The 144,179-nt window shown below is 41.5% G+C and overlaps 2 protein-coding genes and 1 long non-coding RNA gene across 7 annotated transcripts; 1 reads left to right on the forward strand and 2 right to left on the reverse strand.

Moving 5' to 3' along the window:
• Positions 1–11,148: 11,148 nt before the first annotated feature.
• LOC133225805 (uncharacterized) lies at positions 11,149–15,598 on the reverse strand. Its single transcript, XR_009729286.1, has 3 exons — positions 15,418–15,598; positions 14,316–14,478; positions 11,149–11,320 (listed from the first exon to the last, which is right to left on the reverse strand). It is a non-coding gene; the product is annotated as an uncharacterized LOC133225805 (long non-coding RNA).
• A 32,795-nt stretch (positions 15,599–48,393) lies between these two features.
• DLL1 (delta like canonical Notch ligand 1) lies at positions 48,394–56,546 on the reverse strand. Its single transcript, XM_061378515.1, has 11 exons — positions 56,228–56,546; positions 55,699–56,010; positions 55,406–55,466; positions 54,876–55,133; positions 52,404–52,464; positions 51,801–51,931; positions 51,507–51,676; positions 51,152–51,368; positions 49,651–50,443; positions 49,419–49,533; positions 48,394–49,038 (listed from the first exon to the last, which is right to left on the reverse strand). The coding sequence occupies exons 1-11, from the start codon at positions 56,285–56,287 to the stop codon at positions 49,033–49,035; spliced, it is 2,184 nt and encodes a 727-aa protein (XP_061234499.1). The 5' UTR covers positions 56,288–56,546; the 3' UTR covers positions 48,394–49,032.
• A 6,914-nt stretch (positions 56,547–63,460) lies between these two features.
• On the forward strand, positions 63,461–115,434 carry FAM120B (family with sequence similarity 120 member B). Of its 5 annotated transcripts, none has more exons than XM_061378764.1 (11): positions 63,461–63,519; positions 66,461–67,506; positions 70,501–70,681; positions 77,218–77,310; positions 83,329–83,501; positions 87,612–87,704; positions 104,742–104,948; positions 107,866–107,974; positions 109,223–109,336; positions 112,812–112,890; positions 115,052–115,434. In XM_061378764.1, the coding sequence occupies exons 2-10, from the start codon at positions 66,487–66,489 to the stop codon at positions 112,871–112,873; spliced, it is 2,052 nt and encodes a 683-aa protein (XP_061234748.1). In that variant the 5' UTR covers positions 63,461–63,519; positions 66,461–66,486; the 3' UTR covers positions 112,874–112,890; positions 115,052–115,434. The 5 variants fall into 5 exon arrangements, with proteins under 5 accessions (XP_061234748.1, XP_061234751.1, XP_061234747.1 ...); XM_061378763.1 differs by lacking the exon at positions 63,461–63,519 and adding an exon at positions 63,793–63,864 and having other exon boundaries at positions 112,812–112,869; XM_061378762.1 differs by lacking the exon at positions 63,461–63,519 and adding an exon at positions 63,794–63,864.
• The last annotated feature ends 28,745 nt before the right edge of the window (positions 115,435–144,179 follow it).

Consider the following 144,179-nt stretch of genomic DNA (forward strand, 5'->3'; position numbering starts at 1 on the left):
ATGAAATAATAATGTATTTTCCTATTTGTCTGATAGAAAGCAGAAAAAGGCCAGAGGCTATCTATGGGAACCATGGGTCAACTTAGCTAACAACAGACATTTGGTCATCTTATGTAAAAATAAGTCACTCATATTCAGAAATGCAAGCAAAAACTTCATCTCAGAAAATAGCTCTCTTATCCAACTGTGGTGCAGGCACAGTGTGTCCACACAGAAGTCAGCAGCACAGATCGCATTTGCTTGGGTATGGTCAGATGAGTCAGGAGTATGAGCAATACATCTTCAGGACCAAAGGGGTACTGGAGGTGGCTTGGTCAGGTGTTAAGCCACAGCCCATTCAAACACTAAGAGAGCAGTTAAACATTTCTTCAATTAAACCCAACCAACACTTCCTCTGTTTTCTCCTCTGCTTTCCACCCAAACCCGGCCTGATCCCTCTTGCACCCATTTTGCCTAGCCCTGTCCCCAGCTCCCAGTAAGTGATATAATTACATCCAATCCCTCTGCTTCTTGTCTGTAACCTACCATCCCCTCTCATCTCTGTGAACTCCTGCCAGTTAGCCCTCATCCCAGCCCAAAGCTTCTGTAAACATTAGGTCATCCTTTCCAACACACCAGCAAACCAACTGTGGTGAAAACATCCCCCCAGGTTTCAGCCCTGTGCTGCAGACACCACGCTCAGTGTCTCCTGGCTCATCCACAGGATCACTTGAAGTCCCTTGAGACCCCCAGAGGAAAGAGGTGGAGATGACCAGAGAATTACCTTAATTGTTGCTTTGGGTGTTACCATGAGCTGCTTGTAGTGCCCTTGCCCTGGCCTCTGCTGTTCTCAGCATGCTGACCATACTTTAATTTGGATTGTCATTTATACTTGGTGTCTCAGTATGACCCTGTAAAACTCAAGTTCCTGTTGTGAGCAGCACGCCGCATGTTTATGGAGACAAGTTGCAAGACGCTCATCGACAGATGCTTGTTGCTCAGGCTGGCAAATGATGTCTGAGATCGTACACTATGTTTTGGCTATGGGTTTTTTTTTCAGTCTCAATTCAAGATGACTTTTTGCCAGTTTCAAAGCACAGCTGAACTACCAGAGGGACTCGTACTTCGCTTGGATATATTTACTGTCAAGTATACCATTATAGCTCCTGTTTTTATAAATTCTCTTGTGCATTTCTCTTGATTAAGGAGCCTGTCCAAATATTCTTCTGTTTTGAAATAGATGCTCAAGGGGAATAGGAGCTCTTAAATGCTCTAGTGAGACTTATCCATCTCTGAGTCCTGTTTAAAGAAGTTACCCTACAGACTCTTCTGGTATAAGCAGAGAGTCTGGCTCCAGCATCATGCCCTCCCAGTGGCAGGCCCAAAGCTGCATGGCCAAGGACTTTCAGCTAGCCACATCAGGATTTCTCCAGCCACACGCATTTCTAGTCAGCACAGGAGAAGTAACAAAATCCTGTCTCAGCACAGGGAATGTTTAAGTCTTCCAAAGAGTTTGTTTAGTTTTACAATTCTGCAAATAAAACATGGGGGGTTGACCTATTTCACGTTGCTTCTTCTGTATTTTTCTATCAGCTGCTCTTCCGTTAAATGCTGTTGCTCAATCAGCAAAGTTTCTCCATTGAAAAAATGTCATTATCATTTCTGCAGCCTGACCAGGCTCCTCTCTCTTTGTTGCCATGTGCCGCACTAGGAACTGGGAGGATGAGCTCCATGGCAGGACCCCCGCCCCGAAAGCACGGGGGTGCACGTGTGTGTGAGCGTGTGTGCAGAAAGGGAATGCGAGAGGGAGAGAATGTGTGTGTCCTCAGTTTAATTAGAAAATTTAATTGGATGGAGTTTGGGTCATTTCCCCCCCACCCCCCTTTAGAGCTGGCTGCAATAAACAGACTTTTCTCTTTCCCTTTCATCCTTCAGTGGTTTGTAGTTCTGCATCTGCTCTGCTGGCATTGTCTCCGCTAACGGCCATACCGATCAGGAAGCCAGAGCCAGGAGGCAAATGAAGGGACTGCATTGATACCGCTGATCACTGAGCCCCACATAACTGGCAACTGTTTCTGTCTTTTACCTCTGGAGATGAGTTGAACAGATTGTGTAAAATTTGGTGGCTTCCAAAAAAAGAAAAGGGGGTTGGTTAAGAGAAGGGAACATCTTACTGCCTCGGCCCTCTCGTTACCTGGTACCCAGGGGTCTGCTGGAAAAACATCCTCAGCACAGGAAACAAAAGTGAAAAATTCATGGAAGTGAGCAAATCCGCTGATTTCAGGGAATGTTTGTACAAAAGAGTGAGAGACTAAACACACTGCGCCCTTTTCTCTAGGGGCGGATGCTACAAGCTTAAATCCCACTGAGCAACCATCTACCTCCCAGCTCTGGCTCTTCTGCGGGAAGCGAGCAGGCAAAGCCTTGCACCATATGCTCAGGAGAGAGCTCAGCTCGGACACAGGGGAAACGGTGCCAGGAACAGTGACTAATATTTGAGAAAGGCTGAAGATGTGGGACACTTCTCACAGGTGCCGTTCTCCCTTGCTCAGCAGCATCTCATCACACAGGATATGGGACACACTCATAAGGTGAGATGGGTATTTGTCATCTCTACCCAGAAAAACTGGCCTGGGGAAGCTGACTGATGGGTTTCTCCCTCACCACGTCCTGTCACCTTTCTGCACATGTTCGCAGCTCTCCTAGTGTTTGGCATGGTTTTGGGGTATGCAGGTGAATGACATGTAGGTGGATGTTTGTTGACCGTTGCCTGGCTTTGAGAAGGATTATGATAAAACAAAACTCTAATACAGGACAAATTTTGAAGCAAACAGTTTCTTTCTCTGAATTTTAAGATGAAAGGAACAAGGTGGGCCCCCACCATATCATCCTGCTGGTTCCTCAAGTGGATCAGGTTCAGACACAGGCATTATATAGTCCGCACACCCTATAATCTCTTTTTCTTCTTGCTTTCCCTCCCCCCCACTACACCACATTACACAGTCAGGCCGGGATCAAATTCAGCTTACTTGAATATATATCACTTCCAAGTTGAAGTCTAATCTGCAGCCTTGTCCCCAGTGAGATGCTCAATTTACTCCTCCTGTAACTAAAGCTCATTGTTACGCCTATAATAATCAAATGTATCATTTTCCTAAAGGATACTTCTGGTCAATGTTTTGTATTTTCAATAAAGTTTTCTATAAAACTCTTCTCTTTGTTATGTCACACACAGGCTTCCCTCTCCATTCAACCTTGCTTTTTATTTCGGTGTCCCATTCATTAGCCAATGTGGAGGAAAAAAAATTATATTTCGCCTTGGAAGAATCAAAACCATTCATGTCTATGAAAGAATAATAGCATGACCAGGGGACTACAGATCAATGTTATCCATCCATTCCACTTAAATGGAAATCACTCTGCATGAAAAATTCACGATGCCCTCTATCCTTTACATAGATAATGGGGACATCTGGTTACAGCAGTCAGAATCATTTTACCTATGTATATACGTGAGATACAGACTTGTGTGCTTTCGGTGTAATTCAGATAATGACTCACATTGCCAGAATTAGTTATTTTGTAACCACTTTGAGAAGTCTAATGCACCTTCTTCTAATGAATACAAGTCCCTAATAGGAGCAGCATCAGAGATAAGATACTGGGCTAGATAACATCACTGGTAAGACCCCATGATGCCTGTGGATTACCTGCTGCTATATTTTAACTGATGTTTTTAATATTGATAAAAGGCTTGGCGGCCAATCCTCCTGCCCATTCATGTCTGTGTCTTTGATCTCAGCCCGGGTGAGGTTTCCACTGCCCCGGGAATCTTGGCATCACTGCACAAAGGAGGGATCGATCACAGAGCCTCTCCATGCTGCAACCGCTTTGCACGCTTTTTGCCCACTGGTGGCAAAAGCAGTTTATGCTGTGGCAGCTTTATAAAGCAGCTAGTGGAATACTGGGGAAACACAAGTATATCTTAAATCTTTAAAGGCATACTCAAGCCTCAGTTTCTCAGCCCTATCCCACTGTGGATTTATACTTAACATGATACGGTCTTTGGACAGAAGTTGCTAGTTCTGATTTGTGATGGGGATATCTCCGTCTTTAGCTAGGCTTTTGAAAAAAACATTAGGCTTATATTGTATTTCCTTTCACAAAACACAGCTACTTCAGTCTTGTCTGAAAACACATCAGAAGCTTAAGGAAATCAGTGAGCTTTCCTCCTCTTTCTTGGGAAAGTCAGGGGTCAGTATGCAGTTTTGTATAGCACCCCAGAGTCCAGGGAGCATCTGCTGCCCATACCCACCAGCAGCCAAGGCCAGAGAACATGACGAAAATGTCCATGTCTGTGAAGGGGAACAGCAGCACCCTTGCCAGCATGCAGTACCACAGAGAAAGGAAAGGTGGGCAGCTATGCCACTTTAGTTGCTGGGCATGAAATGTGAAGACAGAGGCCAGAGTGGAAAGAAGAGTGATCCAAGTGGTTTCAGGATATACATATGCAAAGGTGCACATATGTTAGCATTAGAGATTAAGGCAAAAAACTGTCTCATACATAGAGAAAAGACTTGAACAAAAGACATGCAAGCTCAGCAGTCGAGGGATGGACATGGTAACAGATGAATCAAGATTATCTCCCACTATAGAGGAAAATTAAGTTGTATATTAGCTGTTCAAGACAATGATATATCAGCATATGCTTTTATTATCTATATATTTAGCTGTCTTGTGTAATACAACCACATTAGATCAGCAGATGAGGATCCCATACTACGTACTTATGTCCTAATAAATATGCACAAGAACTACTTCACACACTGCTTAGGCCAGAAGCTGCTCTATCCGTTGCCATTAATATTGATTGGTGTTTAAGTGGATCTCACTGTCAGTCCATTGCACCAACTCTAACGTGCCAGCCACGGTTAGTGCAATTTCTGTTTTTAACACAGACTTCAACCTTTCTGCACTTCCTGATTCCCTCTGTCCCCTCAGGAGTGCTGTCTCAATCAAATGAAGGCCCATGAAGCAGTTTACATAAAAGAGATGAGAATTTTTTACATGAACATAAAATTTTTCCCCATCACTCACACCATTTTAAACATTCAAATGAGGAAATTAACTGTTGAGTGGTACGGACTAGATCTAGTCTCATTAATCCAACAATAATTGAAATACAGGACTTCCCCTGAGGCCATGGATTAATGACCAGCTAGGTGGAGCTGCTGACATGAAGCACAGCCAAGTGCCATTAACCCCAGCCAGGCATTATTTAATCCCAGAGGAAATGTCCTGTGCAAACTTCGTTACCACTCGAGTGAGAGGAAGAGGGAGGAGAGGGTTCACGTGGGCTGGATGCATGGAGAGCACCCTTCCGCTTGCCATGCACAGGGCATCCCCGCATGCGCTCCTCATCTCCTGGCATCCCATTCATCAAGCTGCGTCCCCGCAGTTCGCGCTGACCAGTGGACACATAATTAAAAGGACTTAATGATCTGAAGCAGAAACTGTGTTTAATGAAGCCCCACTCAGACTTGTGTGCCAATGCCAACCCTGTTTGCTGACAAATATTTGCTAACCCTCTGTGCACCTGTTTTCCCCTCTCATTATGTCTCCCTAAGTCTAAAGGTAGCACTGTCTGGTTAGACCTGCAAAGTCCAAGCTGCTTGAGAGGCTCATAAATGTCTCTGACAAAGCTGAGTCAGATCTGCCAAGCTCTATTTGTTTTAGTCTCCTTCTTTTTTAACACCAGCCATTGTCCACTTCCTACATGTAAACTCAACTAAATGCTGTTGCCTCTTTTAGCATAAGAGGTAATTTCCTGGCTAAAGGTTCCCACCAAAATAATTTCTGTCTTCCAGCCAGGAATTGGAAATCCTTGAAGTTGCTTATGCTCCTCTCAGCCTTTACAAAATGCTCTAAAGAAGAAAAGAAATAGGTAATAAATCATATTATTAGTAGTAATAGTGATACTAGCAATACTAGTAATAGCTGTAGTAGACATAGTAGTCATAGCCATAGTAATTAGCATCATTGTAATGAGATTAATAATAGTAATGGTTTAAGAGCTTACTCTTGTTTTCATTGAACTTGATGAGAGTTTTGGGATTTACTACAATGGGAACAGGGTCAGATCCTAAACAAGCAAGGGTTAGGCTATCGAAAAAAAAGGAAGTGGTATAGGATTAAGTCTCCCTCCCCTTTCCACTCCAAGTAAAGAAAACCAGGGAAGATTAGAAAGCTGTAAGGAAGACAGACAAGCAAGAGACAGGCAGAGGTTAAAAAGCAAAGCTGCGTGCACAGCTCTGGGTGGTGCCCCTATCCACACCAGTAAGGGAATGTCCACCTGAGCCATCACAGCAGAACTGGGCTGGCAAGCCATTCCTTATCAATGAGAGTGAGAGATTCCACACACAGTTCATCTGAAAGAATAAATATGTGCCTCACATTTTACCTCTCTGCTTTGACACTCTACTGAGATGTTAGATGCTCCTACACGTTCAAGCTGCCCTTCCATCCCAACATGTGAATACAGGAAGCTCTGGCATCCAGAGGAGGAGACAGTGATCCCACACAGGCAGGGAACTTCTCCTTTGTCACATGGGCTGGAGCTTCCTGCACACAGACAAGCAGGCACACCAAGGTGAGCAACTACAGCTTGAACGTTCAAGTGACACCAACCAACTGAACATGTCTGTCTCTACAGCAGACCAAGCCTGAGCTCACAACAGCCAAAGCTGAACCACATAGGCCCTGTCAGAGGCCTACAGGCATGCTCACACTGCATCATGCTCTGCGCAATTTTAGGGAAGCTAGACTCAGAGAGGAATCTCTGGCAATGGAGGTAGGCTGAATAATACACTCCTGGTGAGAGAAGGAAGAATGCTTTCGAGCGCAAAATGCACTCAGCAGCTTTTTTCCACCTCTGCCTCCTCTGATCCTGTCACTGGCCACAAAACATTCTGTTTCACATCCGTATTTTTCTGGGAATGGCATAACACAAAGAGACGTCCCATAGTATTACAAGGTCATGAAAAAAAAAAGAGTAAGAAAAAAATGCATTGCCTGCTTGTTCCTCCATCTAACCATAGCCAAACATTAACAACCGATTGTTCCTTTGTAGATAGTTGGCTGTTTCCAGTCCTGACGTGTAATTGCTTTCTGGTCCCCACCCGACAAAGCACAGTGTGAAAGGATGTACACATGAAAGCTAGGGTAAATTCAAAAACATCAGTCCCAGGCTGCAAGGGAGCTGAATTCAATATCAGCAAAACATACAGGAAAGGACAATGTATAATGGAAGTGGAGGGGGATGGAGGGGGGAGTGTGCAGGGGGAGGCGATAATGTAAACATTCACGCATGAAAATATTAGATTATTCTTGTTGCACAGTGACTTGAATTCCAAGTATTTATGTGGTCATTTCCATTTCTTTTCCCAAGAGGGTGCTGCGACTGGCATGGCTGTCAGAGGAGTGTGAGAAGATGCCAGCACAGGCAAGCAGTTTCCAAGGCAGAACTACAGCAATGCCTGATATTGTATTAATGTGAGTGCTGGCCATCTGGCCATTAGGGACAAGCTGCTGCCAGGGTGTCTCTCTTTTTCCATCTCATTTCAGAAGCTCTGGAGCCTGGGACTGAGACCCCTAGGGAGATTCTGGCTAAAGATCATTCCAGCATCCACTCAGATGTTGTAGAGAAAGGGCCAGAGAGCTGATAAGGCAGGATAATGTGCTCACACCCACACAGAAAAAAACAACGGAGAATAACACTGATGGGGGGGGGGGCTAGAGGCAGAAAGAAAATGAGAGCAGATGAACAAGGGAATGGTTTAAACAAATAAGAGGGAGGAAGCAGGCAAAGGAAAAAGAAAACAAGAGGCACAGCACTGCTTAAAGGAGGCCTTAAAAGGAGGTGAGAGGAACAGAGAAGAAAAGGAGTAGAAAGGGTTCAATAAGGAGAAATGGCTATCATTAAAGAGGCAGGGGTTATGAAAGGACTAGTAGCACAATGCACCTTTTCGGTTTTAACTACTCAGGGCTAAAGTAAGGGCTTTGAGTTCGCCCTCTTGAATAGTACCTTGTCCCAGGAGCCTGCTGAAGTCAGTGCTCAGCGAAAGGGATTAGGGAGCACGGGTAAAGGTGCCAAAACTTTGCCTTGTCAAAATAAATGCTCTCCCTTATGCTTGTTTATCTATTTTTTAATGCCCACTGGAGATGCTTAGACTAATCCCTTGGATTTTTTTTAACGTACAGAAAGCTTAATACAAAGTTAATAGTCACCACTTTATAGCAATATGGAAGATTACATTCGTGGAAATGTCAGCAGCTTTACCAGATTGCTGCTAAATCAGCAAACTGAAAGGAAGAAATGAGGGCACTCAGCTTTTCTGTAAAAGAAAGCAAAACATCTGCCTACAATATAAATCTCATCTAATGGGTGAGGAAGTGGCATGGAAGAGCGAGAGTACTAAAATGACAGCCTGTGAAGCCTAGCTTCCTTCAAAAGCTGCTCAAGAATCAGTGTTATAGTGTGATTTCCTGAGTATATTACTGAAAAGTCGGCATCATACGCAACTGTTATTTCTGTTGCTGTTATTATTATACCACTGTTATTTGGATCCATATCCTCCAAGAGGATCTGAGGGCGGATCTGGAAGTCTGAAAACAGGATCCCTTCTGAGATTTCCCATACTTCCTCATTTTACCTAAAGTTTGTCTGATGACATTTAAGGGATGCCTTTCATGAAGATGTTTCTGGCATGAAAGCCGGGGCATTAACTCCACACTGAGGAACCTAAATACATGTCTGGGTCAGGCCATACTGGGGGAGAGGAATATGAACTGCACCACTGCACAAAGGAAGTGCAGGTTTGGGTAGTGAGTCTGGTGTGGATCTCACAGCTAGGACTTACCGGTAGCTTCAGAGAAGGAGGATTGCAAGAACCTTTCCGTAATGGGATCTGCAGGGCCTCACCTTTCACATCAGCAACTTGTGCCACATGGAAGAGGACTAATCCTTACTAAAATGAGTGCAGAGAGGCAACCCACTACGAGATGATTTCAGAAAAAAAATAATTGACAGCATTTGGTATGGATATGGTATGGATATTTGGTATGGCTGTGTTTGTGTACATGACATTTACTTGAATTTAGAGCAATAGAAATACTTGATGTCCATTGTTAATTAAAACCAAACCCAATTAAGTACTAGTATAGTATTACCCTGGAGCTAAACTAGTGCAACTAGGACCAAACCTGAGGTTAGGTTACTGCAAACCCTCCTATGCAAGTCATTCTTGTTCACCAGAGCAACCCACTTACTTGTGATTACTTGCACAACTTCCCCTAATTGAAGCAGCAGAGCAGCACATCCTTAATGAATAATAAGATGTTTTTCTGGATCTTTTGGAGTATGGAGTGGGGTTTTTTACATTCAATTAGACATTCCTACCATAGCTTCCCTGTAGCAGATGTGATGGTTGTTGGCAGTGGGCATGGGGCTGTGAGGGACAATGCTGCAGAGCTGCAGAGCTGCAAAGCTGAGGCTGGTAGCTGATCAGGTTACCTCTCAAAGGCAGCCAAGAGCCCCTGTCCCAGGGGAGGCAGCTTTAGAGGAAGGCGGCTTGACAAAGAACCTCAAACAATGCTGAAGAGGGGAAGTAGGATGGCCAGAAACCTACTTGTGTCCATGGAGCACAGCTATGTGCTGTATCATACAGGGGAAACGGGGTTTCTCCAGTGAAACCATGTCACAACACACTTATTCTAACAATTTGTTCTGTGCTCATTTCTTTAAAACAGATTTTCCAGCCACCTACACAGATTTCAGTGGGGAAAAAAAAAAAAAAATCTGCAGGAAGCATACTGATCATTGCATTCATTCCCATTAAAATGCTCATCTAACTTTAGAGTGCATTCACAGGGATAGCCCCCTCACTAAAACACTGAGGGATGATCTTGGTCGTCAGTCTTCAGTAGGCACAGAAAATGAAATATTTCAGAGAGAGATAAACTGACTGAAATGAACTGAAATAAAACCAATCTGAATGTCTTCACTTTCTTGGAGTATTTTTAATGCTGCAGAGTGAGTGCCTTAGCTCCCTTTATCTTATACTTTATTAGCCAAAGTGAAATTGATAGCACTCATAAAGATTTTATATCTTTTTAATGTCCATAATTACTTCTGTGAAAAATTGTCCTGGCTGGGAGAAAGCCTCCTGTAGGAAGATACATGGTAGGAAGAAGAAAAATCCTCTGTCTCCCACAAAAAGAAGGACAACATGACATCAAAGGTTTTCTTCACGTCTAGTTTCTAAGATTCAATCTATCCACTTTACATTTGTCAAGCGGAAGTGACCAAAACTTGGGAAAATTATTTTACTAAATAGGAATGCAAATCGAAACTAGGTTGGGTTTACAGAATTTTCAGTAGACACCTTCTAGCTCATTTTGCTAGGATATTTTTCAGATATTCTTTTTTGTATCAAAATTTTTAAGAAAGTTTTTAGCTGAAGGTAGATTTTTATAATTCCAAATTAAAAAAAAAAGTTGGATGAAAAGTTATTTTTGACTGAGAAAACCCATTATGCTTGATCTAAAAAAAATCAATTACAGTTCTGGTAAGAAATACTGGAGAAGAATCTTGCAGCCAGACCATTCTGACAATGACATGGGGTTTTCATCATGTTTAAAAAGCTTTGAAAATAAAAATATCTAGCCTGAGAATCAGAAAAATTGCTTTCTAAGACTAGCTTCTTCAATTCTTACCTTCATGCAAGAACGTAACAGCTCCAATGTGGCCATGCTTTCTTTCTCTATTGTTTGAAACAACCATGGATTAGAAAACAGTGCCTTGTGAGGGAGGGATGTGAGTTATTAATCAAGTATCACTGTTTGTATTCTCTCACTGTATTAAATCACAGGCACCCAGGAAGCTATTTCATCTGTTGACATCTAAGTGGAATGATAGAAAAAATAAGTCAGTGCAGAAGGCTAGGACAAAGACCTATGCAGCTAATGGAGTGCAACCCTTGCACATGGTGGCTGAGGAGGAATCAAGTGGCAGGGGTACGCAGTTCTGTATCCTCTGCACAGGGCTGGACTTCACTTCTGGCAACAGAGGCAACAGGGAAAGGCCAGGTGGTACTCACCAGGGTTCCTTGCGCCCCCACCTGCACAGGTGAATGCATGGTGCTTCTGTTCCTTCTGAGGCCATCAGGCAGCCACTACTGCTCTGTGGCAGCAGTCACTCAGCTGGGGCACAGATACTGTTGTTTGTTTTGCCAGGAGTCCGTCTTTTTGCATCTGTGGGGGAAACAGCTCTCTCTTGCCTCACCTGCTTGAGACAGCAAAGAGAATTAGCAGAAGAAAGAATAGAAGTGAGATGGAGACAAATTGTGGGAAAATAGACCAGGATCCAGCCAGGACCTGCTAAAATACCAGTGGGCAATGGAAGTTTTGCAGAGCAGCCCTAAAAGTGGTTTTAAGACCTTATCAGTGTGGTCCTGCAATCTTGGCTGGACACAGAAGATATGACACAGAAAGCAGTGACAAAGCTCTCCACAAAGTCAGTTGCATTAGGTCAGGTCCACAGCACAGGTGAAAGCTGAGGATCATTCTGCAGGAAAACACAAGCCTCTATGTAACAGCTAGTGTTGAAGCCAGCTTTACAGTATCTACACCCCATGATTATGATATTCCCTAAATAATTGACTACACCTACTGCTTGGGATTTTATTTTACCCAGTGCTGTGAAGGCAGAAAAACTATGCACTTTGAAGGATTTGTTTGGAAATAATATAATTCACATTCAAAAAAAAAATCAAGCCCAGTGCAAACATTTGCAAATAAATATGACCTTCTTCATAAAATGCACTTTAACATTACAGCCCAACCTTGGCAAGTCCCGAAAGACTGAGTTCTTAAAAAACTAAAGGTTCTCATTACCTTTCAGGACCAGCCCTTAACCTCGGTCTCTACTCAATGTCCATATGGAACTTTCTTCCCTTTTAGGCTTATTTTTGTTTTTAACCAAGAGCCAATTAGACAGATTTTGAATGAGGCTGGAGCACTTTTTGTTCAAATGAGAAATTTTAGTCCCTTGAAGTATAATGGTTTTTCAATAGAAATCCTCTCCTGCTGTGCATTGATCAGCTATTGATTGGTGAGGGTTTAAACCAAATCATCACTGCCAAATAAAAGACATTCAGGATGAAGGAACTGAGCTGAGCACAGTGTTATATGAAAAGTAAGCCAATCCTTTGTGGTGGAATCGAAAGGCCCTGGTCACTCTTGAAGAAAAAAAATGTTAATTGAAAAATTCCTTAAATAGGTAACAGCTCTGAAAGTCTGCTTTACATAAAAGATATGAAATCACAATCAGCCAACAGGGAGAAAAGGATCCTGCAGCTCAAGTGGTTTTTCTCTCTAAATGGTGCTGATTACTTTCCCATTCATGGATGACATGGAGTGATGGAAATTAGTCATTTCAGAAGAAAAGACTAATGACAGCTGAATTTGTGGGCACTGGGGGAAGTTTGACGATTGGCTCCTTGAGACAGAAAGTTAAAACAAATGAACTTCCTATTGGGTGGAAAGATTTATCCCAAACCTAGCAGGAAAACAGATACACAAACTTGATTGGGCTTTGAAAGATCCAGTGTTTTTCATTTCTGCTCTCACTAGCAATAGCAAGGGTTTTGAACTTTGTTGGAAGAACAATGAAGGAGAAATGTGATGATTACACAAAATTGGCTAGTCATAAGAAATAAGTTCCCAAACAAGTCTTTTCCTTTACAATTTGGAAATTAACAGAATGCTGTTAAGACTGATCGTCTTAGGCAGGTGTGGGAGGTGGAAGCTCCACCGAGCTGTTGGAATTCCAACCAAAGATCCACAGAGGCATTAAAAAGCTTTTGGTAGCCTCCATATAAGTTAAAAGAGATGTCAGTATTCTTAAGGTCAGGCCAGATCTTTGAGGAGCTAACTCTATGTACCAGTATCTCACCATGTGCAGGACTGCATGAGGCAGGATCATACCCTGCCAGAGCCACAGAACACTGCAGTCCAAGTTGCTCCAAAGTCTCCAAAGCTGCAGTCCCCCAGCCCCGCTGAATCATGGACATATCTTGCCTTGGCCACATCTGTGCCTGCACTCAGCTCTGCCTCCACACTGGGACACTCACCTGATTCACCCTGGCATGGCTCTGTCTCTTCTGCTGGGGAATATCTGCACTGCCAATCCTCAGAACATGTCCTTCTTAAGGATCAGGTGCCAAGTACTTAATATGGACATGTGGGATTGAGTGCGCCCTCAGCAAGTTTGTCAATGACACTAAGCTGTGTGGTTCAATTGATATGCTGGAGGGAAGGAATGCCATCCAGAGGGACCTTGACAAGCTTGTGAGGTGGGCTGATGTCAACCTCATGAAGTTTAACCATGACAAGTGCAAGATCCTACACCTGGGTCTGAGCAATCCCAGGCACAGCTACAGGCTGGGCAGAGAAGAGATTCGGACTTGGGATTGCTGGTCGATGAGAAAATGCACATGAGCCGGCAGTGTGTGCTTGCAGCCTAGAAAGCCAACCGTATCTTGGGCTGCATCAAAAAGAGTGTGACCAGCAGGTCAAAGGAGGTGATCCTGCCCCTCTACTCTGCTCTTGTGAGACCTCACTTGGAGTACTGTGTGCAGTTCTGGTGTCCTCAACATAAAAAGGATATGGAACTGTTGGAACAAGTCCAGAGGAGAGCCACGAGGATGATCAAGGGACTGGAGCACCTCCCATATGAAGATAGGCTGAGAAAGTTGGGGCTGTTCAGCCTGGAGAAGAGAAGGCTGCATGGAGACCTCATAGCAGCCTTCCAGTATCTGAAGGGGGCTTATAGGGATCCTGGGGATGGACTCTTCATTAGAGACTGTAGTGACAGGACAAGGGGTAATGGGTTAAAACTTAAACAGGGGAAGTTTAGATTGAATATAAGGAGGAAATTCTTTCCTGTTAGGGTGGTGAGGCACTGGTATGGGTTGTCCAGGGAAGCTGTGAATGCTCCATCCCTGGCGGTGTCCAAGACCAGGTTGGACGAGGCCTTGGGTGATATGGTTTAGTGTGAGATGTTCCTGCCCATGGCAGGGGGGTTGGAACTAGATGATCTTAAGGTCCTTTCCAACCCTAACTATTCTATGATTCTATGATTCTATGATTTTTCTTAGCATGTCAGAAAGCAACACAAATAGGATCATTTAGTCATCACGTTTAAGTGTGACATTATATTACAAGCAAAGGTATTTCAGGAAAACTAATCTATAACCCCGTTTGCAAGATTTCAGTACCTTAAAGTTCAGGATTGTTCAGTTTCAGGGACAGGTTTTTCCCACTTCAGAATAGCTGGGTCCATAACTAAATTCATATTCCAAAACATCACCATTCAGATTCATAACTGCAGGGTTCTGTGGTGTCTGGTTCAGGGGTCAGTTTAATTTGTTATCCATATTTCTTGGAAAAGAAAGGTCTGGTTAGGACTCCATGAAAATTCACTTTGTATAACAAAATCATGTGTATTTCAAGACTTTAAAGGAGTCAGAGCCAATATGGTTGCTTGACTTCTTTCAGTGTAAAAGCACTCTCTTTGATTATGCTACTCTGTAGGCATTTAGCTGCTGGTAGTTGTAAATTGAGCTCTTGCCCAGATTTTGATGATACAAACATTTCATCCAGCAAGATCCAATAGAGGTCTGCCATACCTTCTTTGTCAAGCAGGATACCACAGCAGTAACACAGTAAAAATTGTTTTTCATAACTTTGCTAGTATAGTAAATACGGTGGCCAATGCCAGAAACTACAGAAGGTCAACAAAATGCCTCATAAAACCCCCAGTTTTGTAACTGTAGATACCTTGAATGTTAATGTCCCAGAAGAGCTTTATCATTCTTAACCAAAGACCAGATAGATAGAATTCATGTGGGTAATATTTTTATCTATACAGATGTCTGATGTTTTTTCTTTATTTTATTTATTAATATCCCAGAGCTGAGTTTCATCAGATAACCACATGTGCATCAGCCAAGCATAAGATATGCTTTAGGCAAGCATGCTTTCAACCAGGCTTGAAAGAGAGGTAACTGGGAAAAAAGTAGTCATTTCTGATAAACAGGAGGTTAAACTAAGTTGTCTAGTTGTCAAAACAGGCTCAGAGCTCAGTGAAATAACTTAGCATAAAGAAAAAATTGTGCCTTTCTATTCCTTTTACACCTGCAGCCTTTTGACTGAGAGAATTCCTCAGTGTGAAAAAGTAAGTAGGAAGTAGCATATAACTCCAGTGCAATCTCCTGTTGAACACACAAATTTCCCCATTTCTGTTAAATAATTACCACAGAAGAGTATACTGGATAATGAAAGCACAGTCTTCTTACCATTTCAGTGGTGATGAGTCACCTGGCTTTGGTAGGAGAAAGATCAGTCCATAGACTCAGAGGCAAAGAAATCTGATGATGCTGAAGATAGCAATCTGAGAGAAGAAAAACTTATGCAGAGGAGCCTAGAAATATTCTCTTCGCCTGTTGCCCACAGAATATCTTCTTCATCTTTGCTCGACCTAGTGTATTTATACAACAGATTGATACATTAAATAATGCCTCCCTAATCTCCAGTTTATCCCCAACATATGGAAATAACATGCTTCCAAGTCCTAATTCACTGTTAATTAGGTTGAATTTTACAGTAAGAATTCAAGGAAAAACCTCTAATAAGGGTGTAGAAGTTTATCATTCACAAAACAGGTATCTAATATCAAATACTGCATAAAGTAAAATCTAGTGGTTTGATTGGAGGACCTGATTTGACTCACAACTTCTTGCCAGATTTTCTGTTATGTCTCTAGAGAATCAGTGCTTTGGGTGGCCAGAAAGGTCCACTGGCTTGGAAAGGCAGGGTGCTGCAGCAATGCTGAGTTGCTTTCCAGAACTCACAGCACAAGCCTAGGACCAGAGCTTCCAAAAAGAAATTGAATAAAGAGAAGTCAGGTCTCACCTCTCCTGCACCCTGAATTTCAGAACTTACATTTTATGTGTCAAAGTTGCATATTACAACCACCAAACTGTCAGACTTTGGCATCTGATACAACATGCCTACTGGGCATGTTTTTCAGACTCCACAAACTCACTGGGCAAATGAAGAATAATTTGTTTAACCATCCACACTTCTCCTTTGATGCAGGTATAATGAAAATCTCTGTTTCATAACAGAGAAAACGGAGCAATGGAAAAAATATCACCTACCTAAGGTGAGGAAACCAGCATCACAGACAGTGCTAGAACGCAGATTGTCTAATTGCTGGGCTGTGTTTTCCTAATTGCCAAATAAACCCACAACCCTGGCAGAAGAATGATTACGCCTTCATCACCATCCTGTTTACTCAACAATCCGGTAATAGAGCAATGGCTGGGAGAAAATGCATTTTGGTTTTGCAAAATTGTCTCAGAGATTTGACAAGTCCTCACACAGAGACCTGTAATGAGTTCAAACCGCTCTTAAAGTAAAACTAAAATCTGAAACAAACTTCTGAAAAGGAATTTGTGTCACTTTCTGATACAAACTGTTCATTTACGTTCCTTTAATGATCTGACTGTATTGAACCCAACACACAGAGCAACACATGCAAGAAAGCTCATTTACACTTCCAACTTTGTTTTTCCAAGGGATCTGTATTATTTACCTCCCAATTTCCTTTGCAGCATTTACAACAGGAGCTGTAAGCTAAATGTCTCGAGCAATAGATGGAAGATGAAAAGTGACCAAATATATTCAAGCCGATAATAAACAGAGAGCGTTTGTAGGTGAAAACAACCAGCTTGGCACAAGAGAGAGAGAGATAATGCAGTGGGTTTAATAGGAGGCTTTTAACGTTTCCTGTTCAGGATTGGCTGGCTTATTAATGATTTAAGCACAAATTGAATTAACCAAATATTGAACATATGTTCTTTTAAACTCTCTTAAATCTACCAGAGCATTACGCAAAAGAGCTATGCGGCCATGCTGTTGAAGTGGGGGGAAGGATGACAAGGGATATTGAGGGTAACTGGGTAAGTAAAACATAACCTGAAGGTGGTCAATTTAATGCTGTGTTAGTGGCCTGAACTTTAAGTTCCCAAAGGGAAAGGATGATTAATGCCACTACCAAATGTATACCCATACCTGACCCTGATCTCATCAAATCCTGCTGCCACCATCTGCTGTTTTTAATTCCTCTGCAATATTTGTATTTGCTACCTCCCTCCTACAAAGAGAGGGAGAAAAAAAAATGTTCCCTGCTTATGAATGGTGTGATCTGGTTGTACTGGCTGAACGCTGGCCAGGAGGCATCTGTTGCTTATAGTCCTGACAGCATCTGCTACTATTTCTCACTTTTCCCAGCATGCTGTGAGATATGGTTTCTCCCAAAGGTGGCCTTTGTATGCACCATTGTCAATTCCATCATTGTCTGCCACAGCCTGTTCCCACGATGCAGTGATAGTTATTACCATGCTGCAAAACCTTTTCTTGCAGGCTATCTGTAACCTAAGATATTGTGTGATTGAGTTATGCAGTTAACCCTTTTCCTATGCATCAAACAATTAAAATAAAAAGAAACAGGCTGGACCATTTTTAGAAGGAAAACCTTCAGGACTTGCAATAGATGGGAAAGTGAAACTTTTTTTTTTAATTATTTTTAATTTTTTTGTTTTAGAATAGCAAATTTGGCATTAACTACACTCAAGGTTTAAAAACAAACAAACAAAAAGACAAAAAGCAAAAGATGTCCTAACTAGCTGTTTTAATTCCTTTTAAAATACTATAAAGGATGCATTGTTTTTTCTCCTGATTCCTGATACGGCTATTAAGCATTGTAACCAAATGTGTGTGAATGCTATTATTTATGTGTCTGATCTTTAAATACCCTTTGCTAGTGGGATACAGACTGAGACTTCTGATGGACATAGGCGTCCCAAGCTGTCATCTTGGCCTTGTCCTTCTGTCAAACAGTTAGTGTGTCAAACGCTTCTCCTGGGAACTTTTAGGGTAAGAGACTGTAAGCATAGAACAGCCTGGTCTCCAGAGAGCAACTTTTAACTCACGACAATATCCTTGGTGTCAGCTCAGAATAGCCCACTATGGGGCAAGGAGAAAGAAAGCGCAACAGATGTTACTAGTAAAACCATGTTTACAATTCTGTAAAGTTATTGCCCTTATGTACCTTCTGACCAAAACCCACTTAAAAGATGGCCATGTTCCTAGCGGTTGGATTTTTAAGTCAATTCTGTTCAAGTAAATCTTCACATAGAGAATCAGAGCAATTAAAATAGGCATCACATCTCTCACGTGTATGTGCTCCTCCCATTCCCCCTAGATCATCTGTAAGTGTGGACTTTCAAATAACACAGTTATCACTTCCAGCCGTATTTATGGCAATTTCTATTTCTGTATACCAATTGTTATATCCCTCCTTATATATATATCCCTGAATAGCCCTCCTGAAAATACACAAAACATGGGTGAAATTTTATCTCCCCAAACGCATTCATATATCCTTTATCCTCTTTTTCTAACTCTTCTTTATAACTTTTCATTAATTTGTAGCTATTTATTACATACAGAATCAGACCTAAATCCCCTTAGATGTACTTCCACAATTTTGTAATAGTTAAAGTAAGCAAGTTATCTGGAAGCAATAATGGTAATTAGGGGATTTTTTTTAAATCTATCCTATGCCAAAATATTGGCCAAAAAATGGAGGGAAAAGAACCATGGAACTTGTGAAGAAGGATTTTAAAATTATGCCCCCCTCAAAATCCGCATCTCTCCTTCTGCCCAGTCCTGAGGATCTGTCGGGTGGTGCAATACAGCACTTGGTGACAGAGCAAATATCAAGGAAGCATTTACAAGACTACATTTGGTTACTGTTCCCCTGTTAGCCTCATTTCTGTTATATTTATCACCCCTATATTACATTTTTGGGGAGGAGGGCTTCTGTGGAAGGGGAATATTGTGTTATTTTATACCTCTGTGATTCCTATTTTAAGTGGGGTCTCATGTTTTTTCAACTGTGGTTTGACCCTGTCTCCTCTAATAATGACAAATGTAGTACCAGCATGGAGGGAACATAAAGACCATGTACTCTACAGAGGTACTCCTGTCTTCGGCACCAGCTCATCTTGCCTTCACACTTTTACTAGCTATTTAAAGTCCATTTTCAGTGTTATCATAAATTTAAATGAGGAATTCTGATTCAAAACCGTTTCACTTTGTGCACGTAAAAGTTTAGGGAGAATAAGGTACTTTACAGGCTAAGCCAGGTATGATGTTAGATAACAGATCTGCTGAGCTGCCATTGGTAAGGACTGTTAAAAATACGTTGTTGAATCCAAGAATTCCTCTCTGCACTCTGAAATCCTTTCTCCAGAAGCAACAGATAACAAGGAAAACCATGTCTGGGTGACTCACTTGCAATCTTCTATCTGTAAGGCAGGACGAAGCTGGGGAAGCAAAGAAAGTACCTAGAGGTGGACCACTGTACTTGTAGCTCCTGCTCTCCATGATGGCTGCAAATTCTGCACAGTTAGATTTTTGTGGAGAAATTTAAGATTTCATTAAAAAAAAAACAAAAAAGAAAAGAAAGAAGGGAGCATGTGCCTCTGAAGAAATCCGTAGGTACAAATTGTGTGTGATTATCTATAGATGGAAAGCGATAAAATTATCCCAGCAGCCAGATAACATGATTTGTAACAGAATCATTGAGCAGAATCACAATATACAAATGCTCTGAACAACACATTTCTAACTACAGATTGCACCCAAGTTGGCTGTGGAAGTGGAAGCTCAACTGCTGCAAACCTACCACCATTTCTGAGTCTGTAGTTCCCAGAGGCACTACCTCATCCTTTGCTATTTCTATTAGGATATAATATCCTTTACTGACAGCTTTTTTGCAGGAGGAACTGTGTGTTTATAATTTCCTGTAACAAGGTGAACCAAGGTAAAAGCTACCATGAAGGGCACTATGATCTCCCTGAGATCTTCAGTAAGATACAGCAAACCCCAGGTGTGAGGTAAGGAGACACAAAAGCACCGCGCCTTCAACAGAGATTTGCACACTAACGGCACAACATGGCTTAGGCAAGCCTCACTGAATATTTGTTCCTATTTCAGGTGAATCACAAGGGCTCTGTTGCTCTCCTTTGACTCTGCTCTGGTCTGGACGAGGAACAGTGGATATCTCCTGTGAGAGGCAGTGGGTGCACCCTGCCCCTCTGACACCAACAAGGAGCTCAAGCCTCACCAGGGCTATAAACCAGAAGTAGCTTCAGGCCTGCCAGCAGCTTCCCTCAATGAAAAGCAGCACTGGCACGTTTACATACAAGCATGTGTGTTTTCCTGCATCAGGAAATACTGTGAGGGGGCAGCAATATTTCTTTCCCTGTTTGTTACAACAGCACGAACAAGTATGGACAAAAATCCTTTATTATGGGTGAGCAGGGTATTTAGGCTAGGATCTGTTGCTCCTCTTCTCCCTCCAGCATTATTGTTAGCAGACCAGTTTGCAAACTAAACTCCTGCCATGTGCAGGTAGGTTTTGATAGCGTGAGGTGGAAGCTGCTCTCAGTCACCCACTCTTTTGTTTGTAATTTAGCCAGGCAGCTATAGCTCCCACCACGCAAAACAGACACTAAAATAAATCAAAGCAGAGGCAGGAGTACTTAGATGGGGATGGGTTTACTGGAGGAGGAGATCACACACCAAGGGAAATCAGCCACTGGACCCCAGCAGCATGCCCCACGCCTCATGGCCACGAGTGACCTGCTCCCCACTACCTGCCAGCTGCACTGCACCATTGCCTCGTGCCTGGGTCTGCTGTCATCCAGTCTCCCTTCCCCGGCCTCCCTGGCCTGTTCTGGCCTTTCCTGGCCTTCCCTGGCCTCTTCCCGGCCTTCCTTCCCTGGCAACAGCGGTGCGGCAGCCAATGGGGCCAGGCCGGGTCAGGGCGGCACAGCGGCGGCAGCGGCGGCGGCGTGGGCCTTTGTGCGGGGTGGCAGGTGACCACGGCGGGGGAACAAAGAGGGGTCAGGGCGGGAGCCGGGTCCCTTTTCTCAGGCCCATGTTCTCCACTCCTCACAATCTGTCTGAATTTAACTTGCCATTGAGGGCCCTGGCTGTAGAAAACAGCTTTATGTCGACTAATCCAGGCAGAAGTAAGGGTAGACACAGAGACAGGTTTGAAGGCGGGGCCGTGGCTATTCTGCTGCCTCTTTCTTGGGGTTTTTTTTTTTTTTTTTTGGCTTTTTTTCCCTCCCCCTCCCTTCCCCTCTGCCTCCAGTGAAAAGTTTTCTGAACAAAAAAAAAAATGGTGACAAGATTAATCAGCCCGTGGAGCTGAAACACATGCTTGACTTAAACAACCTCTTTGCTGTTATTAACAACTGCTCCAGCATTTCTCTTGTTATGCTAATGGTACAGATTAGAGTAAAATCTATTCCTTCTTTGCTGAACAGGCCAATTGATAGAGGCTGATCTATTTTTCTGCCCCGTTTTAATTCTTTTTTTCTCCAGGCACAAGTGTTTGCAGCAGCAAGAACAACAGAACATGAAAAAGGAATAAAAATAAGAAGGAAGAAGAAATTGCACACAGAAGCGACTAGCCCCCACAAGCACTAAAATCATTAGCAAATACAAATCTATACTAGTCTGGAAAGAATGTCTGGGTGTTGTAAGATAGGATGACCACAAAAGGGAGGAAATTCAACACAGTGGCAGATGCCTTACCTTTAACTCATTCCTTTTTTTTTTTTTCTCTCTCTTTCCTGCACAGACACGGAGTGCCTGGTAAAGGAGACAATTTAGTTTTCATACATTCCTGTGATGAAAAATGAAGGAAGAAGGAGCGTTGCTGGCAAGTCCTGGAGAGAGCAACTTCACTCAACACCACACCACGTGCTGGAGCATCATACGCATGGAATGAGACGGTCCTGTTGCCAGTACAGGCCATAGGACTGTTTGCTTTGTGGCATCTAGGCAGCAGGATAGGTGCTTGGTGGTTTGTGCTTCCTGTTAGCTTGGGTCAGATCCTAAACATTCTTGAGTTTTTCTGTATTTACGCCCAGCTTTTTAGTAGTTAAAGACTACTAATGTAGTCAAAGTTGCCAAAAGTAGTCAAAGACAAGTACCCTTTTCATACACAATAGCAAAGATGACATTGCAACCTATGAGTTTATGATATGCTAAATATTTAAAAGCCTAATACGTCTGACATCTCAGAGAGGAGCTTTCAGCAGGTAGTAGCCACTGAGAGAGAATGAATGCACCATCAACTTCCATGTGGAGCACTCATACAGTGTTTATATTAAAGCCTGTATGACTTCCTCTGGATTTGAATTGTTCCTATATAAATAAGTGGAAACAGCATGATTCTGGTTCTGCCTCATCCTAAGCCAACTTAAGTTAGTGAGACTCTTCCCATTGATTTTGCTGATTTCAACATTTAGCTTCTACCGCTGTCTCTATACAGTCACTGCCAAGCAGCAAACATCTGCTGCTGTTACCGCCTTCTTCAGCCTCCCCAGACCCATTCACAGTTGGTTAATACTGTAAACTTGTCTGAGTTCAACGCTGCATGATTTCAGTGAGTTCAGTGGATTTCCAGGATCTGCTTGTGAAGCTTGCAGTAACAGCAGTAACATCTAGAGATACTAAAGACTTTCCTGGGTCAAACCTGGATTTGGATGTCCGCACTTTGCCAGCACTAAATTTTATCAAATGGATTTAGTAATTTCAGAACCAAAGACCTTGGGGATTGTTAGATCATCTGCTCTGACTTTCTGTATACCATATGCCATCATACTTTGCCCAGTTATTCCCATATTGAGCCTAATTGCCTGTACTTGATTAAAACAGATCACCCATCCTCTCCTAATGAAATGAAATGTAAAAATGGGAAACTACTACCTCCTGTAGTAGTTTGCACCAGTATTTGAATGACCTTCATTCTTTAAAAACGTGCCTAGCTTCTCATTTCATTAAGCTTGTCTTCAGTGTTTGGTTTTGACAGATTTGGCTCTACTGGAGTAAAAGAGCCTTCCTGAACTTGATATTTTCATCTTGTGAAAGAATGTCTTTGCAATCTGTGTGTTTTTATGTCTTTTTAATTTTTTTTTTAATATATAAACTGGTAGAACTCCTTAGGGTGTTCACTGCAAGCCACTTTCTTGATCTTTCTTTGCTATTAATTGGGAATTGCCTACTCTCACTTGCTAATCCTGTGCAAACACCCAAGGACTGCTTTGACCCATTTACCATAGCCATGCTCAGGCTGCTTGTTCACTGCCAGCCCTCTCCAAAATTGCCATATTGCAGGAGGTAACCCTACTTTCTCAAGAAGTGGTCTTACTTCCTTGCTCCTCAGTGTGCACCATTTTGCAGCTTTAAACACCTTGTGTTCCTAGACACATGATCATATTGCTGCATGTAACTGCTGTGTCCTCAACCATTCTGCCTATCTTTGTATGTAACTATATTTAAAAGGCTAATTATTTTCACTCCAAGATGAGCAGGATGAGGCTTGCATCTGGCTGCTGTCGAGCACACTCGGAACAATCTCATTGAAAGAAAATTACCCAGGGATAACTTCTCTACAACATAGGCCAGTTTCCAGCTATTAATTTATTTATCACATGACTGAGTGGTATTTTAAAGAAATTTAGTGTCTCTTACTGTGAATGCTGCATGAAATATATCTCCTTAGTTATCTTTAAAAGTTGAATCTTGAAACTCATTGAGGAAGGAGTTGGCAGTTAGTTGACAAGATCAGCCTTCTTTGGTGTCATTGATCCAAAGGTATATCCATCTCCTAATTCCTTATTGATTAAAATCTGTATCAGTCTAAGTATTATTTCCCCTCAGATAAATGGTACGCTGACTGGGTCAACTGTTACTTGAGTCACCCTACTTGCCCGCCTTGAATATCAGCAGGCCATTTGCACTCTGTACAGCTGGAGTATCCTTGGTACTCTGATGTGAATTGAAAATGAACACCAACAAGCTGAAGATTTCCTCAGTCAATAATTTCTGAACTTCCAGGTATAAGTTACTGAGCCCTGATGGTTTGTAAATGATTGTCACTAAAAGATGATGCCTTGTTTTCCTTCTAGGAACTCAGCGTCTGAAAGGAGTTTCTGTGATATTCATAAAATAGAAATACATCAGGAAAAGAAAAAAAAAAAACACCAAACAGTGAAATATTTATTTTTCCACATCCAGAGAATCTTTTCTTGTAACCTCCAGCTGTTAATACGTATATCACATCATTAGGATTTATTTTGTTCCTACTGTAGTTAAAAAAATATTGCTGTTCATGGTCTTCAGAAACTCCAGATAGGGATTTATCCAACTTTGGCTTTTACTTACCATTTTTTGCATTTCACCCCTTATTATAGCCTTTGCTATCAATTTTATCTTTTTCATCACACTTTCTTATTTCTGACTGCTGTTTTCAGTATTTTTCCAATGCTTTGTTGTTTCCTAAGTGCACAGTTACAGTAAAATTTCACTTCTAACCAGAACAAGTATGACAATGCACTGCATTTTTAGCATATCAACACTGTGATAGACTCCCTGAAGGAAATGTAAGAAATGACAGACTTTAAAGTCCAAAGCACTGCACTACTGCATTGGTGCAAAAAGGTGTGAGGTGCAAAAAGGTGTGACAGAGACAGGGCCTACAGCTGGTTTAGGGTACTGCCACTCCTTCTCACCCCAAAGTAGGTAGGCTTGGCTTCCCCAGATAATTCTGTGTGAAATGAGCATCAGAGAACATTTTCTATTAGATGAGTTTTAATCAGAGAGAGAAATCCAGGCATTTTGAGCCACTTACTAGGTAAAAGAAGTTTTTAGTCTGCACTGAAGAAACAGTGTTCCCAGTAGAAATATCCTCCCTTAAACTCAATTAAAAACTTAATAACAAAAAAAACCTAGAATAAACATTTGTGATATTCACCTTTTTTTTTTTTCACCCTGAATTCATGTTTTTTTTTAAACAGGATTTCATTATCTACTTGCAATTCAGTTATTTCCCTCAGTGAATACTCCTTTCTGTACAGCACTAGGCCTGTTAGTTCTACCATAGGCCATTTTTTCTCCCCTCTCTTGGAACATGTAGGTTGTCATTATTTTTTGTTTCAGTTTAGCTGGTGGGGAGCAGTGGAGGAAAAGTGAGAGGAGAAACATGTTAGGCTCTGATGCCAAATCCCTGGGTCTGATCTTCATGGAATTAATGCCAAAATACAGATTAGCCGATACAGGAGCCAAGATGCTGTGCAGGAACTCAGTGCCAGATTTTAAATAAAACTACTGCACTTTGAGAAGAAAGTATTAGACTTAAGAAGAATTACCACAGTCTAGCACTAATGCATCTTAAAGCCAGTAACTGCAACCCAACATAGCATTACAAAAGGATTGAAGCCAACTATTCTTTCAGATCAATGAGGAAAGAGCAAAAGTGGTATAATTGCTGATTTTACTGCTATTATTATTATTATTATTGCATAATTTTCTATTCCTAATACTGCAGTCAGAGACAGTGAACTTCCTTTCACAGCAGATAGATAGTCAAATGAGCTGACAAAATTCTGCAGTTTTCTTTTACCAGCATTCACACAATTTGCTTTGGTCCACATACCATGCAATCCCTGGTTTACCCAGAAATATCCCGAAGACAGAAGCTGTGCCTAAAAATAAACCAGCAAAGGAACTGAACACAGTAATAGAGACTTTGTTGATATGTGTAACATTTTCAGAGAATTGCACAATATCTAGAGAGAAATACTTATCCAACCCTTAACAACTCCATCATTAGTTGTGTTGTGCACTGCCTTTTCTGTTGTTGTTCATATTTCTGCAGCATCAGAGTCCTATTTGTGGACCCATCCTATTTAGGCATCAGTACTCTTTTGAATGGTAACAGATTTTGTGTTCTTGCAAAACAGCTACTGGTTGGAGAATAAGTAGTGCAGAGTGTAGGGATTTTCTTACTGTGGGAGTTATCTGGCTTTCAGAGACTTGTGACAGACATTCAGATTTGTGCCTGTCAAGAGGTACCTTAAGTATTCACCTTTTAGCTGAATTCACTCTAAAGGGAAGATAGTTCCATAAACCAGCTCCCTTGACAGCCGATATTGTACTGCACTCAGGCTGGAAAACAACTGGTTAGACAGTATTTCAGAAAAGCTCCAGGGGCCAGAGTTTTGAAATGAATCAGAACATATTAAAGAAATATCTAGACTCTGCATCACTGTCTTAGGGTTTGGCTGCAAATAGCTTTGTAGGCTGACACAAGCTCACTCTGCCCACACTCCAGGCAAGCACAAACTCTTTCCACCCTAGTCAAAACCAAGAAAATTTTGTTCTAGCGGCCATGCAGCTGTAATAGTGCTTCAGGGATCCAAAGTGGTTTCTCCTGCATCTCTCAGCAGGACTTCCTAGCAAAGGCTCAGCGTGCCCCTAGCCACAGCTTCCAATATGGTGCTGTCATGGGACCAGCTACCTCAATGAAGAAGCAAAGTATCACACAGCCATTGCACCATACAACAATGTATTCAGTATACTCTGTGTGCATGTAAGATGACAAAAAACACTCCAAAATCCATTGCCTGAGATGTCTCAGCAAAAAATACTGATATACAATTCACCAGAAACAATCCTATTTCTAGAATTCATTCTAGTTAGACAAAAACAGGAATCCAAACCTTCTAATGCTGGAAGTGAATTCTCCAGGGCATGTGGCAACATGACTAGCATCTTTTCAGGGACAGAATAGCCTTTTCAAGGACAGAATAGCCTTCTTCCTAAGAAAAACAACTGGTAAAGCCACAAGTACCAACCCCATGCTAGAACTGTACCAGACTGCAGTTACTGTATGCCTTTAATGAATGATGCAGCTGCTATATTAATTTGGCTTCCATAAACATTAGAAAATAGTATATCTATTTTCATAAATACACTTAAAGTTTTGATATACCTTATATGTTATAAGCACATATTTACCTTACAGCAGGTGTTGTCAGGGTATGACAGTCCTGTACTTAGCTCACCACTGGTTCTCTATGCAAATCTGAGTATCACTTTTGAAGCAAGATGCACAGAAATTGGAGAAAGCCCAGACAAGATGAGATAAGGTTGGAAAAGCCCAGACAAGATAAGGTTGAACAACTTAGAGTGGGCACATTCAGAAAAGTCTTAGGAGCACCAGGTCTTCAAATATGTGAAAGGCTGCCAGTGAAAAAGAAGAGAATAACCTGACCTCCTTGTCCACAAGTCAGGAGCTCGTTCAGACATTAGGAAAGCTTTCTAACAGTAGTGACAGTGAAGCACCCAACTGGATCACTGGGAGAGACTGCAGGATCTATGTCACTGAAGGTCTTAAAGAAGCAGTTAGAAAATATCTCTCAGGAAGGGAGAAATATCAGATAGGTAGAGCTGATCCTGCCTTGGTGCAGGGCCATGAACTTGATGACTTACAAGACCATTTCTCTGGAGCACGTATTTTCAGTGTTACCACCTGAATGAAAAGGGCTCACTATCAAAAACAAGCAAGAATTCTCCCTCTAAGGACCGAAAGACCAGTGCTAGTCAGTGGTAAAAGCTTTGGAATGAGGGCTGGTGCCTGCAGACTTCTGTGGGGTAAGTGCAAGTGTCTGGAGGAAGTAGCTACTGCCCATTCCTGGTCTTCAACCATCACCCATGTACTGGAAATGCAACAGCAGACATGACAAAGGAGCAATTATCCCAACAAAATCAGTTATTACCAGTGATTCATATGGTAATGAAGGTGCTGAGGATGATGATGATACTGCTCAACTGTAGCAAGGATGATAATAACCAGTGTTTTAGGGGACGGATTACAGGTTTAATCAAAACGAATAGTTTATCATAGATAATGAATTTTACAGGGGACTATGGTCCTAGGAAAATGTCTTGTTCTGAATGCCTGAAAATTACATTGATTTAAGTAGTGGGCTAACATATTTGCACTATTCATTTAGGAGAAGGGAGAACCTAGCATTTTAATGTAGATATTTTTTTGCCGTCCTTAAAAAATGGGTGTTAATGTCATTATCATGGTAAGCAGAGCCATTACAGAGTCACACATGTTTTTTGGTACAATTTTTATACGCTCTAACATTTACCCAGGTCACATTCATATCATCTTTGTTTTGTCCCTAGCATAGGAGGAGAAGACTATCCGTGTGCTGAAAACAAACTGAGACTTGTGAGCATCTTGTGAAATTCATAAACAACAAAGATTCTAATTCAGGAAAATGTTGAGACTCCTGTTACTACAGCATGACTTAAACACAAGCATAGATGAGAAGGAAGCTCTCTCAAAGACAGGATAAATGGAGAATGTCTGAATATATTAGCACTAAAAAAATAGTCAAGCATATTCATTTCCCAGTATGTGTCCTTTTTCCTAACAAAAACCAGAAGGTTAGAATGGTACATGTTGTAGAGAGAGGCTAGGGAACAAAAACGGAGAGAAAATTGTGATAAGATAGAATTAAAGAGTTGCCTATGTCTTAAAATGAATAGAGAAATTTCAGACCCAAGAGAACATTACTTTATTCCCCAAAAGAAGCACATCTTTGCTACCAGTGTATCTCCTTTCCCATTCATTTAACTTTCCCTTGTATAGTTTGCATATTGAATTCTCTGTAAGATTGTTCTTGATACTGTTGATTCTATTTTGCTATCACTTGATTTCAAACCAGGCTCTGTTTTACTTCTCAGAGTGCCCTCTAAACCCAAACAAGCTGCAGAAATGCTGAAATCAATACATGCTTCTTGGAGGATAGATCTTTTGTAACACAAAGGAGAGAATGACTAATAGATTACTGAAGCCTTAACAAAACCTCAACAGATCCCCATATGGTGCATTGCAATTAAAAGAGTAGAGGATGGATTTATAATTTTTGGGGTGGAGAAAAGAAAAAGAAAAGAGTTTTGGACAAGAAAATGAGTGAGGTGGAGACAGAAGTGATGTGTGACCATACACAAGATAGAAACCCTTCTTTCTGAGCCTTTCATCTCTGGGTCACTGGTTCCAATCGAGCCCAGGTCGATAGTGAACAAAAATCATTTTAATCTGGTGGCTGTTTGCTGACCTATGTGAAATGAACTGGTTGTGTCAGTCCACTTCCCATCTGACAGCTTTCCCCATCATCAAGGCCATTGCTACAAGTGGCAGTAATTGGTACTTTTTTGAGGCCAGCTCAGCTAAAAGGCTGAAGAATTGAAAAAGCGGTAGGGCTGAACCAACTCCTCCTCTTGCTCAGCTGCTGCCTCCAGGTGAGTGCTGGGGGACGCTGGGGGAAGCTGGCACTGCTGTTGCCTGCACATCTGCTCTTTAAACCAACAAAAGACTTCAGGGCAAAAGGGAGTCCTCTGAAGTGGTAAAGACCTCTTGTGAACACAGATTTCCTGGGGAGGATGCAAGGTATTAAGGCCCCACTAAAGCCTGCAGTGCATTGCAGGTGGATACCATTATTTGTTGGTGACCCCTGGGCAGGTGACTCTGAAAGGACCTTTCAGGCTACTGAGCCCAGTCCCCAGTGCCTGATGGTCCGTAGTTACAATTCTACCTGCAAAAACAGGAGCAAGAAGGCCTAAATCTAACTTCCACTGATGTCAGTGGAAGCACATTTGGGCTCACTCACATGCAGGTATATCCAAAGGACTTTAATAACATTTTCAGTTGTTCAGAATTTCAGTTTTTAATGAAACAAGCTCATGTGAGGGGAACCTGAAAAATTGAGCTGAGCCTAAGATGTTAAAATAGTGAAGGAAGAAATTAAAAGTGAACTTCAAGAGCTTAATAAAAACTAATGCCCTGGAGAGGACAGCTTTAATCATTAATTTTATTAGTGTTTCTCTGGGCTGCTGATACCTCCTCTATCATGAGGAGATAGTGTATTATGAAGAGGATATTATGAAAGGGACTTTCAATTACACTGTAAGCCACAGCCATCTTGTCTGCCCCAGATTCCTCCTGGGAGCGGCGATTTTGCCATGGACACCAGGGATGCTGGGATGGTCTGACTAACTAGGACACCAACATATGCTTCAAAGTCTGCCCAGATGGTGCTGGCCAGTAATGTTTTCTACAAGGTAAATTTGTGCCTGCCACTGCAGACAAGGGGGAAAGTAGTGAGGGGTGTCAGAACCACTGGCAAAGCAGTGAAGCCTCGCAAAGTGGGAAATCCACCTTTCAGGAGTACAAGCAGAAGTATAAGAAGGTGAGGTCCCATCAGGCACTTTCCGGGTGGAAGGATACAAGCTGCAAGTGGATTCTTAACATCTGAAAGAGCTACTGCCGACACTGCACTTTAAAAGCAGGTTGTGTGATATTATAGCTGTGAGACATAGGTGCATGGGATAGGGACAAGGAGGAAATTAAGTCTGAAAAGATTAGGGGGAACCTGTTTTTTGCAAGTCATGTCTTGTCCTATTGAATCTTTGCCATACATACATCTCCATACATCTCCTCTTTTACATATACACAACTGTCCTTTTCAACACCCACATCAAGCATCACTGTTACTTGGCAGACTTGGCACTAAGAAAACAACACCCCAGTTCTGAAAGCAGGGGCAAAAAAAAGACATGATGCTCTTTCCTGTGGTACCCTTCTAAGCTCCCACCATTCCCTTTCTGTCATCAGAGAGACCATGGGTAGGGGCAATCTGTGTGGAAGGACGGCAAGTGTACTCTCTACTTCATTTCTCCAGAGCTGGAGAGAAGTAAGTGATGTGTCTGCATGGAAGAAATTCCTCTTCAGTTTTCATTGGTGATCCCCCATCTTACTGCAGTCTGGACACTAATAAACATCAAGTGCTAACAAATCTGTCTGTGTACACTGAATTCCCTTGTAGCTCAGAGTCTGAAGATTGGGAATACTTAGAGTATGTCCAAAACCTAAAAGGGAGTTGTTGCATTCCCATTAACTGAAATTATTTGGAAGGCTGTAGGAAGAGGTAATGGTCTAACAGGCACTAGTCCCACCTCAGCCTGAGTCAGTCCTTAGGCAGGAAGATGAAAAGAGAGCACTCAGAGAACTGCAAGTGAGAGATGCATGTTATGACAACTGAGCTAGCGGAGCTTTGGCTGGAGCCTCTTACTCCCTAGGATTCTTTCTCTATTTCATCCAAGTTAAACTCAGTTTGCTCAAAGGTTTGCCAGTAGTGTAGGTGCTCAGTGAATTTTGCTGCCATGGATAAAGAGCTAGGGAGAATGTTCTGCCACAGGTAAGGAAGAGAAAGGCAGAAGCTGGGATGGTGAGTCTGTGGAATGAGTCTATCTCCACAGTATGCTGTGGGGTATAAGATTAGTGTTTCACAGAAGGGTGAGGAATTATGTTAAGAGGAATATCATTCATGTAGCATCAGTTGGTAAACTAAAATATACATGCATGCTGTATGATAGTCCTCATCTCTTAGAATAAAGAACAAAATATTCAGGGCAGAAACACCTTCCAGAGGTGAACTGCACCTGTGAGCAATTCTCTGACCTTCCTCTGAATAATTTGGTCTTTTTAGAAATTAGGTCAGTACTAAATAAATAGGCTGCAAAAAGAAGAATGCTAAAACAGAAATTTCCATGGTAGCTCAGACCTCTGGTCCATTTAATTTGGGATCCACCAGCACATAGCTTGTTCAGAAGCTGTTAGGCCCCTTTAATAGACAGTTATGTGAATATATGCCTATTTTGAGCTCTTTCTATCTAAATACCACAATATTGTCATCTCTTCAGAATTTGTGTGAGCCTCAGTGAATATTCATAACTTTTAAGCTATGGGGTTTAGGGGTTTGGAGTTTTGCAGTAATTGGGAATTACATGAGACCACCTAGTTCATTAAAACAAAATGAAAGACAGAGTCAAAGCGAGGCCTGCAAAGGTAAACAGTGCATGAATTCACTGCCTCCATATTTAAAGCCTTCAAAGCCTTTCAGTTAAAATCCTTTTCCGCTCTGGATCTCAGCATGAGTCTGGCTGTGGGGAGGTTTTGTGTGGTGGCCTGTCAGCTTCCATCTCCAACACAGTGAAATTCAACTAATTGTAAGTGCACATTGCTCCAGGCGCATACTGCACACTGCCACTCAGGCCATGCACACGCGCCGTGACCCCTACTACCTACTGTAAAGTATGGTATTCTCTCACCATACACACTCTTTTCTTGATTTTTACTTGTAATCAGCAAAAAGATGAGAGGCCAGAGCAAGGAGCAGGGATCCCATTATGTTTCAGCAAAAGTCGGTGTGGAGGGATTCAGTCCCACCACTGCGTATGTGCCAAGAATTGCAGCAATCATTGGATTGTGCCTCCATTAATGAAAAAGGGTTGGCCAGAGAGCACAGTGTGGAACTGCATCTGTCTTCGGGCTTTGACCTCACTGCCACGTCAGGCTCTCTGCATTGCATCTGGGGGTCAGAAAGCATCAGGAGGAAAAGAGGAATAGAAAAATAGGAAATACCTTACAGTTGAAGACCCTCTGTGACCCAAAATAGCCTCTGCTAGTGCTAATCCTCAGTTTCTTGTGAGGTTCTGCAAGGTCAGGCCTAATTTGCTCCTTATGCAAAACTCTTTCGTTCCTGAGCTTTCACAGCTCATGTGTATAGTCACAGATTACTGGCATGTGATGTTCCCAGAAGGCTTTATTTTCAGCACATTCTCATTCTTCAGAATTTGCCATCTGAACTTCAGTGAAGTCATCAGAGTTTGTTTCTGTTTCTGGTTTTGGTACACCAGGTTTTACTTCCATCAAACTAGGGCTTGTTTTCTTACACCTTAAACTATTATTTTTGGCTATCAGCTTGTCCATCAGAGATTTTTAGTGATGTACTAGTTGCATGAATGCCATCATCTTCAACTTGACTCTCTTCTGGAGGTGCAATGTAGGAGTATGTTTAGATTCGTCCCCCACAAATTTCCTAACTTCCCAACTGAGAGGATAATTTGCATCACTTTTACTTCTGCCAGTTGATTGGCAGGCTATTATGGCTGCAAACCATACATTTCACCCTTCCACGCTTACTTTTGTTGTCTGTCTTTGTGCACTCAGTAAGGTATGCAGTCACTTTCTCCACCACACCCAGCATCATTTTTAAGGGCCTTGATGCTCTTCAGTGCATGAAGCACAATCCAGATTCACCAAGAGATCAGCTCTGTGAGGGTACTCAGGCAGAGCATAGATGTCTCCAAAATTCAGTGAACTGGGCCTGGAGGCAGATGCCTGCCCCCAGGATCTTAAAGCTCCTGGGTGATGAGGGAATTTTAGGGAACTTTGTGATCCAAAGCTCAGAAGCTAAATGATTCTAGGTGCTGCCCTAGAAACTGGGTTTCTGAATTAATCTCTTTGTGCCTCAGTCTTATTTAGCTCTTGTATAATGTTCTGAAGGTGTTGTTTCAATCCCACCCTGTGTTTTTGTTTCAGTCCCACCCTGTGGCACTCAAGGTGCTACAGCTAAATGAGTCATGTAAATAAAGATTAATATTCGGTTAGTTGTTACCACAACTCACCTTTCAGGCTGATCCTCATGAAGTTCTGAGCAACCTTCCTGATGTGACTAGCTTAATTTTCATTACTGCAAAAGTGCTTCTTGTCCTTCAGATCACCTGCTAACTCTGCTCTCATGTTCAGTCGACCTGTGACACTCTATAATTTAATGCTGCTTCAGTGACAATAGCATTGAAATTCACCCACATAAGATCAACAATTTAAATAAATAGTTCTGACTGCTCTTGAAGAACTTGTAATCCAAAAGACTTTCACTGCCACTCACCACTGAACCTCACCACTTACGCTCACCTAATCATACAACACTTTTCTTCCCAAGCCATTGCACCTGAAGTGCTGGTTATACTGTATGTAGTTGAAGTGCTGTGTGCTCTGAAGGGCTGTTTGCGGTCTCTGTGAGGTTGCCACTTGGTTCTTGATAGAATCGATCCCATTGCTATTTCTACTTCATTTTGAAGGCAATGATTGAGGTGCTAATGTTCAGGGATTCATCCACACCACCACAAGAAGAACACCAATTCCCTTTTTGGGAGTGGGTATGTTAGAGGAAAACAGTAGCCAAAAATCATATCCTCATTTCTGGGCAGTGTGAAAATTATGATCCAGGAGTGCTAGACCCCTCTCCCGACTGTGAGAGTACCCTTCTCTGAGAGTAAACACTAGGAGGGGAGCCCAGAGGAAGATAATAGCTGCCACTAGCTGCCTGAGGAATTAATTTGTTAGAGAGAAGACAGTCTCAAAAATGCTTGAAAGAACAATTTAGTTTTATTAAATAATTTAAAAAATCTTAAAAGAGTTAATAGAAACAGAGTATGATGATGTATGTAGTATACGTGTGCATGTGTGTCAGATATAGATAAGGATACACATATGGATATAGATACAGATATAGATGTAAAGAGATACATATACAGTCTCTTCCTAACTGAAGTATTCTCATTAGTTTTATTACTTCATTTCTCTATTTCTAGGTGTTTTCATAATTATGATTATTTTTTTTAAAGAGCTCATTTAAAATAATAGAGTCAAGGGGGACCTTTCCTTGGACCTTTTAATGTTGATTCAGAATGCACTGGCTTTTTCTAACAGAGCAAAGGCAGCTGCTGCACATGAAGCCAGAAGAAACTAGTATGCCAATGAAGTCCTTTTTTGAGGACTTAAATGAACAGGAGCTATGGCTTTTTACTGTTCTTCTGCAAGACTGATTCCATCCACAGGGCTTCACAAGGTAAAAATTGGTGCCATAGCAAACTGGAGGCACAAGTATACCTCTCCTCACTTGGCCTTAAATGTCTTACACATTTGAACTCGCATTTCCAAGAAGAGATTACAACTAGGAAGAAGCTGATTAGATAGAATTGAGTGGCTCAGCTGATCCTGACGTGTATTCTGATAGGTTTTGTGTTTCTGGAAGTAGCTATTCAAGAGAGTTAGGGCTTCTTCCTTTAATGGAGACTCTAGGTCTGTTGTGTCAGATGCGTTGTCTCAGAGCACCTCACCCACCTTGTGGGCAGAGAGCCAGTCTCTAACACCAAAGCACAGAGGGAAATGTTGGCGACATAGCCCAAAGGAATGAAGAAAATGAATAGTGCATCCTCACATGTCCTTCCTTACAGAGGGACTCAAGAAGGGCCAGGCCCACAGTTCTCACAGTCCTGGCTCCCATTTCCTGCCTTCACAGTGGTTTCTGCAAAAGAGCATGAAATTTTGCCAGCCAAAAAACTCTCAGAGGATGTCCTCTTCTACCAGCTGAGCCAGTGCTGGGGACCAAATGGATTCCCACATTTTGAATTCACAGATCATCTGCGTACAGTATAGCCTGGATTTTTCCTTGAGCATTCTGGATATGTAGTCAAAGCGTTTTCTCCCAGCAGTATGAATTTGCTTGCCTTTTTTCCCCTGCACTTGCCCTGTGGTTTCTCTGAGGAACCAGAAACGCTTAGAGCAATTGCTAGGATGGTTGATTTTTGCCATATTGCCAGTGATAGTCATTAGTAAGCAAATACTGGATTCCCCATGTTGCAACTTTCTCTTGCAGCTTAAAGACATTACTGATTTCCCTGCTTTCTTTCCTGCTATGCTCCTTCTAAGTTACATATACGGTACAAAACTCACAATTATTCTACCATTCTTCCATTCCTCGTGTTAATAAGCAGTAACAGCTGACATGTAGGGATTATTTTTGAAGAGTTACTGACAAGTCAGGAGGAGCTGTTGGTTCGGGGTGGAGCAGAAAATCATTAACCTTCAGCTAGTCATTAATCCCCAGGAAATGTCCACCCTGCAAGTCATTACTGCTCTTAGGATGAAAAGTGTTATATAAAAGCAGAGTATTCTTATGAGGTGTGAAGACAGAGGAGAGGATGTTTTTCTGAGGGTAAGTGGCCTCCTAATTTATTTGGGTTTGATTTCATTTTCCTGACAGTTAAATTTCAGCAGAATGAGCACTGGGTTGCTTTAAACCATCTCTTCCCTCATATGTAGCTCAGTTTGCACAGGCATGTATATTTTTATTTTTTCTTTTTCTCTGAATACTGTTTATTTAAGTAATTGTTGGCTCTTTTCCTGTCCTTTGTTGACCCCAGGAAACAACTTTTTTTATGTGTTTCCATTCTGGGATTTCTATTATCTACTGACTTGAGCTGGGTGTACCTCCTTGAAAAGGCCCAGAAGAGGAGAGAGCTGAAGTTACTCTTGAACTGAAGTCAACCTGTCTTCCAGTCTGAGGCCCAAGAAAACCATCATTTAGAAGGTATTTTACAAGTCTATTGCCCAAGAAGAAACCATGGTGCAGCATTATCACCTTCATGAAGTTCAAGGGGGTGGTTTTAAAATTTAGTGGAAAGAAGTCATGCTGTTAATTAGTCACATTTATTTGACACAAAAAAAAAGAAGGATGGAGGGTGAAAAGGGGAAAGGAAGTTGGGAAAGCAAAACAGAACAGAAGGGAAAAAATCTTTATGATGAGGTGCTCGGCAGGATGAAGGAACAAAAGGAAGGCTTTCTGCCTGTCTCCTGATATTTTCCAACTCAGCAAAAAAATCCATTGTGTAGCTTAAGGGCAAAAAAATGTTAAAGTTGAAAGCTTAGTGTGTGAAAGCAACTGCTCAACCATTGTGTAATATGGGCTAATGTAATGTCACTGTTTCCCCGTGATGTAAGTTGCAATTTTTGTTCCAGTTGCTGTGGTCAATGTTATCGCTTTCACTTTTCAAAAGGGGGCAAAGGGGTGCATGGATATGGTATTTCTTTATACCCCCACCACCCCTTCCCCACCCGAAACAAATACTTCTGTTAGGAAATATCAGTGCTGACCAGATGTCACCGACTTCTCCTTTTTTTTTTTTTTTTGCATGTGTCCCTTAACAGCTGGCAAGAATATCAGCTCAAATTATTCACCACAAGCACACTCTTTCTGTTTGCCTCCAGATAAAGGGATTTGAAATCCTGGTTGTCAGAGAGGGATGCTGAAAACTGTGGAATGGATTTCTTTGGGCAGAGGGAATACTTCTTGAAGATCTTGAAACCATGGTCATGACTAGTATGCAAAACCAAACAGATCCATTAGGGTTGGCACTCATGTTCTCAGAATCTGTTTTAGCTCAGGAGGTGTTCTTGGAACCTCTGAGAAGTGACTTGTTCATAACAATTGATAACTCTAAATGTAGAGGCACTTTTTGTTTCAGTCATGTCAGCTGAAAAAAAGAAATTAGATGTGGTTACAGATGAGAAATACAGTGGAAGGATGATAAAAACAGACTGCTGTCCATGGATGCTCTAGAATTGCTTAGGACCATAGCCATGTGTCTGTGCTACCTTGAACTACAATCTCTACATCTGGCAAATGGGCTGAGGGCACAAGATAGCACTGGGTTTGTAGTGGGACTGCTCCACACTTCTTTCTTCATATTGAAGGGCTCAAGAGGATGACAGTGGTGATGCAGCAAGTGGCACTCACTGCACATCCTGGAGCCACACTCAGTGGGTACCACTGTGCACAGTGGAGAACAGGAGGTGATTTAACCTCATAGTCATAAGTTAATGGTCCTTGTCACCCGTGTCAGTAAGGACCATTACCTTCTGCCTAACCATAACTTTCTCCTTCTCCCCCATATTTACAGTTATACAGGCTTTTCAAATCTATCAAATCTGTAAAACTGGTGGTGTACAGAATACTGCTCCATTGCAAAGTGTGTTTTCCTTATATGAGCAAAGAAAGATAATTGAGGAGCTCGGTACATGGAAGTCATAGCATAATAGCATTATTTTTAACATCAGATGAAGACAACTCAGAATTTCTGACAACTCCCAGACAGCGGGGAAGCAAATCTCCATTCTTCAGCTCTGTCTCTAAACAGTAACAAATCACTGTGTTTATTTAATAGTGCATCTTGTCTTTGGTGATGGTTTTAAATAGTCACTTTAAAAGAAAAAGGCAAAGATTTTTAATTAACAGTAAGGACGGCAACTAACCTTGGAAGAGTATGCAACACATGATATGGCCCAGGTATGGCAATGTTATGCTTCGCATGTTAAGGCTTGTATTATGTTACTTATCATCTCTAATGTAGCTGCAGAGATCCTCACTACTATATGACCAACAATGCTTATCTAAGCCATACTAAAGTCTATAAATTACATCATTGGCACTGAATTCCACAGGTGAGTAAACTACATGTATTCAAATCCTCTTATTTTGCCCTTTTACAGCAAGCAAGTAGAAGCCAATTTACTGTTCCATGTTTATGACAGGAAACCCTATCATTTTATCATGACATGGAAGCCTTTCCGTATGCCTCATCACCTCCATTGTCAGTCTCTGCAATTCATTCACCTTTGAGCCTACCTGTTCTGAAATGCAGAGACAGGGACTGACTGTGGCTTTCTCTTCAGTTTAGGATGCAGGGAAATGGGGCTCTAGACTAGTGGAAAGGCAGCTTTGGGTTACCTTGATTTCAGTAAGAAATCCTTGCTCCATCTGAGTCTAATACCAGTATTGCCATTGACTTCAAAGGGGCCAGGATAGCATCCCCCTGTGTCTTTATTTTTGTGCTGAAAACTGGGATATTATGCTACTTGCCATTGTTTCTGAAGTTGGTTAAGATGCATGTAAAAATTAAGCTATTAAATTTAAAAAATATATAATTATTACTGCATTTTTCCATATTGTTTTCCATCATACTATTTTGTTTGCTTCTCTGATGGCCCCAAGGCACAGAGCAGATGTTTTCATTGAGCTGTCCTCAATTACTTTTAAATTACTTCATCATTGAAAAATGGCAACAGTGCCAGTCTTTTTGTAACATTCAGTCTCATATTCCCTCATATGCTTATAAAAGACAACTTCAGGGACGTATATACATGGCATCAGAATCACCATCTTCAAATAACTCAGGCAAACAGTAGGAGGGAGATGGAAGAGGTAAAGGTAGGCAGGGAAGACTTAGAGAACACAAGATGGAAATGAGCAGAAAGAAGGAAAGGGAAAAAAGGCAAGTCATTTGTACAACTGAGAAGCATTATAGTTTGGGTTTTCCTCAACTATTGGTGGCCTGAAACCCAATATTGATTTAGCTTGGTTCTTGAATCTGTTTTGCCTTAGAAATAATGAGGGAGTGCTTTACTAGAAAAAGGAAAAATCGCTCCTCAAATATCTGACAATGGAGCATTACTGAAAACTTCTGATTCCCCCAACAGAAAACCTCCTTTAAAAAAGACAAGTCATTAATCAGTAACAGCTGCTCCCAGCACCTGTTATTTATTCCCGTCATTAACACTTCCTTTAACATTTCTGACAGAAATGGGTATCTTTTCAATCCGATAGAAAAGTGCTCTTTGGAACATCCCCAGAACTTGGTGGCTGTGTTGGATCTACACTGTGTGTTTACAGCTTATCCCAGCGTGGTATCGTAGCTCTTCTTTTTCACTTGTGGGCTGGGTTTTTTCTTTATTGTAACTGTAGATTTTAAAAGCACTGAGCATTCCATATCTTTTACTGGATGCTTGTTCAGCCTCTAATCTTTGGTATACCCTGGCCAAGTGGTTACAGGGGCAGGAGCACACAGTGACTGTGGGGTGTGTACAGGTGCCAAAGGACTCCCAGGCACCACAGCTCCCCTATGCCTAATTCTCACTGAGGCAAGTGGAAACTCAGAGGGCTTACAAGCTGCGATTTCAGTGCTACAGGTCTTGTAATGTTTCTGTGTCAGTTTTGTCTTCTTTTGCAGCCTTCATCTCCCTACTGAGATCAAGCCCAGCCACGGTCCCCTGCAGAGCTGGCTAGTAGGCTTCTCATCTGCCTTCACCCACCATCACGGCTCTGTGAGTCCCTCCTCAGCTCCCCAGTGGCATCCATGGATCCATGGTGGCATCCCCCAGCACAGCCATGCCCTGCCTTACATCTTCTTGCAACACCCCCTGGATGCCTCTTGCCCCTTCCCTTCCCAGGGCAGGAGGCACCCACACCTCTCCTCATGCAGCAGAAGGAAACAGAGAAGATTAAACAGCAACAAGCATTGTTTACAGGCACCTTTCCTTTATATTCATTACCTGCAGGCTTCCAGCACCAAAGATTAGTGTGGGAAGTCCTGCTTTTCAAAATCATACAAAACCCTCCTGTGCGTGTGCAGAAGTGAGCTCTGAAAGTCCAGCTGGTTCTAGCAATCCTGGTTTGAAAACCTTATGATAAACACTAATATATGATATACAATAGTATATGATATAAAAGACACGTAGGTGTGGTGCTTAGGGGCATGTTTTAGTGGTGGATTTAGCAGTGTTAGGTTAACAATTGGACTCTATGACCTTAAAGGTCGTTTCCAACCTAAATGATTCTATGATTCTGTATTTCTGAATATAGCTAAACACATCAGCAGCAGTGAAGACATGCAAGCATATCTGTTATATCGCTGCTCATTGTTTCCTTTTTTTTTCCAACTCTCTCTTTCTGCTTAATAAATATCTGCCAAATCTGTTTCATGCTTATTCGCACTTTAAACATTGAGATTTGTAGTGGTTTCCTACCACTGTTAGATGTTTTTCATCTGAAAGCCACTGTTCTCATTTAGGACTGTTGAAAGTGTGGCAACATTTCTGTTAGTCTTGGGGTTTATAATGTTGTTTTAGTGAAAAGCATGCATGGGGTTGGATTTAGGAGAACATTGTTTCTTTAATACAGATAGATAAAGAAAGCAGTGTATTGTATTTATCAAAAGGAAATGTCAGCAGAACTTTATAGTCTGGTAATTAGATAACACAGATAAGTCTGCTTAGTTTGTGTGCTCACAACTGCCATTCCAGATAACACTTCCTGAAGTCAATTATAAGAACTTAATATGGTAAATTTTTTGTGGCTACTTTAAACTGTACTTAAACTGAGAAAGAAAGGAAAGAAAGAAAGAAAGGGAGAAAGAAAGAGAAGAGAAGAAAGAGAAAGAAAGGGAAAAAGAAAAGGAAAGGGAGGAGAGGAAAGGGAAAAAGATAAGGAAAGGAAAGAAAAAGAAAAATGAAAATGAACATACAGGCTATGGCAAGCACCATATGTAGTCTTTCCACATTAGCTTTTTGCTCTGAACAATCCTGCTTGCTTTGAGAGAAAGCACTGGGCACCTGACTTGTCGAAAGACGCCCACAATCTCAGCAGCAGCAACAGCTGTGCCAAACCATCACCATTGCAGGCAATGGAGAATTCCACGGGCCCTTTGATTCAAACCAAGGTAAAACCAGAATGAAGCAAGGGGCTTACATTTTTCAGACAGGTGGCCTTTGTAAACACCCGTGTTTGCATGTATGGGAAACCTTGTGAAGGAAAATCTTAGTGTCTTGAGCAGGAAAGTACACAAGTAAAAGCCAAATTATCTTGGATGCAGAACTTGGATCCAGAGTTGGAGGCCTGATTCTGCTCTGTACAGTTTTTATTCTAAATGTAGGTGAGGTATTTTGACTCTATGCCTATTAAACACGTTCTGAAGATATTTAGTTTTTTTGTATTAATGGTCTTAAAAATGGTCTTTTATGCTAGGAGTTCACATGCTTTGTGCCTCATTTAGTTAGTTGTTCTTGAGGATACCAGTTTTCTGTGTGCAGGTTACCATTAAAAGTATTTTCTGACATATGGCTAAATCCTGCGATTTGCTTGTGATAAATACAACCTTCCTGAGGCCACTAAAATGCTACTTAGGGCTAGAAAATGGGACAAGAGGGAAAACTTGCCCTTGAAGATGTTCACATTCTAAGGCAAAATCAAAAGTAAAATGCACAAAATTTTAATGACGTGGGGTTCCCAGATAAATTCTATTTCTGGGAAAAATAAAGAAAAGGAAAGGAAGTTTTCAGCTAATTTGCTGTCTGCCAGGAAACACACACTTATGATTTTGCTATATTGCTTCACAGAGAAAGTGAAACTCACAAGACCTTTTCAACATGGTATTTCGGTTTACCATAGTTGAAAAACAGTTTCCCCACTAAATATCTCCTTCATAAAAATATTGACTTTGAAGTGTTTTGAAAAAAAAAATGTAGTTTTCTGTTAGGTAAAAGTTCTGAATAGAAACAATCATCCATTGTGAACATCCAGGCAGCAGTGGGAGCTGGGTGCAGAAATGGCTTTGCACTACGTGTCCTCCCCACACGAAGCGCTGGTCAGAGTTGTCTATCTGCTCTGTCTTTTCCAACAGAATGTGCTGCCCTCACAAAGTTCTATTTCATGTTACAAAAGAGAACACGGGAGACCCCCATCCTCATCCTTTCTTCTGCTCAGTCTTCAGTACCCTGGGAAATTACACTGTGGAGATACACACGCTAACCAGGAGTCCTGAGCCAGCACAGCTGTAAGTGCTTGAACCTTGTCCAAACAGCTATGTATTTTCTTAATTATACCTGCATGTATATAGCCACCCAGCCATGCTCTGCAAAACACAATGGTATAATACTGTGTAGAACGTGAGAAAATGTGTGGAGAACACAGCGGCAACATGTGCTCGCAGCCCAGAAAGCCAACTGTATCTTGGGCTGCATCTAAAGAAGCATGGCCAGCAGGTCAATGGAGGTCATCCTGCCCCTCTGCTGTGGTGAGACCATACCTGGAGTCCTGTGTTCAGTTCTGGAGTCCTCAGCACAGAAAAGACATGGACCTGCTAAAATTATCAGAGGGATGGAGCACCTCTCCTGTGGAGAAGGCTGAGACAGCTGGGGTTGCTCAGCCTGGAGAAAAGACTCTGGGAAGACTTCAATTGCACCCTTTTAGTTCTTAAGAGGGGTCTACAAGAAAAAGAGGAAGAGACTTTTTAGCAGAGCTTGTTCTGATAGGATGAGGGGTGATGGGTTTAAACTGAAAGAGGGGAGATTCAGAATAGACATGAAGAAATATTTTACAATAAGGGTGGTAAAATAAAACACTGGTGCAGGTTGCACCACCCCAGGAGACATTCAAGGCCAGGCTGGACGTGATTCTGGGCGGCCTGGTCTAGTGGTAGATGTCCCGGCTCACTGCAGGGGGGGTGGAATAGATCACTTTTGAAGGTGCCTTCCAACCCATACTATTCTATGAGTCTGTGATTCTTCTACGAGCTTGGTTTGAATAAACAAACAAGGGAAGGTATGTGCACTGATGTACATGATCTTTCTTTTGATATAGCTGCATCTACACCGGCCATTCAACTAGTACAGTTTTATACCATGAAAAAAAGAAACTCGCGCTGGACATATATAACCCATGCACAGAGTAGGCTTTAAAGCAATGCTAGTTTATATAGTTGCCCCTAGCAGGTGACATGAGTCTGCACTGACACTCACAGTTACCCCCACAGCTAACACGAGTTCCTCATCTATGCCAACGAGTAAAGCATTCCTGAACATGGCACTAAGATGCTCTGTATACACCTGTGCTGGGAAATTAAACAGCTCCTGGCCTCAATTATCTGTATTATAGTGTTGCTACGGGGGTCCCTGCCATGCTTTTGTCCTCACAGTTTGCAGTGTCCCAGGTTCTTCCTAGGCACAAAGCAGGAGCCATCTCCCACAGGCAGTGTGGTTGTGAGCAGTCAGTTTGGGAGAGTAAGGCAGTTTAACACTGTGGACATAGACTGGTCCATACTGACTGGCTCTGCAGGGCCAGAGAGCAGCCCCAACAGCCTCAAATGTATTGGTGCAGAAGATGAGGCAGCAGCAGCAGGAGAAAAGACCAGGGATGTTTCTTCCTAAGAAAAAAACCCAACCTGTCATGAGGATGCTGTGACCTCCAGCCGCATCTCCCCTGCCTCCCTGCCCCATTGACCAAGCAGCAGCCCCACACAGCAGTGGATCTGTTGTCCACCTCTGCCCCACTGCAAGCAGGAGAATCAGCCATCAAATTTTCACAGTAGGCCCCATGATTCATCTGAAAATCTGCCTCGTAGTGCACATTGTGTCTTTCCTGAGCGGCTTCTTGATTTCTCTGACTTGCACAGTAGGTAGCAGAGACATAGTCAGGTGAAGATAATGGCTCCTGAAGAGGGGAGGGAATGTGGAGGTTCCCCATTCATCTGTCACGATCGATGTCAGCATCAGGGCAGATTGCTACTCAGTCAAGAAGCAGTTCTAAGGTCATTTTGTTTGAAATACATGACTTTGGATGATAAGCCAGGGAGGTTTCCCAAGGTCTGTATCATTCCTGCAGCTTTCCTCCTTGTCCCTCATAGTCTTAAACCAAGTTGTATTGTATCTCTACCTGCAAAATGGTTTTGCTGGAAGAGAGCCGGCTACAGCAGAGAGCCAGCTACAGAACTTGAGTGCTAATCTGTGAGAGGAGGCTGATGGCACCATAGCCCCCCCATGTCAACACTGCTGTGTGTGGTACCCTGTCTGTGCCATTGGCCCACAGCTGCATCACATCCCCCCTTGCACACACACCAACAGAACTACCTCGCTCCTGTTTGTCTCCTTGCTGCCAGTGCAGGGTTTGCGTATCCTCCCTGCGATGATGGATGTTTCAATTGTGAGAGGGGTCTTCATTCCATACAAACATCTGAAAGGGCTTTGCAAAAAATAGCTCCCCAACTCGCAGACAAGCAATCTGACATGCAGAGATAGGAAATAGCCTTACTCGCCTTGGAGGGTATTTTAACATTCCCCACCACCACAGTATCCTCTCACACACACAGATGACCTCCTCCTGTTAGCACAACCAGGAGGCCCCCACTTTCCTAAGGTCTTGGAAAGATAAAGTGACACAGGTCCAAGGTTGCACAGGAAGTCTGGAGGGAGCGCTGGAAATAGAAGGTGGCCCTCCTGAGTCCCTCGACAGCGCCTTGATCACAAGACCATCCTTCCTCTCCCAAGGTTATACATTAGGTCTGTGATGGAGACAGGAATAGTACCCAGGTTTCCTGACACCCAAATTGTCCTCCTGCACTGTGTACAAAGTACACACAAATATCAATTTAAACCAATTTATAAGCCTGTGTCTTGCAATTAAAAGGAAGACATGCTGTCTGAACCCAAAGCTTCCTATGTTTCAAAAGCTGTAGCACACTTAACTTAAAAAGTCCCCTTGCACAAGCTCAGCCGCTATTATCTCCCCACAGCTAACCCCTGCTGCTGTTTCAGTGCCTCTATGTTCCTAACATGTCCCATGCATGCCAACTTTGCCAATGCCACTTGCCACAGAGATACTGATTTGCAGGCAGAAGCATGGACTGACGGGTGCCCTCTCCAGCCACCCTGTTGAGACCTGGCACCGAATGAGGCCAAGTCCTCCCTGGCTGTTGCAGGGTGGAGGGGAGAAGATGTTGCAGGTCAACGTGGGGACATGAAGGGATGGTGCCACAGCAATGGCCTGCAGAGGGACCCCAGGCCCCTGAGGTCCTGGCACAGTGTACAGACTAGCACCGGGCGTATGAGCCACCCAGGAGGCATACCTGGGTACACCAGCCATGGTCTTTCACGTCTCCCGCTGCATCAGTATGTGCAGCTTTCCTGGGGAGAGCCAGAGATGTGCTGTGTCAGGAGCGGCACGGTGCCATGTGTCCCCACAGCTCATTGGAGCCTTTCCGTTAACTTAATGGGCTTTGGATCGGGCCCTGAATTCTCAGCTGTCCTGCCTAAACGGCCTCCCCAGGCAGGCTCTCCTCTCATTTCAGAACCAAGAGGCCTTTCAGAGACTCTGCTAACAGGGAGGCTCCTGCTGCTTTCTGGCAGCAGAGCTCCCATCCTTGGGCAAGCGCTGCCCGGCAGGGCTGAGGCAGGCAGGCACCCTCGCTGCCCCTTGCCCATGGTGTGCACCTCCTGCACCACAACAAGGTACCTGCACGTGCCACTCTTCCTCAAGCAAACACACACGACTTCCACCTCCTGCCCAGATAATCCAGTTTTTTCCCCAGAAGGGCCCAGGTACTAAATGTGAGGAGTGTGGATCCATTGCTCCACACTACATGATTAAGCCTGCTATGGCCACCAAAAGCCCCTGTATACACACACAAACACACTAAAGTTTGGGGGAATTACTAATTCTGTACAAGAAATAAATCCTGCAGTGTGGCAGTAGCCTCAACCGTCCTCATGACAGAAATGCAAGAAGCCGTTGGGCTCATCTGTGTAGCAATCATTTCAGAAGGTGCTCCAGGAGGACAAGACAATGGATTCATAGAGTCATAGAATAGTTAGGGTTGGAAAGGACCTTAAGATCATCAAGTTCCAACCCCCCTGCCATGGGCAGGGACACCTCACACTAAACCATGTCAGCCAAGGCTTTGTCCAGCCTGGCCTTGAACACCTCCAGGGATGGAGCATTCACAGCTTCTTTGGGCAGCCTGTGCCAGTGCCTCACCACCCTCACAGTAAAGAACTCCTTCCTTATGTCTAGCCTGAACTTCCCCTATTTAAGTTTGAACCCATTGTCCTATCAATATAGTCGCTAATGAAGAGTCCCTCTCTAGCATCGCTGGCCTTCTCTTTGCCCACAGTACATTTTCCTTCACTCACCAAGCTCCAGCACTTCTGGTAATTAGCACACTTGGACAAACTGAACTTTCTGAAGCTTTTGTATTTTTAAGCAAAGTTAGACAGATGCTAATGTTGTGCCTCCAGTGTGCTTTTCCAGACTTTTACCTGAATTCATACTAAAGTAGCACTTGCTATAGCACTGAAGACCTGTATTATAGAAGCACTCAGCCATCAATGACCTTCCATTCATTACTGCTATTTCTACAGAAGCAGCATTAAGAGGGCCCAGCTGAGACCATGGCACTGACTGCGCAAAGTGCAGTGCATCATAAGAGACAAGCCTGATCCAAAAAGCCTGGGAAGAAGAGGAAAGATGGAGAAATAAAGCGGTTTGCCCAAGGTTCAAGAGCAACTCATCTCTCAGCAACAGAGATGGCAATAAAGCCTGCCAATGCTCCCGCATTTGTCCAGCCTGTGAGATTATGTTGCTATGTGAACACCTGCTGCCATACACACTGTTGTGCCTCATTTAATATATGATGCATTGACTGGTTATCAGCAGATTGTTATGTTACTGCTCAGGTGGAAAATGCTGTTCAGACCATCACTGACAGGCTGGTTTTTAACACCTTGCATCACTCTCATGAAAGCTTTCCCTAAACAGACACTTTGGGATAAATGAAGAGGCTGACCCTGCTGGGTCACTTCATGAGAAGTGAGTTAGTAGATCTTGTCTAAGGTTTGGCTTAGAGAGAAAGCTTTATAGGCAGACAAGCTCCTGCAGTCAGTTTTCCATTGACCTCACACCAAAGTCCAACTCTAGTGGTTCATGCACTTATATATGCCGAAACAAGGGGAGTACATATGTACTTTACAGTTGCAGATCACCAGCTGATATAATAGTTTGATTGTATCTGCTATCTCACTCTGTGTTGTGGATAGCATCCCCCTCCCCTGAAGTGAATGGGAACAGAGGATTTTCGTCTGCTCCCTGAAGCTGCAGGAGGTGGACCACAATGATTTGGGTTCAGATTTAATGGGGCAAAAAGAAAATTATTTCCTAGGTTTTCCTTTTATTCCTGAAGTGGAAGAACACTTTGCCTGTTTCTGAAGAGCAATTAATGTGCAGCGCAGCCTGAAGGACTTAGGGCAAACTAAATTGGGGAAATTGCCTTAGTATTGGAGCCAAGCCACAGGTTGGGATCACCCTGCCCTTATATGAAAGCAGCAGGCACAGGGGGCAGAGTGGAAACCAAAGATGCAACTAATCCTTCAGACAGGTTTCATAGCCAGGAGAGTTGTGGCCACCATTCAATTAAGTGTCAGTCTTTCCTGGAGAAGGAAGAGCCACTCCCCCGACTGGGGGAGCTCATATCCCATGGGCATATACTAACGACCTGAACCGGGGACACTTGCTGGCACGCCCTGTGTGTCCCAAACTTGCCTGGACTCCAGGCAAGTATTTGGGGTTGGAAGGAATGAAGAGCTGAGTCATGATGAGCCCTACATCTGGACTGTGATGGAGCACACTCGTATGGCTCTTCCTCTGGAAGTGATGCCTTGTATTTATATATACACTGCGGAACATGAATGAGCAAACATTACTGTGGGTTCTAACAGACATTTGCCTTTGGGGTAACAGTGAGCACAACCTTGGGGTCAACAGTTCAGAAGGTTACGAGGGGAAAGAGCAGGGTCTACACAGAGCAAGTTGTTCCCCAGTCTTTGTGCTAGGTCTTGGTACTATCCCATCCACCTGCAAATCCACGGAAGTCTGTCAGATGCCTGTTTGCAAGGTTCAATCAGTGCATCATTGGTTACAGAACATACAAAGCACTCTGGTTATCATTAATAATATTTATTTTGGAAAAATATTTTAAAAATGAATCTTCATTAACAAAACGGTAAAAAAAAACTCAAATAACATTTGCACAATATTCCATAAATACATTTATATACAAAAAAATATAGTCACATAGACCCGAAGTGCCTTTTTACATATTTACCAAAAAATTTAAATTATAAAAAAATGAACATCACAAAATACTCAAACTTTACAATTATCATGAAAATATTTTTACAGATTCAAAAAAATAACACACTTTTTCTCACCTAGTAAAAACACATTTTAGTATCAAAAAAGACAATAAAGGCAGTGTTTGTGTCTCTAATTCAAGAAAAGACTGGCTCATAAGAATCCAAAATATACACTTCAGGCAGTGCATGCTTCTTATGTAGTAATTAAGTCCATTCATTTAAATATATATAGAAAAGCAACTGACCATAGTGCAATGATAAAATTCATAAAAGGCAGTGCAACAGTAATCTTTGAACACAGACCCTTGCCTGGTGTCCATCTTGTTTCTTTATTTTGCAGTCACTTTGCTAACTTCAGTAGAGAACCAGCTCAAGCCTGAATTTAGTTTCTCAGCAGCAGTCAGTGAAGGAATCTATATCCCATTCCTCTTTCAGCAGCATTCATCGGGGCACGTCTCCTCTGAAATTGTTCTGAACAACCACCTTGCCATATCGCCTCTAGTTTACACCTGGTGAGACAGAACATGAGCAGAGGTCATGAGATGGTAACAGAAAGTAAGAAGAGGGCTGTAAGGCTGCAGAGCACTCTGTCTTTACACAGGGCAAGAATAGGCACTGCATGAAACACACTAAAGGGTTGGTCAGAAGTCCACAACCACACTGTCACTGTACCCTTATCTGCAAAGTCATCGTACATGTAATAGCCACAGCAGCAAGCCACTGAGCTTGCCTTTATAACATCCACAGCACGACCAACTCGAGCTGGCTAGATCTCAACAGGTACGAATCATTGTGGTATGATGGAAAAGGGTTTAGCTGTCCTGACATGTTAGATGAGGTCTGCACATCAAGACTCCTCTGCTGCTCAAGTGCAAGGCAGTATACTAACCTCAGTTGCTATGATGCACTCATCTTTCTCTTCTGATATGACATACACCGACTGGTACTTTGTGTCCTTTGAAGTGGAATATACTGAATCTGGTCTTTTTCTTTCAGAAGTATCACTATTGAAGACAAAAAGAGACAACACAGGTCAGATGGCTGTTGCTTTATGCTACCTCTGAGGCACACACACATCTTTCCGAGTCAAGCCTCCCCCCATGCTCAGATGTGAGACATACCTCTTTAGTTGTACTGCACTTTTCTCCTCTGCCTCTGAATCATATGTTTCACACTTGGCTTCACATTTGCTGTGCTCCTCTTTAACAGAGTCCTCATTCTTGAGTTCATGCACCAAATTGTAATCCACTGATGGGTATCTAACTTTGTAGCCATTTTTATCAGAGTTATCACTGTGAAAGTCTACTTTCTTATTCGTGTTCTTTATCTGAGTGGCACCAATGACACTTATGGATATGTCCTTCTCGCGCTGGCAGTTGGCCAGGTTGTTCATGGTCTCAGTCTCGCTCCTGCAGGCATCAGGCTGGTGGTGACTCTTCTGCACTCTGAGCCTGACGCAGACGACCATAGCAGCACACCCCAGCAGCAGCATGAGGACCAGGATAATCCCAGCACAGACAGCGATCCAGGGGAACTGGGCATTCTGGCCTTCCGTGTACTTCTCGGTGAAGTCCACGATGACCGGTCCCTGCGGTGGCTCAGGGAGCAGGAACTGGCAGTTAAGCCCACCGTACCCCCGGGCGCACTCACAGACGTAGCGGTTGTTTCTTTCATGGCAGGTGGCCCCGTTGTGGCAGGGGCTGTGTTCGCATCTGCTCACCGGGGTGCTGCAGTTCTTCCCATTGTATCCCGGGGGGCAGGTGCAGGAATAGTCATTGACTCCATCCTGACAGGTCCCTCCGTTCACGCAGGGGAAGGAGGCGCAGTCGTCCACGTTATCATCACAGTGTCGCCCAGTGAAGCCAGCCTGGCACTGGCATATGTAGGAGTTCCCCAGATCAACGCACTGGGCTCCTGCAAGACATCAAGGGGACAAGTGCTGAGCAGTGGACAGAAAGACCCAACAGCCTCCCACCTGCTGCTCTTGGGGGACTGTCACAACCAGCAGCTGGGAAAAGCTTTGGTTTTGAGAGGTTAACTCAACCATGGCCAAATCTGATCCACCATAAAAAGTACAGGGTGTTTTCTCTAAGGAAGATATTTGTTAATTAGATCTATGTTTCATTCTCCATCCTATTCCCTTTTTAACATTTCACTTATCTTGGACAACAAAGCTAGTCCAGATCAGATTAATATCACAATCTCACATTACAGAGTTTGAGTGGCAATGAATAAGGAAGACTGCAGTAAAGAAAGTCTTCACTAGTTTAATGAGAACAGGAAGATTACTGTCAATGGATTACAAGTAATAATATTTAACACTTGCATGGCATTTTGCACCCACAGACCTCAGTGTCTTTGCAAAACATTTGCAAGTATAATCCTCTAGGTTTTTGTGCAAGAAGCTTCAGCCCAATTTACCTGCCCACAGCCACACTTTGAAAAAATGGGATCTGCAGCAGTGGCCCAAACAACACCATTAAAGTACAGATCCTCCACCAAGTACATCAACGTGTCATGGGCCACGATTCATCAATGGGCCTTGTTATCAGCTCCAGACCAGAAGCCAAAGCAACTGGATGGTCTCCTTTTAGAAGGTCACTGTAGTATGTTTGACCTTACCATTAGCACAAGGGCTGGAGCTGCAGTAATCGATTTTCTTCTCACAGTTGAACCCAGAATAACCCAGTGGACAGCGGCAGCTGTATCCCCCATCAGGGTTGTCAGTGCATCGCCCACCATTGAAGCACGGTCCATCAGCACAAGTCATTGCACTCAGCTCACAGTTTTTACCATAGAATCCTGGGGGGCATGTGCAGGAGTAGCTGTTCTCAAGATCCTGGGGGAAAGAAATGAGAAATGGTAAAAAAATTTACCTGAAGCTGCTTTGAAATTCACAAAGGGATTCTGAAAATCAGTAAAACTAATGTTAACTCCTCCCTTGGGGTTTCAGATGGCACAAGCAACTCAAACTTACAGTGCAGCTTCCACCATTCTTGCAAGGGTTGGCATCACACTCGTTGATTTCAATCTCACAGTTGGAGCCTGTGTACCCAGGTCGGCAAGAACACGTGTAGCTCCCCTGTCCAGTGTTGGTGCATGTGGCACCGTTCTTGCAGGGCTTGTGGTGGGTGCAGTAGTTCAGGTCTGTAAAAGGGGACAGACAAGACGCTTTCTAGTCTGTACGGCTAGCACAGGGTGAGGGAGCTCGAAAGAGCCACTTGCTCTCTGTGTTTTAAAACAGACACTCAGGCAAGGGCTGAGAACTCACCTTGGTTGCAGAAAAGGCCACCCCAGCCTTCCTGGCAGTTGCACTGCCACGGCTGCTGACAAGTACCATGAAGGCAGCCCGGGTATCGGATGCACTCATCACAATATCGGCCCTGCCAACCCACTCTGCATCTGGAAAAAAAAAGACCAACAACAAAGTCTCATCAGATTTAGACTTCTCACAGTTGGAAACCCTATCGCAAACTCTGCAAACACACTGATGCCAGGGATCAAGTTTCTTAAAAGCCCTCAGTGATCCTTCATGTGAGAAAGTCACCAAGTCCAACCATAGCATCAGCTTTCATCCACCCCAGCTATTTCTTCCATTTCCTTAGATAGTGCCATGGTTCCAGGTAGTTAATTTGTTTACTCTAACAACAAACAGCTAAACCTTACACACAGCACTGTAAACTCATCAGGTTAAGCACTGTTGTTTGACTTGTAGATTAATACTTTGATCTGGCACCACCTGGGTCTCTCAAATTACCATCTAATATGAAGGAAGGCATTTAAACCAACCCTTCAAATGACCAATAGCTTATTTAACACCGTAGCATCAGCGTTACAGACAAAGAAGGGAGCAGGAGGAGAGTGGAAAACTTACTTGCATTCCCCTGGTTTGTCGCAGAAGCCATGCTGCTCATCGCATCCAGGCAAACAGATCGCTGTAAACAAAGCAATCAGGGAAAGACATCAGCACTGGGGCCAAATGCTGCCCTTTTCCAAGTCCAATCCTGAGAGCACCTTGCAGGTGGGGAGCAAGCCCCTTTTACTAGGTCGGGGCAGTTAAGCACAGATGAGTTAATCTCTGGAGTCTGCAGGAGTATTGATCTCGCCCCGTAACTGGGCACTTTACTTATCGCCAGGGATGAGCATTCTTCTTAATACAGTTGCACACAGACAAAAGAGGGCTCACAATTGCTCCCTAGCCCACAGCCCCCCACCCCCCTTCCCTTCCCAGTGAGGGTCAGAAGTCCTTTTTTCCAATTCTATGCACACAGCTCCACCTCTTAATATCCCCCGAAAGTGTGTGTGCAGATAAGAGTGGACAGCTGGTGTGCAGGGTGCCAGTGCAAGACAGCTGCTCTATTGTCTATTCTCTCCCAGCAGCTGCCCCACTGCAACAATACCCCGGCCCCAGAGCCAATGGGGCCAGCGGCCGGCGGCCGGGCAGCCTATCCCTGCCCACAGCTAATCTATGGCACGCGCGTGATTTCGCTGCAAAAAAACTTTTTTTGTTGTTTCTTATTCAAATAAATAAGTCTAAAGTTCTTCCTCCCTCCTTCCCCCCCCTCTCCTCCGCCCCACTCCGAAAAGGGGCGGGCGGCTGGGTGCAGCCCTGTTAAAAGAGGTAAGCGAGCCAGCAGGAGGGAGGATGAGGGAAGGGAAAAAAGGGACTTCTGCTCATTACTTCGCCTGGTTATGGAACTCATTAAGCAGGCACTGCAAAGTTTTAATTCAACAAAGCCAGCCGGAGACAATGGCATGCGAGGGAAAGAGGGGGAGGAGAAAAAGAAAGAAAGAAAGAATCAGTGCTGATAATCAGATCGCCTCCAAGTTGCAAAGAATGGAGCTGGGGGCAAGGCAACGGGAAGCAAACTGCGACTGTCGGCTCCGCTCACTAACGGCAAAACATTCTTTTTGCATGCATAAATAAACACATCTCCCCTGCTTAGTATTGCTGCTATAAGCTGTTTTTTTCTGAGAGGAAAAACAGAGTGAAGAGCCTACATAACGAATCAAGGACAGCCAGCCTTCTACTTTGCCATGGGAAGAGCAGCGATGTACAGGCATCCAAAAGTGCTGACAGCCCCGAAAGAGCTCATTATCCAAATGCTTCCTTTTTCCCCACCCCTTGACACAGCTCGGCTAGGCACTTTTGATCATGGGAAAGGTTGTAGTTCCTATTTAAAACACTATCAAAGGAAATGTGAGCCTCTCTGCCTGCTGTTTATTGTGCAACTCTGTACCGTGAACTCCTAAAAGCATCCTAGCAGTCACTAACAGTGTGAATAGTCAGTTTTGGCTCGGTTGGTAGGAGCTCAGCTGAAACCACAGTGTAGGTGGGCTTTAAGAAAAACAAAAACACAACATGGAGAAAACTGAGAGGCTGCTTTACAGCCTGTAACTGTTTTCTCCCTGCCTGCCAGGCCCTTTGATGACTGAGAGGAGTGCTCACCCAGTACGTCATCCACCAGCGTACTTCAGATCCATGTACACACACAAACAGAGAATGCCATCACACACTGCAACAGGAGCTGTGTGCATGTTTGGATGTACACCACTGGGTATCTACAACGGTTATCTGACATCCCTGACTATCCTTGCTGTGATCTGTTCACTGTCCCAGCTTTTCCTGCTGTATCAACACACCACATTCCTCAACAACTTCAAGCTCAGGCACACTTTGAAACTCATCCCTCATACTTTATTAGTAGTAATGATCATGGCAATCGCACAGAAGAGAGATGGGGAAGTAGCTGAATGTTCTTGTGGCTCCAGGTGCAACGATGTCTGTTAGTGGCAGTTTATGAGTACCCCAAATGAGAAATGTACGGTCTAGAGGCCACAGAGATTATCTTGCCCTCCCAATACTTGTCTCAGCACAAGGTGACATCAGACCATAATAAGCCTACCAATAAGCCTGCTGCATGGATGTTTCCACAGCCTAGCTCCCTCTCCTGAAGCCATGTACCCTGTAGATGATGATATTGGTGTACCATGGTTGAAGGGGTGGCTACATATAAAAAGTAAGCCTGATACATTTCAATAAATCCTTGAGCAACTGCTGAACATTTTGCTATCAGGTTTGCTGTCTACGGCAATGAGCAGGAGTGTAATGTTGGCACTGACATTTTATTAGCTTGAGAAGGGGCTGTCTAGGTTAACTTCCTTTGGCAATGCTGAAGGCCTCCTGTCCCCTGCACCAGCAAAGCGTGCACACAGCATCAGACCTTCACTCACTGTAGCTTGGTTCCCCTCTCCCATGGGGCCTGATGTCAGAGAAATACCCCACAAAAGCTCAGAGAACACTGCTGTAACCAGCACCCAGGGAGACAAGAAGGTAGACACTCACGCTCAGTGCAGTACTGGCCTTTCCAGCCCGGGTTGCAGACTTTCTCGCCACGCTCTCCACAAGTGAAGTGACCAAAGGCATCATCTCGGGGGCGGCAGAAGACAGAGCAGCCTTCTCCATAGTAGTGCTCATCACACACAAAGCGGTAGGAGTACTTGAGGTCAGTGCGGCCACTGCTGTGGAGGTCCTGGGACCACTCTTCACCTACTGCCAAGTGCCTCTGGGTAGCCAGGCGGCTGATGAGGCGCTCGGGGTTTTCTGTGTGGAAGTGGAAAGGAGAGGTGTGATTAGGGAGCCCGAAGCAGGCAGGGGCACAGGAAGATGCTCAACTGGGGGTCTCTGGTGGGAGGGGAACAGCAGAGGCAGGATGATAGGGCTGTGTGCCAACAGGTTGGCCTCTTTTCCCACGGTCTTCTGAAGAGGAGCAGGGATGGGATGAGGGGAATGTGCTTCATACCGCAGAGAGAAGGGGAAAGTAGGGCTGCAAGGCTGGGATTATTCTGGGCAAGAGTCTGTTTCAAGATGGTTACCTGTGGTGAGGTCATCAGGAGAGTCCGTATGCAGCGCTTCAATTATGAGTGAGAAGGTGCCCTGGGGAAAAGAGCAGAGATAACCCACCAGGAGAGCATGAGAGCAGGTAAGGCCAGAAGGCAGCATCCCAAGCACCCAGGAACTCAGTTCCCACCCCTGGGGGGATCAGTGGTCCCTTAGAAAGGCTCTTACCCAGCTAGGGTGGCCCAAGTGGATAGTATGGGACGGGGTGGGATGGGATGGGGTGGGGTGGGATGGGATGAGGTGGAACGGGATGCCACCCCCCACTTACGGGCCAGGTGAAGCCGAAGGGGAAGCGGATGGGGTTACTGAAGGCCGGGTCCGCGCCGCCCGCGCCGTCGGGGACGCTGAAAGAGTTGGCACCGAGGACGGGGGTGATGGCGCTGCCGTAGGTGCAGGGCGGCTCGGGGGACACGCTGGCCTGGTAGTGCTTGAGGCAGACGCGGAAGAAGGTCTTGCAGTCGCACTGCTGCAGCCCGCCGCCGCCGGGGCCGCCGCCGCGGCAGCAGTTGCGGTTGCTGAGCAGCCCCTTCTTATTGACAAACTCCTGCAGCTTCAGCTCGAAGACCCCGGAGCAGCCGACCTGCGGGGCGGGGACAGCGGCCGTCAGCCCTCCGAGCAGCCTGCTCGCCCGGTCCGAGGATGGGCACCGGCGGGACAGACACCCCCCTCCTTCCCGCCTCCCCGGGAGCCGGCTGCAACAGGCAGTGGTAGTGCCCGGCACCGCGGCAGGACCCCGTCCCCCCGGTGCAGAGAGCACTGGAGGTGTCCCTGCCCCCCCTTCCCCCGCGAGCACCTACCTGGCAGCGGCTCAGCAGCGCAGAGAGGAGGGCGAGTGTCAGCAGGAACCGACCTCCCATTTTGGAGGCGCAGCTCTGGTGCGCTCGCTTTCCTCCCCCTTGTCTTCTCCTCAGAGGGGAAAGGGGACAGTGTCTCTCGGAGGAAGAGTAAAACACAGCGGTCAGAGCCGCTCGCCCCAGCAGAGCTGGAAGAGTTAGTGTCACGGTCTCCTCCTTTCAGGAGAGTCTCTGACTTTTTGTCCCCCCTCAGTCGATAGCTCTAGGTGTAGCCTGTCGGCGGCTGACAGCTCTTTGGGATAGTAAAAGATTAAAAAGAGGGGGAAAAAGGAAAAAAATATTAATCTGCTAAATTCTTTTTCTTTCCCAATCCACGATGCTCCTCCTTTTCTCCAGGAAGAAAAAAAATAAAAAAAATAAAAAATTTGTTTAAAAGGCAACTTAATTCCCAAGAGAGGCAGAGGAAAGGCTTCCCAATGAAGATCAAAAATCGGCGATCTGGAAATCCCGGCAGCGGCGGTAATTCCCGGTGCGGTGCGGTGCGGGAGCGGCTCTGCGCGGCTCTGCGCGGCTGCGCTCGCCCTGCGCACGTCGGGGCTGGTGGGTGTCAAACGGCAGCAGGTCACGTCGGAGCCTTGATCCCTTTTTGTGTTTTTCTTTTTTTTTTTCCTTTTTATTTTATTATTTTTCAGAAGCAGCGGAGCTCTCTCTCCTTGTTGTGGGCTCACTTTTGTTTTTAGAGGAATCCCAGCCAACAAAAACAAGCTCGTGTCTCAACAGCGGCGTGCTGAGCGTGTCCGGGTGTGCTCCTACGGGGGATTGGGGGGGGGGGTTGGGGGCTGCTCCGCGCTGCTCCGCTCCGCGCCGCGGCTCGGCGGCTCTCTCCGAGGGGGAAGCGCTAAGGATCTGCCTCTCTTTGGGTGCCTGCCTCCCTTATATCCCGCCGGCCGCCTGCATGCCTAATGAGATGCAAATGAGCAGCCCCCCAATCTGGCTAGAGCTGTCACAAAGGAGCCACTTTTCCAAACCCTCCTCTCAATGGATCGCCAAATGGTCAGTGAGCTGTAAAATGTGCAACCCTCCTCCCCCTCCCCTCCTCGCTCACAAAACGTGCTCATTTACATTCCTGCAAATTTGGTAACCGCAAGAATCCCCCTTCTGCCGGATCCGGGGAGAGGTAACACCGCGCCGCACCGGGCAGCGGCAGCGCAACGCGCTCCGCCGAGGAAACGGCCCCGGGGACGGCAGCTGGAATTACCTCTCCAAACTTGCAAAGCTACCGCCGTGCCCCCCAAAAGTAACTCGCTGACCGTGACCACTTCGAAGGGGCATCTTCGGCTTTAACGGGAAGAGGGAGGTGGGAGCCAGCGAGCCACAGCAAGGGGGATCTGATCCCTCGAAATGCACGCCGTGTTTCCCTTAGCATAACCAGGATAATTGGAAGGGGGGTGGTAGTGATGAATTTGGGCGAACCGAGCCGGGGCTCGGTCTTCCCTTGGCTCCGCTCACACCGCCAGTCCCGCCGGCGGAGGGAAGCGGAGTCCCGGGAATCGCGGCGGCGCGGGAGGGCGCGGGCGGGTTGGCGGGGGGGGACCCACGGAGGGGACCAGGCTGCGGGGCTCCGCGGGTCCCGTCCCCGACACCACCGCTGCCGGAGAGAGCCAGCGCTCTGCCCGGGTCCCGCACCCCTCTATGATTATTATCATCATCATCCCCAGCAACCTCTCCCTCTCTCTCTCTTTTTTCCTCCTTCAGCTTAGTAAAAAGTGAGTTTGGTGTGTGTCGTTCGCGTGGCTGTCATTAAGGCCGTTTGTTATTGTGTGAGGGCTGAATCAGTTAGCTCTTTGTGCTCTCAGCTGTATGGTAATGTAGACAGCACCTGCTCCCTGCACAATGCGAGGGAGAGAAAGAGCTCCCCTCGGCGCACGCTACTGCCTCTACAACAATGTCCGCACATTTTTTAAAGAAATCCCTTCCAGCACTTCCCCTCTCCGTAGGAAAAAAAAAAAAAAAAAATTAATAAAAATACCCTCACCAACCCCACAACTTTACACAAACCGGAAACTTATTATTTTTTTACATATCACACTCTAGAACTTTTGTTTTGATCTTCAAAACGTGGAAAGGAGTACACTGGTGCGGTGAAAAAGGGATACAGATGATGACCGTTTGAGTAGTATTTTAATGTTGGATGGAAGCGGGGGATAAAAGTCGGAGGGCGACTCTGGCACCCCGCTCCAAGCAGGGTTTTCCATTTTGCTCGGGCCCCCCTGTTTAAACACCTTCGGTAGGCGCAGGCGGATTCATTAGGATGCAAGGTGTAACTGTCTCTGTAAATGTCATTTTAATTGTAACAGATCATTTCAGCGCAGATTAAGCTTGTGTGCGAAAGGAGAGGATTTGGCCACAATAACCTCACTGTAGGTATGCCGTGCTAAAAGCCTTATTATGGCGACTTTATTGGGTTGAAACGTGCATTTGCATGGCAAAATGTGACTTTCATTGAAGCAGATGTCTTGATCACAAATTATCTTACAATGCGCTAGAAAAAAAAAAAAATCTTAAAGACTCCTTAAAGTAAACGCATTGGGTAATACCAATTAAAAGAAAATCACTAATGAGTTCATTCAGCCCAGCTCTTCTTGCCTGTTCAGGACTGTAGCTGCCCACGTTCATTTACTGGGTGTTGGTGGCATATACCCCAAACCCGAGCAGGTACCCTCGGTACTTTAACAAATATACAGACTTCTGCAACTCAATGTGTGCGTCCTTTACATCTAATTTTGGTCGGACGAGGGGCTTGCATACAGGTACTCTCCTCCCTTCTCCGCGCCCCTCGACGCTTAAGCGAAAGCTTAAATGTACAGGAATGTTTGGGGTTTCCCCCCACCCCGGAGTTGTATCTAGGCAAAGAGGGGAGCAGCGATCCCGCAGGCACCATGCGAGGGAGAGGGGAAGGTGGCGGGTCTAAGGCAGACCGGCCGCCCCCCCCCCCAACCCTCCCACCCTCTCGGTACCCATCCTCGGCTGCTGCGGGGACCGGGACACACAAGCACGACACTCGGAAGCAACGCCGGATTGAACTGTACATTACTTTTGCCACCTAGCGTCAGCATCTTTACAAGTGGCTTGCTCCTGCTTCTCGAATTCGGCTGCAGCGTTACCCCCGGGAAAGGGGGGGGGGGGGGGGGGATCACTTCGTATAGGAGATACTAAGCGAGTGGGGCGGAGAGGGGCTTGATATTTGGGGGTAGACTGTCGGTGGAGGAGAGAAATGATATATCACCGCGGATCTTTTAATCTGCGAGAGACAGAAAGTTGATCCATTAGCATCTCCTTGCTTAAAAAACTGGAAAGAAAAAGTTACACGCGCGAGGGCTTTAACCCAGGGACAGGGAAAAAAAAAAGAAAAGACCCGAAAAAACTTGCCCCCAAATCCTTAACAACCCCCCTTCGGTACCGGGTATTTGTTAAATTGACGTGGCACAGATTTCTCGATTACCGCTGCTGAGCGTGACTGAAAGGCGCCGTGAGAGCCGGCAGGATCCTGCCCACGGCGCTCATTCTTCTCCCGCTTAATTTATGCCACGCGATTCTGTATTGGGGAAATCAAGCAGAAAGCTCCTTTTTCTGCTTTTTTCCCCCCTCTCCCTCTATCTTTCAGATGCTGGGCTAACGGGGAGACTGTTTAACTTAAGTGTTTCTATAGGAGGCTGTTGTAGTTTAACTCCTGCCCACCAGTAGCTGAGGCGAACAAAGGAGGGACTCGAGGTCCAACTATTCATCCATTCTCTGCACTTTAATTTTCATTGATTTCGCAGACAAGGGGAGCCCTTAGGGATTCTCGCTGAAGGGGGATGACACGCCTTTAGACGCGATCAGCCCCCCAGCCAGCCATCTGCTCCCAACCAAATGGCGCTTTTTCGCTCCCAACCGCGTGTCTCCGCACCGCGCTCGCCCGCCGCCCCCCGCGCCTCCCTGGCGCTGGTAACCGCGCACCGACACCGACCCCCGCGCATGGGGATGGGACATCTTTCCCACACCGACGCCCGAGGCTCGGCTGCGTTAGCCCCACCGGGGACAACCGGCGGCGGGACCCCCGGGGGCAGAATGCGGTGACCCCGCACGGCCGGGATACGGTGGGCCCGGCCATGGGTGGCAGCGACTTGCTGGGGCGGGTGGGGTATTGTGCTCTCCCTCCTGCCCTAATCGATACCCTCCCTGCAACCACTCCCCTGCTCTGCCCCGGGCGGGGGGGATTTACGGTGTGCAGCGCAGCACCGCTGCCGAGAGCACCCCGTCAGCCGAGGCCTTTATTTCTAAGCGAGCCAGATGATGGGAAAAGTCACTTCAAAAGGATTAGCGTGTGTGTGTTAATTAGGGCGACGCTCTGCCATCGCTGGCGCGCAACCCTGGTTTTTTCCCGGGACGGAGGGCTCCGGGCATATGGCGAACGGTGCGTCGGCGGAGGGACGTGTACGTGTGGAGCTATGTGTAGCCGAGTGTGCATAATATTTTAATTAGGTCTATAGTCCCTACGGAGGTATGTGTGAGCGGCTGCCCCTCCGCCGCAGCCCTCCCCGCACGCCCCCTTCACCTGTCCCCCCGGGACGGGATGGAACGGGATGGGAGGATAGGGGAGGGCAGGGCAGGGCAGGCGGGGCGCCGCCGGGCCTGGGCTCTGCCTCCCCCTCGGGCCCCGCGCTCGGCGGCGTGCCCGGGGTGTGGGCTCTGTCCGGGGCCCCGCCGCCGAGCGCCCCAACCCGACCCGAGTCGGGAGGGCGGGGAGGGCGGAGGTGCCGCAAGGGGCTCTGCCGGCCTTGCCGTGTGAGGGGAGGGGGATTAAGAAGTTTACCGTGTAGGTTAGCCCAAAATTGCAAAGGCATGTGCTGATTAGAATAAGAAAGGGCAGTCGCGTGGCTCAGCTGGCACACAGCGAGGCCAGATGATAGATAAGCAGCTCTGGGCCTTCCCTCCCCCCCCCCCCCCCGCCCCTTTTTCAAATCGCAAATCATCTGCTCCGGCCCTATCCTAGCCCCTCATTTTCATGACAATGGTTGTGTGTTTACCTGTGATCCTAGGACGGGGCATTCCTTTGTCTCCCGAGGAGATTACCGCAGCCAGCTGCTCTGCAACCCTTCCCTGGGCAAATCCCGAAGTGGCCCCTATATGTGTTTTACTGATTGCACACGAGCAGAAAGCGAGAACCCCCCCCACACACCCACCACCACCACCCCGTCCCATCCCGTTCCCCTGCGCTACTTGTTTGTTTGTGTTTGCTCCCTGGCTTGCTTCCGACGGGATTTTCTTCGTGGGAAACTACGAGGGATAAAATTGGTCACTCGTGTGCGTAAACTGCCGTTGCTCCGGGAGCAGAGGAGCACCGCCCGCTCGAGGGGGCAGAGCCGTGGGGCCTCCCGGCGACGAGGGGACATCAGGGGCTCGGGGGAAGAAGGCTTCCCCCGCCTTGCTCCCCTCTCTCAGGAATAGGACCCTGCCCTGAAGCCTCTCGTGGGTGCCCCGGGCCAGGCGCTCCCGCCGCCTACCCCCCTTCCTGGTCTCTGCTCCGGGATGCAGCGATTCAAACGTTCCCAACACCCGCACCCGTGCCCCGCCAGGAAGAAGCGCGGCCTCGCGTTCTGGGGACCTGTTTGCCCTCCTTGAACTCCAAGGACATTAGCGGACTTCTCTACACTAGAAGCCACGGATCTCGTTTGCATTCCTCCCGTGGTCCTGAGATCTGCCCTGTGCCCCAGCACCCACCACCCCGTTAGGCAAGCCTGGCATAACCCTGTGCAGCGCAGAAGCCTGGTTTGTCTTGGCCATGGTGTCACAGCGCAGGAAGGGTGAGTGGTCAGGCTGCCGTCATATACATGGGATAAAAAAAAATGACGACACTTCTCAGAAAAACGTTTTGCATTCCAGCCATGAGATTTCACTGGATGGCTGGAAAGATTCCCTTCTGCTACTAACCTTGGTAGCAATATTCACTGCGTTCACCAGTTCTCATAGGGAAAACCCCTCTTCTCTTTTCTCTGGTTTTATTAATCATCATCTTAAGCCAGAACTCTATCATGGTAGCTGTAAACCACCACTCCAAGAGAGTAGCTGCACAAGCCCCTCTCATTCTGCGACACCAGCCCAGCATTCTGCTGTGCTGTGCTGTACTGTACTGCTTTTCATGTGTGAAGGGGTTTTCTGTTCCCCTGTGGCCCACAGCCCCCTTGGTACGGTGTGCACATCTTGTTGCTGCGCAAAACCTGCTGCTAATAAACTCTGGGGGTGGAGGGTGCAGTCTGAGTGTATGTTTCCAGGGCTTCCCAAGCCACTTCCAATTTGAGTCGTTTTTATTCCTTTCCTCATCCCTCCGTGTGAGGGGAAGGAGGGAGGGGGGAAGGAGAAGGTGGGGGCAGAAACTCTTCTGCAGAAGGTGATTATGAGAAAGAAGATGGGTATGGATGGGGCGGGCCCGAGCTTTTGGAAATGCTCTCCCCTTTTCTGAGAGCATCTGCCCGGAGACGAACAGATGTGGGCACCTGCGGTGACAGGCCACATATGCTCCATCCTATTCACAGGCATTCAGACATGGCCACAATGGCAAGGCTTTGTGCACGCCGAGTCACCAAATATATTAGTCTGTGCTCCCCAGAGCACTGCTCTGTTTAATTTTTCACCAGCAATAACATCTGATCTAATCCCCTACCGGCTCCCCTGTGTCCCTCTTCCCCCCGAGATGTGGAGTTATTCAGGTCTCCCCACCTGTTGCTGCTGGCGGGGTGGAACCGGGTCGTGCTCCCCGCACGCCTGCAGCCAGGCCAGTGCCCCGGGAGAAACGGGGCTCCCCTCCGCCGGCCGAGCAAAGCCAAACCAAGGCCCCGGCTGCCGGGGCAGCTTTGTCTACCCGATGCCAGCGCCACGGGGCCACATAAACCCCCGCTGAACGACTCCGGGTCTCGCTGTGTCGGTGCGCGACTCTTTCATCTCCCCCCCGTGTGCCTCCTGCCTGCTCCCGACATGATTGCGTACAACGGCTCCTCCGGCCCTACTGTGGCCATACAAAGCCGACGGACACCAGGTCGCGGGCGGGGCTCAAACCATCCCGGCCACCTTCGCTCCGCGTCGCTGCCATGTGGAGGGACCCGCTGCAGCGGCCGGCCCGGACCGGGAAAGGGAGGGGAACAACCACCAGCACAACAGCGACAGCACCCATAGCCCTCCGACCTCAGGCTCTGCACACCCCTGACGCCAAGCGCATGCGTAGCCCCACCCCGCGGGAAGCGGAAGCGCAGGTTCGGGTCCGTGCCGGGGTGCTGTTACGAGGGGGCAGGCGGCTGCTTCATGGGCACGCAGCGCGGGGGCTGGGGCTGTTTGTGGGCGATGAGGGTGACTGGAGGCCTGGTTCTCGCTCGTAACATGGCCCGGGTGCTGCATGGCCTCGCGGGGTGCAGGCCTCGGCCCTCGCCTGTGAGGCTGCCCGGGACCGCAGGCTCTGGCCCTTCAAGGCAGCGGGACTGCGGGCCTGGCTGTGCGTCAGAAGTAGAGGACTTTGCTGACTTGTGCTGTGGGCTGTTGTGAGGGCTGAAGCTATTACTGTGAACATTGCTGCTAACAGCCCTTCGCAGTACTGTGTGTTACCATGGGTGTAATAAACTTTGTGTGGTGATGGTTGGTTGCTGACAAAGTGAAATCCAGGGGTATCGTGAGCTGTTGTAGGGGTCATCTTTCCAAAGCTTTCTGTATAAAACTGGGACTGAGAGGGAATGTTTTTGGTTATTTCAGTTAGTGGAGAAAATACACCCCCTTTCCCCACTCTTTATTATGCTTTCAATGTGTTTGATAGTAATATTAAAATGCAAGTAGTGGCCAAGGTGCGTGTTTATTGTTTGGATGTGAACTTGATTAAACTAAAATGGATTTTTTTTTCCTGATAAACTGTATCATAGACTTGTTTAAATTGTTAGGCAAGAGGAGTGCTTCAAATACAGGTGTGAGGAGGTGGAAAAATAATTTGTTTCCACTTATTACAGTATGGTAGGTAACTCTGTAGTAACTTACAGCTAGTAGTTGTTTACCACACTTGCTGCTTGAGTCATGTTGCCACTATGGGCAGAATCATAACTAAAGTTTGCTCAGACATGGTGTCTGTGTAGTGACCTCAGATCATTTCATCTGATAGCATGTGTTAATGTCTGAAAGATGATGGCCTTCGTACCCAGTGCTAGGTCTCCATGAAAAGTAGTAAGAACCAGTAGCCTACCAGCGCTCAAAACTGTTCTGAATTAAAGGTGCAGCTTTCCTGGACAAGCAAATGTCTGGAGCCTTAAGGATACCAGGTAGCACTGGAAGTAACATTATAGAGAGAGCAGGGTCCTAGGTGGTATCCATGTGCAGCTGTGAAGTACATTCCTTCATGTTTATTTCTGATTTTGTAACAGTGAGGTCTGCTGTACGCTCTCAGCTTTATTTTGTTTTCATATTACAGTGCGTAAGGAAGGCACTTTTTTATGATGAGGGTGGTGAAGCAAACAGGTTGCCTGCATTGCTGGTAGATGTCACAGCCTTGGAAACATTCAGAGTGAGGCTGGACAGGGCTCTGAGCAGCATGATCTGGTTGAAGGTGCCCTTGCTCATTGCATGGGGGGGTTGAACCAGGTGACCTTTAAAAGGTCCCTTCCAACTCAAAACTACTTTATGATCCTGTGATTAAAGAGGGTGGTATTCAGAAACTTTGTCTGGAGATTATTAGTTGTTTAACCTCTGCAGGCTCAGGAATACCTTTAAAAGCTATCTGTTCACAATGTTTTTGTGAATTCAGCTTCCTTTTTTTTTTTTTTTTCTTTCTGAAACCCGTGTGTATCTTGTAATGTAAAACTCCAGAGACAACCTGTTCTTGAAATGTCAGAAATTCATAGTGTGAAAACCAGGAAAAATCTGACCTGTTTAATTAAAACACAGTGAAATCCTTCACTGTTTAGCTGAGGAAAGGATTTGACTGTTGAATAAAATCAAAATAAGCCCAAAATATTTTCTGAGAATAAAGAAGAAAACAAAGCTTGATGGAGCTTGTTCCTTCTATTTTTCATTGGAAGGACCTGTAAAATAAAACAGTGCTGTGGTAGAGGAGACTGATGCTGCGGTAAAGGGAAGGGCACATCTGTGGTGGAGGTTGTGCCAAGCTTGTGTTGTGATTTCTAGAAATAAAAATGGAGGTCATCAACGTTTTCATTTTATCCCACAACTTACTCTACAGAACCCATAAATTCGTTCATTTGGTATGCTATTAAGTTTTACCACAGAATTCAGAGACTTTCTTCTTCAGTCTTCTGATATTTCCCAAACTGAAAATAAACTTATTCCATTTGTAATTGTTTAATGTCTAGCTAATGTTTACATGTGTGTCTTTTAAAATAGATTGGTTCAAAATGCTGTGCCTATTAGAAATCCCATTTAATATATTAACCTATTAATTTTATTATTAATGATAACCAGACTTGTAGATTCACAAAATATAGGTGAACATCTAATTCTTTAAACAGGTCTTGAAAATTATGTCTTCAAATGACAGAATGGTACAATGGAGTGAATTTCTGATTTGAAGCAGAACTGATACTACTAAAACCATTGCAGAAGTAGAGGTATTGTGACTAGTGCCATTCAGTGGACTACTATCTATAAACTCAGATGGTTACTGAGCCATTTGCATAATCAAGGCACAAGACTGATTACCAAAGTTACTGGTATTTTCCCACTGACTTCAGTTAAAGACATTTGTATACTGTTTAGTGTAAAAATCAAGCTGTTAATTCCTGTATTGTACACTCAGCTAAGATGTTATATAGCTTTTAATTATGTCTGTACTTGGTTTTCTAGCAGTTTCTAAATTTCTATATTTTTTCTGTTAATCCGAATTTGAGTTGTACTTAAGAAAACCTTTAGATATTTATAGTTTTCAGTGACAGAAAAACAGAAGTGAAAGGCAAAGTGAATGGGCACTTACGTCCAGTTTGTTGATGGGAAGAAAACTGCTTCAAACTGTTTAAAGGCCAGGACAACAAAGCAAACTATCAGCAAAAGCAGAAAAATCACAGTTCTGTTTCTGTGCTGTTTGGTTGTTATTTTTTGTCTGCCTTGTGTTTTGTTTTGTTGTATGTTTTGTTTGTTGGGGTTTTTTTATTGTATAATTCTGTTATGTTTCTCAGTATTGCATTTAGAATATTGTTTTTCTTCTTTTTTCAGGCTGCTGCGAGTTTCAGAGATCAGCCATGGGCATTAAAGGTTTGCAGGGATTTGTGGAGAGAGTTTGCCCTGATGCATGCAGGACTGTAGATCTGAGAGAAATGGCACAAAAACATTGCATCGATCATCCTGATTCTCCACCTGTTATCGTAGTAGATGCCATGAGTTGTGTTAGATACTGGTACACACCAGAATCCTGGGTGTGTGGTGGCCAGTGGCGGGAGTTCCTTGCCGTTTTAGAAGATTTTATTAAAGTTTTTATGGCAGCTGGTATCAAGTTGGTATTTTTCTTTGACGGAGTGGTAGAATCAAAAAAGAGAGACGAGTGGATCAAACGGAGGTTGCAGAATAACAAGGAGATAGCCAGAATATTTCAGTTTATCAAGACTCACAGAAAACAACCAGGGAGAGAAATGTTTGTGATGCCTTCAGCTTTGCCTACTTTTACACGTTTTGCCCTGAAGTCACTTGGTCAAGAAACAGTATGCACATTGCAGGAGGCAGACTTTGAGGTGGCTGCATACGGTTTGCAACATAACTGCATAGGAATTCTTGGGCAAGATAGTGACTACCTCATCTATAATACATGCCCCTACTTTTCCATTGGGAAGCTCTGTTTGGACAGGCTGGTCACTGTTATGTACTCTCGAGAAGATCTTTGTCGTGCACTGGGTCTTAGTTTGACACACCTCCCTCTCTTTGCTTCCTTGCTTGGCAATGATGTTGTTCCAGAAAACTTGTTGGAAGGCTTTTGGCATAAATGTTTAGTCAGCAGTCCCCGTAAGAATAACAGCTACAACAGAAGAACAAACATATTTTTTGCTGTAGCAAATTACATCTCAAAAGTTCCACAGTCGTACAGCAGCCTGAAACACTTAGAAGACATTCTGCCTCTGGGATCAGACAAGACATTGCTTTACAGAGGAGTGGAGTCCTATCTTTTACCTGGGCAGCAGTCTCCATGGATTCCTCCCAAAGTAACAAGTTGCCAAATGTTTTCCCTTCAACAAGAAACAGCCATGTGTCAAGATAAAGAAATCTTTCAGGTACCTTGTTTTTTAAAGCTTCATGGTCACTTGATGCCATGACTATTTAGTGGAAGTCGGTATTGAGTACACTGAACCTATTGATTGAAATTTGCTTGAGCAAAATCTATTGTCTGTTAAGTACAGCCATGGTTAGGACTGTCACCATGAAAGCAGATGGTTCCTCCCTTTTTGAAGCATCAAGCAGTTCAAATAATGGGGAGCAGCTTCTGTATAGGCCTATAGATGAGCGTAAAGAATACTTCCCATGTATTGCACAAAGTAATGATACAGTTATTCTTTGAGCATCCACAAGTCAGCTACAGCTGTTTAGTGGTCTGCTTGGCTGTACCTGGTACATGCAGTCAAAATACCAAAGGGAGCTCTACTAAGAATGCAGAAGTTGAAATTGTTCTTGTGGAGGAGATGAGGAGACTTCCTATCAATCTATATTTTGTGATTTTTGGATCAGGTTAATTATCATTCAGATTTATCGTCCCTGAAGGAACCAAAAGCACTTGGAGGGGCTTGTTAATTCTGGAAGGACAGAGATGCACTAGCAAGTTTCACTAATGGCTTCACATATGGGCAGAGATGCTCTGGTGTATTTCAGATCCTATATTAGTCATCTGTTGCTCCCTGTTTTGTTAGGTCCCTCCAGACTTCAAATAGAGTGCCTTGTTTTTGTGTCTGTTATGTTTAACATTTTCTTTAAAATTAGTTTTTCTGTTTCCTCATATTACTCTAATGTAATCTTAAAATTTACAAATTTGTTTCTAAAAATATTTTAAGACTACATTGTAACTTATGCAATGCTCATTTCAGCTAAGCTGCAGATAGATTTGGGTGTTTTTATTAACCACACATAGGCACAATACATGTCACTTTCAACTGAAATCATTAAATAAAGAAGTTATTAAAAAAAAAAACAAACCCAAGCAACAACCCTGCATCTTAATAAAGTGTTGAAAAATACTGTTTACAATTGAAGTGCAAGGAAAAATTGTCCAGAATGTAATTATCTAGGTTGGATTGTGGCTAGGACAATAGTGGTAATATCCTTACTCCTTAAGAAAATGAGCCATGTGGTCTTTATGACAAGTGGTCATTATTTCTAGCCTTGATCTTTCATTTGAAAAGCTACAGTTCTCTAGTGTCATGCTGAGCTACTGCTGTAATAAAATAATAATGTTTAGAAACTCCATTGAAGAATGCATCACTTGCTGCATAATTCCTATGTTAAGCCAATCCCTGGGCCAGGGAAATTGCAGGCAAAGTTGTAGGCATGTTAACTTACTGTTTGGTTTTGTTACAGGTGGTTAAATGTTGTATATGTAATGGGTGTGCTTTGCTATGTATTTTGAAAAGCATATGTAGTTCTGCTTACCTTGCACATAATCTGACTTGCATGTAAATGACATACACAGCTCAGTTCCAACTTTGAAGACACATTCCTGCTTCTCCCTGAAAAGAATATAACTTTCTGCCTGACTGTAGGTGTAAATCAAATATTTTTCAAGATACAGCATTGAATACAGCAGTTCTTTTGAAATCAGCTTGTATTTTTTCACTACCTAAAGATGTGTAGATTATTGGCAAACTAGTATTTTCAGATGATAAAAACATCTCATGGTTTATATAAAATGATTCAATGCTTCATTCAAATGATGCTTAAAAATACTTAACTGTTTGGGTTTTGTTTTATACAAAAGTAGATTTGAGGGATTATATTGTTTACATATAGTAAGAATGCAGAAGTATTTATTCCAGAGCAACCATTAATTTATTACTATAAAAAAAAAGTTTTGTTGATTGGCATTGTGTACGGAAACCTGTCATTGATTTTATATGAGTATTTCTTCTGAAAGTGTGGCATTTCAGTAGAATTAGTTTTGATCAGTAATGACCCATTAATTGACTGCAGCTTTGACCTGCTGGTGTTCCCAGGTTTGTGGATACTGGATTTCTGCAGAAATGGTGAATTTTGAGCTGGCCAGTGATCTGGTAATTTCTAGTGACATAGCTGTATGGGTGGCACAACCCAAATAAGTCAAATAAGGTGACAGATGCTGGGAATGGAAAGCAGAGAAACTTCTGTGCCTGCTCACCATATGGCACAGGTCCTGGAGAATTTCTTAGTGGTACTCCATGGAAAAAAATGGATCAGATCAGCTGTCTGAACACTCCCATGGTTTTGGTCTGAGGTCGTGAAGTAGAAAGTCTGGCTCTGCACTTGGCCAGTCCAATTTACAAGTGTTCCTGGGTGAAATTCTGCGCTGCCTGAGAGTAGCATTGTTGCTTCTGTGCCAGTGCTGCTTCAGACCAGCAGTCCCTGTTGGTACTGAGGCTGCTTGTAGCCAGCTGCTGTAGCCAGATGTATCTGCATGTGGTGCATGGTTAATATGCAGCCTGGGTGATGCTGCAATTCTGCTTTTCAGTAATAGCCTGCAGGCCTGGTGTTCCTCACTAGAGTAGATTGTATTTATTTTCTTGGGGAAAAGCTATTGCAAAGTAGAAGTGTGGTGAAGGTAAGTATACAATTTCACCACAATGTATACTATGCAGAGTCAGCTCAGGAAAGAAATGGAGTTGTCTTATATATTTCATCTTGCAATAAAAGTTTGGGTTTTGTTGTGCATTCAGTCACTATTTAAAGAGGGAACATATTTTCAGATGACTAAAGGAGGGCAGCTCATTTCTCTGTGTCTGAATTCAGAATTCATTTTAAGAATAATTACTCTCTAAAACAGTCATGAACCCCCCCCAAGTTTTAAGAATTCGGGGGGGGCTAAGAAAGGCAATGGTGGTTTTCCTGGGGATTCCTGTCCCCAGAAAGGTAGATGTCTGAAAGTATACTATACTGGTGTTACCTCAAAAAGCACTTGTTCCTACCCTGGCTGTTCACTCCATTTACACTGCTAGAGAAAGTACTGTTTCCTTGAACAGTGAATATATTTTGTTAGTTTTTAATCCTCCTTAATTTTGGAGATCATGCCTCCTTCTTTCTTTGAACAGTTAGCTAAAGAACAGCATGTCCAATCTGAAAATTACACGATCTTCAATATCCTGAGCAAGGGAGAGATTGTATGCAGCAACTCTTTGGAAGATGAATTAGATACAGAGATTCCTGGACAGGCACTTATCTACCGCCGTGCTCGTCAGCATATTTATTCCATCTTGTTGGAATCTGGAAAAGGTAAGGATTAAACTACTTATACCACTATTCAAGCATATTTTCAGTTTTGAAATATGAAATCTTGAGTTCGTTTTTTGAGTGGCTACATCAGCATGGAATTTAGGATAGAAACTGTGGGCAGCTGAATGCACTTCTTAAGGAATAAAGAGAAAACGTGACAATGAGATTGCAGGTTTTCCAAATGCTGTTCAATTTCAGTGCTTTTAAGGAGATTTTTTTTTTTTAAATTGGGGTTTTTTGCTTGTTAAACGAGAAGCTGTGAACGTTGTTAATGAGCAACAGATTGAGCAGAACAGTGATATTTAGAAGATTTTGAAAGTTTGAGAGAATATGAAACCTTATGTTATGTTGGTAAGTATAGCTCCTGATGAATTAGTGAGTTATTTGCACTTGTGCAAAACAGTAATGCACTGTTGGAGTCTTACCTTCTGCTGATTTTAAGTCTGCAATTTTAAGACCAGTGGATAGTCAAATATAGTTACTGTAGTAACACTAATGCAAGTAGTCAGGCCAGTGATTATTAGTTCTTTTATCGAAGTACAAGAAAATACGATTTCTTTATCCAGTGGTGTAAGTAGCAGTTTTGTAGCAGTTGTGTGTATGTGTGTGCTTCCATTCTTCTGCTTTAAGACAGAGAATCCTTTATTCACATCTTGAAGAAATTTTATGTTCTTAAGACTCCCATTAGTTAAATGTTATCTTTACAGTGTCTTTTAGGCAGTGAATTGAAAATTAAAAATGCACTGAACTTTTATTCTTTTCAATATGTTGTTTCTTCTTGGGAGTCACTTTACATTTTATTGATGAAAGTGCACTGCCATCAAACCTAATTTTCAAACTATGTGCTTAGAAAGCCACAGAAATTAAATGCCTGCAATTAAATACCTGGCTTGCTTCAGCAGCTAGAGGTTGAAGTTGTTCCATAATAGGAAAAAAAAACCCAAACCCAAACAATAGGAAATACTGAATCAGAGTTTACATAGTAGGAATCTCGATAGATGAGAAGCTCAACATGAGCAGCTTCCAGTACTTAAAGGAGGCCTACAAGAGAGCTGGAGAGGAGCTTTGTACAAAGGCCTGTAGTAATAGGACAAGGGGAATGGCTTTAATCTGAATGAAAGTAGATTTAGATTAGATATTAGGGTGAAATTTTTCACCATGAGAGTGGTGAGACACTGGTGCAGGTTGCCCAGAGAAGTTGTGCATGTCCCATCCCTGGCAGTGTCAAGGCCAGGCTGCATGGGTCTTTGAGCAACCTGGTCTTGTGGGAAGTATCCCTGCCCATGACAGGGGGTTGGAATTAAATGAGCTTTAAGGTCCCTTCCAACCCGAACCATTCTATGATTCTATGATAGGCATTTGAAGATAGTAACAGAAATCTCAGCAGTAATCATGCACATCTGTCATTTCTCATTTTTCAGCCTATTGCCTCTAAATTTTGTAGATAATTATAACTTGGTTGGGTTTTATTTATTCTTCTAAGTAGTAGGATATTCATTGATGCTTTCAGACACATCCAGACCAAAACTGCTAATTAACAATTGTTGCTGTGAGACAGCAGGGTAGTAGGCAGATTTGCATTTATGTCACAGTGTTTGTAGTACTCAGATAAAGAAGATTAGAATTGAAATACTGAAACATTAATTTATAATCCTGTTGAAAAGAAATTTGAATGGGAAAGAGGTCTTCTTTTATGAAAGTGATTTTAGAATAAAAGCACAGTTAACATGTATTGTTTATTCTCAGTTTGCTTCAAATTCCAGAGTTAATTTTCTAAAGTAAATCATACTTGTGCACCCTCAATCCTTAACCCTTCCCAAAAGGTAGGTAGAGTGTGTCTCCATGGGCACTCCTATTAAATTTGCATTTTTAGTGCGTGTATTTACCTCTAACTGCTTTAACCACATCAGTTCCTAGGAGTTCATGGGTTGTTTTTCTATTCCAGTGTATAGTTGCTTCTAAGTCAAGTGTGTAGGTCATTAATCAGAGCCTGTGTGAGACTTCATAAGTAAATGTAATCATTTTTTTATTTATGAGCTTGCTAATGGACTTACATGGAATTTTTGTTCTTAAAGTAAGTAGAATGCTTTGCCAGTTTCCCTTAGATGAGATTAAGTTGACTTTTGTAATTCAATGAGGAGTAGGAGGGGAAGAAATAATTTACAGTGTACGTAGGTTGTAGTATAATGTAAAAATACTTTGGATTACCATTAAAAGAAGCTTGTTGGAAGGAGTCAGCCAATTAAATTAGTCCATGTGGAGTCTGCTGCCATTGTGATAGAGTTGCTAATGTAGCTCATTTGAAGCTCTCTTGGCTTCAGTGTTCTTTGGCTATACAGTGTTCTAGTTTGCAGTGGAAATGTGTTAGTGATCCTCTTGTTTATTCCTTAAGATTCCTCAATTACAAGATTGCAGTGCTGGAAAATGACTTCCTTGCAGTTTGCAAATCTGCTTATTTACTGTTGAATACTGTTGAATAGGGATAGCAAAGAAAGATAGTAAAAACAGCAGTTACAGTTTTAGTAAGAACAGGTTAAAAGTACTGTAAACTGTTCTCTCTGTCCTGAAACAAGAAACCGTTGGTTTTGAATGTCTAGGTTGACGGTGCCTAAGAAACCCAAAAATCCACGGGAGATGGTTGTTGTCATATCCTTTGAAATCACCCATCTAGATCAAACCACTTTGCCTGGAGCCATAGCTTGATACGCATTTCTATTGCTGTCAGTGCCAGTTTAGCTAATTCTTTTGCACAGACACTTATTTCAGTCCCTATGCAACCTCTCAGTTGTGATAGTGCAGCTGTTTGTGCAGCTGTGTGGTAGCCCAATTTGAGAACTAAAAACAGTTCCCCTTCTCTCTCTCTTCTCTCCCTTTCTTGCAGTCAGGTAACTAACATGGTTCTGTTTCCCCATCTGACTCTGTGTAGCCACAAACAGCTGTGGTGAAACAGCCCAGGGGACTGGCAGGGAGTGGGAGTGAGCAAATCAGTGTCAAGTCACCTATAAAAGGTAGCAGTGCTGCTGAAAGAATTGCTCGTGAAACTATGCCTTTAGTATAGTTTGCTATATGGTAAGCTTGTGTGTACCTTTACTCGTGGAAATGTTGTTACATTCAGAGCTTTATTTTTGATCCTACAAAAATAAATAAGGGGTTGATGGTGATCCTGGTAACACAGTAGTTCTTGCCTGTGTATTTTAAAAGTATCTTCAAAATGAATTGAACGATTTCTGATCCTTATGTGAAATATTGCATATAGTGATATATAAATTGTCAACTTTTAGCATCTTTCCTAGAAAAATAATACTATTAGAAAAGTTCAGGAAGGAGGGGAAAAAACAGTAAATAATGCACCTTGATAGTCCAGCCAGGTTTGCTGTTTTGTGTGCGAGGAATTCAGAAGAAAGCCAGCAGGTTTAGGCACTACCGCGGTCCATGGAAGAAGTACCTGCACCTCCGTGACTGGTGCCAATAAGGGGGTTATGTAATGCCCCTCATGCGGCCACTGGCTTCTCATGGCCAGCTCCTGGAAGTTCTGTTATCACTCCCAGTTGTAACATTAGCAGGCCAGACTGATCCTCACTTGGACACTGTCAAAACCAGTCCATTAAGCAGAATTTTTGCCAGTAACCACCGTGTAGAGGAGCGCATGTAACAGTGTTTCCAACTTCTTGTGTCTGGTTTTTTTCACATGGTTGAAATTTGCAACTTCCACAGGTAGTTTAGAATCTATTTAAAGAAAGGAACTGCTGGTTTTTGAATTTCACTGGTGATGACTCTGTATGGTCATTGTGGGAAAATAAGTTTGAAAAATTGGGGGGGGGGGGAGGGGGGGTGTTTGTTTGTTTTTCCCCCAGAGATATTTCCATGCAGGGAGGGTTGGCATTTAGTAGTCATGTCTGTGTTTTGTTCTTGGTATGTTAATGTGCTGTCAGTTTGCAGGACCTTGCTTTCTGCTATATTTATTTGACTACTTACATGAACAGTAATGTGCTTTTGTTACTAATGGACTATAATAGTGAAAAGCACTCTGCTGATGGGGTGTTATGTCCTGTGCCAATATTCACATGCATTAAAAGAGCAAAACTAGAGGTTTCCTACTGACTTCTGTATTGTGCTTGAGCTCAATGGTGGTATAAAAATAGTTATAGGAATTTGGAATTGAGAGACATTTTGATAAGTTGTTCTGAGTTGTGGAACTTATAAAGAGTGGCTCTCTGAGCCAGCTTCCCCTCATCAAAGCTTTTGTATTTCCATGTTCTTCCTAGCATCTTCTTAACTTCTCCCCATGTCTTTGACAAACTCCTCCAGCAATACATGGTGTTCCTAAGTATGTTCCCTATTGCCTTCTGCTCTCCCCTGATGCCATCTACCTTTTTACTCAGCTCTATAACTACTTGTATATTGATTTGCCATACATCCAGTGCATTTAGATACAACAGGTGACTTGACTTTCCTATCTTTCAGCTGGTGTTCTAACATGATCTCTGTCAGCTGAGACACGAGTTTCACAACATGTTTAGGATTTTGATACATTTGAAATCTCTTCTCCTCTGTCAGGCTTAGTTGAAACAGAGCAGTGAATCCATGAATTAATTATAAGACAGATGTCCTAATTGTATTAGGTTTGCTTCTGTAAGAAGCCAGGCTAAAATTTGAGAGGCTGAGTGAGCTGAATAGATTGAATAAAGCAGAATAATTTACATAATAAATCTTAAACCAGAATGCTAAAATATCAAAATGTTTCTGAAAGTGACTTCAGGGTATTAAATTGGAGGTTTTGTTGGTTTTTTTTAAATGAAATAGCATTATCATAGGCAATGATTTATATTCAAGATGTGAGACTATTCAGCTACTGAAATGTGCTATTGAAGGCTTTTTTTTTTTTTCCCCTCAGTGCAAGCGTTTTTCATTTTATTCTTAATGTCATCAGTTTTTGAACAGTGAAGCATGGGAAGCCAGGTGTAATGCTGTCCCTTAGAGTCCAGCAGTTGGTTCTTCGGCCCCTCACCTTTATTGGGAGTTTGTGCTGCAGGTCAATGGGGAAGAAAGAACAAGCAGGGCTGTAAGCCAGATTTTGTTGTGTTCTTCTCCCCTGCCTCTTTTATCCCTGTTGTTATGTTCTTCTCCCCTGCCTTTTTTACCCCTGACACTAGAACTTCGTCTGAGGCATTTCTGCTCATTCATTCATGCCAACAGTCATTTGCAGTGTTGAGCTATGAATGAGATCAGGAAATTAATGTGACTGAACTTTTTGGATGGTGGAGGGAAAGGAAGGAGAGTGTTGGAGAGCTTTGGTTTATTTTAAGCTAGGTGAAGTTTTTCATTAGGGTTCATAATGTGGCATCAGAAATAGTTGTGCAATAAAGTGCAGGGTGATTGGAATTGATGATAAAAGGCAGAAATTGTAAAGAGTGGCCTCAGCACTGGGCGAGAACTAGAAGGAATTGGATACAACTGTGAATCTGGAAAGTGACAAGGGTGGGAAAGCTTTAAGATTTGCCTGGAAAAGATTTGAAAACACTATTCCAAGTGCCCAGGCCTAGCTAAATCTGTCTGCTTCATACTGTTTACCAGACTACAGAGAATGGAAATTTAGGGCACTGTAACAAGGTTACTATAAGCAATATCTGTACATAATGCAGAAGCACCATTCATAACAATGATAATTATTCTAGAGTTTTTTCAAGGGTTTCTTGCATTGGAATGATTATGAGCTGACTACTGGAAATTAGGTAGGCTGCATTTCAAAAATTCTTAAATGTTTTATTTTTTTCTGAGGATATTTTCTTTCCTTTTTTATTTTTTTCTTCCCTAAGCATCAAGTAGTTAGATGCACAACTCAAGCAGTGAAATTTTTAATTTAAGAGGCTCCCTGCTCTTTATTGGAGGGCGGGGTAGAGTTGACGTTAGGGGGTAGGAAACCACTTGATCTATTATGCATAAACAATCCCTTTATACTAGATAAAAGGTCTGGAACAATGGGCTGTAAAAGCTCTGCATCTGACGGTGGGATGACTCCATTGCTGTCAGCTTTCAAATAGCCATCAAGGCCTTATAAAGATTTTGTCTTAAACCCTGACACAGGAAACATCAGGGCAAGTTGGGAGGAGAATCGTATTAAGGACTGACTGCAATATGTGGCAGTGTGACAGCCCTGAGAGACTGAGACAGCTCACGTGGGTCCCTAAGCTATTTCAGATGCCTCCATAGCTTCCTGAACCGCCTTGAAATGGGTAGGCCAAAAGCTGGCTGTAAGCCGTTTTAGAATGTTTTCCACAGACTAGTACTTACATTTATAGCTACAGTTCCCAACTGCAAACTCATGTCTATAGTGCATAATTCAAAGTTTCTTCATTTGTTCTGATCATTTATTGCAAAGATGCTAAACCTATTTTTTTTTGTTTTTAAGAAGCTGAGCAAATAAGTAATTTCAAATGCCTTCCATTACTTTAGAATCCTTATCACTACTGCTTCTGACTTTTACACTAGTGTCAATACTTGCATTTGACTTACTGATCCAATTCTGTCTTTTTTAGGTGGAGCCTATTCTTTCGTGAAAGAGTGGTTTGTCTATTTTGGAAATCCTCTCAAACAGCCAGAGCTCATACAGCCTGTACAACCTATTCCAGGTAGAATAAAATGTGTTTAAATCTGAACTGAAATAATGCCATCACTACAGTAAGGTTAGGCAATCCATCATCACATGTTTGATACGGAATCCAAAACATCTGTGGGGAACAAGGAGCTAAAGTAGAAATGCTGCCTGCCTGTAATTGCTTTTAATTACCCTGTGTAATTGTAACAGGATTCAGCTTTGACCTACATGTTATTACTGTGTCCTGTCAAATCCAGTGCTAATTCGAACATCAGTTCTAAAATGCAAACAATTTCTTAGAGGTTCTAAATACTGCTTTGACACTGGGATAAGTGGTATGTGGGGCCATATGAAAATTCTTCTATTAAGCTGCTTGAGCAAATGCGTTAACAAGACTGGTAGAGAAGATAAAAAGGGTAATTTTTAGATCACCTGTGACAACCCAGAAAGAGAATCCAGCTTTCAGTAAAAATATAACTAGGCTGCTGAAGAAGCTGTTTCTACTGTCTTAAGCATCAAGTGTTTTGTGTGTCTTTTATCTTCTTTCCTTTGGTAAAGGACGCATGAACACTCTTAATGAAATTAATGGAATGTGTTACGTTTACAAGAAAGTATCATACACTTTAGTGAAAAGATTGGGCACTGTATATGTCACTAAATTGTATCATGCAATGCAAATTTAGGACAGGAAGTAAACAATACTGTATCAATTTTGTTATTTCAGAAAGAAAATTGTCCTAATTGTTCATTTGATCATGCTGTTGTAGTCATAACACCTCTACCTCTACTGTTGCGGTACTTGCTGTCTTTCTGGTCATCTGCTTTTATGTGGATCAGGAGCTCAGAGGTTTTTAGTCTTTCATATAAATTTAATTAATTCCATTGATACACAGTACCATTGATATCTTGTTAAGAAAAAACTATCAACTTTTTGAGAGTAATTACCAATGCTTCTTTCTTCAGTATCCAGATCTTTCTGTAGCATTTCTTGTTCTGATCTAGTCTAAATCCAGGTTTAAAAGAAGGTGGGTTTGTTGGGGTTTTTTTTGGGGGCAGGGGGTTGTCTTTTGGTGTGGTGTTTTTGTTTTTTTTTTTGTGGTTGGTTGGTTTTTTTTTTGTTAGGAATTGCTTTAGAACCTACTTGGTTTTCATTTTCTAGAATTATAGTAAATTTTTTTTTAAGGTACTCAAAGATTGTATGTTTATCTTTGTATTTGAAACTTGTATATTTAATAAGAGTCTTCAAATTCAAGGCTTAAGGAAAACCAGTTGATCTTTAGATATCGGCCTTTTCAAAATCCTTTTGAAAGAAACTGGAAAGAAGTGAGTTATATAGACCAAGTACAAACAAGATTTCATTTGATATACAGTAGTTTCACTGTCCAGCACCCTGATACAATATGAAGAGAGTGATTATCTAATTGACTTGATGATAGCATGAAATTGCTGTGAAATTTTCCAAGTGGATATGAATATGGAGGGTAAAAACTGATTGGTCTGTGCTTTTCAACTATGTTATTTCAACATACAGTGGTCTGGTAACATGCATTTGTAAAACAAGCAAACAAAACCCAACATAGTATACACATGCCTAAGTAGCTGCATTTCAGTTTACATGGCAAATATATTTTATTTGTTGTGAATATTTCCTTCGCAGATAGTATAGTACCTTCCTCCCTTGCTGGAGAGGAATGCATTTAGTCTTATGTACTTTCGTTCTACTGCTTTGCAAACATGCTACACATAGAACCCACCCTCATGTTGACAATAAACAGGATTTAAAATCACTCTGTGTGTTTGTTTATAGGAACCACATAAGAAGAGTTTATAAAAACAGCATCTTCTCAGCCACAATCTTTACTTACTCTGTAATGAAAGGCTGTTCAAGCAGACTATTAAAAATGGGGAGGAGGACTTGTAAGTGTTTATTTTTAGTGCTCTGTTGTCGTTCCTTCAGTGCACAAATATTTTTCTAAAATTTTTACAGTCCATATTAGTATGCCTTACATTCACTCATGCATCTTTTATTTTCCACAGCAGGACTTTCTAGTTCACCAAATAAGGTTCTCAACAGTGCATCAGATTTTTCAGACAGGGATCATATTAAGAGCTAAATTTAAAGAAGTTGTTATAGGAAGTTAGAGTTCAAAGCTGTCAATCAAGATCAGGTTACTCAAAAAGAGGAAAAACCTTACCAGAAACTATTTAAAAAGTCACAGGTGCAATTAATCTGGGAAGGCTCTGCTTTATCTTTTGGGGAAAATATAACCTCATCATTGCAACTACTTCACAAATGTGTTGAGAATACATGGGAAATCCTGACTATTCAATTTGATTTAGATTTAAATGTCTGAAGAAAGAATATCTGATCTGAACTTCAAACTGCAATACACATAGCCATAACTATCTTATATGTTGCATCGTTGTAAACCCCACCCCCCAAAAGTAGAATTCGCACTGATTTGTGTGTGCGTGTATAAACCAGCAGAACTGTCTTTCATCTGAAAAGCTTGTGGGCAATAGGTTCAATGTTAGCTTTTCTTAAAAATGAAATACCGAATCCTAAAGGCAGTAAGATAATAAAATATATTTAAACTACAGTGTGTATTATGTATATATATTTTTCTGGAGAGACAGTCTTCTGAATTGGCATCTGTGCTTGCTTCCCTTCTCTCTGTTCTTCTCTTCCAGAATGTATGTTTTCAGTTGAATGAATGTGATCGTTATGCTTCCCACACATCGACAGAGCAGCACTTAAATGATAAAAATGTCTCTGAGAAGTGAAATTTGTTAGAAGGCCTGTGAGCCAAGAAAATACTGTTCAACATCCATATGTTGTGAACATAGCAGATCTATTTGTTACATGTGCAGTTTATATGGAACAGAAAAAGTTTTAAAGTAAAGTATTTACTGGAATTGTGTAGGATATTGTAGCTTCATACCACAGGGCTTTGGATGTACATTCACTATTTTAATCATTGCGTCTTACAGGAATATGTCATGAATATGCTTATGTTCAAAATGCAGTTTCTGAAATACTTCTTTAAAGGTCAGATTTAATTGGCGTTTGAGTTTATGGCATCTTTAAAACTAGCCACAATTGTTAACAAGGTTCAGTGTTCCTAGCAAGTACATTTTTATAAACTTATTTCTATTGCTCAGTATTTACATGAGCTTGTAAAGCAATGAAATGTAAAAGTTCTGTTTCTGGTGTTATAAAATGGAATTTCAATAGTCATTAATTTAACTACACATGAATAGTTGATATTATACTTTTGTATCTATGTACACAATGATGACATAAGTTGGTATATATGTGAGGATCCCCTTTGTATAAGCCTTGAGTTCAATAATATCCTAGTATTAATGCATTCCACAACTTTTGCATGCATTGCATATTCATAAATCAGTAATTGAGACTCAAACAAATGAAACATTTATGTATTCCCTTGAAGTGCTCATGTTATCATGATGCTTTCTATATGACAGTGTCTCTAAATGTGTGAGTAAAAAGGAAAATGGGGAAAAAAAATAATGTTTTTTTCTTTTAACTTTCTGGTTATCCGTTTTTGTATTTAGGCATGTAATATCTCTTGATTTCCAATGGAGGTTTTTGTGATGCTGCTCTTCTTGGGGTTCCCAAGGAATACATTTTACATAGTACTGAATACAGTTTTAAGTTTTATGCATGTTGAGAATGACCATAAGCATATGCAGTGTTTGAGGTTCTCTCTGTAATTCATAGGAACGTTTGGTTTCTACAACCCCAGTAGAAATGATAATTTTCTCATGATTGATCTTTACAGTAAAGGTGTATCAATTATAAATATCTAGTATGTTTAATTCTGTTTCCCTTTTGGTGCTTAGTTTGGGGGGTTTTTTAGGTTAATTTAGTAAAGTAAATTTCTCTCAGCAATTTTCTAATTGCTGTAAAGTGTATAATGAGGGAACTAAAGCAGTGAACAGTTTTGGAGGACTGCTGTACAGGAATCTTAGGTCTCTTGTTAACTTCAACACATAATGGGAGAGTCATTTAACAGCATAATTGTTTCTTTGTTTTACTTATCTTTCATTTAAGGGTTAATATAATGGATTGATCTTAGTTATTACATGAAATTTAATTACTTGTAGAAGAAATCCTTTCAGAAAAATACTTTTGGTTGATACATTCCAAGAGAAGATTGTGTTAAGTCTTCTTTCCCAGAGTAAATAACTCATAATTCAACAGTACCTCTTTTTCCCAGGAGCAAGTAGATGTTGTTTCTGAAACAGTAAGAAACTGTTTATAGAAGAGATGTCTTGAATTTTTTGTTGAGCTCTCTCTAAAGAGATATGTAATGTTGATTATTGATGTGGTTCATGGTTTTATTCTGAAAAGAGGTCTATTATTAGGTATACCCCTGGATGCAAGTCATTTAAAAGAAACAGCTGTACAGATGGAAAAAGTACTTTCCTTTAACTGGTTCTTGGCATATCTTTTCATATGCAGCTGATTGGGAAGCTTCTAGAAAGCGGAAACCATCACAACTATACGAGTTTACATATATAAAAATTGTTTCACACATTAAAGTTGCTTAGCCTTGATAGGAAAAGTTGGCTTTCCTCTGCTTTTATGCGTGTTATGTTTACTTTTCTTCTTGGGAATCAGTCTCTGCTTTTCTTTTATTAAAGTAGCAATTACCAGTATCAAAACCAGTAATCTGAGTCTTACTGTGCTGTCTGTACTGGACCACTCACTGCCAATATTTATGTCATCACTAACCTGTATTTCTAACTAAAATCAAGCAACTCATATTTTTTCATAATATATATATCTCCCTATAAAAGAAGGTTTGAATCTCTTACAATTGTATGATGGTGGTTTTTTACATGGTTAAAACTTTTGATGGGAGAATTAGACTTAAAAATAGTAAAGGAAACATCCATCACGGGGAGGAAAAAAGAAAATCCTATCTTCTAGTTTCCCCCGCCCTCCAAAGAATTAGTACCATTTGGTTAATGGGCTTTCTTGGCCAAATAAACATTGTCTATGTAGATTTCAGCACCTTGTCACTTTAACCATTTATTATCACCAAGTGTTCCTAACTGGGCTACAGCTGCTGCCTGTCACACAAAAAAGGAAAAGGTGTTACCAAATGTAGCTTAATTAGTCCACATTTAAAATTCACACCTCATTTTATTTAACTACAGAAGCAGCAGTATTTTATGGGAGGATTCTGTCTTTAATTGGGATTCTTAGGCATAAATAGCTGTTCTGTTATTTCACGTGCATTAGTGTTTATTTTCATAACGGATTAAATGTAATTTAAATGGGGAGCAAATTTTGCATTAGTTCACAAGATGGGGTTGGCAACATGGGATAAACATTAAGGATTTAGAGACCACTGTGAATGATGCTATAGGAAGTCTGGAAGATATGTTGTACATAACTGATGGCAATTCTGAGTGTTCGCAACAGTGTTTTATGCAGTAGCCTAGGGAGTGCAAAATACCAGAGAGCCTTGTTTTCTGTTCCCAAACTGGAACCTACTGCAGAGGAGCCATACAAGCACATTGTTTTGTGTAGAATGTGTTTGCCAGCAAATGCTGTAGGTGACCAGTTAGTTGTTCATTAAAACAGGTGATTATTAGGGAAGCAGTGTGAGGATCCTTCAAGGACCCCTGAGAGAGAAAGAGAAGAAACGTATGGTCATTTTTTGCTGAATCACTGTTTTATGATGAACCTAACCTTATTTAATGCTGTGAACCCCCTAGGGAAAGGACACACTTGTAGGCAGACATTTTGCCTGCTGTCTCAAAGTCGTCTGCATCTTTGTAACAATTGAATTCAGCCCACTCTGCTTAAACATGCCCGTATTCAATACAACTTGTTTAAATTAAAGGCCTTTTTTTTCTTGTCTCCACAAACGCCAAGTTTTGTCAAATACATTTCATTTCCAATTCTGTCGCTGCAAGTGCCAAGAGCAGATCAGTTGTTTCCTTTCAGATTGTAATGAGGTAGGCATGTTTTATCTTGTTGCTGCCAAGATAGAATAATGGATTTCTTTTGTAGGTGGAACACCTAATTTGAAAACACTGTGGTTTGCCAAAGGACATGACGTGGAAAAGCAGCGATATAGTACATTTCTGGCATGCTTTCACCTTCATGATGGGATGGAATATCTCCAAGGTCTAGAAGCACCTGTTGCAGCATTCTGTTGCTTGCTGGTCTATCTTATGATGCAGGTAACTGGGACAGTTGCTTTTTCTTCAGCTGTCATCCCTGATAGATGTGATTGACTAATGAATTGCTTCTTGCTAGTCTGTGCTGGATTTTTCTCTTAATCTTTACCATAGGCATAGATGCTCAAGTATAATAATACTGCATTACAGTATTTTTAATTACTTCATTTAACATGTGTCATCCTGTTCAAGAAACACTTGTGTTTTTTAGTAGCTAATCGTAACTTCCACATGCCCGTGACAAAGCCCCTTGGGCAGTTTAACAGAGAGAGTATAAACTGAGGGATTTCCCCTGTGTTTGTGGTCCTATTTGCAAATTAAAGCTTCTCTTTTTATGTTTCCTTTGTGTCATCCAAAGAAGACATTCCCTCAGGTGACTATGCAGTCTGTGCCAACAGACTATATAAATATTTAGTCAGCTGTCACTACTTTTTCACACCATCTTGCCAATCTACTCAGTTTCAGGCCAGAATTGAAGATATGGCTCTTCTCATTAAATTCTGAGTAATAGGGGATCATTAGGTAGCAGTTCTGCTATAATACCAAGCATTTGCCAGCCTGCAGACTACCTTAATTCTAACATAAAGGAACACTAGGTGAAATAAAATATTGCTTCATTATTTACATTTCTCTTAGGTATTTAATATATTGTCTGTACTTGCCACCTTCCAAGTGTTGATCTCACAAGAAGATTTTCCTCTTTGAGGATGAGAAAATTATAATGCCTTTATCTAATCTGATAAGGTCTGTTGTACTTTTCCTTACACTGCACTGCATTTTGTCTTTTGGTTTGTTTTTCTCTCAGACTTTGCTTCCCTCCAGTAACAGATTTATACTGGTATATGTTGCATGACAACAAGTTTTCCCTGCCTTTTCCTTTCTTTTTCCTTTTTACAAGTTTGCTCAAACTCAGACAACACATTGGGGAAGTATGTACAGGAACTATACAAGTTATCTATATAGCTCTTTTTTAATTATTATTTTCTGTATAGCAGAATATAAATGGAAAGTTTTTTAAAGAAAAAAATTATTAAACATAATTTCATGGCTTGTGGTTTCAATTGAGCAAGATATGTATCATATTTAAGCTTTTAAATTACTCTTAAGTGGTTTTTGTATTTGAATATGAAACCATAGTTTCATTTACCTATTTTCACTCTTTAATTTATTTATTGTGATATTCTGTATAACCTCTCATAGTATGATTGCTAAATTATTTTGGAGGGGTTTCTTTAGTGGGATTAAGAAGAAGAATAACAGATTAGAATACCTACAGAAATATGGATTTACTGGGCCTTTATCACAGCAAAATTAATAAAGTGGAAAAAAACCCCAGCTTGTTAGGGATTTGGTTTTCGGAACTTACTATTTCAATGGTGAATGCTAAAAGCAAAGATGAAAACAGTTTTGCAGATGATGTTTTCAGGAAGAATAATAGCAGAAGAGTTAGCAATAGCAATAGCAGAGGACATGCAATGGACTTAGTTTCATGGGAGATTTTTCATGGCATTGCCAGTTTCTCAACACCTGTTCCATTTTCCTGAGTCTCTTCTGCCCTCTGAATTTCACTGATACAATCTGCCTTGTGAACCAGACTAGGGAACTGATTTTGATTAAATTGCTTCTCACTTAGGAGTTGTTTTATGTGTTGCTTAGTAGTCCATTTGTTTTCTTGGGTGTTTGAGAGGAAAACGTGAGAGCAAGAGTGCCAGCATCCACGTTTCAAGCTAGCCATACTGCTTCCATTTGTTTTGTAGCTAAGAAAACAGTGCTTGTCTAACTGTGGCCTAATTCTTGTCTTTACTTATCACTTTAGTCTTACATTTATATTAGAGAAGGAAGACAGATTTTTACCTCAAAGGTGATTTAAGATGAGCAACTGAAGGTTGTCTTGAAGCAGGCTAACATCATTTCTTTCAGCTCATGTAAGAGAGAGGTATACTTCTTAAAACTGTCATTACTTATCATCTAGTGTAAGTTTTGGAGGAGCCAGCATACTGACCTACCCATCTGGCTTCCTCAAAATTCATGTGCAAGTATTTAATGAAAACTTAAGATGCAAGTTTTTTCCAAACAAGAAAAAATGTGAAATAAACAAATCTTAGCAATGTAAAGAAAGTGTCAGTTTGAAGAGTAATCTTTTCCATGAGGGTTCTTTTCAAATGTCCTCCAAATTAAGAACAGAAATGGTGAAAAAATTACAAAATAATAGGTCTGTCTTTAAAGTTGTTGAAATTCGTTCATTTGAATACCAAAATGTGGAGCCTGCAAAGAAAGGGGAAATTCTCCTTCAAGCTCTTGCAGTTGTGGAAGAAATCTGACACTGGAACTACGATAACCCACCAACCTTGGTGACTGAATAAAATATTTCTCAAAAGAAGTGTTTTGGTATTTGTAAGTCTTTGGTCTATCTGCTCTGTTAGGGGCATTTTCTTGCTGTTGTACTTGCAAGCAGTCTTGGACTTATTTTTCTTAGGACACAATTGTACAAGTATTAAGGGCTGTTTTGTAGAGGAAAGTCACTCTTTCTTTTATTGCAATGCATAGAATGTACAGGTTTAGTAAACCTCTCTTGTTGCCATCTACACAAAGGTGACATCTGGCTTAAAATACAGGGTAAAGTAGGGCCATTATCAGATCTTAGCAGCCTGGTGGAGTTAATGAATACCAAGAAGCATTTAGAATGCTTGAAGTTTTTTCTGATACCCCTCAGATTCGTGTGCTTGATGCAAATTTTAACAGCATTGTAGAAAGGAAAGTATTTTACAGTAGAACAAGCAGCAAGGTATGATTTAAAAACGAATTCTCAGTAATGGTTGAATAATTTTTATCTTGAGCAGGAAAGAATGGGTTGCTCTTACTAAATAAAGTGATTCTAGATGTCTGCTTATTGTTTGGGGCTTTCTTGTTTGTTTTGTTGTTGTTTGGTTTGGGGTTTCTTGTTGGGATTTTTTTTTTCTTTTCCTACTGATTACATAATTTTTTTTATCTACATAATTTTTTTTCTGTCACTTTTTGGTTTTTAATAGCCTCGATAGAAACTCTTTAACAGTTTGAAATGGGATGTACACAGCATTCCCCACAAATAAAGTAAGTGCAGAGCTGTAGGCAACCTTTTAACTACCGTAAGCCTACAATGCACATTTCTGCACTTTGCAACAGAAACCTTCTCTCAAGTTCCAGCTGATAAAAGAATTGTAATGCTTTATGGATCTCACTTAGAGACCTCTTTATAGCCTCAACATTTGTAACAGATCTTTGGTCCTGGTGCACATGTATTATCTATAGTGTTCTTGACAGAGGAAGCAAATGATCAGAAACGGACTGGTAATGTCAGGGAATCAGCCCAGCTGGTCTAGAGGCATTGTCTTTCTCCTGAGTTAATGTGCCCCTGTAGAATCTCAGACTACTTTTTCACAACAGTAAATGCCTCCATTCTCCTTTTTCTTATAGAAGTATTGGAGCGAACTGTTAATGCAAATTTAGGATTTTTCCTCACGTTTTTCCCCTTGAACATTTTAGGTTTAGTTTTCTTATAGTTTTGACTTCTTCCAGCTCAAGTATGCAGCCTAAAACCTTAAACGAATCCAAATATGATTTGTTACATTTTAAGATTTAGCTTAAAGTAAAATATTTTAGATTATTTTAAAGGTTCCAACAGATAACCATGTAAACCTTTGAAAAAATTCCTAAGGGTGGTCACGCCTGTGGCTCACTGAGGTGGTTTTCATTCTGGGTCTTGATTATAAAGAAATTTATATTTTTTTTTAATTCTCAGGTTTTTACTATGCTTAGTGTTATGGAGATGAAGAAATTTCTTGTAATTAAGAAACTCCAAGGGAAGAGAAGGGAATACATGAAGGGTGGGCATTTTGTTTGCTGTGTGGAAATCCATGTGTACACAATTTACACAGGTATTGGGGTATGTGCTTCATTCAAGTTGTGAAAGTATTTTGTTCCGTTTAAGTGTCTTCTTAGATGATGTATTCATGGTGGTCATAATTTCGTGAGGTTGTTGATTTATGTTTGATGTGCTTGAGCAAGAAGAGTTGATTTTCAGAAAGTTCCTCTTCAGAGCTTTCAGATAATGTGTTATTTTTTCATCTGTTTTAGGTCAGTAGCCTCTCTATGGAGGACTTAAATGCATTTGTGGCACTCATTCTCTGCCTCAAAGGGAAGTCAGCTGCCGAACTGGCAAGTTTGCAGGTACGGATTGGATTAATTGAATAGCATAAAATGTTAATGGTAACTGTGCGATAAATATTTGGGGGGAAAATTCTTCTACACTAAGTTTTTTTCAGATACAAGAACTGAGTATCGTGGTAAATATATAGGCTTTTAATGTGCTACAGTTCATATGAATATTTACATTTGTTAATCAGAATAAAAAAGTAAAATACAAATGACATTGTCTGGTGATTGCAGTCCTCTCAGATTTCTTCCTGACTTGGCTTCCAGACTTCCAGCTGATGGAAAATTTGTAACGGTGAATCCTGTCGTGCAACATTGCTTCATTCTTTTTTCTCAAGGATAGTGTTTTGGGACATAATTTGTATCACAATCACTATCTCACATAAGGTTTAGTACTACTACTTGTGGGAGAACATAAACATAATAGAAACTAAAGCAAAAAAAAATGCCGTTACCTAATGTGGCCTAATGTAGTGAATATGTTTTGTATCACACTATTCCATAATTTTTCAGGAGTGCTTTTTAATATTTTTATATACTCTGTGCAATGTGGTTCTTTTTTTCGTTTTCTGTCTTGAATCCATATGTGGAAAAGCAGGTTCCTAGTTGGTTATTGCAGTAGAAACATCTAAATAGTTGTTGTTGCATATCTAATTATACAAGAGTATTTTCAATTGTATTCAAAGTATTAGCAGCTTACAGCACAGACTGCACATGTCAGTGGCTGTTTGAGTTGTAGGCTTACTTAAAAGTAAGGGGGAAAGGGTTAGAAATGGTTGGAACCTTAACACATTTTCACTCTGAAAATCTTCCTCAGCTTTCCAGTAAGTTCTCTATTCCTTTGAAGAGTGCATGTTAAGAGTTGTAAAAGTACTTTTTGTTGATTGTACTTTTTGTTGATTTTTGTTGATTGTGGTTGGTAACCCAACCACTCCCATTGCTATCCATTCATTTCTAGGGGACAGGGACCAAAATAACAAAACCAGTCTGATTCCCATTGCGTTATTTGAGGCATTATAACAGACAAAGTCCAGTCTCCTAAGAATTTTTCAGAATTTATCACAGATTTTTTCTGCAGGTGATCAAGTATTAGGTCTGTGTAACAAAAAAGAAACAATGAGTTGAAGGCAATATGGAAAACAGCAAAAACGTAGGACTTATTTCTGTTGAAGACATTATTGCACAGTGTTGCACTTAACGTTGAGTATATCATCATTTTATCAAGTCTGTTGTGATAGTCATTCAGTAAAGGCATAAGGAAGGCAAGAATAAGCAGGAAGTGTTGAAGCAATTTGTTTATAAGTGCACTCACAGGTACTATTTTGTAAATGTTTGAAGTGCTTGGAAGTTTATTCTGTTTGAATTAGATCTCTTTCCATGATTCATTTGCGTTGTAGTTCTATGAAATTATAAATCTGAGTGTTGTATCTGAACACATAATATTAATCCATGTGTACCGCTTATCAGCAGCCATTCTGCTAATTCAAAGCTGTTCACAAAATTTTGTAACTTTCCCAGATTGTGAATAGGGGTTAACACTTTCAGAACATTCCCCCATTGCTTCCAGATTAACCTCCCTTTCTGTGTTTTGGTGACCTGGATGTCCCAGAGGAGAATAGTTGCTGTTTCTCAGTTGGTTGTGTATCTCTGGCTTGTCAAGCTATATTAAAAGAAGATGTTACGTTGTATTAATTGTCATAAAAATACTTCTTTATATATGTCACTTAAAATTTTGTGGTAGCACCTGGATCAAATTGAGGATTCATATGAGGTTAATCTCACTTCACAGGAGGAGTAAAAAGTGGTTTATTTCTTGTTTCTGTGCTTCTGAAATGTGTTGTGTAGATGAAGTTGATAATGTCCTTTGAATTTTGTTTTGGAAAGGCCAGAGATTAAGCTAATAGAATAATTTCTATAAATATTCTAAAAATAATGGTCAGTAAAGCAAGCTTTCTGAGCACTGTAATTCAAGCATCTCATTTTCATGATTCCGTCCCAGAATAGCTTAAACTGGTTTTACTTATTACTATCTTTATTTGGTAGTTTTATAAAATTGAGTTATGCTGTTAAATTATTTTAATAGTTAGTAAATATGGTACCAGTAGATATTTAACAGCTTAATTTTCTATGTATTTGTGTTTAAAATTGAAGGATCCAAGTGCAGTTAATTACACTAACACATATCTGATTAGTATATTAGTTCTATAGTAGAAAAATAGAGGAATAGTTTAGTCTGTTTACCATACTTGTTATTCTTCACTGAGAAGTTAAACTTGATCCCTAGAACTTAATAACTGAGCTTTCATGGCAGTTATGTTAAACATAGTAAGCATCTGCAAAATTTTCAGTATATGCTTACTCATTTGCAGTTTCGGACGTAACACTGCATTATTTTAAATGTAGGAAAAAATGTTTACTCCTTGTAGACAGTTCTGTGAAGAACATTGATTTGATAAAAAAAATTATTCTGTTCCTACAAAGGAGTCCATTAGTAAATGTGTTTTAGCAAAAGAAAACTAAACTTCCACTGTGAAATATGAGAGAAAATGTGAATAGAGCCTGTTCTGCTGAAAAGTTCTCTTCATCCTCGCTTTCAAATCTACTTTCTGATATAGGATCCATATTTCATAGCTAATGAGATCCATAAACCTGCAAATTTATGAAACTTAAATGTTCATGGTTTGAATAAAGTGAGTTGAAGCCAGAAAAATCCATAGTTTAAGTCATGCTGAAAGAAAGTGGGCTGTGGACATATAACTAAAATTCACATTAAACAGTATTTTCTGAAAATAACATAATGTATATACATGAAGATTTGATTAGTTTTCAAGATTGATGGTTTCGAAATACCAAAATGTATTTTTCCCCCCCTGGTTGCCCTGTGCCTCCCTTATATGGTAGATTAACATTCTGCTTTGCCCAGGCCTCCTGTAGAGCTTACACATAAGGTCAGAATGAAATTTTAGACCCCAGGTTGCTTATTTCCCTCCTTTCTATTTTAAATTGGTGTGTGGTGTTGGCAAAAAGCCCAGAGAGCCATCAGTCTAACTTTGAGGCCATTGTTGAGGAGCAGAGACACCAGCAGTCATGCTTGCAGTCTTGTTTCTTGTACTGTGCTGGCCCTGGTTGTTTACGAGTGCAATTATAAATCATCTTTACCTGTAATGCATTTAAAATACTGGCCAAACAGGACAGACCATAATGACTTATAAGCACAAGAATATTTTTTCTAAGATTTTTCTAAATACATGAATGTATAAGAAAATTGTATTGGAGGTGCAAAGCTGTGAATCACATCTTTTCTGAAAGTCGTGGCCAAAGATGAGATGGAAAGATCTGGTTAAAAAGGAAATATACCTGGAAATTGGTAGATGAAATTTGGGTCCAATTAAATGCTTTTAAAAGTGAAATGTATGTCAGAAAATATGAACTCGAAGTTAATAGCAGATGCATGATTGGACATAAATATCACTGCTGGAATTTATGGCATTTGCAAGCTCTTTATAGCTTTGCCGTAAAAGAAGAAAAAATCCAGTTATGCCAGAATATCTGCTTTGGAGTAATTCCATCTTTTGTGCCACTTGTAAAAGGAACAGTTTGGCTGTATATGCAGTATAAGAAAGTCAAGCGCCGAAGTGTATTCCTTCAAGTTTTCTAATGCCTTCAGTTATTTAAAAAGTATTACTGATGCAAGATGAGCAGTCATTTTAGATCTTAAATGGTAAGCTCCAGAGAGCCTTTGCAATTTGATTGCAAATGAACCTTCACAAAATACATGTTAAGTATTACTTAGAATCATAAAATCGTAGCATGGATTGGAAAGGATCATCCTTTCCTTAAGATCATCCATTTCCATCCCTTCAGCCGTGGTCAGGGACACCTTCAACTAGAACGTGTTGCTCAAAGCCCCAGCCGGTCTAGCCTTGAACGCTCCCAGGGATCGAACATTCACAGCCTCTTTGGGCAACCTGTTCCAGTGCCTCAACACTCTCACAGTAAAGAACTTCTTCCTTATATCTAACCTAAATCTTCCTTAGCTTTTGGAATAATAATAATAGAACAAATACTCAGCAAGCTAGTTAACTAGTTTGATGGGCAGAAATAGCTTTAGCAAGAGTTGTAGTTCCATGGGATCTTCAACTATTTTGCATTGTACAGTGTCATGGAAGCAAAATTAGCTTAGTAGTAGCATTATACTAATATTGCACAAGACTTTTTCTCTGAATATTTTTCTGAGGGATACTTAGCCACATTCATGTGCTAAAGCACAATGTTTTAGAGCAGTGTGTGGGTATCTTGGTTTGGGTCCCTCAAATTTCAGAAAGATTCTGCTACATCTTTTCTCTATTTTTAAACTTGATGTCCTTTATCCCTTGCCTTGTGGACACAAAAGCGTAAATAATACCCAGATTCTGAACATTCCAGAATTTCAATCTTCTGACCTATTTGGCAACCCAAGATAAGTTTGTCAACACCGTTAGATGGGATACTTTTAAGACAAACTCCAAACAGCCTTTGTGAGTTATCTGTATTTTTCAAAATATAATTGCGTAAAAAAGAAAATAAATTATTTCTTCCCCAGGGAGTGTGTTTATTGTGCCTGTGTGACTGTTTCCTAATAAATATTTGCATAAAGTCTAATTGGACTGGGTAAAACAGAAAATACAGGTAAGAATATTGTAAAGATCTCACAGATAACCCCTCTCACATACTTAAGACCTGCCTCTGTGATGTACATTAGTATTAACTAAAGTGGAATTCAGATGCATTGTCAAATGCTTTACTGAGTCAGGATCTGTAGTCCCACAACATCTGCATCTGTGAAATGTGTTTTTAAAATGACAGGTGAGATTGTAACTGGCAGAGTGTTGGAAATGTCGGGGATCAAAAACCAGTGCAAATACAATTTTATCTTAGGAGCTGAAGTTACTCACTGCTTACAGCATTGCTGAAAGTCTCATCTCTACATTTGTGGCTATTTTCATAAGCATCTTTTGAAATTCTGAAGAAATTCAAGTTTTCTTGGTCTTGTTGCATGGACAATTGTTCCTTTGCTGTTGTTGGTTCATAAACATATAAAAAGTATTTTTTAGGCTTACATATTCAACTTCCAGACAAAATTGGTGTTCTGCCGCATTCTCCCCCATTTTCGTCTTTACCAAATTTGGTATATTTATTAGTATTATTACAGTGTATTTCCCTGAACATTTTTTACAGTTGACATAAACTCTAGTATCAGAATTCACATAACTCTGTGAATTTTGTTATGTGTCACTGGCACAAATAGAAACCCCAGTATGACTAGACCAGCTCGTTCACTTTCTGAGAAAAATACATTCATTTAGTTGGATTCGGTTTGCTTATGGAGAAAATTTTGGGCAAGAGTTTGAGCAAGAGCCTTAAAAGAGAGGATTTCTGTTCCTTTTGTGGAGGATGATGTTGCATCTTTCCTCAATAATTGTATAAATTTGCTCTGCTTTTTTGTGAGTTTCCCCTTTTACTACCCTGTAGTTCATTATTAACAAGGTTTCAACAAGGAAATACCAGCAGTGTTTCAGTTATAAATACTTTTACAATTTATATAGCATAAAGAGTTTTTCAGGACGTTTCAGGTAAAAGACACTGGAATTTCGGGTAACAAAATTGCTGTTAATTTTTAATCCATGCCTAATAATATTGCAGGAAGTGAAACATAATTATTTAATAGTGAGGATAATAAAGTGCTCCCAAAATATTAAGCAAACTGACAGCTTTGAAAAAATCAGAGATCACTTATTATAGAGAGGGAAAATAATAATAATTTCTGGTATCAGCTGACATTTTCCTGCCAAGTTTGTGTTGGTCAAAGTGTATGTTTACTCCTGAGATAAGTAGTTTTCAATTCCGTATATATTGTATGTTAGAAGAATCAAGCAGTACATGACTGTTGGAGGTGGTGTTTGCATGGTGTAGGTGGGGTTGCTCTCCACTGCATTTAAGGGGTGACCTGTATCCCCACAGGGCAGGCGACGTGCAGGGGCTGGAGCCAGGGAGGGGAAGGGAGCATGCCATCAGAAAGCGGAGGCACGCATGCACCTGCCTGTCATCTGCTCAGGGCTGCCTGCACCTGCCTCCGTGCCCCTGTCACGCCTGAGCAGGAATGCGAGCTGCACATCTGTCTTGGATTTCCCTGGAGAAGCAGATGGCTATGTGTAACTTCAGAGAAGCAAAAATGGTTTCTGAAATGACCTAATGAGCCATTTATAGGTGGATGGAGAAAGAAGATAAAACAAGCCTTTAGGCATATGGTTACAGTGCTTTGTAGAATGTACAGGAATTTTTCAAATTGCCATAGTAGAAATGTTCATCTAGAAGATATGAGAAACAGCCAGGCTAACTAAGAACTGATTAGTTCTCTTTCTTTTCAAGTCTGTTCTTGACTGACGTTATCATTGTCCAGGGGTTAAAAGTCAAAAAATGGTGTCCAGTTCCTATTTGTTGCTTTCTCTGTGACTTTGGTCAAACTGTTCAGTTCTTTGTTGTGTGTTAGTTCTTACTTGTAACACTCATCCACCAGTAGTTGCAGTAATAGAAGTTCTGTAGCAAAAAGTGCTGTATAAATGTGATTATTTTTTATACATTCTTAGCATTAATATTGATGTCACATGCATATTTTCTTCCCCTTCACCTCTTCTTTTGGATTATTTCATTTGACATTCACTGAACAATAGCTGAGATGTGGTTAAAGTAGCTTTTTATAAAGAAATGGAGCTGTGTTAGGAGGAAAATGATACATGTACATTATAACATCCCCCACCAGCATTATATCGTAGCACCTCAAGACATCATTGCCCATTAAGACAATCCTATCCCACTGTTAGAAACAAAACACATGGATGATAAACACTAGATGTGTAAAGGTGGTTGTGTGTTATTTCAAAAAGAATAATTAATGATTTATGGGGACATTTAGTTAATTGTTTAGGAATCTAATCAGAGTGTTTAGTGTCACACCAGCAGAGGCACATGTAGGAAGCATAAGCACGTTAACAAGAAAGGTATATTACATTTAGCTAGGCTGCTATACATTCCCTGATAGATAAAAGAAGAGCCATTCAGTTCTTTGCCAAATACAAAGTTATGTATTGGTTTTAACAAGAGCAGTTAATGAATAACTAAGTATAATTTCCTATTTATCAGTAGTTTTCTGTTTACTTTCTGTGTATAAGACACAAAAACACATCTTGGCAGAAAGTATTCTATGCTAGGGCTGAAGTTCCATAAATTCCTACTAAAGTCAGTGGGAGCTTTGCTACTGAATCTCATAAAAGCAGAGCTGTGCCAATACACTTTTGTAAAACCATCCCTCAGTCTTCTCAGTGTTACTTAACTTTTTAGCAAAATTATGCAATTGTTGTATGTTGTATTTGTACACTGAGGCTCAATACAACAGAGGCATGCTTTGGTCTAGCAACAATGGCAAGTAATATTTTTCAGTTGTAGGAGACTAAGAGTGCAGTGGTTCTGCAGGAAGTTTGTTTTGGCACAGCATCTTGTGCCAAAAAAAAAAATGGGTACCTTTTGTTTTAAAATGGCTGTGGATCCTGAGGCTGGAATGTCAGTAAATGCTTGTTTCATCAGCAGAGTGCCTGCAGAGTCCAATGCTGGCTTAAGTGCTGTCATCCCAAAGTTTGGTTGATTACAGAGCATGCATTTTCTTTTAAACAGCATTCTTTTTCATTTTAAGTACACCTTTAAAAATGGCTGTTACTCTCACATATACTAATTCCCTGTTTCTATCAGTTTGCTCTGATATAGTGCTGATACAAGGAAATGCAGAATATTACATGTAAGTAATGATATTTTCTTTAAAACCTTTATTTGTAGTTCTTGAATAGCTCAGAAAACCATCTGTATGTAATAGCTGTGTGCACCAAACAGGGATTCTCTGATTTCACTGTATGTGTTCATCTGACCTATAACATAGAGTTGATGTTCTTATGCCAAAAGATAGCAGCTTTCAAGTATGGCAGTTTTCCATTCCAAAAGAAATAGGTATCCTCCAAGTGGTACTCTCGCAACTTAATTACAAATCAGTTCTTCGTATCTTGAACATACCTGATCACAGGTTGCAGGTTGGCAGTTCTTTTTATAGGTCATCTATCTACTGCTGCATTGATTCATGTTTGATTTGTCTTGGAACTCAAGATTGTTGTGAAAAAGAAGCAGACCGGTTCTTTTCTTCCCCAACGTGTGGACATAACAGCTAGAAAACTGCTTAGCCAAAACTGTTTACCTTGGACCATATCACTTCAAAAGGTGAACTGTAGTATCAACAGTCTTATTGTGCAGCTGCTTTGCAATACAAAGAAACCGGAGGAGAAGAAAAAACAAAACCAACAAACAACAAAGCCTATATTGCAAACAGTATTTGTTCTCCTGGATTTCTCTGTGCTAACCGTCTTCAGACAATGACAGTTTTATTTGAAGAGCCATGGTAATATACCAGCCATGACATTAGTAACAGTCATCATAATGTTTCTGGAAGGTTCAGATATATTAAATTTTGCATAATGTAGTTCTACTGAGGTTCACTGGATCAGGCTCTTAAAAAGTATATACTCAAAATAGCTTGAGAAAGGGAATGGTCATACATTAGGAAAGTTAGATAGATCTTGAACAGCTACTCTGATTCTGGGGAGGAAAAAACCCTCATTTTTAAGCTTGTTTAATTGAACCTTGGACAGTTTTAGCAATTAACTCCCATCTGTCAAAATTTCTTTGTAGTCATAATGATGTCTTATTCCACAGCAGTGGTTTTATGGTACACTATAAAAAATGTCCACAAGGTAGTCCACCAGGTAGCAACACACTGAGCAGCGGCATGCCTAACCAGCTACCATTTGCCAGTATAATCCACGGCTGTGAAAGGGCACACTGCATTAGAAAACGTAGCCAAATATGCTCTACTGAGTAGTTGTGTTGGTGGCAAGGTTGTGTTGGTGGCAGGTTTTTTGCTCCCAAAACTTTTTTCCATGGACGAGTCCTATGATTAAGGAGAAGGAAAGGGCTGAGGTAAGGTGTGGATAAGGACTTTAAGTCAGGAGTATGGTCAATTTGCAGGTAGTGGCAAATGAAGCCCCTCATTTTAAAGATTTTGGTAAAGGAGCTAAGCAGTGTAGAGTAGAATACAGAAATATATACAGCAAGTGTCAGAAAGTAAAGGAGTGTGTTGTAGTTTACCCCAACTGGCAAGAAAGTACCGTGCAACTGCTTACTCAGTCCATGCTCCTACCCCTCCCTGGCAGGATGGGAAGGAAAATCAGGAAAAGGTAAAATCATGGGTTAAGATAACAGCTTAATAATTGAAATAAAGTAAAATATTATTATAGTATTACAATAATGATAAAAAAATAAAAAAGGGAAAAGAAAGAGAGGAATAAACCCCAATAAACATAAGTGATGCACAATACAGCTGCTCACCACCCACAAACCAATACCCATCCCAACCTGAGCAGCGATTGGTGGTTCCTGGCCAACTTGCCCCAGTTTATATACTGAGCATGATGCTCTGTGTTCGTAGAATATCCCTTTGGCTAGTTCAGGTCAGCTGTCCTGGCTGTGATCGCTCTTGGCTCCTTGTGCCCCTCCTCAATGGCAGAGCATGGGAAATTGAAATGTCGTTGATTTAGGGTACTTAGCAACAACTAAAACATCGGTGTGTTATCAGCATTATTCTTAGACTAAAGCAAAAATACAGCACTGCACCAAGTACTAAGAAAATTAACTCTATCCCAGCCAAAACCAGGACAGAGTGGAATAAGTTTGATATTTGGAGGCTTACGATGGAAAGTTACTGGTAATAAGAGAGGGAGGTGACCTTTTGCAAGCATATGAAGTTTTCCTCTATGTCCCCTAATAATTTTTAATATGTTGGCTAATTTCAGCCACATTTGAGAGAGATGTAGGAGTCTCTGAGAGAAGTAAGTTACTGCCGGTTGTTCTAAATAGACAGCTGGGGATAAGGGGAAGGCACTTTAAATTGCCTAACAGGAGGAAGCTTTAATGTGACATCATGTTATTAGGGCATCCATGTGAGAGGGAGACATTGCTACAGGCATGGGAAAAAATTTCAGATAATTACTGAACTATTTCAGATGCCAATGACACAGCACATTCAGGAGCCCATCAGTTCCTGGTTCAGACACACCATGAGTCTGTTAACGCTTTGTCCTTCACTGGGGACAAACTTTATTAGTTGCAAGGCAGATGGAGCTACCAGTACTTCCCCTTCTCATAATTCCAGAACACTGAACTATGTTTTGGGGGAAAAAAAAAAATGAAAAAGAAAATATGATCTTAAGAGTTTTCAGAGTCCCAAACAAATTGAATGTGTTTTGCTACCAAATAAATTCAGTATTACCTACATGAAGGAAGGGTAAGGAGGTTCAAAGGTTTGTCACCAAAAACACGAGCACGTATTTAAGACAGTAAAAATTAAAATCCTAATGAATCCATTCACTTTTGTAGAAAGAACGTGGCTGCTGGCTGGGCTGCAGTCAGATGTTAGACTGATGACTGTAGCTCAACATTTATGCAAATGTTCTGTAAATATCCCATGTATTATGGACTGTAATTAGCCCAGTAATCATTTAGATCAGAGACAGGCAGTTGTGGGTGAAGAAAGAGAGATAATGTTATATTAACCTTTTTTTTTGCAGGTGCTAGTGTGGTGTCTAGTATATAACTGTGCACAAATAAGCTGAAGGGACTAAACTTTTTAACTGGTAACGCTTATCACAGAAATGTCATTTATGCTGGGGTTTGTTGTAGATACGATTAAGAGCTCTGATAAAGGCTGATATTTTTGAAAGCCAAACAAGAAATGAGAAGCAGACTTTTTAGAACTGAAGGAGATTTTTACCTGCTTGCAGATTGGTTAGCAGTAGTACTTCTGTGTTGTTACTTTTGAGGGTGCTAAAGGTAAAAGAAATTTGTAAGCTTTTTTTAGGATAACTACTTTGGAGTTTTTGGCTTAATGTAAATAACAGTGTTCTTCCACAGAGAGGTATCATTTTACATCAAACTCCTGATAAGATCCAGTCAATAAACTTTCCTCAACATATAAATACTAAACAATTGGGTTCTTTACTGGTAAATATTTACTGCAAAGCCTTAGAAGTGTTTAAAAACTGGTTTATCTAGTTTCTGTTGCAGCAGATGCCCTCATAGGATCTCTTTTCAATCCTCCTTTTCCTTCACACACACCTTGTTTAAGCAGGAAGAGCTTAATTTAAGCTGTAATCTTTTATCAGAATAAACCTTAGTTGTGTTTTCAAAATACCGGTGCTCTTCTCCCCACTCAATTTGCCAGGTCAAGGAAGCAGGTGATGTACTACACTCCCAGCAGCCTATTGCTTAAAGCTGATTGATGCCAAGTAAATGTACTGTTTCACCATCTGTAGGATAACACTCCTTCAGTTTACCACCACTGCACTACTTTAGGTTATCTTTACTGAAGAACAGAGCATATAGCTCCAGTGCACAACATCTTTTGACAAGTCACACTGGGAATTTGGACGGGGGTTAGGGACTGGAACTAGATGATCTTGAGGTCCTTTCCAGTCGAAACCATTCTGTGATTCTTTGGTTCTATACTAATGGCTGAAGGCAGGAAGATTTGGAATACAAGAAAGAAGTCTGTATTTTGGTTGAATCTTTGTAGTGATACTTTCTATTACAGTGAATTTAGTGAAGTTGTCATCAGTTGACAGTTTATGTCTTTATGTTTGGAACACACTGTGTCTTACCTCTCCCAGGCAAAGCTAAGCCTTACTGTTTTAATGACAAGTTCCTGAGATAGGATCTACCTGCTGCCCTTATTGCTCAAGCATAAACTGCCTATGGTTAAATATTTGATCATTTAAAATACAGGTGGGTTTGGGGAGGTAATGTAAGAAGTAGTATACTGATAATAAACTGAGTTCAAATGAATCTAAAATAAACTGGTTAAACTAGAGAAGTACTCAGATTATTGCTTGGGTCAGCTTTCATTTATTTTTAATTATTGTTCTTGAATTTATTAATTTTAATAAGAAATTAGCAAATAATACCCTGTCCTTAAGTGTTGTGTTTTGCTTTTTGTAACAGAGGGTGGCTGGACTGAGGAAGGGGGGAGTGGGATAAAAATGCCTTATGTACTTTTAAAGTTATTTCTTTTAAAATTTGAAATATTATTCGTAGTCATATCTTCAGTATTCAGCTCAACCAGAGGCAGAAGGCAACAGACAGGGAAAAAAAATCATAAAACTAACTTTAACCTAAGTAGCAATTCTTAATCCAAATTTTTTTCACTGATAAAGTGTGTCACCAGAATGTTGTTGAAAATCCTACTAAGGGAACCAGTTTTAAAGGGAAAGGGTTCAGTGCATCAAGGTACAGATGATGTGTGAAGTAGCAGAAGTAAAGAACTGTAAAATTATTATCGTATATTTACCTTTTTCCTTGATTTCTAGAAATGAAGATAGTGAGGTAGCTTTGCCAGTGAGTATGGTTCTGGCCTTCATCTGTGTCTGCTGACATGTTTAGATACTTGCCCTCACATTTCAACTGTGGTAGAATCTATTCATCCTTTAACAGAATTTGAACCCTCTGAACTCCCTACTGTAGAGTGGTGAAGAAGTTGTGGGGTTTTTTAGTATGTTCCTGAAAGGAGGTTGTGCATCTTTCAAAACGCATAGGATAAAGTTTATACCTCTATCAAAAAATCATTCGTTAATCCACAAAGTCTTGGAGAACCAGTAGTATTGCCTTAAAGCATAAAGGTATTTTTACATCCTGATTTTTATTATTATTATTACTATAGTTAGATGTAATTTGACCTTGAAATTTGTGTTTCACATACAAGATCTATGTATTTTCTTCCTGTAAGTAAAAACTCTTCAGCAGGATATAGTCTCTGGGTCTAGATTTGTGAACTGCTCCTGGAACGAGCACTTTCCTTCTTGCAAAGCCTCCTGCAGTTAGGGAGAATGCAGCTCAGCCTGAAATCGTGTTTCTAGAGCAGAAAAAGGTATATGTCTATGAGGATGGCTCTGCTAGCAAAGACATTTCTCAGATTGTTAGAATAAAAACCAGATATATTAGTGATTTGAGTGCTGTAGCCCTTCTCTCACTCTTTTCAAGTGAGCTTTACCTAGTTCAGTTCAGGCCTTCTGTGCACAGTGTCACTAACCTCTGCTTCAGTGATACTAGAGGACTAACTCTGAGTTCTCTTCTCAGTCTTCAGTTAATGTTGGAAAATAGGAAAAGTAATCCTTTTCCCCAAATGCTAAGAGAGTGGGGAGCTGCTGCTGTACAATCAGCAGCGGGGGCACAGCGCAGGCAGCTGGTACAGGAGGAGCAGTTCTCACGCACTCCCTTGTCTCTCTCTCTCACAAATGTCATCAGCTGGTGGTAAGAGTAGCAGCAGCAGGATCACAGGGGTGTATCTCACATGATTCACTGGGGTCCTGAGTTTATAAAAATAGTAGAAAGAGCAGACACAATTTCCACTCAGAAGTAATCTCTAGGGTGTAATGCCCTGGAAGGCAAGCCTTCTTTTCTTTCAGAATTTTCCACTTCTCATCGTGACGTCTTTGCATCGCAGACACCAAGCAGTTGTGAGCATTCCCATGGCAAAGTAAGTCTGTGGTTTACCATGTGCACAGGCTCATTGTTACAGACTCACTGTGCTTTCATTTGCTTTTCATTGCCAGACGTGGAAAATAGAAACTGTCCTTTACTGAATGTATTTCCTGTCTTATTAAAATAAAGAAATCACTGTTAATAGTTCTTGCCTTGGTCTTGCTAATATTGGTTTCCATTGAAAAACAAGCCTTACCTGATACCCACTCCCCCACACCTGCCACTTCAGTGCTTTAGGAAAGTTCTGGATTGATATCCCTAGGCAGTGAAGCTTTCCACCTGTAAAACCTGTCACCAGCAACATCACTCTATCTTCTTAACCAGTATGTCTCAAGTGTAGTTGAAAAGATCAGTGTTTCAGATTCTCATTTATGCACTTGTTCTGCAAAACCATATGCATTTGTTTTGCACTAACTTGAATAACGTTACTGAGGGAAGTTGCGTTAATCACATATTTGGGTTGGTTCTGTGCTTAGCTTTATAATAAAGATATGAAAGCTTTATTTTAAGATTTGTGGTCCAGATGGCATTCAACATTCACATATAGTATTAGTAATCTGTTCTAACAGCTGTTTTATGTCCTTGGTACCAGTGGGATTAAAAAGGGCAGTATAAGCATCTTTGCCAATAAATGATAAAAAGGTATGAATTAACAGTCATATGGGTCACAGCCGTTATATTAGAAGATAGGAAATTGCTTGCTGCAGATGACAGCATTTACTCTTTTCAACAGCTTAAATATTTGTTTTAATTATTCTTCATGAAAGTTTGTTTTCAGCAATTAAATCTTTTGATGTTATGCATACTTGCTGATAATTCAGTGACAGAAGATACTGATTTGTTTGACAGGGAATTTCAGTCTGGTTTTGTACTGATGTATAACAAAGAGGCTATTGGTGGTATAAATCATATTGATATAAATTTGGTCAAGTTTGATTCAGTGTTGGTGTGCTGCTGTTGCTGGCCCCTACTGCTAATTGTAGTTTGACATCCATTTTCCTTGTAGCTTAATAGGAAAGCTGTACTGCTTGTCAAAATCCTTTATTTTATTGAAGCTATTTAAAGTTCAGTTTATTGTTGCATTGTGAACAAGACCAGGATGCATAAATTCTGAGAGAGTTCCCTAGCTGGATCAGTTTACAAAAAAAAGAAAAGGGGGGTGGTGGTGGTGGTGGAATTCTGAGGATCCCCGGCAGTTCTTTCTCTTTGCACTTCCTGCTTGTAAAGTTTCACTGTGTGATCACAAACCAGTCAGATCCCATTTTAAAGCTTGTAATCATGTGGACTCATTTCCTTAGCAGGTCTTAAGGTTTGAGGAGAAACAATCTGGCTAGTGCAACATAAGAATCTCTCAGATGCAACATGATAACTGGCTGTGTGCACTCTTTGCAGTCTACTTTAGTACCAGTAACATTGCCTCACTTAAACCACATTCCTCTTTCAAGTACCTTTCAGCATTGTTAAATGGTTTTCAAAGGCCTGATTTGCTTGCCAGAGCAAGAGAGTTATGAGTGTGCATGTAGTTACTAGTGTTAGCCAGGAAAATGATAGCTTACATCTGGAGACAGTAACTTCCTGAAACTCAATAGCCTGATCCCATACTGAAAATACTTCTGTTTTAAAGGGTGGGGAGAAGAAGGTCTCTTTTACTCAAGTATGAAGTGTCACAGCCTTTCATATTCTAAGTGGACACACAAATTAACTTATATTGTCTGCATTTATCTGGATGTCAGTGGTTGTCTTCAGTTATCTGTATTGGGTGAATTTCAAGTATTGAGTGTTATGTTAGGTCAGTGCCCTGGTGGCCAGCTTGATGCCTTTCCAGGAATCACTAGAAGCAGAAGTTCTTCCCAGAGGGCTCTTAACCACCCTTCCTGGTATCTTTTGCTTGCATTGTCATCTCTAGATCCTCTTTGCTTTTGCACAGTGGAAAAAACAGCCAGTGGAGGTACACCTCATATCTTCAAGTCACCTTAAGAGAACCCTACTGCCCCTTGCCTGTGGTTAGTGGGAACCCTATCACAGAAGCCAGTTTCACATAGTCAAATTATACAAAAGACTTCAGCTCATTGCTTAATAATACAGAAAACCTAAGTTCTTGACCAGGGTCTAGCTATATTCTCCAAATAATTTATTGCTTGTCTCTTTTGGTGCAAGCTTTGTAGCTCCATGATGGTAGCAAAGATTTCCTGATTTTATGCAGGCCTTAGGGAGGAAAATGTTCTGTTCTGTTAGTACATTTCCTGTTGTCTGCTATTACTTGCCATTTTTTAAATAGGGCACTGGTGCTGTATGTGCGTACCTTTAAGTCCTTTGGGGGTCTTTCAAGATACAAGATGTTGGTTTTGTTAGTAATGGGCCAACCCTTTCCATTGCATTTCAAGCAAACACTTCACAGTTCTCCAGGAGTTCGGACTAAGACAAACTTGAGCCACATTTTTGTCCTTTCTGTTCCAGACTATTTTGGATGCTGTTCTATTCCTAGTATAATTTATACTGTAAGGAAAACTGTACTGTAAGGGTACAACAATTGCCGCAGATGACAGTATTGATGGCCACACTGTTATGAATCCCTCCTGCTTCAGTACAGACTGTGTAAGAGGCATTCCCCACTGAGGAGCTTTGTACAGTTTACACAGTACTTAAAATCACAGTTTTCCCCATATTGAATTCAAGGCTTTTGTAATTTGCTGTTCTCTGCCACAGCAGGATGTTAAATTCACCCATCAAGTTTATTTTGGCCATGAGTTTGAATTGTGTTGTTGAGTGTCACATTTTGTATTTTCTGGATGTCATCACACTGTTCCAGTATTTCTTCTGGAGACATCCATGTTGAAGTGAAATAATTTGACTTTCAGACTACAGTCAGAGGAAATTTTAGAGTGTTTAAAAAAAAAGCTTGGGCACAACAAACTTTGTTCTGTCAAATCTCATAATTTAAATGATCTCTAAGTTCTGTAACATTTCCTGGCTGGTCAAACTTTGGAAGGTCAAGTGGATCACTGTATAATATCATTTTATACTCCCAGTTCATGTTTTACATTCTACTAGCTGAATTCTTTGGGGGAACTGCTCTAATTCTTCAGAAATGCTATGGAGAATAGCCATTTGTTTGTCTTTCCATTTTCATTCTGACTGTCTGTCTTAAAAACTTGAATAAGATGCTGTATTTATTAAAACAAACTTCACTTCCATTTTATTAAATAAACCTAGATACAGAATCCTTTGATGAATTCTACTGTTCAGTAGAGGACCATCATTGTCACAACTTTGGGACTGTTTATCTTTGCTCTTCTGCTTGCATGGGTATATGTGGTGGTAGGTTTGCTTGTATTTCCTGATTTGTGAGGTCTCCCTTTTTTGGTTTGTTTTCTTTTGTGTGCACAGCTTGAGCAAGTGGACTCCAGAGGTGTGCATCTTGGTGCTGTCGTTGTTCGTGGCCTTGCAACTTTGCTGATGGCCAATAGTGCCTGTGGCTTTCCATTCAGAATGGGTGATTTGATGCCTTGGCAGGTGTTTGACGGAAAACTCTTCCAAGAAAAATACCAGCAGTCACATCGAGGTTGCTCTTTGGAGGAGCTTTTGGAAGGCAATGTGAGTAATCGCATCCTCTTAGACAGTTCTGTATTCTTTGATAAATGTACCTGTCCATGTTTGTTTATTGTTTTAATATTCATGTTTACACTGGTCCACTTTCTTTGTATTTTTCCTCTTTTCCTTATTCCTTTTTCGTCCTCTCCACCAACAAAAACAACTAAGAAAATAGAAATACTGAGACTATGAAGGAAGCTATAATTTTACCTTTATTTTTGTTTCTGTTGCTCAGAAAAATAATATAAGGAAGTGTAAAAATGGTCGTCATATTTCAAAATATGATAATTCCTGTAATAGTTTTCTCATACTAAGATATTAAGAGATCTTTTTCCTTTAAGATTTTAGGCAACATAGTAAGAATGTCTTTCAGTAAACATACTGGGTATAATTGTTAAAGTGTTTAAGAGTGTTATTAAGGAGCCTAAAGTTTTAGTCGAAGGTTTGGTGAATCAAAAAGGAATTGGAAACTGGAGGAAGGTAGGTATCTAGGTATTTTTTCAGAATCTCGCCAGGTACCTTCTTGTACCTCCAAGTACTTACTTAATTCTCCATCCTACTTTCCACAGGCTAGAGATTTGTACAATTTGCATGCTATATTACCATAAAAACGGTATTATTTAAAACATATCTGCCCAGGTCAGGCCAGGGACATATCAGCAGAGTCTTGCTGAGTATGGGCCACATCTGGTGTGTTAGGGTGACATCATGGCCAGGCTCAGAGGTAAGGTCTGCTAGAGTGTGGCAAGGTGGTAGGAATATGCTAGTGAAGCCTTGGACGAGACCTGGCTCATGCCCCACTGGCACAGAGTATGTGGAGAGATGCTTGGGTAGATCTGTACTCATCTGTGTAGATAGCTCTTAAGACCTTTGATTAATGTGACTCTTTTCAGTATGGTACTGAAAATCCTGTGTCATTTAGTTACTTTTGAAAATTTTATCTTTGAAATGTTTTTACCTGCTGTTACATGTTTTACTTGAGGTTAAAATAAATAAAAGTGATTACAGACACAGCAGTTTTCAGTTTTCAATGGTTTTAATCTCATTCAGTACTAGTTGTACAATTAGTTTTCTCATTTTGTGTCCAGTTACATACCATCTGGATCTTCAATGATGAGTGGGATATGTGTGGGTGGGTGGAATGTATGTGTTTTCATCATGGAGGAGCAGGAGGATAATATTTTCCATATGAAATCAATCATATGATTAGGGCTATAGCCTCTACCCAGATCCTGTGGCTCCCATTAACTGGTCAGTTGATTTCAGTAAATTTTGAATTGGGCCAGTGCTTCCTCCAATTTTTCATGTAGGTCTTTTGCAGTGCAGAAGAGTGTCCAAAGAATAAATGGGAAAATATGAACCTGTACAGATCTATGTAAACCTGATAATTCTTTTCCATTTGGGTAGAATTCAGGTTAGTGAATAACTTTTACAATATCTATATCTGTAGAAAATTTATATTCCCTGAGAGGTGTTTTAAAATGTATTAGGTAGTATGTTTTAGCCAGCAGTTGAAAATCTTGATATGATCAGGTTAAAAGAAGGAAGGTGCTTAGATCTCTAGAACAGAGTTGGAAATTTTCTTGATCAACTAAAATATCTGGGTTGGGGTTTTGAAAGACTGATACCCTAGTTTAAACAAACCCCAGATAAATGATTCTGTTGTGGGAAAGAACAGCCTAGCCCTGTGAATTTTTAGAGTAGCTTAAATACCTTTTTCTTTTTTAGGTACAATTTTATGGTACATATATGGCAGAGATGGCTCCCAGACCAATAAAACAGCTTTCCGGCTTATCAGTTTGAGACAAGAATCTGTTTGGGGGAGAATTGCCAAGAGATGCCAGTTTAGCTAGGGACACTGGCAAGGCAGCGAGCATATGTGATTGGTTTTTCCTATTATTATAAGTTCAACTGGTACTTAGTTTTTGGCAGAGCTTAATGTACTGCTGGAAGCCAAGATCTTTCAGCACTTCTGTGTTAACAATCTGCCCTTGAGCACCATAAATCTAATCTGATGATAGTGACAGCATTGTTTTCAGAAAACAGATATTCTACATGGGATTTTTTTGTTTTAGAAAAGATAAGTAATAGAATAGGAAGAAATTACTCCTTTTGGTGTTTGGTGCTTGTCTCCTAACTCCTAAGGCCCCTTCTCTATGATCTGGATAGTTACATTACTTCAGGGAGATCTCAGAATCATTGTTTGGATTATGATAGGCTTAAATTCATTTAATAGCTTTATGAAAATTGCAGTAGAAATACAATCTTGGTTAAACATCAACATGTATACCAGAAATTTTGAACATTTTAGGGTTTACTTCCTGCAGATTCTTGTACCGAAAGAACAAAATGTATAAATTATATGCAGTTGATATATGTGTGGACCAGTTTTTGTGCAGCAGAGCTCTTTGTAGCCTAGCAGCTATTAAAGATAAAAAAATGGGAAGCTTCTGATAAGAATCAAAAATAGAACCATCTTGCTTTTTAAAATAATACGCTAAGCTCATCTTATCTAGTTCTCTGTTTTTCATAACAGTAATCATATTAGTTTGTTTATCCACACAGAAAATTGGATATAATAGTTTCATAAAGCAGTGAGGCAATGATGTTATCACTTTGTTAGCCTTCTTATTGTGCTTCTCAGTAATGAATATGTTCATGATCAATTTTTTTAAATTAAAACTGAATTACCTAATGGGGTCAGTGTAGATGATACGCTTTGTCCTCTACTCATCTCTCCAAGAATCCACTTTTAATACAAAATATTTGAACTTTGTTTCCTGAAAAAGAATGTGAACCAGGTCTACCACTTTCATATATACATGAGTGTGGCTAAGTTGTGGTATATATGATTTATTTGTGCTACACCTGAAGAGAGAAAAGCAGCACATCCATTGATTTTTAACCCTCTTGTCTGCAGGAGTCTTTGTATACACCCTTCGAGAATCTGAAGTCTTTCATTTGCAAGGCTTGCATGGCAAAGAAAAGAACAATACAGAGCAGACCAAGAGGGAATGGATTTATCACAGGTTGGCATTGTGTTGATTTTCTCAATAAGTCAATATATTGATAAGCTCAATTATCTTTCACCAGCAGCAGCATTTACATAGGCAGCCCATCAAGCCAAGTAAATTGTAAGATATTTCTCCAAGAAACCAAAGAAGAGGTCTGTGAAAATATTTTGTGGTTTCAGGAATTTACATGATTCGGATTACCCAAGTTTGACTAGAATAGTATTTCCATCTAGCTCCACAGGTAGTGAGATACATGCAGTAAATAAAATATCTTTCACTGACTGAAACATCACTGCTATTTACTCAGTGACTAAAGTTAATTTATAGAAGGAATTAGATGACTCAGAGGTTTTTTGTCTTCTTTCCCTCAGGGAAGCTATTGTAATGTTGATAGTTGAAGGTCCGAGTGAGGCACTGAAGAGAGAATACTCTTTATTGGACTGACTGATACAGGCTTTTGGGCAACCTGGACAGTGCCTTTTTTTTTTTCCTTTGCCCAAGACTTTGCTTCCACCCCTGTCAACTTTATGGCTCGGTTTACTAAAGGCATTTGTTTTTCCCACTTGATCTACCTGACTTTTAGGGGGAAAAAAACATCTGAAAGGTTTTTAGCACCATCCAATGATCTCTCTGAATGTTAGGGATTTTGAGGCTTTGAAATAATTCAACTGAATCACAGTGCTTATGCTGCTATTAAGTTTATTACCTGCGTAATACCTGATCAGTTGTGTCTGTGAAGATAAAAATTACCCCTTCAAAATTCCTTGAGCAAATTAAACAAGAGTGATTTTCTGTTAGTTCAGTACTTCGCATTACGTGTCAGTAATACTTCTGCTGTTGTACTACACCATACTGGTGCTGGACATCCAGAATTAAGGGTATCTGTTGGTAATTTATGATACCAGACCTTGTTAGCATCTGCTATTGCTTGAGAGCTGTACTTAACCATTTTAGTTATGATTTGTGATTCCAATTTGGACAGAGATTTCTGTTTGTTGTAATGACTGCAGTCTCCAAATCTGTGTCATAAAATTTTGATCTGGTTTCCAAATACTCTTGTTAGCAGCTTGTAATCATGATGTGCATAGATGGAAAGACAGACCCATGCTTATTAGTCCGACTTTAGTTTGGAGAAATTGTAATTGTGCATAAGTATTTTGGCATAAAACTAAGAAATGTTGTTTCCAAAAAAGGAATGTGCTGTCTCTCTTTTATTTCCTTTAACCTTACAGTTAGAGTTGCTTAGTAAATACTGTTTTTCAGGAACACCACAAAGAGAATTTAATCCCAGGTTCCAACAAGTACACAGAAGTTCTTTTGTTCCTCCATATCATAACCAGGCGAGGGGGTTCCTGTGGAGAAATCCTCAACCACAAGGTAAAAAAAAAAGTGTGCACATGTGTGCATTTCGAATTGTCTCTATCAACACTGTGACAGCTCTGTGTCTATATGCAGATTGCATTTGTATGCATGCAGTTATCCTCTGGCTACAGCAATCTGTAACAAAACTTGTATCAGCTATAGTTGTGTACTGCCATTAGCAAAAACTAACTGTGCAAGGTGAGGAAGAGTGTAGTGTTATACTTCTACTCACAATGTTCTAGCAAAAAAAAACCTTTCATGTATTTAAACTTTCCATGCTTGGTCTCAGCTGAATTGCATTTAAAATCACAATAGTTGTAAAGCAAATTGGTACAGCTGCATGGAAGTGTCTGTCTCAAGTCTTTAGATGCAGATCTTCGTTCGTACTTCAACAAAACATTGAAGCATGTGAATAATGTTAAAAACATTCTGGAGTGGTTTTCTAGATCAGGGTCTCAGCTTCCAGATCATTGCCTAAGTAGTGCAAGTGCAAGTTCTATCTTATCTTGCCATTAATCTTAAATGATCCACCGATCTCACTTCTTGAATGGAACAATCATTTCAGTGGAGCATCACTGTGGATAACACTGTGGAGCTGACATAATTCAGTTTTTTTCCCATTATTATGAATTAAAGCATATACATATAGATTAACAAAAATAAAAGAAAGGGAAGTGTCTAACAAAGGTCAAATATTTTATTAAGTTTGTAGAGCCTAAATTTCTTCTGTGTTTCCAGGTGAAGTTTTCAGAGATTTATGAGATAAGAAGGATAAATAATAAATAAATCCAGTAAAGTCTTTAATAAGCTGCCACTGTTGTAGACTTGAGAGATACTATCATTTGATTCACAGAAAAAGACTGATCATGTATGTAAAATGTAAAGCTAAAATACAGAGTGCGTATGCTGACCAGGAGCAGAAACAAAACTGATCATTGTTATCATGTTCATCTCAAGAAGCCTGCTGTTCAGGGGTTGGGTCATCTCTGACCAGCTCCAGAGATATTATAACTACATGTATTTCACAAAGCATGTTCCACAGTAACTGTGCTGAACAGTGTTATGAATATGTTTCAGTAGCATTATTAAAACATCTTGGCTTCTTCTACACTAGACCTATTTACTACCCTCAGGATACTCTTAAAATGTGATCCCATAAGTGCAGTCAAATTGCCTCTGTTATAATCAACACAGATTTATTGGGAAAATGTATCTGTCCTTACAGAAGAGCCCTGTGATATTTTAGAGCTCCTTTTAATCTGATCTGCCAAGATGACTCATTTTGACAAAGCTTTTTTCCTGAGTTTGCTAATATTAAGACAGCAGTTGCAATGAATTGCTTATGAAGCAATGAGTTGCTTTATTATATAGCTTTTTCTCTGCTGTATGTATGTGTCTCACTAAAGAGAGAGAAAAAAGAATGAAAAAGGAGCAATTTTGTGTTCCATGATAGCTTATGTGATACAACTTCCTAGTAAAATTACCTATCTATCGCATCCTTTATGCACATTCCCATGGTATATTGTTATGGTTCCTGCCTTTGCATAGTATACATAAATCATTGGATTAAATGCAGTAAAAATTAAAGGACGGGACCCATATCTTCTGTATCAGAAGTGTACCTAACCATTATGCAGCCTTTGCTCTCTCTTATCTGTTAACATTTAAGGATTTTGTGACATGGTCTCAACTTTAACAGTGGAGGAAAGAGTGCCTCCACCCAGAAAGCATAAAGCTAAGAAGCACTGGTATTTCTCTGAAAAGATGTTTTGATTCTGCTTAGGCAGAGCGAGAATTGAACATAGGCTTCCCTCATTTTATGGCGAATACTAAACACTGATTTGTTGTAATTAACATCTCAACCTCTACCTGTATTTTGAGAGAATGGAGTTCAGCTGTGGGATTTTTCTGGTTTGGGGGGAATGGGGTGGTTTGGGGGTTTTAAATATTTATTTATTTATTTTAAGTTCTTTTCATAAATTTCTTGTATGTGTGTCACAAATGGAAAGTGTATCTGTGTAACCCAGAACAGAACATCTAAGCCTTACAGGGAGGTAGATTTTCCCTTAGTGTTTCTTGTTTGTTAATTTGGAAGACTTCCTATTTAGCATTCCTATGTTGGCTGTTGTGTATCCTATTCTGAGTGTCTGTCCTTTTCTGATGCTTGTTAGACAGATCTTAGGTATCTAATTTAAATTTAAGGTTAGGCTTCTGTTACTGAGATAATGAAACTGCATTGCAGCACTTCATAATCTTTGAGTTTCAAAGCCTTGCCCAAAGTAGCATAGACATCTGTAGGAAACCATGACTTTACAGATTCTAGTTTCATGGTTGAAACACCACATTATATACCATATAGCCTATTGGTAGACAAAACCTCATTAAGTAGAAGTTAACACCACTAATACATTATTTTGAATCACATTGTTACCTCATTCTACAAATAGCTGAAAATAAACTGAGCACTAACAACTGGAAATCATATTGGGTATTATGTGTCTTTGCCACTCTTCAACAGTCCAGCCGATAAACACCTAGGCTGTTTGTCATAGCATATAAATTACCCCCTAGATCTAATTCAACATAAAAAAGAGAGGGAAAAAAATTCATTTGCTATAAAAGGGGCTTATAAGAAAGTTGGGCCTTTTGCAATAGGGTGAGGGGTGATGGTTTTAAATTGAAAGAGAGGAGATTCAGACTGGATGTGAGGACAAAATTTTTTACAGTGAGGGTGGTCTAATTCTGGCACAGGTGGTGTGCCACAGAGAGGTGGTGGATGGATGCACCATCCCTGGAGACATTCAAGGCCACCTGGATGTGGTTCTGGGCAACCTTATCTAGTTGAAGGATGTCCCTGCTGATTGCAGAGGGGTTGGACTAGATGACCTTTGAAGGTCCCTTCCAACTCAGTCTATTCTATGATTCTATGTATTTAATCAAGGCTTCCACACTTACGCTGCATACTGTATTCAAGCATATTTCTGGTTAACAAGATTTTGATAGAACTGGAAAGTAGGTGGGACTTGACAGAACTTTGGTGCTGAAAAAAGATATCATTTTGAGTTTGAGTACTGCTTTGCTTATAGAAATCTAACTGAAGCAGCACTGTACAGAGGCACACTTAAACCAGTATGAAAATGTTTGTTAATACGGCTTAAGGCTGATTCTAAATAGTATATTTTACTTTACTGAATTCACGTGGTCTGATCTACCAACCACAGTGTATGACCTGTGTATGATCCACTATCCCAACCTGTGAGTTGGACTAGATTTAACAGTTGCAGTGGGCCAAGAGCTTTAAGAGCAATGCCACCATGGACTGTGCTCCAGCATCTCAAAATATAGCCATAACTATACATGAACTGGAAAGGGACATGTTCTTTTTTCAATATTTATATAAATGTAGTTTTTATTGCAGACTATCTGAATAAGCTCTTATATTCTGTCTTTAATGTTAATTAAAAACATTTAAATCCTCTCCTCCCTCCAGGTAGAGAGCATAGATCAGGTCATCCAGACCGAAGGAGAAGATTCCATGTTCCTTCTCGGTGAGGAATACAAGTGTACAGGTAGCAAACTGAGACGATGGGGTAGTTACCATTGAGATATGTTTTGTTTATGAGATCGTCTTTTCATGGACTTTACAGAATAACTGAACCATGTGATTGTGGAGGAAATAACTCAAAGCTGAGGCTATTCAGCTTGTTAATCACTTGTTACATTAGGTCTAAGCTTGCTATGAGATCAGAATCACTAAAACTGAAGTTAAAGGCACCAGCTGAAGCAAAATAGCATCCCAGTATAGCTATATTTTTTTGTCCATTTGGCACTTTAAAGTCTGAAGTGTTTTTTACATTGTTAGATATTCCTGATTACAAGCTTTAAGACTTAAACTGTAAGGTTTGCATATTTTTATTACAGACATATGTATTACAAGAGTTTACTTACCATGAATATCCCTGCTGAATTGTGGTTCATGTTAATTCACAGCAGTTTGTGTCTTAATTGTGGATTATATCTTTATTTTAAGGGTTACACCATTGTTACTGAAACCCATTGAAAAATTTGAAACATGATATTACTGATGTCAACATCATCTGCCAATGAACCAAAATCACCTTCCTGTAAAATGCAGCAAAAAATTGCTATTACTTTTGGCACTTCTACTTAAGTAGCTTTGTCTGTGTATCTCAGCTCACTGAGACCACAGGGAACCACATCACTGCTGAGGAGAGAAAGAATCTGTCATACTTACTTCTGTAAACTTACTTAAGAGAGCTAAGTCTTCTTTCCTGTCCAGAATTCTAATTTAAACACCTTCAGAATTATTTCTTAAAAGTTGATGTATTTCACTTTGTGATTTTGTTTCATTGATGTGTGTGTTTTATTATAAAATTAATTCATTTTAAATAGAGTTATATAAATAATACCAAAGAACGGTAAAATAACAGAGCACATGCAATTTTTAACAGCACCATAGGATCATATGTTGGTAAATTGGTACTACAAAAGCCCCTCTTCAAGTCATTACTTGTGTTTATTAAGAAACTTAGAGATTGCAACAACATTCTTATGTCTTCCATTTGCATACCCATTCAACTAAAAATAATCAGAGGTACTTCACTGTTATTATCTTCAGGCTAAAAATATTAGGCAGTTATGTAGGAATCCCATTTTAAATCATGACGTATAAAAATTGTACTAGAGGAAGAAAGTGTCAACAGCACTTTATGTCACATAGAAAATGGGTGACACACTTAGAACTGTGTTGTATCTCTTTACTGATCTTCGTCTCACCTAATTGACAATTGTCTCCATCTAGGTAATCTTCAACAATTTCATGCTTTTCTTAGATTCTTAGCAAGCTTTGAATGGGGTTGGCTCAAGCAAATGTTTATGGAAATGATGGGGTTTCAGCTATTTATGTGCTTTGGAATTGCAGTATCTTTAGTTTTGACTTCAGCATTTTCAGTACATGAAGTTATATAATAACATCTCTTCTTCTCATACAGGAGGTATAAGATGAAAGAGAAATGAAAGTTTGGTGTCCCATTCCTTCTCTCAAAAAAAAAAAAGCAGCAGAAAAAGGGGATATCCAAAGATAGAGGCAAAATGTTAAGAGCAAGATTTGGAATTTGATACAGTGTGCAGATTTTCCTAAGAGCATGTTGAGTCACCGATGATGATAATTCAAACAGTAAAGTCAGTGGTGTTGCATGTGAACAAAATTTTGTATTTACACAGAAAACTGTGGCCTTCATGTTTATCATGTTGGAAAATCCACTCTTTTGGACTATTTTTCTTTTGAATAATACTGACCAGTATCTTGTTAGTGTAGCTCTTATAATGATCATTCTAGATTTTACTGATACAGAAACTGTATCTCACTCTTAGCCTTCTTATTATATATAATTATATTTATTTTTATAAGCATTTGAAAATTAAATCTAAAAACTATCTCATGACCAATCCTAACAGAGAGTAGCAGATGCTGTAAAACTTAGTGCTTGCGCTAAGACTTGCAGAACTTAAGGGTCAAAGCATAAATGCTGATTTGGATAATTAACACATTGATCACTAAACCTAGAATGCATCGTGGTAGTTCAATCCCCTGTGTAATGCGGATCACTAAATCTTACACTGCAACAGGCTATACCTTCTAAAATTGTTTCAGTGTTGATGTTCATGTGTCTTGTCTCCTCACAGCTGTTTGCTTTTTAAATCACCCAGGTGACCCAGCTCATTACTGGAAGTGGATGAAAATGGCTAAGAGAACAAGATGCGTTATGAATTGCAGTATGCTGAAAATCATTAAAACTTCATCAGTGTTTCAAAACTGGTAGTGGGAGAGTCTAATCAGCAGCTTATCATGCCTCATTTTCAGTTCCATTTTATTTTTATACTTTTTGCTTCTAGCCTGTAGCTTAGAGAAGTAAATCATGGAATGTTGTAAAACAATTATTATATAGTTTAAGTTCCACAAAGTATTGTTTGGGGCACTTTGCAAAAACCTGGTTGACATGCTTATGAAAAATGATCATGAAAAAATTACATGAAAAAAATAGAGGGCAGTCCTAGGTATTGAAGAAGGCTGCAAAATTTTAATCAATTCATTTAATCAATTGTAAAAACTATTATGCCGGTTCTCTTGTAAAAACTGTTATGCCTCTTCTGTTAAACCTTTATGCTATTCTGTTAACAGTTTGAACAGACACTATTTTTACACAGCACAGTGTCTGATTTGCATTCCAGGGATCTTGTTGTGAAAGGGACATTCCTGCTGCCTTTTTCTATTGATTTAGAATTTCCTTCAAAGTTACACTGGCCAGAGGCTTAGTCTAAGTCTTAGTGTGTCTTAAGACTTAGACTTTGAGGCTAAAGACAGATGTAAGGACTGGAATAAACCTTAGATATCTCATAAATGACTCACTGCATATGGAGGAGAATTCTAGGTATTCCAGAAGAGGACTATCCATTTGACTCAGCTCTGAAAGGCCCCAGAATAATAGGACATTAAAGCTATAGCAATTTTGTACATAGAAACTGATTTTATAACTTTCTGGAATCTTTTAGGTACCCTTTTCTCATTCTCTGAGACTGAGGAACTGTGAAAGTAAGCTGCATGGTAGAAAAGTAACATTTTTTTAACTGTGACATGATTGTAAACCCTTTAGAAGAACCCCTTTTTACCCAAGCCTGGGCACTTTCAGCCTCAAATAGCATAAAGGTTAATTGTACTACCGCTTTTTCCTTTTTTTCCCCTTAAAATCTCTTAGAATAATGTGATCTGAGTTTTATGGAAAGTTCTCTAGTTTCAGGAATCTCATGATGTATAATAGTGTATTTGAAAGAATGTAATTGTGTGCCAGAATTTGTTGGTAATTTCCCCTTCAGGCTTTGATACAAGAAAAGATTTTGGTTGGCCTCAATAAACAAAGTTAAATACTGTTGGAGTGGGAGTTTTGCTGTGCTAGTTGTGGTATGTTATGAATTGTTGGTAATAATTACCCTGACTACTGAAGAATTGTTAGCTTCTCTGTGAGGCTTTTTTTTTTCTTTCTGATGTTAGACCATAAGCAGAAGCTGCTTATTATTATTTCCATGCCAAAGGTTTTTTTCCCACCAGGAATCATAAAGTGAAAGGAGAAACATGAAGTCAAAACAGAGGTGCTACTTTCCTGTCACCGTGAACCTTAAATTGGTCACAGTACCATAAAGCTTATGGACTGTAGAAGGAAACAATATACAAGAACATGACCTTAAAGATTCCATTCTAATAGGGTTTCGTTAATATATGGACTACAGGGTTACTTTGCATAGGTAGGTGGATTTGAAGTGAAGGAACCTCCATTTGTGAAGAAAAACTTTCTTTCTTCTTGTTTGGCTATACTGCTTACTGTCTTCTATATCCAATGCACTGGGTAGCTGCCTTTCATCAAATGTTCACTAAAATTATAGACTTATATATTAGCTGTATTTCTGGAATGGGATTCAGAGAACATTCAGTAACATCCATAACTTTGTCAACTGTGACTCAACAGAAACTGTGACATGATCATTGCAAGAGTGGCTCACAGAAAGACATTTATCAACTTTCATCTTTTTATTTATTATGTACCCTTCATCTTGCATTACTTTGCTCATTTGTGACACTATCAGGCTGGGAATCAGAGTCTGAGTTGCAGAAAACACTGAAACACTGAGTTAATCTTATGATGCTATGGCGCTGTAAGTATCAAAACATACAGATTATGCTTGTTTTATATAACAGGAAACAACAGGTTTAGTTGCTTTGCTAGCTTAGCAAGTGCTATGCAGAGGTGGAGGGGAACAGAAGTGCCAAAGATCTGCAAATAATTTTTCGCCATGCTTCTAAACATAGGTCATTCAGACTTGCTGAGGTTGCTCAGAATGGGGCTCAGTGATGGTGAGTATACAAGCTCCAGTGTTTCCTGGTGTCCCAGGTGCACAGATGCCTGACAGCCACATGGCTGTCTGCACCCTGTGTGCTCTACCAGGCTGTTCTCCTGCCCCCCATGGAGTGACCCTGGATTCAGCTGTGTATGGGAAAGACCTGTGTGAGAGATCTCTAAAAAGTCTCATGGGAAGCCTCTGCCCCCTGGCTCAAGTGTTCTATTTAAGCTCAGGTCCCTGCCTAATCTGCTTTGCAGGAATAGCTGTGTCCAGCCTGTCACCTTGGCTTCCTGATTTGAATTCCTGGTTTGACCTGGGACATCCTTCATCTCCAGAGACTTGTCCAGTGATCACGGGACTCTTGTGTGAACCTGGGTACAATCATCAGACCTGTTCTGCTCTTGTTCAGGTACCATGGGACTGGACCCTCACAAGGAAAGTGATGCCCTACCTGTGTTGCCATTCAGATGCTGGCTTGCCTTCCTTTGTGGAGCAGCCCACCCTTCCTGCTCCATGACAGTGAGTTATAAGGCCCTGAGAGCAAGGTGGTAAGACATTTTAGCTGGAACTACCACAGTAATTGGACAGTGTCAAAACAATAGATATGGTCCATGGGATTACTTTCTGCTGGAAAGGTGCTTGAAAAACTGAAAACAGCTACAACCAGCACAGTGTCTTTATGTATCTCTGTGCAATTAGGACCTTGCATTCATTGATTTCCTAGATCTCACAGCTGACATCCAGACCTTTCTCACCCATAATCAAGATACTAAGAGCAGAGCTCAGAAAAAAACACACTGTATTTTAACATTATAATACACTGTATTTTAATGTTAATACACTGTGTTTTAATGTTACACACCACAAGTGTGAAGCTGCCTCTGAACATGGGAGTTCTTTTGTTAAAGAATATGTTTCTGCAAGTGATACTCCTAGACCTCTGCTGGCTTGAAGTCCTAGGTAGGACATAAGGTGTTAAGTGTTACTGCAGTGTCTTGGCTAGGGTTTTTCACCTGGAAGTATGTAGTCCTCTCATGGCTCTGTAGTTGAGACAGCACATGGTGTGTTGGTTATCTGTAAAAGACAGAGAGGCAGCTGACAGTTATATTCTGACTGAGTACTCACCAGCTTAAATGTGTTATTTAATCTTACTACAAAATTAGGGATTGACGTTTGGTATTGAATAACCTATTACTGTAGTGGTCAAATGGATGAAGTGATATATTCAATGTTAATGCATTTAATCTAGGCATGACTTTCAGTATGAAATATGTTGATGTTTCAGATGTATTCATCATCTCTTTTTCATGCCAGAAGACACAAGAAATACTAGGCACAGAAACCAATTCTGGATATAAGCCCTCTGAAAATGCTTGAAAACTGAAGGTTTTTTAATAGAGAGTGATGCCCCCTGTCTTAAAAAATTAGGTAGCCAAGTATGCAGCTGGCCTTTGGACTCTTATTAAAGAGCAAAACTATTGTAAAGAGCTGTTCTGATCTCAGATATGATTTCTAAATATGCTGTAGGTAACTCAGGAAGTCATTCTTCAGTGAAAGAAACCATTTTTTAGGAAAGTAATGAGAGATTTGTATGTTGTTTTTGGCATTTGCAAAATTTAAGTCAAGGTAACCATTCAGGAGTTAGGTTTATCAGATCCACCTATTTTAGTCAAGGGTTGGTTGGTTTGTTTGTTTGTTTGTTAATAGCAGAGGCCCAGCAAGCTCTGTATTTACTTTCTGAGACTACTTTAATTTTCATTTGTGATGATGATGCAGCTCATCTGAAAGGATGTAACTCTGTGATGTGCTGCCTTCTGATACTCATCTTCACCCTCTGGTTTAATTGCCCATCAGATCCTCTAGTTCTTCTGATCTCTATTCTGCTGGAAAGTTTTCAATTTGAGTGAAGTTCACCCAAGTCTGAGGCATGCTGGTGATAAAGCCAGGCCTCTTGTTATGTAACACGCATATGAAAGATCACCGCATTTAAATATGGATATAAGGCTGACTCTGAATCTTAACCATCTTCGGGCAAATTGCAACACTTCTTTCTTAAACAAAGCCTTCCTTTTGTAGGTGTGATTTAATTTCTACTCTATATTCCTTGTGCAGAGGGGAGATTCTGCAAAGGAGCAAATAGGAGGGGTTAAAAAAAATCCACTGGTGACATTGCATTGTCAAGCAGAAGAGGAATTGCAGCTACACAGTCAATGCACCACAGCACAGAGCATTACGAAGGTGGACAGTGCATGCATCTAGGCTAAAAGTTCCAGGTTTTAAGTGATTCAGAAAACTAGGGCATACTGTGCTTCCATCATGTTTGCAGTACACTTAATGCAGTTATCTTCTCTTTTATTGACTACCTGCATATCTGGGCTCATTTTGCAACTGTGTGACACCTCTACAAGTCTATACAGTGATTGTGGTTTATGCTTTGCATAAGGTTACATTTTCGATGATTTCGTGAAGTGGCCAAGAAAAAGAAGTTTTATTAACATGCAAATTCATCCTCCTGTTATTTTGAAGAGGGAATTCTTTTACTTCTTTGCATTACTGATTACTACATGAAGTCCTGGCAACAAATAGTGCTGTAAGAAACTTTTGGTCTAAGCAAGTTAAAGACTAGCATCAAAGAGAAAAATGCTAAGTGCTGTTAAGAGCCAGTTTGTGTGTCCTAACAATTACTTGTTGGGAGTAGGAAAGAAGTCCCAAATTTGTCGCTGTGCATTTGTTTACACTCACATGTTATTGCTTAATCAACCCACTATCCCACTCCCTGATAAACCCTCCATATGTCCGTAGAGGGAGCCCAACCTAGCAAGGCTGATCTTGGTTTAGAAATTAGGATTGGAGGATGATGGGGCTTCCTTTCTGTTACTTGTGCTCCAGGACTGCAATGCTTCAGGGGATTGTTACCTGCCCTCTGTAATGCTCACCTGGGGCTACAGCTGGTGCTAGCCTGCAGCATTCAGAATTTGAAAGGATGAGTGTCCAGGCTGCTGGAGGATGCAATGCATTTGCCTTTCTACCTGCTGGATATGATATAGCCTTCAAGAAGGAATAGTTTCAACCTCAAAATAGTTGTACTTCTAGGTATGTGAGGGTAGTGTGTGTGAAGTTTCTGCAAGAGACTCTGTAGCATTTTTCTCTTAAACAATTTTTTTCCTCTTTGTATGACTTCAGTTAAATCTCTGAAGGGCCAGAGGGAAGGTTTTTTCCCCAAACTCTGTTGATTTTAAATTGGGCCCACCAGAAAGGGAGATAAATCGGTTTAAAGGTAACTTTACAGAAGATTAAGAGGATGTGAGAATTGCTTGGAGAAAAAAGTAGAAATTAAGGGCTATGTTTTGTTTTAGGTGGCTTGCGGAACTGACTTCAGATTAACTGCACGCTTTTAGAAGTGTTAGACTGACAGTGCTGGGAAATTAGCCCAGGCCTCCTGACTTCTGGTAGCTTTCCTGACTGCTGGACTACAAACTCGCATGACAGATTGCATCCAGCACAGTAGGCTGCAGAAAATAGTTAATGGAAAATAGACTGCTTTGATGTTCACTTCTGGTGGGCTGATCCTCTGGTTTAAAGGCTAAACATCTATTGTCCTCAGTAGGAGTTTTTGTTACCAAAAAACTTCCACAAAATCTGTAATTTCCCATTTTCTGAGTCTGTGGTTTGCTCTATTTCTACATTCAGTAGCCAGCAAGTATTTTCAAGAGCAGTTTGTGATTTTGGGGTCTCTTCAGATGCCACAGACAGGACCTTATTTCTCAGAAATTGCTAAGCATCTGTCCTCTACTGCTAAAGCAGATGTCTCTGAAGTATTTCCATTAGAGCACCAGAAACGAAGGCACCTAAACGCGCTGCCTGCTTTCCTGAGAAATGGCTCTAAGCACTGCAGAGATGCACCTTAGAAAACAGGCTCGGCTAGAATTAAAACGGGGTGGGGGGGAGGGCGAGGAGAGTGAGAGCAAATACAGTAACAGCCTATGATTAGAAATCTGAACAATGACAGTGAGTTCTGTTTAATTTCTAACTGCTTAAAAGCAGGCCTGGGGAAATGCTCTGCTTAGAAATGTCATGGAAAGTGCAGCTGGTCCATGGGCTTTATCTTGAAAAGCAAAGGATCTTTCCCATTTTGCAGTAACACTGCCATTTACTGGGCCATACCACTAGCAATTTGCAACAATGGGAGGGGAAAAAAGCTGCCATTTGACCTAGAATGCAATTTTCAACTAATTAATAAAGTGACCATTAGTGCCCGACGGGATAATAACAGGAATAAGAACAAATTACTATGGGGTGCAAAGGAGGCTTGGGCATTGTATTGCAAATTTCTTATGGCACTATTCTTCTTTTTTTCCTCACTAATACTTTTAAAGTGCCCCCACTCAACACTTGCTCCTTGTAGGACCCTTGCAAACCACATAAGAATTAGCCCTTCAAAGATCAATCAGGATCTAATTGTTGTTAACAAAGTGCCACCTGGAGAGAAATGTTACAATATACCTTCATTACAAAGCATTCAATCTCTCTCACGCTCACAAGTCCTGGCTACAGTACAGACAAAAAAGAAGGGTTGCTAGCATTAAGATCAGGCACCTGCAATGGCTTGTAAAACACTGCCAGTCCCTGCACAAATATGCTCCTAGCATTGCATGAGCCTCATTAGAACTGCTCTGTTTCTGCTTCCTCTGAGCAAATTTTGCTAAGGTCTCTCTATTTGTGATGCTTTAACATAACCACTGAAGCACTTACATTGATGGGACGTTAGGCAAAATGACTACACCATCTTTCGTAGGCTCCAGGATCTGCTCTCAGTAAGCATTCTTCTGTATTTTATGGGCCCTGCTCTCCATGTCCCAAAGGCAAATGTTCAGGAAGCCCCCAGTGCACTGACTTTTTATGCCCTGGTTTTGTTTCTCCACCCCGTCAGAGGTTTTACTTGTATAGAGCATCTGCTGTAGGCCCTACCTGTGCTAGCATTTTGCAGCTTTGGTGGTTAAAATTCACAATAATACCCACATTGCCCAGTGTCTACCACTTTATTTTTGGACCCTTTTGTGGATACATGTCCACAGAAGCTGAAGTCAACTGATGGTACTGTCATTTGTCCTGAAAATTTCCAGTGGGCTGCTTTGTAGCAAATTGAAAACTGCTGTCCACAGACTTGCTTTGCTCATGCTTTGTTTACAAAGTCAAGGAGTTGGCTGGACTGAAAACTAACCTGCTCAAGAAACTACAAATAAGTACTAGGTTTTGATCAGTTACTCAGTCTTCTTGCTGTGGATGCATGAAAAGCTAGCATCAGGACAAAGGAGGAGCTGAAACTGGTAGCTGGGAGCAGGTAAGGGAACACAGAACCTTCCCTTTAATGGTAGGACTTGTTCCACATCAGGAGGAATCTAGCCTCTCTTTCCAAAAACATTTTTTAGGCATTGGGAAATACAGAATCACAGAACAGCCCAGGTTGGAAAGGGCCTCAACAGATCACCTGGTCCAGCCTTTCATAGGAAAGTCCAGATGGGATTTTCTAGCACCTTCTCCACAGTCACATCCTGGAAACCTCCAGTGATGAGACACTACCATGGCTGTGGGGAGGTTGTTCCAGTGAATGATCTCTCTGTAAAGAAGAGAGCTTTAAACCTCTTCATAGCTGCCCTTTTAAGTACTGGAATACTGTGATGAGGTTCCCCTTCTCCAGGGAGAAAAGACCTAACTCCTTCAGCCTTTTCTCCAGCTCTTTGATGATCTTCACGGCCTCCTTTGGACTCTCTCCTATCTGTCACTGTGTTTCTTGCATTACGGGGACCAGAACTGGACACAGAACTCGAGGTGTGGCCTGACAAGTAGGATGATCATGTCTCTGTTTCTGCTAGTAATGCACCTGCTGATGCAGCCCAGCATCAGATTAGCCTTTGTTGCTGCAGCGTCATACTACTGACTCTTGTTCAGTTAGCTGTCAACAAGGACCCCCAGGTCCCTTTCAGCAAGACTGAGCCCCAGCCATACAGATCCTGGCCTGCACTGTGTACTTGGGTTATGTTGTCCCAAGTGCAGGACTTTGCTCTTGCCTTTGCTGAACTTCGTACTGTTCTTTCAAGCCCACTCTTCTAGAGTGTCCAAGTCTTTCTGTAAGATGTCTCTCCTTTATGACATGTCCATCTCACCACCCAGTTTAGTGTCATCAGCAGTATAGATTAGCATTTGACAAGCGGGTGCCTTACATTATGAATGAAGACTGCAGTGAGTTGGAACGAAGGCAGCAAACAGGAAAGAACATAAACTTTATTTCACCAAACATGAATGAGGTAATTCTGAGGATGAGGAAGTTGGAGAATAAAGGAGAGGTAGAAGCTATCTCCTTCTGTTCCTTGCTCAGATTAGCTACCTGTCCAAGCCCTTATCCATAACATTCCAAAGAACTGAGGCCATCACTGGAAGGGAATGCTCAGGTACCTTGGCCAGGTTGATTCTTTAATGGATATACATGGGCACAGGAATCTTTTGGAGATCTAGGCAATGCTAACAGCCTGAGACTGCTGGTTTTATTAGAGAAATTGCCTCTGTCCAGGTTCTGTCTTATATATACACACATGGGGAGAAACAGCACACTTAGTACCTGCCCTGTTGGATAACTAATCCCAGTGCCCTGCTTCTCTCATATTTTGGACCATATGTAGTGCAAATAGAGGTACAGAATATATTTTTCCTGATTAATAGCACATTATACAAATGGATCCTGAAAGCCTTGATTTGTTAAATGTAATTCCAAATGTCCTCAACTGGCAGATATTGGCTGTATGTTGTTCTACAACCAGCCAGCGTTATGCCACAATTAAAACACATGCTTTGATTTTTTTCATTTTAACTTTGTCTATCTTTGACCATCTTCAACCTCCACATAAGAAGACCATTAATCATAATGGATCTGTGCTGCTTGACCCTCAGTGAAGATTTACTGAAGAACTAAATGGTGATTGAAATACAAAGTCTTTAGTGTAATCAGGACAGTGAGGCTGCACCAGACTAGCAAGTATGTTTTGCTTAAATGTGCTGAATTTGCTTAAGCTTTGCTTAAATGTGCTGAAGGAAAGGAGCAAACATCCGCTATGACTGGAAGAGTGTCTCCCAAACATCACTGAAAGAGGTAGGCCTCCAAAAGCACAGTCCCAAACTTGCATATTGTCTATTTGATACACGAAAAGTCATTGAGGGCATAGAGCAGCCCAGAGCATAAATTGGGCACCTCTCAGCAGCTGGGCATCTTTGTGCTGGAAATGAATCAAAAACGGTTCAGATGCTCGGTCTTTTCAGGTTGAAAGTGTTCTCAATTGGCTTTATTGGAGTGACACTGCTTGTCTGTAGAAGTTAACAAGTGTGCATGCCTTGGGCGCTTTGATACTCAGGCAGAAATCTGCAGTTTGAGCGGGATTGTCTATCTGCTCATTGACATACATCATTAGTTAGGGAGTTCTCACGGAACACATGTTTTGAGTTGATGAGTATCTAATTTGGTCGCTGTAAGAGGGTTCTCTCTAATTGGTACGGAATGGGACAGAGTTAGGAAACCTGATTAATTCCCCTGCACCTTCCTAGGCCTGTCATTTAGTAACTCTGTGACCTTGGTGGGGACATAACGGTATCTTGTGACGCTCATTGTCATCTTTTGGAGCACAGCCTGCCATCTTTAGAAGTCTCTATGAAGCTTAGCTTCTTTGGGCATCAACTGCTGTAGTGGGTGGACACTAAATGTGTGCAATATTACCCCTAATAACTCTGTAATGCTGAGGCCAGATACCAAGGTGTGCAAAACCAGAAGCTGCTTTGAAAATACTGGCAATTGACTCCCTGTGCTGCTTTTTGCTAAAAGACAGTTGATGACATTCCCCTCTCAGAAAGATTATAGTTTGAAGAATGGCAGGAGAGCCTTATGTCAGTGGGCTATGGGACTGCATAGTATCTGGGGTAAAGCTTCAGAGAAAAGACTCTGTGAATAAATAGGGGGGTGCACAGGGGATTATCCAGACTGCAAATCTCTGATCAAATTCACGCTTCCCAAAGAAAGGCACAGGGAACAGAGATGGAAGGGTTTGCCATTCCCAAAACAGCTTGGCAGTCCCCCAGGACTGTAGACTGGCTTTGCTGGAGGGTCTGTTCTGCTGACATGAGAGATGGATGTACATATAAGTCCCATTAGCATTGAAGGGAGGTGCCTGCTAAACTTTCCCACGCATTAGCGCAGCAAAAGACTTCTAAAGGTATCTCATGAGGTAACAGAAGGTTGTCGCTGCACATGTTGCATTTCTTTAATATTTGCCTGTGATACAGCTGTACGCTTACATTGTTTGGATGCATCTACTCGACATCTCGCTGTCTGTCACAAAGAGGCATTTTGGAGCCGTCCCGCATGCTTTGCCATTATCCTCAATGCAAGTCTATAAATATACAACTTGTCTGTAACCTGTTTGCATACTGATTCTCTGTGTCCCAGATCAATCTGTTGTTGATTTCCAAGGACTATAGTCTCCTTTGATTCCTAGTTTTTATTGAACACTCATCAGCAGGGATATATGCTTGATTTTCTCTTTTTCTCCTTCTGTGGCTGTCTTGCTGTCTTTTGTAGCAACCATTAAAGTTTATTTGTGGGCTGAGGAAAGTTATACCCTTTGTGACAATGTGTTGTAGGGCTTTATTTAATCCTGTGGGGTATTTGGGTGCATTCTGTTGGGGGAGGGCTGGAAGGAGGAAAAGAAAAAGCTGTAGAAATCAGTGGAACTGGAGATGTAGAGTCCTAGAAGGTGGCAATCTGTTAATTAGTGTTCTTGGGAAAACCTGCCTGTGATGAAAATAAAGCCCCATCGTTAAAACCTACTGCATTTTCCTTTTCTGCCCCTGAATGTTGTTAACAATGTTGCACTCTGGTTAAGTAAAAATCTAAAACTGCAGTGAAGTGTTAGTAATCAGTTCCTGAGCAGATTCCCTAATGCTATTCACTTTTCCCTGCTAATCTTCCTGTGTGAGTTATAACAATGCAGCACCAAATGAGAAGGAAATGTCAGGTTATGTTTCAGGGCCAGCCTCCTGCCCACCCTCCATCTGTGCTGATGTCAGTGCTTATTGGAACATATGCTGCCTGTTGCTCACTGACCATCTGTTAGCTGAGCTGATGAAGTGTTCCCGTTGCTGGGACAACCCAGCCCTTGATTGCCAGTGGCACCACAAACATTTTCCGCTCAGGTTTCACTTTTATCTGTGCTCTGGAATGGCAGCCCCGATGTCGCACGGGTTACCCCAGCCCTGCCTTTTCCCTCTCTCACAGGGGGAGCAAAATACAAGTTACAAGTTTTAGGGCAATGTAAAAGGCTGTTGCAGAGTTAACGTGCGTGTGATACACCATTGGCAGCACAGGCTCAGACATAGCGGCAGGCATGTTTTCTGATGGGACCCCAGGGTTGAGGGAGCACGTCTGGTGAGGGTTAGAAAGTTTGTGTGATGAGAGTGTGACTGGCATCATGCAGAAACACCGATAGCCCTGAACATACGTGAGGCTACAGAGGGATTTTTGGAGCTAAGCAAAAGGCAAGAGATGGCCAACTTTTCCCTTGGTTAAGAGTCACTTACTCTGTAATTGCTGTGTGTTGTAGTTGTGCCTGACAGACACAAATCTTTCAGACATAACTGAATCCAAATGTAACTCGTCCTTTATGGTGCAGGCCTCCGTTTGTGGAGTGAAGGCGATGCTAAGCTCTAGCAGTGCTAATAAAACTGCCCGCATGTAGCCTTTTTGCAGCTCTGTCTGGTGAGCTCTCCGGCTCTCTTAAAAATGCCCACAAACATTAATCAATCCTCATGACAAGCCTGTGGGGCTGGCAGGTGGTATTCCCATTTTAGAGGGAGAAGCAAAGTGTGAGAGCTGGCACAAGAAGCATGGCATGCCCACCTCCCAGCCCTCGCCTGCTGAGATCACTAGACCATATTGCCCTTCGTTACACACCAAGAGCGCCAGCGCAGCCATGATGCCAACAGGAGCTGCATACCAGACATGAGGGCTGAGGAGACAGTGTCCTGTGGTTCTTTGCATGTTACATGTGAAGGGAATAAAGCCCCATCTGATAAATGAACTTTGTTGGTGAAACCAACCACAATAGGTAGGGTAATCAGTGGTGGCCTTTAGGTTGCCCGGTGGAGTTAAATGCATCCTGTCTGATATCTGTGCCACTTTTTCGTAAGGTTAAGTTGCAGTCTCTTCAGAAAAAGGGCTATTTAGTTTTCACCCCATGCATCAATTATTGTTTTAATGAAATGACTGAATAGTACAATAATCCTGTGTGCTCAGATACTAGATGACGTGTGTGGTAGAGCTGGATGAGATATGGTGCATACTGACATAATCCTAGGTGTTAATAATAACATACATATGACTTCAGCATATGTTGGTATTTCAGGATGTTCTGGCATGACAGGCTGGTTTTATTCACCCTGGGGATGAGTACATGAACAAATCAACCACAAGGCCAGAAAGGTGGGGATTTACATTGTCTTATCTGTTTTGTGGTGTGTGCCTGAGTGTTGGGCCTTTTCTGTGGCACGTGTGTGGTAGTGTGCTGTGCTCTTGTCGAGTGGCAAGTCAGATCTCTTACCTTGGCTTTATTGTGGTTATGATAAAAGCATTTATCTGCAGTTTATCACAATTACCACAACGGAGCCTGAGCACTCTAAATTTATACCCTTTCTTGTAGCAACTCGTCTGATGCCAGTCTGCCTTTAAAACCACTTTGGTGTCCTTCTTTGTTGCCAGGATGGTGCAAATGTGCTAGTATGTAGAAAATTGGGCCGATCTTTTCTTCCCTCCAAGAATGTCATAGAGCTTGGGGGTTCTGCTGTCTTTACAGGCCTGGACTACTCTGCATTTTGAATCAAAACAATGCAGAATTCAACACTTTGCTTTAAGATTTGACAACTTGCTTTTCCCTCAATCAAAAAACATGAAGGAAAACTGGTAGCATGAGCCACCATCTGCCCAGCCTCCAGCAGGATTTGCAGCTCCCAACTGAGAGTGCTATTTTTACACAGGACAGGACTGCACGTTTTGTACAGTTCTTAGATGAAATGATTACGCTGATTTCTGCATGTGGCTGAGAAGATAGATTACCGTGTCGTGTGGTTTTACTGAGTGGCATTTGAGCAGTGGGAGTGGTAAATGGAAGAGTTTCAAAGCTTTGAGATGCTACTAAGGAGATGAGGCACATGCATGTACTTTACCACAAGTTTGTAATGTCTGTGCATTTCTAGGGGAGTGTAGCAACTAAGGGTCATGTTGAAGTTCCAGATAGTGATGACTTTGTTCATGGGTAGCTATGTAACAGTTACTGTCCTCATCTTAAGTGGTGATGGAGGTCCCTGGTGCTGTGCCTGTCTACAGGCACTGGAAGGCAAACTTGTAGGTGTTTCATTGCAAACACATATACAGGCTTCTGAGATGGGTACGCGTAGCCCCAGCTTGTAAAAAACAGAAGGGTGGATATGAATTGCCTGACGTTGCTTAGACGGGTATCAGAACTAGTTACTGAAGGCCTGTTGGGCTGCTGGGGAAGTTCCTCAGTGGGTTGATGTCTATTGACAGTGTTAGAGAAACACTGATTTTTACCAGCCAACAACCTGGTATCTGCTGTGGCTGGAGCGTGAGGCATTTGGAGCTCTGCTTCATCACAGCTTTAGCACATTTCCTGAATCTGGATCGCTTGTAAGATCAATCAACAGTTGCTTGTTCTGCCGTGCTCTAAGGTTTGCAAAAGCAGGGCTGCTGTGTGTGCTTTGTGAAAACCCCTGTCCTCGCCGCAGTGCGGGGGGCAGGCTGCCACTAACATTGGTTGTGTGAGGGTTTGCTCTGCACTGCCTGGGCTCTGAAGATCACCCTCTGCACAAATTAATTAAAAGATGCCTTAGGTAGGTGTCCAGCCGGCACAGAAGGAACCCAGCTCTGTTTCTAGTCTGCAATCCCCAGTTTTCCAGCTGTCACTATGTAATATGGTCTCCCCCTCACGTAATTCCTTCCTGTAGTCCAATAGAAGTCCTTTAAAGAAGAAAAAAAGAAAGAAAGAGGAACAACAAGCAAGTAATCCTGTCATACGATCTGCCCCAGTACTTTGGGGCCTGTTTCTCTTTCAGGGGCTGTGAGCATGCTTTGAGGTGCACAATAGAGATGCCTTCTCCATTGACTGTGGAGCTCAATGAGCCAAACTGGGCAGCAGCCCCGGTAACAGCAGCAGCAGCAGCAGTGGTGCAGCGCAGTAAATGGGCCCAACTGTTAACTGATTTAACACTCTGCCAGCTGCAGTCCCTGAGCTCAGAGAGGAGCGGCGGGCCTTTGAATATTACCTTTCAGCCAATTAGACATATGTCACTTTCATAAAGCCTTCCGTGTGTGCTCCCATGGAGGGGAGGATCTGCTGGGGAGGCGGAGGGAACTGCGTTACCTGCCTCCCTCCCAGATGCACCGGCCCTCCCTTGAGCAGGAATTTCTTGTTGTTCCTGGTATTATTTTCAGCACTGATGCAAATGTCTGGAGCTGGGTGTGAAGGAAAGGGAATGACTCTAGGAAGTCAGGCAGTCTTATAGGCTGCTTGGGGTAGGAAGCTTTTACACCAAAGGTAGTTTGAGTCACTAGATAGAAATGAGTCCTTTTTCATCACCTGAACACTGCGAAGGTTAACATCACTATTTGCATCAGCCTGAATTTGTTTCATGTGTAAAAAAGCCCTGGTCTCAAAGAAAATTTGGATTCAGCTGAAGCGAGTTTGCAGATCCCAGAGGACTGAGGCTGAATGTGAGAGTTCTGGCACAACAATCAATTTCACAAAAATAGTTGAAGTAGAATTATTCCCCATGAGCTGCAGCTCAAGGAGAGCATTTCAGGCTGTGTGCTTTGCCCAGAGGAGCAACAGCAGCACTGAGTGGGCAAACACAGGTGTGGGGTACCCACCACTGCTCCACGCTCAGTGTCTTTAGAGGTGGGAAGTACGTGGGAAGTGAGTATTACAGATGCTTATTTTCAGTACCAGTGTGGAAAAAGTATTTATGTCGGTCATAGAAGAGATATGCCACTTTTTGTTCCTTCAGATTGAGTATTTTTATTTCAGTAAGGCTGAAATTCTCATTTCAGTCAAGTCAATTTCTTTATGCTTTTTATATTAAATTACATTAAAATGCAATATTAAAAGGCATGTTAAATCATGATAAAATATGGCAGATTATGGTACGTTTTTTTAATAAAATATTTAGTGTAATGTATTTAAAGTATTTTAATAACTAAAGTCAATTCATTTTAATGACAAGTGATTTGAACCTAAGAAGTTGAGCCAAAAGGAATAAAATGAAAGGGTAAGACAAATGAAGGGAGGTTTTTCATAGCAGTGTAGAAATCAAAGCATCCTGGGGATGGAGGGAAACAGACAGAAAAACTTTAATTTCAAAATCCTGACCTAAAGCTTTCAATCTGGCCCTTGCTGCTGACACTGTTGGTGAGCAGAAATGAGCGAGGTAGAGCTGCATGAAGAGCGCTTGTTTTTCCCATTGGAAGGAAGAGACCTGCACAGGTTTTGCACACCATCAGACCTGGATAGCAAACTGTGTGTGGTATGCAGGAAAAGAGTGGAATGGCTATCACTTCTGTGGAGGGGAGTGCTGAAACTAAGTAAGTCAGCTGGGCTGGTCTCTGTGTGTGATCTATTCTGTTCTGGCTTTTCAAAGTTTACTCTGGGTTTTCCACTTCAGTCTTTTCAGTCACCTTCTCAGTAGGATGTTCTGTGATCTAGACTTTTGGTGCTTGCTAATTGGGAAGTAGTGCTTGTCAAGGGCAATTTTGGGGTGAGGGTCACACTGGATCTAAGTGCGCAGGAACAGTCTTCAGATATCCAGTCTTTTTTTACACCTGAAAAAAGGGCTTGAGTTTAGTTTTTGAACAAGAAACTCTCTTTCTCAAAAATCTCTTCCCTTCCAGTGTTTTGACCAGCTTCAGGCAGTGATGACGGGATAATGGAGTGGTAATATATAAGCTGAAGTGAGATGCTATTTGGAAGATTCCAGGGTTCCAGTCAGACAAATACTTTAAGCTGGCAGAAGTTGTCAGTGTCGATAAAAGCAGCAGCTCCACACTTTGCTTCTGGGTGCTTGTTCTCACCCTTGTACTATTCTCTTCCTTTCACCATGCATTTCCTAGCCTGATGGTAAACTGGAGCAGATTCAGCTGGAATTGGGGAGGAAAGGAAGGAATGTAGCTGGATGCATTTTCCCTTGTGTCAGTAGGCTGGCCGTGGTACCACCAAGGATGGAACTGAGCAGCTGGTGCAGGGAGAGAGCCGGACAACTTTTTTATGCGTTAGCACTATCTTATTTTCTCCATTGAAGCCTATTTTCCTATTTAATGGACAGAGTTTTCCCATTTTTAGCAGCTGAATCACCTGCCAAAAGAAGCCATTTGAGATCTTACAAAATACGAGTGTCTTTGTCCAGCCAAGAGCCAGTAAGCCAAGGTCAGGCATTCCTCTTGCTGATGGCGCCTGTGGTCAAAATGCTTATGAAGCTCCTTGCCAGTGTTGCTACCTCTAAACTTTGGATATAATGGTTTTCTCAGTGGGGTAGTTCAGTGCTGCTAAGCATGTTTCTGATGACAACCCTCACTTATCTAAGTACACAGTTTGTAGGTAAAAAAAGACTCTGAACACAAGTATGGAACTCATAAGTTTAAATACACCATCACTAAACAACATGATACTTCCCTCCTGTGGAAGCATGTCAGATACTTACTTCACAAGTCTTGTATAACATGATTATTCTCTTTTTTTATCTTTCTATGCCTAATCTTCACTGAAGTGATCTTGCAAACTCTTCACCATCAGTGCTGTAGCTGGTATGGCTTGGAACTTACACATCTTTGTGCATTTAAATCCATTACTAAAGCATAAGCATTCATCAATTTGGCAGGAATGGACATTACACATCTGTAATTCGTAAGCTTCAAGACAATTTTGGGTGGTGATGATTCAGGCATCCACTGGATGTCCAAATTCCCTTTGGCATCGTTTGTCCAGCCATAACTTGTTGGATCCAGCAGAGTGGGTTTACATTGCAGGAATCATCTCCAAATTCCTGCTTAATAGTTTGCATGCAGTTCATGCTGGAATAAGCAATCTTTGCATGGGGGAAGCTGGCTGGAGTCGATTTCATCCCTTTTGGCAGAGAAGGGTTGATAATGGCATCAGTTGTTGCACTTTTAGGGACAAACAGATGGCATGTGAATTCTTGTAATTTCTGAAAGAAGCCTGATGAAAGCTCCCAGGGTTGTCCAAACACTGAAAAGTTATATTGATAATGGCATTTTCTTTGCATGAGTTCTAAGGCTCCCAGTTTTCCTTTGTCTGAAAAAAACACTAACAGCATTGCATCCCAAAAAGACATGCAGGCCAATCAGTACTCTGCATGTGTCAGTCCCGGGGGAGCATGCTATTATATTACTGTCAGTGAGTGATGTTTTGTGTCTGTTTTCTGACTTTCTCATGCATTAGCCAAGATCTACATTACTGCTGGATTTCACCCATTGTTAGAGCATGCAGTATAACACACATCTTCCTTCTTTAACGGTACTTTGAGAAGTCCTGTTTTCTGGTGGCTGTCTCCTGCTCGGAAGAAGGAGAGGATCACAGTTGAATAGAGATGTGATGTACTTTACCTTTGTGATTTAAACCTCCCTCCCCCCATCTTTTAAGCATGAATTTGATGAGGTTTGGCTGGCTGATGGGACAAGAGAAAAAAATGTCTTTTATTTGTACTTCGTGGCCTGCAGTTGTATCCCTGAAATAAATGCTGGTAGTGGATCCTCTTGGATTTCCCACTACCTTTTGTTGTTATTGTCTGGTAAATGTTTAACAATGTATTAACTTTATGACTTTCTGCACCTTCGTATGGTTCAAACGAGCAGAGATGCCTTGTTAACACCACTCAGCCTTCGGACAAGTCTTTGTTAATAACACAGACAGATGGGATAGTGATGGTTTCAGGGGGGCTTTGGTGGATCGTTTTTTTTCCCCATCTGACTCAATAAACTAAGTCTTAGTCAAAGAGGTTTATCCGTTGCTCTGTTCTTGCTGATGGGCTTAAGTCTTCCTTCTATCCTGTTAGCATTGTATGAAGAAGCCATGTGCATTTGACTTAATTCAGTTCTGAGCACTGAAAAGGCCACAGCTCACTCTCACTGCATACTTTGATGTCTGTTGTCCTCTGTAAAACTGCTCTACACAACACCACTTGGATGCCTATTGATTTTTTTACTTGGTTGCTTTCAGCTCTGTGTTCAGCACTAAATTATCTTTGGCAAGCATATCCATCAACAAGTTGTCTGGATACGTGATCTGTTTTCCCTTTGTCACCCTGGCTGATATGTACCTAGTGTCTCCTTCAAACCTGGTCTTTTGGGCTCCAAAGGGTTTGTTTTTCAGTTGAAATACTATTTATTGGTTTACATATTTTCTCTTATTTTGATAGAACCACTCTTGCTTTGAGGTAAAAGTTGCTATCGTATCTGGATTAACAAAGACAATTTATGACAAATGCAGAGATCGCTTGGTATGCAAAGGGTTATTTTCCTGCAGAATATTCAGAATTTGGATTGTCCATCTGGTATTCAGTGCTGTTATTTTGGCTGCCTTTACTTTAAAGTACAAATAACGACACCACCGGTGATTAATCAACTCTTGCAGCCACAGTTTCTCTATTGAATGAACAGCAAGGCTCCTGGTTTCTCACTTTCTTTGCAATACTCCTTACTTGTGCATCAGCACATGGTGTATTACATTTTACAGGCAATTACTAGTTCTTTGTCTTTTCAAGTATTTGGGGGGAGGGTGGTGATTGGAGGGTCGGATTTTTTTTAGGTTTTGGGTTTTTTTTCTGCTGGAAGGCATGTTTGTACTCCTTGCATTCTGTTTCCTTGTTTTCCTAGAAGTCACTAACTCAGCCATTGTCGCCTTACTCCTTTGACCCGATGACATCCTAAAAGACCTATTTTTGGCCATGGTTATTCATGCTTCTCATAATCCTGAATTTGTGATGCTTCGGTTTTGTTCAGAGCTTTCGTAATATCCAAAGGCTAACAGAATCTGATAGCAAATTTAAGCAGCTTTCAGAAGATAATTTGCAAATGTATGGTCTGATGTGGCTTTATATTAGAGCTTGATCTTCCAAAATTGTGTGAAGAGTGTGTGTTTTCTGTGTTGTTTCAAAGATGTTCGCTCCTCCTCTCTTCACTGCTTACTTTCATTGATGTGACACTAATATTTTTAATCTGCAATAAAAGATACATGTATTGGAGGGAGCAGCAAAGTTCACCATTGTATAAACATTAACAGAATGAGCATATGTTTAATGAAAACTGATATCGTGGCATTCAGTTTTCATTTATTTGGTGACCATCTTGGAAAAGCTAACCAGATTGACAGTAGTAATTTGTCATCAAGCTGCTAAACCACATAGATAAGTTCTGTAACAACAGACAAACCATAGAGATAATGAAAGGTCCGATGATGCATGCAGATAAATCCATCCTAACTCAGACTTTGGCCTTTCAAATGATACCACTTAACTACACAGAGTCATTGTTTAAAAGTGCTGTATTTCCACCCCAGTGAGCACTTAAACAGTAATAAGAGGAGGAATACAGATATTCTTTAAACTATCCCTAACTTTCTTTAATGAAGCAGAGGGTGTGAAATTTTAGCAGAATTCAACTCTGTAAGATGCAACAGCAAAATAATACAAAGATGGGTTCCTCTCAGAACAAACTGCTTTCTTTCATTGCTTTGTGTTATTAACTAGCATAAATTTGGATATTACTATTATTTTTCTGGTTTCCCTTCAGAACCAGATGGACAACTCCCTTGTTACTGGGTTTTCACATATATAGCCTTGAAAACTCAAACCTTTTAGTTCATTCTCCACTCTCTCTGTAATAAGAAGTGACTAGATGGATCTGGACCAGAAAATTGTTGAAATGGATATGTTCCTGGGAAGCATCTCATCCGTAGCAAAACAATATATTTGGCTAAATTTCATGTGGCTGCAAATGCCTCCAGCAGTCCTAGCCAGGAGTATTTGATAGTGCCATAAATGAAATCAATATTACCCTCAAAAGCAATTGCCCATGAAGAAGACTGCTAATACAGTTCTCCCACTCACCTTTCTTTGATATTCTGCGTTTAGATGGTAAAAGGAAGGTCAAAGGAAGGAGCAGACAAACATTCAAGTGGTAACAGACTAAGTAATCTGATTAATAAGGTAGATTGACTGCCTTTATAATGCTTTGTATATTTTCCTCTGATTTGTATGCTTTAAATGGCCGATAATGACCAAGACAGGGAAACCTGAGAATCATCTGCCTAGGAAAGCTTGTTAAAAATGGAGGATGAGAAGTTCCATGGCAAAAGTAGAGGAGCAAGGGGAGTGTGATCTCTGCAGGACTTCTGCTTTGTGTTTGTATACTCTGGTGTTTAATAACATGTTGGCTCTAATAGAGGATTTTCACCATGACATAATGTTTCCCATATGATTCTTTACACCCAGTAAGGTTTAGCTTCTGATGAAGACTTGTCTTCAATAAGGGGATAAGCAGAAACACCTTCCTCAGGCCAGGTGTCCATTTTCATGTGACTTGGAGGGATTTAATGTCTTGGAGTGTCCTTTCAACCTCCATTGAACTTGGTAGAAACTGGCTAGTTAACTCGATGGCCTTTAAGAAGGCTGAGTATATATGAAGAGAGGCAAGTGTGCAGAAAATTATTGAACCAACCTTCTTTTTTCAGTAAACTTGGATTAAAATGGTTGTTGACCATCAGGGCTCTTATCTCCGTGCAGTAACATTCCATCAGCTCCTGGTGAGCTCATTGCAGTTGTGAATCCTGATGCTTTGGGCACTTTCTTATCTGCTGATGTGTGCATTTAGGAATCTGATGTGAAGGTCACTTTTTCTAACAGCTTATCTCCTCTGAAAATGTAGTGAGGTACAATGAACATGGACATAGCTCTTCAAATGTGATGTTTTGTCCTACTTAAAACGTGTGTTGAAACCATTAGTTATTCTTGCCTTTTTTTTTCTTTTCTATGCCTTGGAAAATGAAAGTCAAACACAGGTAGCATATCTGTCTTTGAGCAGGACAATTAAGGTGCTTAGCCAAGGCAACTACTCAGTCTAGGCAAAGCAGAGCTGAGGAAAATAGGAGGAACTTCTCCCTGGAGAAGTAAGCGAATGCCAGCATGCAGACCAAAAAGTGCAAAGCCCAAGCAAGAGCAAAAGGGAAAACAGGGAACCTAAGACTATGCCGGAGGAGATTAGGTGAACATCCCTCTACAGGAGCTCTCCTGCAGACACGAGACTGTTCTGATTTAGACATGTCAGAAAGCAAAGCTAACAAGAGCTGCTGGCCCAGCAGCCTGAGCCGTGCTTCCCAGAGGCTGCACGAGCCATCAGAAGTTAGTCACTGGGCTAGAAGAGGTGAAAGAAAGGGAGAGTCAGAAACAGCCACCATCCTCCTCTCGGACCCTGTGAGCCAAGTGGGAGACATGAGCTGGAGGTCACGTTGTTGGTTGTTGTGGATGGCTGTGATAAGCCCCATTCAGAGAAGTCTTGTGAGATATCTGCTGCTGTAAGGTGTGCAACAGTTGAAGATCTTAACCTGCCACAAGAAACTATAGGTGTTACTACACCTGAAATAATCAGTCTGAGGTGCTTACAGATGGTGGAATAAATGTCAAAATTGTTTGGTTGTAGGGAAGCACTATGGCAACTGTGGAGGGTAATTTTACACTTGTCTTTTTTTGGCTCTTCAGTATTGGTGCATTGGTAGTTCAGCAGTGTGTTCATCTGGCAGGAGCTATATGGGTAGGTTAGGGCAGGGCTCCTGATAGAAGGGGTTGGCAAAATGTGTAACTCAAGAGATGAATGCATTCTGCTCGGTTTGATCCATTCAGTGTGTCACTCCTTTTAAACACATCATAATTTAACTTTCAGGAGCCTATTCTTCTTGTCATTAACTTCATCAGCTACTGGTTTCCTAACCCTTCCCTTCACGCGAGTGTCAGATTTTTCACTTGCAAATATCTCCAGAGCAAGCCTTCTCATCCAGAGGATGCAGAAGGAAATTACCCTCCTTTAATGAGCATGGACTAAAAGAGGAGGAAAGCTTCCTGCCTTCTGCGAACACAGCTCAGGTCCATCACGGATACTGTTTGATGTGCCTGAACTTCTCCTTCAAAAACACTGTAAAGCCAGGGTTCTGACTCTTTCTTCTTACTGAATGTCTTCTGATACTTCTCACCTCTGCCAAATGCCAACTTGCGCATTGCAGCTGAATTCCAGTTCAGAGTAACTGGACTTCACTTCTCTGTCTTCCTCATGAGGTTTCAGCTCTTTCCTGTATGTATTGACCTAAATTGTTGTTAGGCTAAATTGCTTTCTTGTGCCACACCAACTCGTTGCTGAAATGAATTGGTTTTGCATGGTGTTACCTACAGACTGAATTCAAAGGGGTCCTTACTCCTGCTGGTGCTTCCCTTGAATTCAGTACAAATGTTGTGAGGAGAAGTTTAAGGACTGCAAATGGCCTCCAATCGTAGGTCTAAACTAAAGTAGGCTGTAGTGCCAGTATTGAATTTCATTCCTTCTCTTCAGTTCTGAGACACTGAAAAGGCTGCTCTACCAACAGCCAGGTGCAGCAGTGTGGTCTTAGTCTATATTTCCCTTGGGTAAAACGGTACTGTGGAATTCAGAGTTAAAATAGCTTGTCTATTGATATGTCGTACATTACCTTTAATATACTAATAGTAAGGCTGGTCAGAAAATTCCTGTGTTTTGGTTTTTAATGACCAATGGGTCACATTTAAAGAAAGGTAGTTTCAAAGGTTTCAGTGAGAGCTCTCAAAGATCCTGGAAACAGGAGAACTTCTGAGAACTCCAAGTGTGAAGCTGTAAAGTCCCATATGCTAAAAAAGGTTTCTTTAACACTTGAGCATTTGTCCTTTATTCAGCTATCATGGAAGGATGCTGCAAATGCAGCAAGAGCTGAAAACAGGCAGCCTCTTAACAGTGGCTTTTTTTTCTTTTAGCTGTTTAATAAACATACACGAGATACAAATTTAGCCAATAAAGGGTTCATGTAGTATGTATGTATGTATAATACATGCACAAAAGGGCTATTCAAAATGCATAGCAACCACTCGGCAGGGTTTAATTTTCCTTAACAGTTTTCCATTTTCCTTTAAATTTGGGATGGGAGTGGGGGGTAGCAATCAGAATCCTTGGCATAAATAGGATAATAATAAGGAAGTTCCTGGTATTGTTGATGTTACAGTTCCTAACAAAGCACGCAACTGAATTCAGATAAAAGAAAGTTTCTGATTAAAAGGGACTGTATGAATGAAAAGTTTGAAAAGTTATTGGAAATCTTTCCTAGCTGTTAATCGCTGTCATATGTTAATCATATCAGAAATCAAAAGCCAGCCAAGATCTCTGTAACAGGTTTATTGATTCAGTTAGCACTTTTAAGGGAATTATGTTTAAAACTATTAGCATTCCGTATGATAGCACACATAAATTATGTCAGCCAAACAGTACAGCAGGTTACATCATTGCCTTCTGTGACATTTATGAAGCCAGCATCTGCTGTGCATGATGGGTTGGCTTTTTCCAAAGCCTATCTAAGGGGCTTACAGCTGGCTTTCCAAATATATGCCCTGCCATGTTCTTAAAGTGACACACACAGAGAGAGATGGTTGGCAGTTCAGATTTTAATCCAGTTTTCTCACTTAGCAGAGCCTGCTGTGGTGTCAGTTCTCATGCACACTTGCAGTGAAGACCCGAGTGTTAAATAGATGTTTCTGTTACAATAACACCTGGATGCACAGATTGAGACTGTGATCCCGTTTTAGTACAAGTGAAGAAGTAGAAACTTTTAATAGTTGCTTGTAGCATAGTGCAAGGGCTGAGACTGCCGAGTGCTGCAAAGACTTCGAGAATACAGAAGCAGGCATTTTTTAAGAAGCTTTTGATGCCTAATGGTACAGATGAAAATTGATTTCTTTACTCCCCCTGCCCCCAAAGAACCTACCCATCTAACTTTCACTGAAATCTGGTAGTTAGGTGCATTTAATGGTCTAGGGTTTAGGCTCTTGCTGCCTTTTTAGGCACTTTGACAATGTAGCCCTTGCCTTGAGGAAAGGATGGAGATGTGCCTGTAGGGTTTTGTGAACGCAAGGAAGATAGAGTTCTAAAGAACTTGGAATATAGACATATGCAAAACCAAGAGTGGTCCTGCCAGCCTCAGCAAGATGCTCTCGAGTCGGTCTGCCTGGTTTATTTTGACCTGTTAGGTTTTTGCTTTGTTTTGCTTTCTGTGTTGAACAGCACAAGCCTCCTGTGATGTGTTACTGAGTAAGTGGAAGAACCTTCCGCTTGCTTCTTTATCTTCCACTGCTATAAAAACTTTTTCCTATCTAGATCAACAGAACAATCTTGTGATATACAGATGAAGATGCATGCATATGTGTGTGTGTGCACATATATGAAGTGTTCCACCCAAACTCCTGAAATCAAACAAAGCCTGAGACCCCTGCAGTGCACCAAATCCTCTTGCAGTTCTGATACGCGAGTAATGCAGGCAACTAGTACTTCATCCCAAAAAGGTTTTCTATGCCTCTCTATCTGTTTTTTGAGAAGCAAGCAGAGGTGAAACCCATGCTACCAAGGGGCATCCCAGATTCTCTCACCTGATTGAAGTGATCGGCTTCAGATTCCCCTGCAAAACCCACTAGCAAAATACAAAGCTGTTACAGAGCCTTTTTTTCCCTCTGAGCTCTTCAGTGGCCTGAGATACCTTTCGTTGGGGCATCAGTTCTGCTTGCAAAAGCCAATCATTTCATCAAAGCCCCAGACTCTACAGAACATAGGCTGTGCCATCACAGGGCTGCTTTTCAAGGAGGCATCTGTGCTTAGCATATGGCAACTATTTATTATAGCTGTTGCATTGAGAAACAACAATTCCCATGATAATTGTTTCTCGTATATCAAGATGCTTCAATCTCTGTTTCCCACAACATTCTGCTTGTCTGGTATGTGTGTGCCAATGTCACCGCAGCCCTAGCAGACAGTTGTCTACGTTTTGTCATTACAGAGGGTAAACAGACATGACTTGAGTGGGAAGGAGAGCGGGGGAAGTGGACTGCTAATTTAGTCTGGCTTTAATACTGCACTGTGAAAGAAGTGCTGAATGATTTGTGGGCAATATTTACAAACCTCCCCTCCCTCAATCCATCCGTCCTTCTTCTTCAAGCACACATTGTTTAAAAGCATTAATGCTTATTATTTGACAGAATGAGTACAGACGATGCTTGGTTTTGCATGGGGGTGGGGAGACTTTTCTGTCACCCCCCATCAACCACTGCTCTGTTCTTATTCCAAAAGAAACACTCGTGTTCCCTTGAAAATACGTAACATTTACTCATGCATGCATGCATGCGCTTTCAGCACCTCTATACATTATATATCTTTTTTGCCTTTGTGTAATCACATGGCTACCTTTCATATGCTAGATGTCAAAATCTCTAAACACATAAATTAATAAGGAAGAGAGAAAGAAAGGAAGGAAGGGAGGGAGGAAGAAACGAAGAAAGAAACCAGCCTATAAGGCAGCCTCCCACTCGCTTATCACCAGCAAGACCTTGCCTTTTGCTGCCTGACCTGGCTGTTATGTTCCTTTATGGGCCTTCAGTTTTGAGAATGGGCATGCCATTGCAGCAGTTCAGCATCTAGGCTTATTGTTTGCATAAATCAGTGCAACTCCATAGACTTTCAGCATCAGTGTTTTGGTTTATGCCAGATGAGATATTGATCCATGGCATTTGATGATACTCCCAGTTTTCAGTTTTCTTGTTTTGTTTTGTGGGCTTGTTTGGTGGATAGAGGGGGTAGGATGCACCATTTATTGGTTAATGAAATCACATTACACCTGGAGATAGCTGAGCAAAACCAGCATCTCACAGTTCAGTGCAATAGGTTACTCTCATTTCCTCAAATAGCCAGAGCTACCCCTGAGAAACTGTAAGCATTACAAATCATTATTTAATTGAAATAAATAAAATGTAGGGTTTAAATTAAAAATCAGGATTGAAGTCTGATGCAGCAATCAAGGTTTAGGTGAGAAGGGTGTTGGCTTTTAGAATGTTTTAACATAGGTCACGCTACAGCAAAACTCAGGCATAGCCAAGGTTTGATCTCAGCTCAGTCTGTGTGTACTAAAGCAGAGAGAAGAGTCTACTAGGTTTTGAGAAATTAGGTCCTGTTCAAAAGACAGCATTACTCCCTTACAAAGGACACAAGCTCTTCATGCCATGATGAGAGCTTTGATGTTGCTCAGCATTTGTGAATCTTACTTTTATTCATTTCTGTATCAATGATGTCTTCACATTAAACAGAGGACATGTTCATAAGCTTATCTGATTTATCCAACTTGTCTACTTTCATGTTAAAACCTGAGATGAAACAACTTTGTTTGTGTGATGAGGTGGTAAAGCTCTTCGTGAGGTTACATGACTCTGCTGCTTTAGACTCTGCTAACTGGGTCCTATATTTGCATGTAAAAGTCTGACTTCATAATGCTGCTTTATTTTTGGCTTTGTGCAAGCTGTTTCTAGTTGAATCAATAGTAAAACTTCTCCTTAAGGCAGATAAATATGTAATTACTAGAAATAATGGAGCAGCAGTCAGTCAGCTGCAAAAGCAATGCTTCATCTAAATGTGTGTAAGGCACTGTATTTAGTTGGCATGTTTCTAACATCTATTAAGTTAAATTATGAGAAGTGTTTTGAGGCCTTTCACACAGAATGTGAAGCTTTTCAGTCCTTATTTACATGTGTGAATATATATGCATGGAGATTTCAACCCATGAATTAACTCTAGAGGAAAACAAACCACCAGATAAACACAAAGCCTGGGTTTGTGTTTGGGTTTATTATTTTTCCCTTTTAGAAAGCAAAGAAGCATCCTTACAGAATTTTCTGATTAATTTATTCAAAGAACTTAATTGATGTATCACAACACAGAAGTATAATTTACATGGCATTAAAAAATGGAATTGCTCAGTTCTTTGCCTGACAGCAGCCAGCTGAGAGGGTAACAAGAAATCAATCATCAATGGTCATTTGTATGACTTTGAAAGGTGTGTTTTTATTTAGATCTCATCTCATGCTCTTGGGCTTTCTATATATTTAAATATTATGCAGTTTTATTAGCACCAGTTAATACTGGTAGCTCTGGATAGATAGATAGATAGATAGATAGATAGATAGATAGATAGATAGATAATCAGTCAGTCATCTCCAGATCCTGTTGGAAGTCACAATGCATCCCAGAGCTTTAATGAAAATACAAAACCTATGCAAAGCCACTTCTGCATTGGATATTAAATCTTAGCAATCAGAAACCTATTTGGTAGTCTGCTTCTGGGAGGCAGGTATGGAAAGAAGTAGTTTACCATAGTACTGAAGAAGTGCAACATGACATACGCAGGTATGTAAGGGCTGAGTGTCTCTAGTGGAAAAGATGTTTTAAACTTTGTCCACCCAATCCTTCAGGGTTTGGCTCTAGGGACACCTACACCTCTACAATCAGGCTAAATGGGGTAGTGTGGGTCATGGCTGAGACATGCCCTAAACCTTTGCTGTGTCACCCCTCAAATAATGTATATCGCTGCTCTGCAGCCAAAGGTCCTTCACTACCAGCTGCTCTGCCAGGAACTGAGAGAAAGATGAGGGGTGGGAGGAGGATAGGTAGGTGAGGGGATTGTATCTCCATATACCAGGGTGTTTCACTAGTAGCATAAGAAAACCTGGGAAAAATTACAGATCTTTGGTTTTCCACCTCCCTACAAGCACAAAGTACCTTGTCATTCTGTCTCATCAAGATTTTGAAGATGGTTTTAATACTTGAAACTTCCTCCGTCTTCAAAGAACAACAAGACCTCGAGACAGATTATGTGGGAGTTCACTTAGCCAAGTAATGCAATTTGAGTTTGTCTGCAGTGATCTGCAAACCACAGACTCTGAAATGAGCAAGGGGTTATGTGAATGTTCCACATAAGTATTTATTTTTATTTTCCTTAGCAGAAACTCTCAAATAAAACATCTCTTGCCCTTCAGAACTCCTGCAGTTTGTGCAGAGCCTCTGCAAGCCAGGGCTTTGCTTAGTACACTTACTTAGAGTTTACTTATCATAACAGTGCAAAATACAAGCTGGTTTTGCTCTGTGAATTGAATTTTGCTGCATTCTATTCCTGGTTAGCATCAGTTGCTTCCTAGCATTGGCAAGGATGCTCATGAAATCTGGGCATGTCTAGCGCAGGAAAGGTTAGCAGATTTAACAAGGAGGCATTAAAAATTGATTTAATAGAGCAGTAGCCTGGACTTCAGCATGTAACATAATTTCAGCATTGCTCCAGGGTAAGTATTCCATTTTTGCTTTTTTTTTCATTCCAGCCTAAATGAAACAGATGCCTCTCAATACACTTCTTTGGTAAACACACTCTCAGAATCCTCCATCCAATTGTAAGTGATTCGATGGCTAAAAATGCAGTCTGTAATAGAGAAAACAGATGCAGTGATAATTATCCCAGTACCCTGCATATCAAACATTAGCTATTGGTGGTGGAAAAAGAGGCTAAAATCAAAACAAAGTGGGATTCGCTGCATCAGATCAGACTGTCCCTTCAGGTTGTGACATTATCTTCAGATATGGGCTGAGCTTGTCATAAAGAAATCATTAATGCTTCTTTATAACACTGAAAAGAATTATAAGGCTTCTCAGGTTCACTATCAGTTATTTGCACATGATTCTTGCTAGTCAGGCATGGAA

Source organism: Neopsephotus bourkii, unplaced genomic scaffold, assembly GCF_033783945.1.
Source record: "Neopsephotus bourkii isolate Nb327-2 ecotype Australia unplaced genomic scaffold, CSIRO-AGI_Nbou_v1 NB_1767, whole genome shotgun sequence".
Lineage (NCBI taxonomy): Eukaryota > Metazoa > Chordata > Aves > Psittaciformes > Psittacidae > Neopsephotus > Neopsephotus bourkii.

Excerpts from the sequence above, each read along its gene's own strand:
- DLL1 (XM_061378515.1), bottom strand. The coding sequence starts at position 56,287 with ATGGGAGGTCGGTTCCTGCTGACACTCGCCCTCCTCTCTGCGCTGCTG. Across the intron at positions 52,465-54,875 it reads AGGCCAGTACTGCACTGAGC|CGATCTGTTTGCCTGGATGC; the intron begins GTGAGTGTCTAC and ends CTTTGTTTACAG. Across the intron at positions 51,369-51,506 it reads AGAATGGTGGAAGCTGCACT|GATCTTGAGAACAGCTACTC; the intron begins GTAAGTTTGAGT and ends TCTTTCCCCCAG.
- FAM120B (XM_061378763.1), top strand. Across the intron at positions 77,311-83,328 it reads GCCTGTACAACCTATTCCAG|GTGGAACACCTAATTTGAAA; the intron begins GTAGAATAAAAT and ends TTTCTTTTGTAG. Across the intron at positions 83,502-87,611 it reads TGGTCTATCTTATGATGCAG|GTCAGTAGCCTCTCTATGGA; the intron begins GTAACTGGGACA and ends CATCTGTTTTAG.